We start from the raw sequence: 144,179 nt of genomic DNA, 5'->3' as shown, positions 1-144,179 counted from the left end.
AGATTTTTTACGTATAGGGAATTTGATTCCGTAGATGAATTACATAGTTGGGCCGATGAGATAGCAATAACAATTGGTTTTCAATTTACACGTGCTTCTTATAAACAAAAAGAAGGACGTTCTAGAGTTAGTTTGTATTTAAGATGTCACTGCTATGGTAATATTAGGGGTAAATTTATGATTGTAACAAGTAGTCGTAAACTAGGATAAAGACCTTGGACAGTGAGGGTGTGTCCTGGGGAAAAAGGTAGACATAACCACCAATTTTCAGTGTACAGAGATGGTCATGTAAGGGCAAATAGGTTGAATGTAGATATTCGGCAGCACATACGACAGCTTAGTACAACCGACATGCAACATGTCCTTATCATGACATCAATTAGAGAAAATTTTCATGTTTTTTTTACTAGTATGAATCAAATATACAATGTTAGACAGTCAATTAGAAGAGAAGAGAGATGGAGGCTAGGACTCTCCTTCAACACTGTCTTTATATGGCCACAGAGCATAATTACGTGGTTTGGATAGACTTGGATAGTAAAGGTGATTTGAGCAGATTATTAGTTGCAAATCCTACCTTAATCCAAATGATGCGCACTTGGTCGTATGTTTTGTTGATAGATACAACGTACAAAACAAACAAACAAAAGTGGCCACTGCGTGAAGATATTGGAATGACGTCAACCAATCACAACTTTTTGGTTGCGTTCTATTTGATGCGAGATGAGGCGGCTGTGTTATATTCGTGGGTGTTACTGGGATTGAGAGATATTTTTGGCAGTATTAGCTTATTTGATACCCTATTTAAAAGGGCACACGCACAGATAACACACCAGCAAGCCAGGATCCGACAAGCGAGATGAGGCGGCTGTGTCATATTCGTGGGTGTTACAGGGATTGAGAGATATTTTTGGCAGTATTAGCTTATTTGATACCCTATTTAAAAGGGCACACGTACAGATAACACACCAGCAAGCCAGGATCCGACAAGCGCTACAGGAATCCATGAATTCTGTTTCAAGGTCGTTGCGACATCATTTTTTTAGACCTTTATATCGCCATGTATCTATTTTTGCCTTGGAGTAGTTGCGGCTTGAGCATAACCGTATGTTAGATTTGGGTGATTATGTACTTAACTAATGCGGTTGTGTACTTCAACGCACCCATGGATTGCCGTGTGCTTGTTATTTATATCAGTCGATCGGTTCACAAGGTGCTTTGTATTTGGATGACATTCATTCATTCTGGAGTACTTTGACGTACACAGAGGTAGGAGATGACACCAACGAAGGAGTACGGCACGCAAACGCCGATGACAAAGGGTACTTTCAATTGTTGGTCGATGAAGTCTTAAAAGCTGATCCGGCTGTTGTACGACGCTTGTCTCAGGTACTTGAACATGAATTACAACCTGATGGAGCCGATATACCTGAGCCTTACGCAAGTCCACCTAGAAAGGGAAGACCAACCACAAGTAAAACCCTTAGAAGAAATAAAAGCGCATTTGAATGTAGTAGATCATCTTCTCATGGTCGAGGGTCTAGATCTTTATCCCGCGGGAGATCCAGTGGTAGATCTAGTGGTCAGGAAACACAATCCTCAATTGAAATTAAGTTTAGTTTCAAATTATCCGGTACATGACTTTCCTTGTCGTTATTTAAATTAGTTCGTTACAGCTTAATCTTACTAACCTTATTTTCAATAATTGCAGATGATCTACTAGGTCGTGATTTTTCTCTGTTTTCATGGCCCAATCACATCGCGCACATTCTCCCTCCTTACTTGTTTGATTGGATTAATGTTATAGGTGATGGTTACTGTGGTTTTAGAGCTATTGCCGTCACAAAGTTGGGAGGCGAGGAGGCATGGCCTCTTTTAAGTCGTGCAATGTAAATGGAAATGCAAATGAACAGAGACCAATACGTAAATGTGTATCTATTGGAGGAGGCGTTAGACAATGCTATATTCAGAATTGGTTCACACAACAATGGACCTGCTCCTTATATTCACTGGATGGAAGCACCGATGACATTGTACTCTGCAGCAATATTTCTTAACATTGGCATTGCTTATTATAGTTCTACCGATGGTAATCCAATGTACAACTGTTTGATTCTTCCGTTGAGGAAAGCAGCGGGTATGCATAGTGTAAATAAAGTTATACATATATGTTGGGTGAATAAAAATCATTTTGTTCAACTATTAATGAACGACGATTCATCTCCACTGCCGCCTGTCCAGCAATCATGGAGAGAAGTAGTTGCCAATTTTTTCAGACATATAGAAACACATTTTAGTAGCAGGATTTTGCTTTGGAATAGACTATACGGGCTACGACCACCACAACGTAATAACACCGCAGAAGATGCTGTAAATTTAGATAGTCCATAGTGTAACACATTGTGTACATCATTATTTAGTTTAACTACACATGTAGATGGGATTCAATTTGTCGATAGTCCATAGTGATACTATTGTGTACATCATTATTTAGTTTAACTACACATGTAGATGGAATTCAATACATGGATGAAATTCAATATGTATAGAATTGACGTAAATTAATAAAAACATTGATGTAAATTAATTTAACTATAATGTAAAAAGCATTGATGTAAATAAATATTAGCATTTATGTAAATTAGTTTGCAATTACAAAAACCAACAGTCTATGAAGGGCCATGCCCCTTAAAAGCTTTCCATTTGGCAAATAAATCTCTAATACCAGAAACGTATACATCTAAAGCATGTGTTTCCAGGGGGGTCATTTCCGCAACAGGAGGCAGTCTCACTAATGGAGCGACTCGACTCGGCCATTCATTTAGAAACTGTAAAAAAAAAAAAAGAAAAAGGGTGTGAATAAGATATTAAACAACATCTAAATAACACAAACACATAATAGAAAACAAATAAATTAAAAAAACTAACGTATTCCGCTTTGCTTTCAGCTAGACCAAAACCGGCACTCACTCCTTCGCCGGGGAGGACGTATGGGTGGGAGGACACTCTGAACCAGTCAACGTAACTAGGATCAGCCTTTGATGGAATAGATGCCCGACGAAGTGCCTTGTCAACAAGGCGGCCACAATAGAAGAACCTACTCCATGCCTCCGTATAAATAGGCGGAGAAGCAAAGGTCACGGAATAGGTACCGTGTGCCGGTCGTATAGCCTGGGTTGGTCTAATAGGAGGGGGGAATAGCTTGCACAAAGCCGATCTGTCGCACTGTCCTCTCCGGCAAATACATCTCGACGATATCAAAGCAAGTGATACCCCAGATGTAGGTGGTGCGTGTGTGCTCATTTAGCAATGCCCTTGGAAAAGTCATGTACGGAGTCCATTCCACCTGCATACAAGAAAAATTAGCATATACAAATAATCTACAAATTAAAATAACATGAAAACAAAGTGTGATGTGATGTACAATACCTGAGTTTCCATCACAGAGTCCAATTTACTCCTACAGTTCCTCAGCTTGTTGATCTCACGACCTGGCTTGGGCATGGACCACATCTCCGCTTTAGTCTTATTAGCCACATCTGCTTGACGAGGATGAGGACGGAAGGACGGAAAGTACTCGTAAATCCATGTCTGAAGCAATGTCAGACAACCAGCAATGGTCTTGCAACCAACCCTAGACGCCATTTTCCCAGTTGCCGATACATATAGGCCAGCGTCACCGCACCCCAGGCGATATTATCCTGATCGATGTTGACGATTAGTATCGGGTGAGGTCGCATGCCGGTTCTGGTCTTATCCGCCTGCATTGTAGAGCCGACAATAGCCATGTAATAGGTTGTCGACTGGGTCTCCATAGCCTAGGACCGGTGGCACAATTGCATAACTTTAGCAATGTTGATTCCACCTGTAGCGAATATCCCTTTCCATCGTGTCTCGGACATGGCTTCCCCAAACAGACCAGCAATAGCACCCTTTTACTCCCCCTCAGCAGGTTCAGCCGATTGTGACCCTTCAATACTTATGCTCAATATGCGTTACACATCGTGCAACATAATTGTCATCTCCCCCCATGGCATGTGGAAGGTGTTCGTATCCGGTTGCCACCTCTCCATGAAGGCCGATATCAAAGCACAGTCAATGTGCTGGTGCATAATATAGGGTAGCCGGCCGAGGGGAGTGACAGGTAGAACATCATAAAGCGCATCAGACATATCCCGCAGTCCGATGATCGCCTCCAACGACTTCTTTCTACTATGGAACTCCAGAAACGAAGGCGTACGCTCAGAGCCGTCAAAATTAACTTTAGCTATGTGCCCGCCATAGCTGGGTATCAGGCGCGTATCTGTGGGCCCCCCGGGCTGGGGCGATGTGACCAACCAATCCGTTCTAGCGGATTGTGAGCGCCTGCTTCCCCGTGGTGGCTCATCATGAACGTGACTATGTCCGGCATGCTCAGATGTGCCTGCAGAACTACGGCCGGCACGCGTGAATTTACCATCGACCCCGCGGACAACAGTCCAATCCACTGGGCGACCTACAACGCCTTGGTACTCAACATCATCATCACTAGAAACCTCCCAACTACTCTGGATGCTAGCCTGGTCATCAAACCGAGTGCGCACTTGGTGCAGCGTACTCGACCATTGGGCATCATTGTGTCTAGCAGCCTCTTCCTGCCTAGCCCTCCTAGCAGAACCCGTTACACCCCTCTTATGAGGGTCCCCTCTGAGTAGGATAGGCCTAGAACTATTCCCGCTCAACAAGTGTCTAAAAAAATCTTTTCCTTTCCCTTGACTACCAACCATTTACTACAATTTTGATAATTTAATTAACTATTAATAATAAATAAAAATAATCAAACGTTACGTTAAGTTAACCACATGAACAAAAGACAATAATTAATTAACATTTTAAACTACTCATTATCAACAAATATAATTTAACTACAACAATATTTAACTAATCATTATCAACAAATATAATTTAACAAAATATTAATTATTATTATTATTATTATTATTATTATTATTGTAATTAATTTTCTAAATTAACAATAATAATAATAATAATAATAATAATAATAATAATAATAAATAATAATAATAATAATAATAATAATAATAATAATAATAATAATAATAATAATAATAATAATAATAATAATAATAATAATAATAATAATCATAACAATAATAACAATCATAACACTAATAACAAAAATAATATTTAAAAATAACATTGAAGAAAAATTTACTAACAATAACAATAATAACAACAACATCACCAACAAAAATAATAAAAATAATATTTAAAGAAAAAATAAAAAGTTAATAATAATAATAATAATAATAATAATAATTATAATAATAATAATAATAATAATAATCACAATAATAATAATAATAATAATAATAATAATAATAATAATAATAATAATAATAATAATAATAATAATAATATCAATATTTAAAAAAAAAATTAAAAACAATAATAATAATAACATCAACAATAATAACAATAATAATAAATAATAACAATAACAATAATAATAATAATAATAATAATAATAATAATAATAATAATAATATCAATATTTAAAAAAAAAATTAAAAACAATAATAATAATAACATCAACAATAATAACAATAATAATAAATAATAACAATAACAATAATAATAATAATAATAATAATAATAATAATAATAATAATAATAATAATAATAATAATAATAATAATAAATAATAATAATAATAATAATAATATTAATAATAATAATAATAATAATAATAATAATAATAATAATAATATTAAGTATATTATTTCAAAAAAATAATTTTTTTTAAAAAAAATTTGGGTGCGTGCGACTGAGCTGCGGCCGAGTCGCGTGCGACTCACTTTTTTTTTTAATTTAAAATAATACGATTCGATTAAAAATTACCTCGATTAATTGTTTGCGGATTGAATTCCTTATCTTTTACTGCAAAAATTTTATGTTGTAATTTTGTTTTTTAAGTGTGATAAAGGTGTTATTTAGTGAGATTAGAGTATATGTAAGAAATTTTAAGTTTAGGGGCAAAATCGTAATTTTATTAGGGGGAGGGGTGACGATAAAATGAAAAAGGTCGTTAAGGATTGTGTAATATAATTTTGTTACTTCATGTTCATGAGCATTTGGCCATAATTATTAAAGAATATAGGTAATATATAGTATGTGACTTTAATCACGAGAGAATTATATATTAGTTTTATGGTTAAATATTTATTTTTGACTTTTCTAATAACGGTTTAATTCTCATTACTTGTAAAAATAATTAATTCTCTCTTTCTTGTAACATGTAAAATCAACTTAATTAAAATCTAAAATTGATACTTAAAGCCTCTTAAATGTGTTTTATATATATATATATATATATATATATATAAATTCTTAAACGTCCCTTTACGAGAGCCCTTAACCCAAAGGGCTATAATAATTGTAGATACAACACATATTCGATGCCAAATATTTTACTTGAATTGAGAAATGAATGGCATTTGAACTAGTGATTTTTTATTACGTTGACTTCTGATATTGCATGTTAAGAAAGCATCCTAGTCAAAAAATTAAATTAATGGTCAAAACTCCACAATAGGGTATATATTCTAACAAATTTTTATTATATATAATGAAAAAATATTTCCTTTTTATCATTTGAAAAATCTAGATTTAGAGTTAACTTTTAAAATAAATTATTATTATGAGTTTAATATTGTTATATGACAGGTATTAGAGACTTGAGAATTATATGTTAATTAAGTGGTTAGAAACCTTTCCTTTTTAACCATATACTGTCTTTGTTTATTTTGTTCTTTCGATTTACTTTTTACAAATTTTTCAATGTAAATTTTAAATTTTAATATCTCTAAATATATATAATAAAAATTATAAAAAAACATATAAAAAAGTATATATTAAGACGAGTCTAACGAGATCTCATATGGATATATTTTATCTTCTAAATATGTGTCAAAACATAATTAAATTTTTCTCTCTCTAAGGTGGAATATTTTAAATGGGAAGAACATTACTGAGGGAGTAAAAAATTTGAATTCTTATCATCTATTTAAAAATTTATTCTCCTTTTCTATATCTTCCATTCCAAATTAGTTGTAATATTAGAAAAATGACACTATTTATTCATCACTCTTAATTTGTGATTAGTTTTTAATTTATAGGTTAAAACATAGTCAATTGAGATCTTATTTGATTCGTCTCATTGCAGAAATTATTATTATTAAATTTTTATAATTTTTTATTATACATAATTTGACATTTTAAAGATTGAATTAATATAATATTACAAGTAAATTAAAGTGGAGGAAGTATTTTGTTCATAGGAGCTCTGTAACCTCTTTTGGATGGAATATAAAAACAAATGCATAGGTGGGAATTTCAAGAGTCAACATATGAATAAGAGTCTTCTATAATAACAGACATCAATTTTTGTATTATTGCTAGTTTGTATTGAATCAGTAATACTATAACAAAATATTTAATCAGATCTAAACTTATTACTCCCTCCGTTTTTTTTTTGATTTTCCACATTACTATAACGAGTAGTTTCAAAAGTTCTTCCACTTTAGAATACTTTCTATTTTTAGAAAGTTTTTATCCCACTTTTACCCCTTAAAATCCCCCCTTTTCTTTTAATGTATCCCTTTTCTTTTATTTATAATTATTTTCTCTCTCATACTTTCAATACAATCATTATTTCACACAACTATTTAATTAAAATAATACTCACTACAACCTTATATTTTCACTACAATCATTACTTCACACTACTATTTAATTAAAATAATACCCACTACAACCAAAATATTTTATCTTCCTTAATATGTGTAAAAAATCCAAAGTGAAAGATAAAAAAAAACGGAGGATGAAATAATTAGTCTTTTTGTCTCATCAATTTTCATTTTTAGTTGCGTTATTTATTTTGCACTCTAATTTATATTGATAATAGTTTTATTCTTCCTTTTTAATTTGATTTACAAATTTATATTTCCTCCTCATTTAATCATTTATTTTTAGCATATAGGAGTACTTGTTTATCATTCACCAACTCAATTTTTATTTGTATTAAAGCTCTATCTACTATTTACTCCGTTTCAAATTAGTCGCAAAATTAGAAAATGACACTACTTATTTATCACTCTTAATTTGTGATTAGTTTTTAATCTATATGTTAAAACATTGTCAAATGAGATCTTATTTGATTTATCGCATTGCAAAGATTATTAATTTTAAATTTTTATAATTTTTTATTTTACATAATTAAAGATATTAAGGATTATATTTAACTTGTGTAAGATGAGAGGTACATTAATAATCCAAGAACAATTAGCCAATTAGGTAGTAATGATCCAAAAACAATGTTGCCAATTACCAGGCATGTTATGTGAACAGGATGCTGTGATTAGAACTTGATTGATTAGATGACCGAAAGTATTAGGAGTATTGACGTTTGAATGTAAAACCATTTTATCTGCATGATTGATGATTGATTGTGTCACTTAAGCAAAATTATTGGGTAATTAGGTTTTTAATTGATCATAATTCTTATAGCCTGCCCCTGCATGACACTACATAACTCTTAACTTTAGTGTTGTACCCACCAACGTAGGCTACCTTGATAACTATTATGAATTTTATATGAGATTAAAAGAGAAAAATAAAGCTAATTTGAATAAAAATGTAAAATAAATAAAATAATTCAAAATGAATATTAATGCAAATTGAAAAGGCAGAGACTAGAGAGAGAGAGTAAATCTCACTTACTCACTTACATACAAGTATTGATTTGCAATGAAAGTAGGTAATAAGAGTAGATAAAGTGTATTGGTATTTGACAATTGGCAATTGGCGATAATAGGTGATATGATCAAAGTCAACAGGACACTCCATGTGCATACTTCATGGGTATGTTAATGTACCACAATATAACATGTTTAGTTTCCCAATTGACGTTGCTTCTTCAATCATTTGCACAAGATTCTCATCTAAATTTGACACAAACATTATTACTTCTACTATATTCCAATTCAGGAAATCATTTGGGCATCATATATTCATCTCCTATTTATATTGCAATTTTCCAAATTATTGGAATGCTCTATGATTTTCAAAAACAAAAATGGTCGTAAAATAAATAAGACAAATTAAAAAACTGGTATATTTATTAGGAACAGAGTGGATACAATTTCAACAATTTGGTGTAATGGGTGGATATTCCAAATACTTTACCCATTACAAGTTATTCCATCATCAATGAGTTATCAAAGAAATTTCAGTTTAATTGTTCTCTGTCCGATCAAAAACTCTTGGACTAACTTGAGTATTAGAGATGTTTTTCAAGAGATTCCCTAAAATTAGACTTTCCATGAGGTTGTAGGTCTCAAATTGCAGCAAAAGAAGTCAAATCCTTAAACTTCAATCAGATTCTCCTTAGCTATGACATCCAAAATTGAATCTTATTTTAAAAGCTGCAAGGCAAAGTCATGGTATCCTAAGTGAAACTTGTATGTGTATTAGACTTGTACAATGGGCCCAGAGCCTATTAGCCTAACCCGACTAAAATTTTGCATGATTTTAAGTATAATAGATCTTGTATGACACCGTTTTACCATAAGATGAGCTAATATAATTAACTCATTCTGCTAATTGATCACTTTAAGATCACTCTAAGACTTTAAAAAGTGATCACCTTAAAACTGTAATTGATCACTTTAAGATTATAAACGATCACTTTCAAACAGTAAACTCACATTGGATTAGCCACCCGATAAAAATAGTTTTACCGTAAGACTAACATGTTTTAAGTTTGGGTTTAGATTATGGTTGTTGTATACTTGTATGATAAATAGTCGGTGGTTTGTTTCAGTGAAAGCTGAGTTTAGTGTCCTCATTCATTATCCCGGATGAACAAACAAAGATTTTATAAAAAGTTGGGTAAACGTGATAGAAGCAAGAAGGTAAAAATTGAATAATCAGCTTGTTTTTGTTGATGATAGTAATTTTGAACACCAATGAAGTGTTCTGAAGGATAAATATGTTTCCTTAAAATGGCAAGTGTTTACATTGGGGTCGGAGATATAAACATTTCAAGTTTTGTAAAACAGGTTGGGGTCTAAATGGGCCCGACCCGTTTAAGCCTCTTTCTATTCTATAAAACCCAATCAGCCCGCCCACCATCCAGCTTGTGGCACAGGTAAAGCATACATGCATCAAGGTCACTTAAAAGAAAGAGCAACAAAAAGCATAATACATGAAGGCCATCAAACAGGATTCACATGAAATGCATTTTACACATGAAAAAAGACAATGATTTTAATTGAAGAATAAGAATCTGCGTTTGTAATTCATGTTTGTTTCAACAACAAAACTCACACTTTTAAGCAAGGTGTTGTATGGTCAATTTTGCTACCATAAACAACTACAAGTAACCTACCAAACAATCTTCAGTATTTTGATTCAGATACAATCAGGAGGTCAATTTAAAACTAATTCAAAGTCCAAAAATTCGCATATTGGGAAACATAACAAAGCATGTGTGCGCCAGGAAAATTGACAGTCGACACAGTTCACTCTGCTTTTTATTAACCTTCAGGCTTCAGCATCGTATTCATAACAATTACGGGCTCGATTTCAAAATCAAAGTCCTAAATTATGCATAATTAGGCACAGTTGTATCTTAATTACCTAACACCAGTTAGGTCGACGAAAACAACTAGATATCCACAGGGACTTAAAGAAGAGGATGAAAAATAGGAGAGGAAAACAAAGCCAACACACATAACACACAATGCAGAAACAAGGCACAAAACAAGTGTTTATGGGTACTTTGATTGCTCAGCCAAACCCTCGTCAATTAGGCACAGTTGTATGTTTCCCACGTTTTTTGCATGAATCTCATGGTTTATGTGAGGCTTCGATTGCTCGACCAAACCCTTGTCAATGCAAGCCATTGCTTGTCCAACTAAGTGTTCAAACACTTCATATTCAATGGAGTATTTGGTTCTTTATTCAACATCACGAAACACAGTAAGCAAAAAGACATCAACAATCATCAGAGTTTACCGAATTGATATTTACTTAAAAAAACACAGTCCTGTTAGGCTGTGTGCAGCGTATCATAAACATTAAACAAGAATAACAAAATTTTAACTCCACCAAATTGGTGTCAAACTAATTTATTATAACAATACCAACATAGATTTGATCATAGCAGATACAAATTAAGGGTATGTTCTAAACATTTATGTAAAATAGTATCCTTCAACATGAACAAACCAAAGTTTCAATCGTCCAAAACCACAGCAATCGAAAATGATTAATACCTAACAATATTCTACCATATGGGGAAGGGGGGAAATCACTATGCATTGCGTTTACGCTCATCTACATCAAAAGACCAAAAATCCACATCAGTAACCCCTAATTAACGAAATATGATTGGATTGGATCACACTATAACTTGTACTCCAAATCCAAGCACCTTCTGTAAAGAGAATCCTACATTCCATAAGCTGAATCAATCAAAGCTCAAACTCATCCTCAAACTTCAATTGCTCCGCAGCAGCTTCTTCCTCCTCATCATCAATTGCAAAGTAAGGATTATGCGCTTCAGGCTTAAACTTATACCCAGTAAACACATAAAATCCCAATGTAGCCAATTCTGAAGCAACTACACTAGTCCACAAGTACCTATACGACGTAATCGTCTCAAGTGCATAAACAATCACCCTAGTAAAGTATATATAACAAATCACCACAATGTAGTAATGCCTAAACAAAGTAAGCTTCATCAAATTCACCGCGGCTTTCCCATCCGTCCTAGCAGCTTCCCTTAGATTCTTAATAGACCAAACAATTGGAAACAACACAGCACAACAACAAATTACATCAACCAACAAGAAAATCTGTTTCCAAGTAACCCAATCTTGATTAAATGGACTAGTTTCATCAATCACAACTTGGGCAATATTAGCAATAACTTGTAACGGAATCACAATCATTAACACCTTCTTTTCACGATCTTGTAAATAGGGTTTCAAAAATGACCATCCTGTGCCAATCAATACTATAAGTGTGAAAAGAATTATACCTTTCAGAAAACTAAAGATGTAAAACAATACATCCCACCCATGTGCACTGCCTGTTCGTTTTATGTATGATTTATCTTCAGCTTCACAAAGAAGATTCAAGGCTTTCATTATAACAACAGCTAACATGAAGAAATGGATCCTGAAAACGGTTAATCTCTTCTTATACAAGACGTAAATCCATAAGGTTGCTAACCCGAAGTAAATCACTGAGAAAAAGAAGTAGATTTTTGGTAGGATTGTCCGACCTGCGGAAAGATAATCCTTTGTACGGGATTTCCCATCAAGATTATACATTGCTGAATGGATTTTCATGGATACTTGAAGAGTCCCACCATAACAATTGGCGAAAACGAGTGTGTATTGATCCGAATCCGTTTCAACGAATCGAGTTTCGAATGAATTTTGATTTGCGGGTAATGAATTGAAAGTGTATACCTTTTTGACAATGTTGGAATCTAGGGCACAAGAGATATCGCCATCTTCGAGTTGTTCGAGGACATGAAGCCATGAATCTCGTGTACAGAGGAAGAATCCGACTTTGGAAAGGTCTAGATTGTTGCGGGTTGAGAGATTGACGCTGGACACGTTAAGTTCGAGTCGACCTGTGTGGGTGAATCCGAATTCGTCGATGGGGATTATGGGTCGGGTGTCGGATTTGATCTTTGTGTAGCGAATTTCAGCGGTCGTAAGAGAAAATAAGGTTACCAGTAAGAGGAGGAAGATAGAGGTGATGGTATGGATCGCCATGGATGAAGATTAGATCCGATTTGAAGATATCGGATCGGAATGAAAAGGGAAAACCCAGAAATACTTGAATATTTTTTCTTTTAGTGATCGGATTTAGGATCTTGATTTAGGTTTTTCTTTGATTTTGGAAGGAATAAACTCCATAAAAATGAAAATTCTAAAGCTGAAATTTCTTAGTCATTTTCCAATTTAAAGGATGTACAGAAGACTTTGACTTTGATCCTTGTAATTTGTACATTTTTATTTTTTTATTCTTTTTTTTTTTAATTTTGTTTTGTAGGAGTAATTTCTAATTTTGAATTAATTTAATGGTCTTGAAACAAATGTTATTTTAAGTCAACAAGAAAATTGGTATAGGCATCTAGATTGTTAGGAATTTCGGATCAATACTTTTCTTAAGGGTGTTCAACAAATTAATAATTGTTGTTCAAAAGTAATTTTTTGTTCCACATATTTTGCATTAGATAAAAAACTATTATATTGCAAATAAAATAATGCAAAGACATAAAAGTTATATTAATAATTAGATTATTTGGATGGTTAATCATATTGATTATTATGTTTTTTTTGAAATGATATCGAGTCATTGACTATTATGTATAGTTAGAAATTAAACTTTAAAGAAAGTTTACAAATAAGTTGTAATTTTACAAATATTATGTATAGTTAGAGATTATGACTATAATTATGACTGAAATTAAGATCTACTTCCTCCGTTTTTTTTTATCTCCTACTTTGGGTTTTTCACACATATTAAAGAAGATAGAATTTTTGGGTTGATTTTTGGGTTGTAGTGGGTATTATTTTAATTAAATAGTAAAATAGAAAGTATTCTAAAGTGGAAGAACTTTTAAAACTACCCGTTATAATAATGTGAAAGATAAAAAAAGAACGGAGGAAGTATTATATTATGACTATGACTATTATTATTAAAACTATGTATAATTAGGGACTATTCTCTATATCTAAAAATTGTTGAATTAGATTGAATGTAGCTGAAATGAACAAAATGAAGTTTAAATGAACTTAAAATAAATGACCAAATAGGGGAGTCAAAGTAAAGAGCTAAATAAACTATTCCAAAAATTGGTCAAGGGGAACAAACCTCTTATTGTTGTTGGATTAAAATATATATTTGACAAACAAACTCAAATATTCAAATTGATTATAAATAATTTATAAACAGATTTTTCAATTATTAGATTAATAAATATGCTAAAATGTAATTGAGTAGTAGTGAAAGTGAAACTAGATTATGCTTCCTTCATTCTGAAATACAGTTATACTACACATATCGATACTATTTATCATTCAAAATTATTTATGTATTGTGGCTAATGTGTATGATCTTATTTTAATCGTCTAATAACATATTTTCATGATAAAATTTTTATGATTTTTAATGCTGCATAATTTAATATAACAAAAGTAATAAAACATAGAAAATACAGATAATAATCATTGAAAATTATAGGCTTGCCGACCTTATAAGCTCTTGAAAATCATAGTTAATACATAATAAATTGTTTTAATTTAATTTATTAACTTAATTTTTTAGGCTTTAAATTTTCAATAAAATGTAAGTAAGTAATGAATTCTTGGCCAATCAATAGATGCACTAGTAGCTATATGGATGCGTGTCAACTAAACTTACTCGTAATTAGAGTGTTAAACTAACCTACTAATTGAATTCTCAATATTTATATGCGAATTAATTCATTTTTTAAGGCTGTAATGTGACGTGACACTTTTAATAAGTCGATTTATTGTGCCGAAGACTTGAGACTCAATCATCATCATCATCATGAATTTTCTTAGTTTTGGGCAATTATCTTCGGTTAACTATTATGTAGCGTAATTGTACAAGTCATTTAATCTATCTAATTTTCTTTTTTAGTCTATTATAATGAATTTGCTTTATTTTTTGAAAAATGATATACGCAGCTTTAAGGGTCGTACATAAGAAAAAATCTTATATTTTTTTTGGGAAATTCCACATGGTAGTATTAAACTTTCATGAAACGTTAGTGGTAGCACTTATGTAAGATTTTTCCACACGGTAGCATCTAGTTTATGCCTTATTAAACTGCCGTAGCATTTTCCGTTAAATTCTTGTCAATTTCCGTTTTATTCACTATTTCGACATTTCTACCCTTATTAAGTGTTGTTTGTTGTCTTTATAATTTGTCCTAAATCACTTTTATGCTATCAAATATTTAATTTACATAACCATTTAATTCATCAACGCTCTCAAATGTTTAGGACAAACTATAAAGACAACAACCAACACTTAATAAAGGGTAAAATGTCAAAATGGTGAATAAAACGGAAATTGACAAGAATTTAATGGAAAATGCTACGACAGTTAGATAACTGGATGCTACCATGTGGAAAAATCTTACAAAAATGCTATCACTCGCGTTTCATGAAAGTTTGATGCTACCATGTGGAATGTCCCATTTTTTAATATATTTTAATATTATTTTTGCTTTGAAAACATAATATTTTTACTTATATTAATCATTTTCAATTTCAATACTAGATTCTCTTAGAAAGCCACAATTATAATGATAAATAAAATTTATCAATTTTTACGTACGACTTTAAGAACTGTATTATTTACCTTTATTTTTATTATTAGATATTATTTTATTAGTTTTACTCTTTATTTTTTCAATTTTCATTATAAATATCCTTTAATTTTAACTTATTATATACAATTTTTTAGCTTTCATATCAAAAATAACCAACAAGACAAAATCACTAGAATATAACTAGAATACCACCTAAAGTTCTTTTGATGCCTAGTACTCCGAGTTATGGTGTACAAGATAAACAAACTTAACCCGTGGGTATTCGGCAAATTCCTTCTGATGCATGCCTAGTACTCCGCAGCAAAATTGTTTATCTTTAATGATTGAAAATTAACGAATATGTTTGTAGATATGAATTGTGTGATATGCTCATATTCAGACTTTTTTGTGCTATAACCATTAAACTTTTTTTTAGTGGAGAGAGGAGGTAATATTTCCCCACCATTTTGTGTTTAAAAGTGAATAAATAAGGAACCCTTTTTCTCATGGGTCGAGAAAAATGATTTTATTTATAATAACTTAAAAATTGTAGAAGGTTGTGAAAAATATAGATTTCTTTGCTAAGTTAACTTCTTTTAAGACATGTCATCCTCACAGTTTTATGGCATAAAATTGCCTAGTTATTGGTAAATCTTCATCTCCAATGATCGTTTATTTATTGTCTAAATTATAAAGTAATTGTCCTTTGTAATAATAGATGAAAACCCAATTTGGGAAAACACAAAAAAAATTAATTCTTATCTATGATATTCTATGAGCAAAATAAAGTGAAATGATCCAATATAGATGATAGAAACAAAAAAAATTCCCAAGCCTACTATATTGTTGCTATTTAATTGCATATAAACCACATTAAATGATATATAAAAGAAAAATCTTAGAGAAACATGACAACATTGGATATCAGGGAGGCTTAAATGCTACTTCACAATGATAGAAATGCATAAATAAAATCAATTTTCTACTCCTATATAACTTAAAAAACTAGGAATGATCAATTTTCTTACATCCAATTTTGAATGATCATCCAACACAAATACTATTGAAACCTGACCCACGTCAATCGTTGAATTTATTACATAACGCAAATTTTAAAGCTTTTAGGATGTTGTGTAGCATATTCAAAGAGACGGAGAGTACTGACTAAGCTAATATTTATGTCTTGGATTTTCAGCTGAGAAGAAGGCAAGAGCACCAACAAAAGGTGCATTGATATAAGTAGCTGGCTCAGATTGCCTATAGTTATTTCTATCATCTGAAAACCTATCACTAAAATCCGGGCCACCCAATATAGCTCCGACAAGGGTATTCGGGTTAGGTGATCCGGATTGAAGGTATTGGAACCCATCATTGCAAGCAATACGAGCAGGGTGGGCGTGTACTGATGGAAGGGATGAGCCTCTATGATGAACATGTAATGGGTATTTGTCCCCAAATCCTACCATGTAAGACATTTTTTCAGGGTTATCTCCCAAAATATAGTCAACTTGTTGTCTAGCAAGGGAAATCAGTTTGTTTGCTGAAATAACTGTGGAACCACATGAAGTTATGTTCCCATTTGAACCAAGGTACTTGGCATATGTTAATAAGAGAAAAGAGGTTGTTGTAACATATTGGAGATTGCTGTCACTTTGTTTGAATAAGAGCCCTCCTGCAAAATTTTAATGTAACTTAGACTCGAGGTATGGGTACATGTCCAAATATCAAAATTTTAAAATTTCGAGCCAAATCTATGGTGAAATTAGAGTCAGAGTACTAATATAGGGTGCTAGTGTTTGGCATCTGGTGACGTGTTAGATATGTAACTTGTACTCTAGACATGGTTACGTGTGCAAGTATCAAAACTTCAACTTTCGGCCTAGTTAAGGTAGAGACTTAGATTCCAAGTAATATAGTGTGCTACTGTTTGGAATTTGATGAATTGTAATCTATGTAACTTGAACTTGAGACCTATACATGTGCAAATATCAAAATATCAACTTTCGGCCTTCTCATGGTAAAATTAGGTTCTGAGTAATGTACGGTGTTAGTGTTTGACATCTGGTGATGTTCTAGACTACTAGCTATGCAACTTGGACTCGAGACATGGTCGTGTGTGCAGGTATAAAAATTTCAATTTCGCCCTTGTTAAGGTAAATATTAGACTTCGAGTAATATAGGTGCTAATGTTTGGCATCAAGTGACGAGCTAGGTTAGTTACGTGTGTTTTCGGACTTGTTGAGGTAAAATTAGAGTTCGAGTGATATAGGATGCTAGTATTTGACGTCCGGTGATGATAGTTGCAGCGTCTTACCAGGAGTGTATTGAGCCGAATAATCATTTGCTCCTGGAATTAAGGAACATATGAAGTTATCTGCATGTGCCTTATAAATCTGAAATTCATTTGTTCTTTCCTGCAGAAAGTCCTGTCAAAAGATACAGCCATTTTGTATGAGTAAATGATTCAACCTCTAATATGGCACTAAATTAAGTAAAATGTGAAGGAAAAACCTTGGAAAGAAGGACTTTAGTTCCCGCTTTTTTATCATCCCAACTGAAAGAGAAATCATCTTCATCAGCACCCAATATGTGGCCATTAGACTGTATGTATGACAAGTATGCAGACTGTCCAGAAGCCTTAAAAATCCATGCTGCACCCCATAGAAGTTCATCCTGATGAAAAAATGTGATTCGTTAAAGCTCGGGGGTGATTCTAGGCACTTGCAAGGTGCCTGACCGTATAGGGCATCACAAATTAAGGATCTCATATAGTAGTCTTCAATAGCTTCATTTTAGTTTAATTATATGTGAATTCCTCACATGATCATCTTATAGGCCTTTTTTGTGGATGCACTCACAGACAGGGGCAGATACAATATGAAGTCAGTGAGAGCAGTTGACATTGCTTAAATCTAAAATATAATAAAATAATATAAATAAAGGAAATAATCAATGGTATTCCTAAATTTTTGTACTTTATCAATGGTACTCCTAAGTTTTTTCGATTATCAATATTATCCTTGTGTTATTAAGCGTCTTACAACTTTTTTAATTTTTTCCGTCAAAAATCGTCCAAAATCGCCAACTTTTTTTCTTTTTCTTTAATTTTTTTAAATTTTTTAAATTGAAATAAAAAAAAAGAAATCAAGTTAACGATTTAGATGATACTCGAAAAAACATAAAAATATCATTAGTAAAGTGCAAAACCTTGAGGTACCATTAATAATTTTTCAATAAATAAAATTATTCTAGATGAGTTGATAAGTGTTATAATTTCCCACAGCAAATACTGAGTTCAAAATCTACTATGTGAGTTTCATATAATTTTTTCTCTTTCCCACCCTATCAATTCCCAAAGAAACCGTCATTGATTATCGGCATACGACATTCATTCCAATCAGTCAATCGCGAAACCCTCATTGATAATCGACATACTGCTGCTGTCTCATGTCGGCACCGCGCTACCACCATTGTCTTGCTGCACTGCCGAATGCCGTCTGCGCCGCAGCCACCAGCCGCACCGCCTTCTATCGTCTGCCGTACCAGCCACCATCATTCTCTTATTCTTTAAGGTTATTTTTCTTTTTATTTGCAATGTATTGTCATTCGATCTTAATGCTGAAATTAATCAAATTAATTTGTAGTAATTCATTTATAAGGTTGGAATGATGCTGAAGTAAATCATATTAATATTTTATTTGCAATTACACTATTAGGATTGTTAATTTTGGGGGGTTTTTTGGCATTGGGTAAATTTGTTGGCATGAATTGGGTTTTTGAATTTGATGTTGAAATTAGGATTATCATTAGTGATTAATGGATAGTAATGAATAATTACTAATGTAATGATTCATGGACTCATGGTTGTGTATTGTAGAGTTGCAAATGCAAAGGTATTTCTAAAGTTTCTGAATCACATTTTCCTTCTAGTTCAAGTTCCAAAAATTATTGACACTACTTTTTTTTCCCTGCAACTGCCACAGGGTGTTCATGGGCAGTCCACAAATTCACGAGTAATAAGCCTTAGACTTGCTCTTTCTAAAACCATATGATATTAGGAGATTACTTACCGATTATTATATGCAAGTCCACGATTCAGTATCTTGGGAAGTGGATTTTCCTTGCGTGTGAAGGACTTCCGACACAAAGTTGCAAAAAAACATAAAATAAACAGGACCTAAAAAATAATTGTGTATTTTTGTTTCACCCATGTTATGTAAGTAAATAAGTAAATGATTAAATGACTCACATGATACCCAGAGTAGGAGCAGTAAAAAGGGCAGACAACAGAATTCAAGGAGTCACTGTAAGAACCTCTGTAAGTATCTGCAAAATCAAACACCTGAAACACCATTGATAACATCCATTAATACTAAAGTTTTATGTTTTTTGACAGGAAATAATTGGTCTTGATGGAAATATGTTGACCTGAATAGCTCTATGGAGTAATTCACTGGAGTAGGAAGGATCAGAATCCTTGAAAACTATTGAAGCTGAAGCTAATGCAGCTGCTGTTTCTGCTGCTACTTCAGATCCTGGATTTTGTGTAGACACTTTGTATACATTTCGTGGCGTATCCATGTCTTCTGGTCTTTCCCAACATCTGTGGTCCTGGTTTGGATCTCCCACCTACAAACATTAAGGTTTAAATCTCTACTTTTATACTTGAAAGAGTACTAAAACTAATTTCTGTTTCAACCAACCTTCGTTTAGTGAAATACTCGCGCTAATATGAGAGAGCTTTTTGCTGTTAAATACTTTTAGCCCAATAGACTCATGTGTAAACGAGATTTAAATTTATGGATGAAAATGGTTTTTCACGGTTTTCCAAAAAAAGGGTCATGAAATAAATAGTTTTCTGCCACTCTCTATCATGTTATTCTCCCTAATAAACATGTCATATCTAGTTGAAATGTAATTATCATCATCTTAAGCAGCTCATAACATAAACATGTGACAACTGAAAATGACATTTTTTTCTATAGTAAGTGGCAATTTTAAGTTGCTGCTATCATTAGGGTTTTTAATCAAATGAACTAGGCCATAGTTTAGGTAGGTCCAAACCCGAAAAGAGATGTCATTTAGCTGCAACTTTTCCCAACAAAAAGTATGGTTTTCTATTCATTTAAGGGCACAAATATGTATCAATCAGTTAGAGAGTGATCAAAAACTTTTATTTCTTAACTCACTTGAACATATATAGTGCCAGGAGTGGCTGTAGCCTTAAGAAGGTAATCAGTGCTCCAGCGGATGGCAGCCTTGGCGTTCGAAAGCTGGTCATGCATCGAGCTACCGAACTCTATAACACTCCATGCCAACATTGTGGTTGTAAAGGCCATTGGCAAACCAAACTTTACATTATCCCCTGCATCGTAGTAGCCTCCTACTAGGTCCACCTACAATTATGGCAAACAAAAAGACCAATTTTAACGCGCAAAAAATTAAATTATTCTGAGCATATCTTGCACTCGAATATATCTAAAAAGTAATGCGTTTTAATGCATTTTGATGCTTGTTTGTTCATTTTACAAATAAGCATAAAAATGAATTAAATTGCGTTACATGTAACTATATATAAGAGTAAAAAAACATAAGAACATATAATGTTAATGCTTTTCGTTACATGGAAAGAAGCGCCATCAGACATGCCAGAGTTACCCCTCCATGTGAGGCGCTGGCTCTGGGGAAGTCTCCCCGAGCGTTGTCCCTCGAAAAAGAGGATAGATTTCTCAAGTGCATCATAGTAATTCTGAGAATTGAAGGCTCTAGAAGTTGTTACTTTAAGAAAACAAACAGCAAAAAACAAAATAACCATTAAGGTTAAGGAAAAAGTTCTTGGTGCCATGACACTATCTATATTGAAGCTTTTTAGCCCCTTAAGTGAAATATATATACTATAATGTATAATAACTTAAGTATGCTTGTTTATGTTGTAGTAAGGAGACTTGAAAAAGATGTAGAGTAAGATGGGTATTTATAGAGGGTAATTAGAAAGTCACGGGGTACTACTGTAATTATGATTATCATATTTAGTTAAAATTTAAAAATGCTGGAATTTTAATCAGTGAAACTGATGAAAAGGTGTTAAGTTCGTTGGTCGTTACAAACAGAAAATTGGAAGGTCACGGAATCAACTGCGCAATATGGTATAGTTTTGTAATGAATGGTCTTATGTGGGGTCATAGAGTTTCTTATCCTAACGGCTAAATCAAGTAAGAACAAAGAATTTTGATGGCCAATAGACGCAACAAAAAGGTCTTTGGGTATTGTTGAACTTCTTGTCTTTATTTGCGCTCCCATGTTTAATGTTTTCTTCATCGTTACTCTGTTCGATTTGGTAATTTTTAATTAAAAGTTTAAGTTAATAGTCAAAGACTTGAGATATTAATTCTACTTATATATAATTTTAGATATTTCATCTGAATTGAAAGGGGTGAATGAAATTTGAGCTTGTGACTTTTGTCATGTTGGTTATGAGATCTATCAAGAGGTTAACCTAATTAAAATTATTAACTCTAAGATTTAATTTGTTATATACTCTTATAATAATTGGTTTTCTTATATTATGTAGTATCATAAAACAATAAGAGAATGATAGTCAAACAGGCGAGAAAAAAACGAGTAATCGTCTAAAAAAGCAACTAGGTCTTATAAAGTTAATAATACGTCTAAAAATAGTACATCTTATAAAATGTGAGAAACGACAAAAATACTTAATTACATACAAATTAAAGGATGTTTTTTCAACTTTTTGAAGTTAAGACCAATAGTGATTGAGTGTATGACTAATGGGAAGTCCTTGACTAAATTTGATTTATTTTCACTATTAGAGCTTATCTTAGCTGAAGTAATCTTATAAAAGTTATAATTATAATTCAATAGTCAAACCATGGAGTATATTTTTTCAAACATGTACAAATAGGAGTAATTTATAGATTATAATTTGCACGAGTTTAAGGGCAAGTAAGTAAACATTTGCAATGAAAGGTGCCTACAATGGCTCAGGGTTTTGCGCAGTTAGTGGGCAGTAATTAGAGACTAATTAAAGGATTTTGAGGCTTAGTTAGGTGCTTGAATTGAGGACTTGGTCACGGACTCAAAATTGTATGAATCACATGTTACCACTTCTCTATAACAATCCAACACCTTTAAGATAAAGTATACTCCTAAGGTCTATGTTGATCGAACTCAAAAACTCATATCTAATTAAATCGGTATGTGATTATGTGTCCTAAGCACGTATTTTATACCCATGTTTAGACATGTCAAAATTGTAAGCGAGTCCCTTTTAATTAGATGATTACGGCCTTAAGATATGTTATGTACTCTATCACACCCTATCACACGAGAATTCTTTGGGTTAGAATTGTGGATACAACACATATCCTTCTCATATATGATGCTAAGTGTTCGACTTGAAACGAGGGATGATGAGATTCGAACCCATTACCATTCTGTAACGTGACTTTTTATACCACGTCAAAGAACCAACTCAACAAAAAACGTATGCTTATGGTTGATACCGATGTCTATGTTGGAGTATTCGACATTGATTCTTTACTTTAATGAAGAGTCAGGTTAGGTGAATAACATAACCTATGGAGTACAGAAAAAACTAGAAAGTGCTTGGTTGATGTTGTACTTAACAAGATCTTGTGGTTCGAATCGCAGATCATCGATTTCTTCATCACTTTGATATGAGGGGAAAAAAAAGTATTAGTTGAGGAGACTGAATTTCACGTGACAGCATAAAATGATTTCGGAAATTGTTGGTGTTTGGTTAAATATAAGTACTGAATTAATCTGATGTGATCACCAAATCTGGTACTTGTGGTCATTTTGGTTAAGGCTGATCTGCAGAAGCTGTACAGTTTACTTAATTTTTTTCTTGGGTCAAACGTGAGTTGGTTTATTACACTCTTACTTAAAAGAAGTTTGCATTTTACTAGCATTAATAGACGGCTTTAATTAAGGAAAATGACTTCACTTGGGAAATTCATCATCATCATCATTCTACCCAATATATCCCGCTCATAGAAAACTAAGGCCAGGGTCTAGGGAGGGAAAGATAAAGAAACGTGATTACATGTGAAAAATAACTTAAAGGCCTATAAAAATAAAAGTAGAACCATTACAAAAGGAAAACAAAGAACTAATAGAAAAGAAACGATAAAAGCAAGAGGTTAAGGATACTAAAAGGTAAACTAAGAGGACATCAGTAATCTAAGACATGGATATGACGTCTCCAACTGCTCCTATCCCTAGTCAGGTCCGCAGAAAAGTTTAACTCATGCAAGTCAACTCTTATTTGCTCACCCCAAGTTCTCCTAGGTCTTCCTTGACTTCTCTTACCTTCTACTATAATGCTTTCGTCGAAAGTCTTTCTCTGCACATGATTAAACCACCTCAATCTATTTTCGTGCATTTTTCCAGATATAGGGGCTACCCCTAGTTTGTCCCTAAACTCTTGGTTCCTAATTCGATCCATCAAATGTGTGCCAATACATCCACCTCAGCACTATGCACTATGCACAATGCACTATGCACTATGCACTATGCATACTTGTATTTTTCATTAAGTGTGTATACAAGTCAATGGTCCATTATTTTAGTGATGTAGGATCTTCCTCATATGTGAAATAGTTTCAACACTCTCCCTCACATATAAGTCACTTCATATCCAAGAACTGCCTTCGGATCTAATGCCATAATAAATTTGTTATTAGACTTATACACAACAAGATCCGTATAAGAGAAAATTTGGCTGCACACAAGCCCAATGATTTCATCCTAAAACCAATTGGTAATAGAAATAGCCCATCAAGCTTATGTTAGTCAACCTCTTCTAATTTTTTGATGTGGAATTACATACGAGTTATTTTTCCAATAGTATATGTTTTTTCAACTAAGTTAGGTATTTTATCATACAACTTGTTGTCTTGGACTAGGATGCCATTGGTGCTAGACTCGTCAATTGTTGATCCAATTCAAAAATTCGATTGAACTACAATCATTCGACGTCTGCTCCTTTGGTGTTATAGGGTAGACTATACTGAAATAAATCATTTAATCATATACTTCGTATTTATGTGAAGTTGCAAATGATATATACTCGTACTGAATTGAATTACTAGAATCTAAACTTAGCAGCTAGATTGCGACCAACTGACATTGAATCTCTGCCAATAGGATCGCTAGATCTGATTCACGTGGATAACAACAATGGTAATACATACGACTGCCTAGGTGTAAATGCCATACAGAAGACATATATAGAGTAGTAGTTGTAGAATCAATGAAAAATTTCCATACAGGAGCAAAATTCTGAGGATGATATACAGAGAACTTTTGCTGTTATATGTGTGTAAATGTAATATTGTGTTATTTACTATATTCTATATTTAACAATGACTAAATATAGATAGGTAAGCACATATAGTTCCTGCTAGCATGCTAGATATTTCTCGCTTTGCTTTTGAATTTGCTACAAACTCGTAAAGCTCTCAATGCGATCTGCGAGCTTTATCGAGTTTTAAGAGGTAAGAGGGAGTATCAATTAAAATGAAACAACTTCAATCAAGTAAAGTAATATAATTCTCTTAGTTATGACTGTAATTTGGGACAAATTGTTGAATTTGAATTAGCCATGGAACCTGTATTAACAAGGTATTAGTTAGATTTTCAGACATAATGAATCATTTTTGGTTCTGTAGAATGATTAAAATTATTGAGTGCTTACATAGATCCTTAAAACAAGCCTGCTTTGAAACTGCATCTTCTTCAAAGGTTGGTGGAACTTGCCCATAAATCATTTCACAGCTCATATCTTCAAAATCTGCATAATATTCAAACATAACATTTGCTAATTATGGTAGCACTAGCATCCTTGTAGCCTAAAAATAGTAAGATAGATTCAACAACGCTGATAGACTGCGTTTACTGTTTAAGGAACCAACTCAATAAAAAAACTTAAGCCGATAGCTGTAGCTCTAATATATGTTATATAGTCTATCCCTCACTTAAACTAATCCAAAAGATAAAACCCATGTGGATGAAACTTAGAGGAGCCTGTGGTTTTATATTTTAAGGTTGGATGTACGCAACCCGTGGCAGCAAGTTTTTGGTGAAACTTAAAAATATAGAAGTGCAAGTAGCCAAGTAATTTAATAAGCAATTTAAATATAGCTCATTATAATCCGAGACTAAATAGCTATAAGTAAAGAAACATACTCGGATTCATTGTTAAAGGAAGTCCAAATTCATTGGTGAAGAAGTCTTGTGTTGGAATTTTGCACATATTCACACACATTCCTACACACCCACTGTTCTCTAAGTACCTTGTGTAACACAAACCATTAGCAAGTTTAAAAAGCTGGAAGTATATATGAAAACAGGAAGCTAAGCAAGATCATATAGTCTACCTGCACTTTTTTATTAGCACACCACTTTTTTGCTTTACTCCATTTACTTCCACTTCTATAACCTACAATATGAAATTCCATTATATACATTTGAACTTAGGTTTGCAGCAAATAAACTGAACATATTTGTTATGTAAATTAATGTGATCAATCAATGTGTATGATTGACAATGAATGATTTACATGTCGTGAGATCTAATTTTTCTGATCGGGCCAATGATTTATGGATCGTTGGTTTCGCATTATAATGGACTATATTAAAATGACTCATTATATCATGTGCACTTTTATTTATATTCGACGCCCATTTACGTAGGAGCTATTTTATGGCTTTGGGGAAATGGAATATGGCCTTACATATTGTCACCCTTTTAGTCTCCCATACTGAACTATGGTCCTAGTAAAGAAGTAGTCTAGAACTTTCCTAGCTGTCTGACATTTTAGTTTTTGTAGGCTATCTTGCATTGGCCATTTCACTTTCTTAAAACGTGCATAACAAAATGGAATAATCATAATCAAAGGATATTAATAAGATGAATAGTACCTCAGAAGGTCCAACAAGCCAATGGAAGAAAGGCACAGTGAGAGCTGCATTGAACTCGGCTGCCCATTTTGTTGGCGGAAACAATTTTCTGAACTGCAGTTCATCAGTAACCGTTAGCATATAGCTTACAGATTATCCATTATCTATTTTCCATCACAAAAAAGCTCCAAAGAAAAACTTCTTGTACTACTCAAGAACTACAACAAATCAAGCTCAATACCAATCATATAACTTTGAACATTTTATTATCCTAATGTCGTTAAGCAGACTCCATTTATACAAGGTTTAAGGTACGGGCATAGCCAAAATTCTCAATAATATTTGAGACCAAATTCAAGGCCTATAAAATTAAGCAAAACTATAAGTAATGTTAGCTAATATTGTACACCACTTGATTTAGAAAGTTCATAAACACACAATTTTACCCCTGTAATAATAAACGCGTTATACTTGACAACTACCATAAATGAAAAGTGCACATAATTTAACGGGTCATACATTATTACCTGAGTAGGGGCACCAGGAGGGAGCATAGACAAAAGAACTTCTCTAACAACTTCCTGTTGCTGTGAGCGTGATCTTCCCTGCATTACTCTTTTAGACACATCCACAAAACCTTCATAATCATACTTAAACAACCCATCCTTATCCTCCTTTCTCTTCCCAGAAGATACTGCATATTTCTCCATTTTCTTAGCAAAAAGTGTCATAAAAATCTTTTCAAAAAACCCATCTTTATACAAAGTTTTCTGTCCCATAGGAGCTGGCACCCCATTTGGCTCTGCAATCCCACATCTAGGCATACAAATCATCACCATTCTTCTATTTCTTCCGCCATTTTCATATCTATGATGTGTAATATTGGCTCCTAACTGGACTGGTTGGAAACTTAGTACCACCATGAATAGCTCTGCAACTCTTTAATAATGGTTATTAGTAAGAGGATTAGACTTTATTGAATCGTGTGCCTAACACAAGAATCAGGAATATGATTTTTTTTTTCTTGTTTTAAATTAAGGGTTTATCAAGATGATTACACTATTATGAACTATAGATGAATTTTGCTATTGTGTGGCTCTAAATGAATTATCATGAATGAATGAATCTACTTTTTGGTGTTCAATTTTTTTATATTTTCTTTGGATTTGACTTTTTAAGACTTTTTTGGAGGAATTATTTTTAAAAGGGTATTATTAAATTTCGCCATTCTTTATATAATGAATTTTTAAAATTGCCCCTGCATAATTTTCGAACTCAAAAACTTTAACATCTCAAAAAACTCTTTGAAAATACACTCTAAACTAAAACAAGCCAAAACTTGAAATTAAATCACAATGGCGAACCAAAATGAGCGTGAATACGATTTGGTGAGTAATTTAATCGATTCTAAAAGTAGAACATGTGGGTGTAAATTTATGATTGTAGGAAGTAGTCGTAAAATAGGGGAAGGACCTTGGAAGGTAAGGGTTTGTCCCAGTGAAAAAGGAAGACATAACCACCCGTTCTTAGTGTACAGAGATGGTCATGTAAGGACAATTAGGTTGACTGTAGATATTCGACAGCACGTACGAAAGTTTAGTGCAACCGACATGCAACCTGCGTTTATCATGACCTCAATTAGACAAAATTTTCCTGTTTTTTTTTTTGCTAGTATGAATTAAATTTGTAATGTAAGACCATCAATTAGGGGAGAAACAAAAGCGCGTTTGAATACAACAGATCGTCCTCCAGGGGTCGCGGTTCGAGATCTTCATCACGCGGGAGATCTAGTGGTAGATTTAGTGCTCGATCAACGCAATCGTCAGTTGGAATTAACTTTAGTTTCAACTTGTCTAGTACCCGTCTTTCCTTTCTGCTGTTCAAATTAGTTTATTTTAATGTAAGATGTTACTAACTTTTTTTATTACAGATGGTTCAAAAGGTCGTGATTTTTCACACTTTTCATGGCCCAATTACATCCTGCATCTTCTTCCTTCGTACTTATTTGATTGGATTGATATTATAGGTGATGTAAATTTTGGATTTAGAGCTATTGCCGTCACAGAGTTGGGGGCGAGGAGGCATAGCTTCTTTTACGCAGCTGACAATTCATATAGACATTTAAAAACACATTTTTGTAGCAGTATTTCTCTTTGGAATATACTATATGGGATACAACCACCACAAGGTAATAACCCATTTCACGCGACTGAGCCATGGTCCAGTCACGCATTTTGTACGACTCAACCGCGGTTGGGTCACATTTTATTTTTTATTTTTTTGAATTTTTGAATGAGATTTGATTAGAAATTACCTCGAATTATTGTTCGCGTTTGAATTCCTTATCTTTAGTTCCACAAATTTTAATTTTTGATTTAGTGTTTTTAGAGTGATAAAAGTGTTAATGAGTAAGATTAAAATGTTTTATACAAATTTTAAGGCTAAGGGCATTTTCGTTAATTCATTAAAATAGGGGTGACGATAAAATAAAAAAGGTGGTGAAATTTAAGGATTAGGTTTTTAAAATATAAAGTTGTAAAAAGTTACAATTTCTATATAATTTTTTGGTTAAATTTATTTTTATCTCATTATTTTAATTTATTATAGGCAAGCTGTAGGAAGGGAAATAAGACTAATTGAGATTCGATCTTAAAATTATGTTTGAAAAGATAAAATCCAATTTTCAACTCACTACTTATTTATCTCATTGAGATTGTAGAATTTTGTAAATCTATGTGAGAGTTTTTAAGAATAAATGTTGCAATTTTAATGAGACAAAGGGATTAATTAGTTTTTGACAACTTTTTTCAAAAGATTTTCTAACTAATATAGCTAACGAAAATAGTAACTTATAATAAAGAAATTTATTTTATAAAAATAATTTTTTTATTTGAGATTTTTGAAGATATGACCATATAGATTATAGAGTTGAGATTAAGACTTTCATATTAATATTGTAAATCAAGGCAATGCTAGTATACGAATGACTAACGGTGTGTTCTCTTTATTTTATTTTTGTTGAAGTTAATCTATGTTTTGTTCAACTTAATTATGTTGTTAAAATAAACTTATAAATTAAATTCGTTTTTATATTTATGGCACTTATTTTTATGAAATTAATATGAATGATTAAATTGAAGGCATATAAGTTAAGAGTTGATGCCTTGTGCGAGGTCAAAATTGATGCCACGCAAATGGTGCCTTCTTCAAGCAAGTCTTATTTAAGGTTGTTGAGGTAAAAGCCCATGTTTAGCTATTTGACTTTATTTTACTCGCTATCAAGGCCCAAAATTATTTCATGTGTTTCTGGTTTGGGCTATAGTTTCGTGGAGTTTACCAGTACCTTCTGCATCGCCTTTTATTTTGGAAAATATGGAATAAATTATTTTTTAAAAAATTATAATTCTGAAAATAAGCGTTTTCGTGTACGAGCCTAAAGTTAAAGTTTATTCGTTGTTTTTAAAAATGAAAAAAAAAAACAATGTCATAACGTTTGAAAATACAAAAAAATAAATACTTGTTCACTGTTATCTAACATTTGTTTGTTGTTAATAACAACGAACAAAGTTATGATTAGTTTTTTTTTCTGTTTGCTGTTAGTAACAACTAACTGACCTTAGACATGAACATGAAAAATGTTAAATTTAGGAATTAAAATTTTCTGAAGCTTTTTTGAATTTTTTTTTTTAAAAAAGTCTATTTTATTCTACTTTTCCTTATTTTGGGACAAATGATTCTAAAATATTTGCAGCCATAAATCTCACTTTCGTTCATTTTGTGGCCTTGGACTTTGTCAAATGTGTGTTTCTAACTTACAAAAAGTATAAATGTGCTTTATAAATAATTTTTAAGCCAACTGAAAAGTTAGATGCTAAGCTAAAATCAAAGACTATTAAAAATAAAAAGAAAAACATATATAATGAAGCTAACTGTTCAAACAAGTTAATTGAACTATCGTCAAAAACAAATCGCCAAACACCCCATATTCCTTTTCTTAAAAGTAAAAAACATAGTGGAGGACCTATCACATCACGAGTTCGGTTGTTTTATGAGTCAATACTAATTCAATATATTTTTGAGTTTAGTTTATGTGATACACATTATCTTTAGATAGAATCAAATCGAAATTAGAATAATCTTAAATTGAATAATTTAGTCTTTGGGTTGAGTTCATGTCGAATTTTACTAAGTCTAGCAATTGTAGCTAATGATCAATTTCAAGTGCATGCCAAATTGCATCTTAGGCTACTTAAAACTGAAACTTGTTGGTTCAATATGAAGTTTACATAAATAAGAATGCATGTCAGGTTTGATTATCAATGTTTTAAGAATTTCTCTAGTATATGTCATTATTAATCGAATATAGTTTGGATGTAGACACTTTTCTGATCGAGTATGGGTATTTTTTTGATTAAGTAAGCTTCTTACAACCCTAATATCCCAAACACTTTTTCATTCTAATTAAGAGTGTGATTTAATTTGTTTATAAGCTCCACATTCTTATAATAAATTTCGTAGAATATCAAATAGGATGGATAATACTAAAACTTGAGGGATTGCTAATAGCCTTACACTCATACACAATGGTCTTTTATAAAAAAGGATCATACAAAAATACAATTTAAAAATTTAAAAATTCAAATATTAGTATGATCACTAATCTCAAATTAAACAATTCCATATACCATATAATCACAAATTCTTTTTTGTGATATTTATTTGTATGTGAAGAGGCATTTATTGGTGTCTTGGTGATAAGGATAAATAAATCTCTTAGATGTTGAAGGACAAGATTTCAGAAATGGAGTAAGAGATTTTGTTGTGGTTTATATTTTGCATGATAATTAATTTTAGTTGTGTGGCTGGAAATCTAGACTCAAATGCCCCACAAATGTGTAGGACCATTATGAGTTTGAGATGTACAAGTATTATACATTTAAGAGTTAATACCCACGAACTAAGAAGCTAGCTAGCTTGTAATCCACCACAAATAGGAGAGATGATGAATGTCGTCCAAATAGGGATGGCAATGGGTATTGGACTCGACCCGAATTCGTAGATCCATATTCGTTTTTACGCATCTAAATCCTAAAAAATAGACCCTTTAGATCCAGATCTGAGAAAAATACCCAGATTCGGACCCACGGGTATGGAGGACCTGTTTTTTTTTTTTATATTAAATATATATAATCTTGCTAAGTTGCTATTCCCATTTTCCTAACACAGTGAGTTACTGACTTACTATACTACTCCTATTCCCATTCATGTTGATTTATGTTGAGTTTAGAATTTTGACAAATTGGGAAGGTTGGATGTCTAAGAACATGAATGGTCGAGTTTTGTTGATGATATTAAGTTATTTTGAATGAAAGATTATGTATCTGCTATGTTTTTTTATGTAACAAACAACTTTAATGTGTTCGTTGGATATTTTCAAGACAATTTTAACTTGTATAAAGTGTTTTTGGGTGATCGATTGTGAAATTATATATATTATTATCATTAGTCTATAAATATAGCTTTATTGCAATCTCAACACCATTCAAAAATACAAAAAAAAAGCAAAAACAAGTCAGATCCGTTTTGGACCCGGATCCGGTACTGGATCCGCAGTATCAACAGATTTGGATCTGGGTCTTGCAAAACTGGATCTGCGGATCCGGGTCCGAATCTGGAACTTGTTCTTGAAAACGAATCTGGATCCAGGTCCACCTAGACCCTGTCCAGATCCGACCCGCTGTCATCCCTAAGTGCAATAAATTTGAAGCAAAAGAAATTGTGGGGATTTAAGAAACAACTATTCTTGTGAGAGACTGTCTTTCAACGAAAAAATTCAAAACAAGAAGCTCACATTTAGAGCTGTTCAAAAGTGATCTGACCCAAAATTTGACCCAAAACTGAATTACATGAACCGAAGTTGTACCCGAACCGATTGACAAACGAAAATGGGAAAACTGAACCCAATCTGTAACCGATTTTTGTAACCGACACATAATCGCTACCCGAGATTAACCGAACCTAATAATGACCAACCCGAGTCATATCCGACCCAAATCATGCTTGAACCGAATTCAATTAAGCCGATTTAACCCGAACAAATTTTAAATAGAACTGTTGTAAACTTGAATTAATTTTTAACATAGAAGTTTGAAATACTCATATTCAATCATCTTATTAATTAATCTAATAAAGTGATAGACATTTTAATAAATTAAATTTTATAAATACATGGTTTCATATACTTAGAGTTAATAATCAATGGTCAATGTTTATTTAACTACATTTAAACGAATAAGATGAAAATTGATAGAACTTTATAATTTTAATTTCTGATAACAAAGTAATAATGATCAATAATTGATTTGCATTTTAACTCTTTTGCTTTAAGTAAAGGGAATCTTATCATCAGTTAAAAAATGACTTGCAACTTAATCTGATATTGACCGGATTGATAGTAATTTAATTCGTAGCTGAATTCTACTTGAAAATTACTCGAACCCGATCTGTACCCGGTAAAACTGAATCAATTATTAACTGATGACAACCCGAGACTGATTGACACTCGACACGAACTTCCATTAACACCGTACTGATGCTAACCTGATAGCTTGAATAACCGATCTTCAACCGAACCGTGACTAACCGACCCAACCCGACCCGAGTGTGACCCCCTCGTATCGCGCATCCGAAAAATGACCGATCTGAAATACAATCGAATCGAATGACACCCATCCGAAACCGACCCGATCACCCGAATGAAAACCATACCCACATTCTTATTTTCTATTTAATTTGTATTAATTGAGCTATATCGCCAATATAACGGTCTCTCAGATAGACCATCTTTCATAATAATTTGTGTTTATGAAAATACTAATAAATAAAGAGAGAAAATAAATTGGATTATTGTCCAAAAATAAAAATGATGCAGATTGAGTACGAAAATGGTAAATGGCAAATGGCAATTGATGCAAATGAATGGGACATATTGAGCTAGATTATTAATCTATACATTATTGTTAAAGCAAGTGCCAATAATCTTAATGATGACATTAACTTTAAACATATAATCGAACATGCTTTGTCTTGTACTTTAGAGAGGGTCGATAAAGATGTGTCGAATATGGGTGATTTAAGGTTTGGAACGGTTGATAGGAGTTGCTTGATCAAAGCAACAAAGAAAGAAGCAGACTGTAAGTGGCTCGACCAACCGCTCGATCGAGTAAAGCCTAGCACGACCGGTCGAGCGGTGTTAGCTCGGTCGAGTATGGTGTCCAGAACAAGTCAGTAGCTTCACTGGAAGCTTGCTCGACCGAGCGAGGTAGTGGCTTGGTCGAGCGGAAGTCCAGCAGAATACATTGGATCCGGTTTTTGGTCAGAATTTGTAGTGACTATGCAATAATATGGTGCATTACTCTATTGTTTATTGTAATGTTTATTATCATGGTTAATTAGGGTGTTAATTGGGATGTTACATGTGAATTATGGTGATTTATGAGGGAATACTAAAAGTGATGAATATCTTGCCTATAAATAGGATTCATCACTCATAGTAACATTCACCACAAAACACACATATTGTTGAGAGGGCTATTGCATTGTTAGAAACTTGAGAGTGTTCTTACTTTGCTTTAGTATTTGTGGTCTTGAGAGATTGTTCTCAAGATAAGGTAGGTTTATTATACTTGTAATTGTTGAATTCATTATAATAAACTATATTTGAGGGGGAGGTATTCAAGATACCTCATAAACAATTGTGTTCATCTTTTGCATTATATTTTTCATTTGTTTTTCATTGTTAAACCTCTTTGAGACTTTCGTTTTCAATACATTATCCATGCTTATCAACTCAAAGAAAAAAGGAGGCCAATTTTAGAGGTGACGGAGAGATTTTACCTTTATAAAACACCGAAATTCATTCTCACTACTATCATTTTATATCATTCAGACATTCACCAACAGGAACATATTCATGAGCTAGCTAGATTATTAATCAGCCCGAAATACTTCAAGCACTATAGGATGATATTTCAAAACAGTTACATACAGATACTTAGCCCTAACTAGCTAAATTTTGTAAAGCTGCTTAATATTTAGAGGGGACGTGAATCTTTGATCACCATTTAAGAATTTGTTGGCAATGATTAAGTTGGCAGCTTCAGTGGGATGAAATGCATCCCAAAACACATATTTGGATCTATCTTCACACAATACAGAGCTTGTGTTTGTATCATTCTCTGCTTTGAAGCACATAATTGGAGGGAACAATCCACCACAACATGGGTCCTTCGCATTTTCGAATCCTGTACATATGCACTCACTTAGTCACTTCAGGTTGTGTTTGAAAATAAATATTTTATTTTAAATTGTAAATTATAATTATAAAATCATAAATAAATAATTTAAAAATAACAAAATACTGAACTTAATTGATTAGAAATAAAACCTCAAGAGCACGAACAGGGCGATCATCCTTCGATCCACATGTGTTATATGGGTTATAGCATATGGCCTAAAATTTTCAAGGGTCTAATTGATATAATTTTAAATTAATATTAACTTAAATGGTATTGATTGAGATACAATTTACAATTGGCTTATGGTATTTTTTTCGTAGCATATCTAAAAAAGATTTATTTAAGTTGTGAGATTTTAAGATTAGAACAAGGCCTTCAAACTATTTAAGACGGGGTTTAGCACAATAAACATGCATACATGCTTACCATAGTGAAGATGATTAGATATGATGTCCATGAAAATATCATAGGAGTTGGCATACACAAAGACAGCTTCATGTCCCAAATTTTCATTCAACAAAGTAAGCTCCATGTTTAGTTTTATGTTGTATCCTTGTATTAACTCATTCACCTCAGTTGAACATTTCTTGAACCAAAATAGCTTCATAGCTCGAACTATTGGTATGCACCCTAAGGGTCCGATCCCTACTATCACAAACTTCCTCGCACCTAGTTTATGTAATCGCTTCACAAAAAAAAAAATTAATAAAATTTATTCTGGCAGTCTATTTGCTTTAAATCATAAATAGTGTCAATAATAAAACTTTAGATTTTAAATTTTCATGTGTAAAGTAACATGTCATTGTTATGCATGGAAATGAAACGTCATAACCCTCAAATATTACTACCCTAATATTGGGATGAAGAAAATCTTTTGAAGTTGGACAAGCTAGAAAGATTTTCAGACGTGATTTTTTGTAGCAAAATTATATTGTCATTGATTACCTTTTTAAAGAGCGTACTATACCAAATGAATCATCATTAAAATTATATTTTCGAATTAATTTTCATAAAATTGCACTATGATGTTTAATCAAATGTGAATTTGGGAAGGAATATAGAAATTCTTGTTCACCACTTTACCTATTATTTCTAGCTAAGTTGTTAAATATTCTTGAAAAAAAGACTTAGGGCATGTTTGGATTGAGTGTAAATATTAAAAGGTACAAAAGTCAACGTAAGAAAACGAAGTTGATAAATGAGAAATTAGTGATATTTGATTGTTGAAAAGGCGAAAAAATAGTTGCAAAGTAATGATATGAAGGAAGCTCTCAATTTTATGGGATAAATAATTATCCTAGGGGAGGGTGAAGAAATGTAATACCTTCATAATAGGGGAAATCATCTTCTTTTTCCTTCATTATTTTTATTTCATGTTCATTTTACCTTCTTTACAACTATCTCAACTACTTCAAATGCATTTTAATTTGCTTTCAATTCATTAGTTTGACTTTATTTTTCCCTTAAATATTTACACTCAATCTAAACATGCCCTTAATTGATATTGTTAGTAATACCTTTAGTTGCAATGTCAAGTTAAAGAGCATGTAGTCTTGAAATACTGAAGGTGTAACTTTGTGTTGTCCAATAAATGGAATGGATGGTTGGATGTAGTTGAGAATGTCATTAGACCCAATGGATACTGTGTAAATTGCGTTCTTTAGAAAATCTCTTGCTTCTTTTTCTCCTATTAGACCAATCATGTATGCTCTAGTTTGCTCAAAATTGTCCACTTGCTCTTCAAGTGGAATTCTTCCTATCTGCATTGACCACACTAACTTTCATAAATACAATACTATATCATATATTATTCTAATGTTATATATATATATATATATATATATATATATATATATATATATATATATATATATATATATATATATATATATATATATATATTGATAATTTATGGGAAAAATTTCCTAAATTAATTCAATTTTTTTATGATTTAATAATAATGTCATCTATTGATTAATTATGAAAATCCCAATTTTATGGGGTATTTGCCTAGAGTAAACTCGGATAACCGAATGATCTGCTATAGTAGGTAATTTACCAAAAAAGTAAACTGAAAATTAATAAAAAGTTAGAAAAAATTTTAAAAATTTACATAAGAAATTCTAAAAATATTTTAACATTTTTTAACACTATTTTACATTTTATTTTTATTTATCTTTTTTTTTAAAAAAAACTTATTATAGCAGATCATCCGATTACTCAGGTTTACTCTAGTCAAATACCCCATAAAATTGGGATTATTCATGGTTATTCAATAGGTGACATTATTATAGAAAAATCATAAAATATTAAATTATTCTAGTTAATTTTTCATAAATTATATTTTTCATTATGTGTATATGTGTTGTGATTATAATTAGTTACATGGGACACGAGTTTGCTTAAACTCTCATACAAAGATCATCATACGTACTGCGACTATATCTGCATATTAGAAATTAGATTAGGATTGAGGTGCTAGAATTAGATGACGATATCAAAAAAATAAAGAGAATACGATCAATGAGATCTTCTGCTCGAGAATGACTTGCAAATGAAAACACATTAATAGCCTAATACATGTCATATAATATATCGGCAAAACAAATAACTAGACAAATTAAATAAGAATAAAAGATAAATGTATTATTCCAACGTACAAACACTGATCCAGTTTCGACAAGGATTCCTGCTGAACCAGAACCATAGTTTATTCCTGCTTGAATAGTATAATAATCTTGTTGGGAATTTGGAGCTAGGAATGGTGGTGGGAAAGTAATGCCTCCTAATCCCTGTCCTGCACCCATTGCATTTTAATTAGAATAAAAAATTTCATTCATGATTTGTAGATAATTACACGAGTCTGTTAATTAATATCTATTATTATTAAATTGTATAACATATAACACATAAAAATATATAATTGCATACATATATATTATATACTCATCAAAGTTGTACTATTTTGAACTTCTAACATATTATATATACATTATGTATAAATCATAAATGAAGTTTAATTCTTAATAGGCAGATGAAATAAACAAATAATAAAATAGAAACAGGTAGTAGCCGACGTTTGGGGTATAGAAATGACATTTTGAACTTGTCAAGTTTAGTGGACGGGCCATCCAGCAATTAAGCCCCTTAATAGTAAGTTAGGAACATGTATTAAAGAGCTATAGGTTGTCAAATTGACAAATTGTCACTACTAGGTTAAGAGAAAAGCAGTCTAAAACTAATTTTAAATACAATTAGTTCGTAATAGTTAAGGCTATATGTCTGTATTATGTATAAAATATAAGTTTTTTCATGGAGAATTAACTATGCTTATTTCACGAAAGCAATGTTAATTACTTATTATTACCTATAATATCAGTAACAGTCCGACCATTTGTGAACCTTCCGGTGGGGTGGCCATCGGAGGGCGTAAAATCTACACCATAAGGAGGAGAATTTGCCTTCGAGAGCGTTAATAGATAGTTATTGTTTCCAGCATCGACTAAAGAATCACCAAATATGAATTCAGTTAAGGAAAAACAGGGCGAAAATAAAAGATAACAAGATACAAATAACTCTAGAAAGGAGTAGTATATTATAGGATAATTACACATGTTATTTTTCATAGAGAAAAGTATCTTAAAATAGGATAACTTCCACTTGTATATAGCTATAATGTACGTTCATTTATTCATGAAATGACCATTTCTATAGTGACTATAACAACATCACTTGCAGCAGGTTAGATGTTGAACCGGTCTTCTTTGTTTTATTATATTACTTCGTGTATAGCTTTTATTTTTTTCAAAGTACAATATGTAAGTAATTAAGGCTAGGGAGAAAAAGAATTTTTTTGGAGAGGGAGAGAAATGTGTGAGTGAGATAAAAAAATAAGTTAAATATGTCGATGAGAATTAAAGAAAAGTATAGGTCATGGCAAAACACCATAATAAAATTAATTTTTAGGGGCATATGTTTAGTAACATTGAAAAATATTTTACTAATTTATATTTTTAGTGTTAGTGTTAGTTTTTATTTTAAATTCCACTCTAAAGTGATTTAATTAATCTGGCATTTAGTGAAACATGTAATTGTCAATATAGCCTATAGTGGCATTTATGAAAAACGACATTAGATCTAATGTCATAAAAAATTTTAGTATGATTCTCTACTATTACGTTTCTGAAGAGTCTAATAAATATCACTAAAGCTAATATATATACCATTAAAAATTTAAAATAACAATATTTAAATTAAATGTCAATAAATATATTTCACTAAAAGTATGTATATATTATGTTATATATAGTGACTATAAAAAGAGAAAATATTGTAGCAAAATTCATATATAGAAAAGACAAAAAGAAAAATATAGAAGAATCCGTACCGTGAGATAGACTATATATTATTTTGAACTTTGAAGCAGTCTAACGGCAAGCAGCCATGAACGTATGCTCTGAGATGATAAGATCAAACTTAAGTATGCATGAAAGTGGTAGTTTACCCAATACTGTCCTTTTTCACGTAATGAGCCTAAGTGAAAAAACATACACACATTTTATGTTGTTATTTAACCTTAATGAATGAGCAATCAATTAGCACCGATTTATCATTTAAGGGGATTTAAATACTACATGTTCTTTGTCAATCATTTTCATCTACATTTACATCTACATTAGCAACATTTTATTCTTTCAATGATTATGGTAAAGCTTAATTTTGTGATGATGCATGCGATCATGATCTAGAGGGTATTTAATTGATTGATGGAAATCTTTTTTTATATATATACCATGCCAATACATTAACTAGACAAATAAGTTAATTATATTGGTTATTGAAACCTTAAAATTAGACAAGTCGAAATGGTCGATTGGATCGATTTTTGGTTGAGTTAATTTTTGCGTCAAGTTATTTTTAAGTCGGATTATTCTGTTTGGTTCGGGTCAATCCAACGAGTCAATGTGCTTTTTAAAAATTCTTTTCGTTAAAATTTTTCCAAAAAAATGTATCCTTTTTTAGAGAAAATTTGTTTTTATAAAAAGAACCAATATTCGATGAAAGATTTTTAAAAAAAATAGTCTCAAAATTTAAAAATTGACTAGAAGTATTGATGTCCAGACTAAAAATAATAACGATGTAGAATTGAAAAAATTGATAAAATTGAATAATCTCCAGTTTATAGGCAAAAAAATTTCGAGTCATAATCCACTAGTTTCTCATCAAATTTCAGATTAATTTTGGATAAAATGAAAAATTTGACAAATCTATTAATAATTAATATATGATAAACAATTGTAATTATGTTAGTCCAAAATATGAACAATGAAGACATAAATACTCAAACAATCTCACCTATCAAAGATAGCTATTTATTGTAATGAAGTGGGATATTTGACAAGGTATGATATTGATGCATTCCTTAGAGTGAATTTAGACTTTTCTCAAATGGCAATCCCCTTCCAAATTAAACCCCGCATCTCAACCAGCAAAAATGTAGCAATCTTCAACCGTTAAAACACCATTAAAAAATAGAACAAAGCTAATGAGTTGACATGACATGCAACCCTATTTTTGCCGATTTTGGGAGCTTGTTAGTCTGACATGCAAGTTGTGATCCTTTTTCAGTAGAATTAGCATAGTTGTTTTACTTGTTTATCTTTATTAATCAATCAACTCTAACATATATACAAAATTTATTTTAGAATTATTTTAATTTAGGCAATTAGAATACTAGAAAACAAAATATAAAAGATAACAACTAAAAATATTCCAACACAATATATTATTTTCAAAATATATTATTCCAATACCCCCCTCAAGTTGGAGCATGAGTGTCGAAAATGCCCAACTTGGAGAGAAGATAAATAGTCAAACTGTGACTTCCCAAGAGCCTTTGTGAAAATGTCAGCCAATTGAGAACTAGTAGGGGCATACGATGGAGAAATCAAGCCTTCAACAATCGCATCTCGATCAAAATGGCGATCAATTTCAATGTGTTTGGTTCGTTTATAAAAAATCGGATTCTTTGCAATGTGTGAAGCAGATTGAATATCACAAAACAATTTGATTGCCTTTGGGTGGTGCACGCCCAAACTCAACAATAAGCCCTTAAGCCACTTAAGGTCACAAATAACTGCCGCCATGGAACAATTCATCCTCTGCAAAAGATGTCGAGACAGTGGGTTGTTTTTTAGTTTTCCAAGAGATAGGAGAATGCCCGAGAAACACCAACCAACCTGTGATAGAGCGACGAGTAAGAGGACAAGCCGCCCAATCCGAATCACACCAACCTTGCAAAGTGAGATCACTATCAGCATAACGAACTACACGAAAAGTTGCTTCCGAATGTTCACTGCGAGGTTCTTGCATAAACTGGGACAAGATATGAACGAAGTATGCTAAATCGGGTCTAGTGACCACAAGGTAAATCAAACAGCCAACAAGTTGACGATACACATCCAGATCCGCAAGATGTTTGCATGTGGCACGATCAAGCTTGTGATTTTGCTCCATTGGAAAACCAGTCGGCTTTGCCCCTAATAAACCTACTTTAGAAATGATATCCAAAGTATACTTTTGTTGGCACAGAAAAACGCCTGAAGCACTATGAGCAACTTCTATACCTAAGAAATACATTAAAGGACCAAGATCCTTCATTTTGAAACAATCTCCGAGATAAGCCTTGAAACCAACAAGTGCAGCGGAATGATTTCCAGAAATAATAAGATCATCAACATATACTAAAACATTAATCTGAACAATGCCTTTAGTATAAGTAAAGAGAGAATAATCAGAGTAAGATTGTATGAAGCCGTACCCTATCACAGCTGCTACGAGCTTGGAAAACCAACACCTCGGGGCTTGTTTCAACCCATTCAAGGACTTTCTCAGATGACACACCAATGAAGGATCTTAACTCTCAAACTCGGGAAGTAATTTCATGTACACCTTCTCATCAAGATCACTATGCAAAAAGGTGTTATGAAGATCCATTTGATGAAATTCTCAATTTTTTGAAGTTGCAATAGCAAGAAATGCCCTAACAATAGTCATCTTTGCGACCGGAGCAAACGCTTCACCACAATCTATGCCTTCCTGCTGATGATTACCAAAAACGACCAAACGAGACTTGAAACGTTCAATATCACCATTAAACAAGTATTTTGTTTTGTACACCCATTGACTCCCTAGAGCACATTTACCGTGGGAGGAATATCCTCTAAGGTCCAAGTCCCATTATCCTCCAAGGCTTTAATTTCTTCCTGCATAGATTGTCGCCAACCTTCATGTTTCATTGCTTCTTTAAAAGATTTCGGATCATGACCACTAACAACAGTTGCCAGAAACTTACAATAATTCACAGATTACTTGTCATAATTTATATAATGTGCTAAAGGATAAGACGTACCTGAAGAAGTAATGGAAGATGGAGTGAAGGCGGACGGATTTTTAGCAAACACTGAGTGAGTCACATAATCACGAAGAAGAACCGAGGGAACTTTTTCCCGAAACCCAAGCCCCAAAGGCTGACCTGCTGCCTCTCTACCGGTGTCAGTTGGCTGGTCCTGGTGCATTATGGCAGCTTCGAGCTGATTTTGTTGGGCAGAGGCGGCCTCATCCGGCAAGGAGGCAGTAGCAGGGTCACCAACACTACTCATATCCTCACTGTCACCATTGTGCACATCATGCACCACATTGTCAATGTACTCCTCATACTCCACAAAATCATCATGTATATCATAAGGCAACTCAAAACCATGAGAATCAATATGAACATCTTCCGGTGTAGAAAAAGGGAACACATTCTCAATAAATTTGACATCCCGAGACATAAAAAAAACTTTGGATTCAAGGTCATATAATCTCCACCCTTTCTTCCCAAACGGATAGCCCACAAAGACACATTTTCGACTTTGACTCGCAAACTTATCTCCATGAGTAATCTGATTATGTGCAAAACATAAACATCCAAAAGTACGAATGGCACCAAATTTAGGAGGTTTATTGGAGGATTTCAAATGGAGTTTTATTTTGTAGCAATGGAGTAGGAGTTTGATTAATTAGGTGAGCCGCAGCAAGAACACATTCACCCCAAAAATAAATTGGTAATTTGGCTTGGAATCTCAAAGCTCGCCCAACTGACAAAATATGTTTATGCTTTCTCTCAACCCTCCTGTTTTGTTGCGAAGTACCCGCACAAAAGGTTTGAAAAATAATACTAGTAGTATGAAAAAAATCACGTAAACAATTAAACTCCGTACCATTATCACTTTGCACAATTTTTATGGTTTGAGAGAATTGTCTTTCTACCATAGCAACAAACATCAGAAACATATGAAAGACCCTCGTTTTATCATTCAACAAATAAATTCAAACAGCTTTAGAATAGTCAACAACTATCGTCAAAAAATAACGAGCTCCGCACAACGAAACATGTCTATACGAGCCCCACAAATCACAATGAATTTTTTCAAAAATTCTAGATGCTTTATTGTCACTCAAAGGAAACCTATCTCTTGGATGCTTAGCACGCATACATACTTCACATCCTTTATCTAAATAATCTTTGTTACTTACGGTGGGAAGCAACTTAACTATTTTCTCGGAAGGATGACCCATACGACGATGCCACAACTCCAAGTTAGACTTTGCAGCAATAACACTCACATGATGCACTGAATCCGATTTGTTGAAATAATACAATCCGTCCCTCCTAGCTCCCGTTCTAATTAACTCCTTCATTTTGTCTTGTATAGCACACATATAAGCATTAAATTGGACAATACAATGAAGGTCATCAATAAGTTGTGAAACTGAAAGTAAATTACAATGCAAATTAGGAACATAGAGCACCCCTGTGAGGGTGATTTTATCTGACAAACAAATAGAGCCAACAAGAAGCTAACACTGTTTCACCATTAGGCAACCCAACCAGACACTTAAAGTTTTTGGTGTCAAAAAGCCAAGATTTTTCTCCAGTTACGTGATGAGTAGCTCCCGTGTCAATAATCCAAGTGGTATCATCAAACTTACCATTCAAACGATTATCGAAAATTATAGCGTTACCTATTTTGGTGGTGGTGGAGGTGATATCTCATTGCCGATCATGGTGTAAAATAAATTAACAAGGCTTTGATACCATATGGAATTAGTATAGACTTATGGTTTTTTACCTTTATTAATCAATTAACTCCAATATATATATACAAAGCTAACCCTAGAATTATCTTAACTTAGGCAACTAAAATTTTTAGGAAACAAAATATAAAAAATAACAATCAAAAATATTTCTAAAATATATTATACCCACAAAATATATTATTCCAATATTTTCAGTTAATTAGGGGTCCATTTATTTAATAAGATTTTCCACTTAACCAAGAATATTCTGCCAGCTTGATCTTATGATTTAATTAGCCGATTATATTGGAGCAGATACGTTTATACTCTTGGTCACCACACTAGCTTGGTTATTATTTTATAATAAAATTGTAAATTATTTTTCTTTACTTAAAAATTTAGTTTTCATTTTTAAAAAAAGCAATAGCATTTTTTTAAAAGACGGAGAACTATTAAATATCCATCACTTTTATTTCCAAAAATTTGCTATATATTCTAAAAATTTCTCATATGAGAACCTAACTCTGTAGGATAGAGAAATGAGTAACTCATAAGACAACTCTTATGAAAAAAATATTATTAGTAGAGAAAACATTAAAGGAGGGGCTTACCATCAACTTCTTGTTAATGACAACCCTAATTTGAATATGATCTAGGGTTTGAGAATAAATATCGGGCAGCACGATGTTTTTTTAAATCTGATTAATTAGTTTGATTTATTTCCATATAAATTTTATTAGTTATATTTTATAATTTTTAATCAAATTTAATTAGAGATATTTAGAAATAAAATGATATAAAAGTGTGTAAAATATAATCAAATGAAACGACATTAAATTAGAATATGAGGGAATAGTTGACTTCTAGCGAAGATAAGCTAGGAGGTCAATATATTGCACAATTGACAAAGAGAAAGTAGAGGATTCAATGTGTGTGATATGGTCCGAAGGTTTAGGAATACGGTGTGAGGGTATTCTGGTCTTTGTATTGTGTTTTAGTCATGAATTGTTAAAAATATCCAAAAGATAATATCATGTATTTTTTTTGTTAATAATTGAAAAATTATGATTGTTCTACAAATAAAGCAAATGTGAAAATTATTATTGAACCCAAAAGAATTAGTTAGAGGTAGCAATTTAATTTGTACTACACTATTTCATGAACGTTATTACAATAACTACATTATGACCAAGATGAGGTTAATAAGCAAGAGGATAAAGGGTTGGCCACATCCCATGGTTTATGAGAAATAAAATATATAAGCTATTGTTTCCATGCTCCAATTGAGAGTAAAATGAAGTATACTTATAAAAGGGCGGTGCTCACCCTTATATTTCAAGGGTTGGCTATACACTAATTATAGATATGTGATTGTGAGAGTCATGTGTGGAGGAAAACCTTCTATAAATGATATACAATTAATTGAGCCTTCTCATTTTACCTTACTTGTCACCCCCAAAACTTTCTTGAATTGTTACTTCGTTTGTCTCTGTTGGATTTGTAATATGAACATTTAAAAAAGAGTTTTTAGAATTAAAGAGAAAAAATTTTTATAAATGATGATAATTAAAGAAAATAATATAGAATTTGTTTTATGAAATAAAATTATAGTAAATTAAAAAAACAGATTAAAATTAATAAAACTTTTGGCAATATAAAAATGACAGAGAAAGTATAGCTCATTAAATTGTAAATTGAGCCATTGGTGTTAATTCTACGCTCAATACTTTATGTTTTCTAGTGGTTGATTGTTGTGTTGCAATAATATAATTAATAATCATAATAATAGTGCTAATTCATCAAAAAAAAATATTATTATTATATGTTTAGAGTAGTATATATATATATATATATATATATATATATATATATATATATATATATATATATATATATATATATATATATATATATATATATATATATATATATATATATATATATATATATATATATGACTTTATACTAGAAATTAAGTATAATTGGTTACGAGGCTTGATTGGAAAGAAATTAAAGGATTATTTTAGAACATAATAATTAAGATAATTGATTCATTAAGTGTGGCATGATGTGTTGGTTGACTTAAATAATTAAATTTCGATTAATTTAATTAGGCCTCCAAATTTGAAGAAAACCATTTATCTCTACTCATATATCTCCAATATCAACTTTTCTCCTACAGCCATTTCCATCAGCGAGAAAAATTTTCCCACGTGGAAGTTTTTTTTGAAAAAAAACTCATACTAGTGAGGTTCTTAATTTTCCACTTAACTTGAGAAAATTTTTGTATTGATGAAAGCCTTGTGAAATTCAATCACGTTTTGACAAATGTCCCGATAAATATATTCACGGTAATTAAATTTTATACTCTATAATTAGACACTCATTTTTAATACACTTCTTTTCATGTACATGTATGACTACGTCATGATTCTTGATGAATAGTTTAGGGGCAAGTATAGACCAATGCAATGTCAAAAAAATGATCACAACATATATTTATGGAAAGTTCCATATCTTTTTAGCTGGTAATAGGCGAAGATTATGCACGTAAAGGTTTAGTGAACAAGAAGGAAGGCGCCATATTTTTAATTATATGAGTATGCGTAAGCAATGTAAATTTCTGGAAGGAATGAAAGAAAGTCCCAACACTTGTACAATGTGAATAATTTATTACACAATAACACAAGTCTTTTAACATTTTTTGATTCCGAGAAAATATTTTAGATTGGTAAATAGCATATATTTTACTCCGCCTTTTTAATAGAATAAATAAATATTTGATAGCAAACAATAAATAGGAAAAAAGACGAACTAATAAATTTTATTTATGAGCATTATAATTGAAAAACATGGAAATTTAAATTGAGATTTGAAAAACAAGATAATTAATTATAAGTAAATTAGGTAGTCACAAAAGTTGACAATATGTACGATGAGGTTTGGGTAAAGCTTAAAAATAAAAGTAAATTTGGATAAAAAAATTTAAATGTGGATAGAGGCCTAAAAAATAATGTTCCTCACAAAACGGGACCCTAGGCGATCACTCATTAGACTCACCATAATCAAATTGTGATGTTCAAAAGGAGAACCAAATAAAAGCCTATAATTAACAACAAATAATATAATTGAATTGAAATATTGATGTAATTTTAAGGGCATTTTTAATGTAAGATGATTATAAATTATTTTTTGTTATTTGCTTTTATTTAACATTTTAATTATATCTGTATAAAATGATTTTTATGAGAGTTTGAAATCAGATCATCAACGGTATCAATATTTGTAACTAGTTTTATTCTATATGAAATGAAATCCTAGTTTTTATATAGGTGTCTAAAATAACAGTTTTTTTAATCTATCCGAACACAATTCTGCCAATCAGTCAGATAATAAACAATACAATGCGGTTTTTATTAGTAGTAGTACTATTCATATATGACTGTTAGGAATGCACTTACTCATAGGTAGAAACTTAGAAAACAAAATATCTTAGCTAAAAATTGAAGTTTTGGTAGAAATACTAATGACTTGAAAGAAAGGTGTTTAAGTTTAACCCTAAGAGTGAGAAGAAGAGGGGGTTCAACCACCACCTACCATAGTCTCTTGCCCAACGAACAATTTTAATGATATCAATGAATTTTCATTCTCTTTCTACGTGTCCCATACGCCCTATTCATTTCTGCTCTTTACATTTTCTTCTTAATTTAAACACCAACTGTCTTTCCTTTCTATATTTCTACATAACCCACTTATTATAACTTTGTTATCATTTTTGAGAAGCCATTTAATCAAGCTTAGCTTAAGCTAAGGCCTCTCCTTTCCTACCCTTTTCTTCTTCCTTTAAAACCCAAATCATAAATTTATAATAAATAATTACTTGATAGAGTATATAACATATAATTATTGAAACCGAAAAAAATGAGTGTAAAAAAGAGTAATATGGGGAAAGCAAGATCAGCAATATTGGTAACAGGAAGAGCCATAAATGAAGGAATAAGCTTGTTAGTGTTTACATTGTTAGACCTATTAGATTTTATACTATGTTTGGTTTATAAAGTAATTGATTTTGTTGTTGAGGCTGAATGGAAGCCTTGTTATTGTTGTTCTTCATCAGCTATACAAGCTATGTCTGTTACAAGTGGTAGTAAGACAATATTAGTGTCTGAAAAGGGTGAATCTACTAAGATTGTAAGACTTACTTCTACTAAACTTCAACTTGAAGATGTTTCTGATACTCTTTATACTAGACCTTCTGTTATGTCTGAGATCTCTAAAAGTTCTTCCATGATTTGTGACAAAATGGCGGTTAAAAGTGTGTCCAAAAATGGTGGAGGAACAACTACATTTAGGGTTAGTTCCACCATTGTTGAGATGCTTCAAGGGAAGATTGGTGGGAAACAAGTTTTCCCTATTCCTAGATGGTCGGATTGTGATTGTACTACTTGTTGTTCTTGGACTAAATCGTCTAAGGATACATTGTTCGTCAATGTAGATGGCGCCATACCTGGTACGTAAGTCATATTTAATAGAGTATATAACATATATATATATATATATATATATATATATATATATATATATATATATATATATATATATATATATATATATATATGTATATTATTTTGATACTTTAATTATTGAATTAATTTTTCATTAAATGGTATTTAAATATGGAACTTCAACTTAGATATTTGATATTACGTATTTTAAAGGTTCAATTAAAAGTTTAAACTTTTAGTTGACTTAATTTCAATTTTCAGTATTATTTTAGATCTTATTGAATATTTTAGCATAATTATTAAAAATTATTACTAATTTAATTATTAGTAATTTGAAAACGTTAGTTATATTATGTCGACATCATTATCATTATGACAACTTACAATTACTAAAGTCGAAAAATTAGTTAAATCAAGTGGTTCATGTATTTGGGAAAATTACTTAAAAAAATTCTTAATTATAAGGTTCGTCTAATTTTAAAGATGAGGGGTTAAACATCCTAGATAGCATTATCCTGTTGGTTCATACGTCTTTTATATAAAAATTTAGTTAAAAAAAAAATACAAAAAAGAAGAGGACCACTCAGCAACACTTCCTTCCCCGACAATTGACACCACCAACCTCCCACCCTAGAAGCCAACCAACCATTTACATCCGTCCCTCCCACCCACAACCAATCACACACCTTTAAAATTTTAAAAAGTAATTTTTCTCTAATTATTTTATATATTTTTTAACATGTCTAACATGTTTTGTATTTGTAAATTTAATAGGAGACAAGACAAGTGAGAATGTATTGTTCATACATGGGTTTATATCATCGTCCAAATTTTGGACAGAAACTTTATTTCCTAATTTTTTGGCCGCGACAAAAGCCAAGTACCGATTGTTCGCTGTGGATTTACTAGGGTTCGGACAGAGTCCAAAACCGACGGATTCCTTGTACACTCTACGAGAGCACGTAGAAATGATCGAACGGTCTGTGCTAGAGATGCATAAAGTCGAGTCCTTCCATATTGTTGCCCATTCTTTAGGCTGCATTTTGGCTCTCGCACTTGTTGTGCGCCATCCCTCAAAAATTAAGTCCCTCACCTTAATTGCTCCTGTAAGTATTGTCCTTAACTATCTCATAATTAAATAATTAAATAATTTATTATGATATTTCACTAAATTTTATAATTTTAGTTATAGATGATAGGGGATGGTAGATCAATTAGATTTAAGAATTAGTTAATTAAAAGTCACATAAATTTTGATCCAGGAAAAGACATTTATAGTAGATAAATGATCTCGAACTGTATGTAATGGTAATTTTTTTAAATAGCTTATTGATAGATTCTAAGTGACATAATAAACATTTTTTTAAAATAAGATCGTACATTTTTTTATAAATGTAATTAAATTACAGTAATAAATCATAACTTACACGTAAAAAGCCTAATTTTTAGCTATGGTACATCCTAGTATTAATTGCAACATTAATTATATATTAATTGTCGAGTAAACAAATCTAATCGGTAAGACATTATTGCTAATTAATTCGAGATTATATTTTGACATATATTATACATAGTTCGAGTTAGAGAGACTAAAATTTTAATGTTATTATTATTGTTGTGTTTATATATTGGGTGACAGCCATATTTCCCCGTGCCCAATGGAGAGCAAGCAACACAATACGTATTAAGAAGGTTGGCACCACGACGAGTATTTCCACTAATAAGCATGGGAGCATCTTTAGCTTGTTGGTATGAACACATTTCTCGGACAATTTGCTTGCTTATCTGCAAGAACCATCGAGTGTGGGAATTTCTTACCAAACTTGTCACCAGAAATAGGTAATTTAATCTTTATATTTTTTTTCGTGAAATTTTTTATTGAGAATGACATATAGCGTTGAAAGTCATGCCGATGAATTCTTTGACCACATCATCTTTTTTGGGTATGAATTAGTGTCTTTCTTCACTCCTCACACCCTAATGATAGTTTCCTACAGTTGGAATACATTGGGTACGATAATGATAATATGAGGGAAATAATGTCAAATTTATAACGAACTTAAAGAGACAGATAAGTGGATTATTTGTTTGTTGAATTCTATTTTCCAATATTCTTGTTTAATGTTACACAAGTACATTTGTGTATTAGTGTACATAGAACAACCTCAACAAATTCTCTAACGGAAAAACTTCTAGACGACATCGTTTTAAGGCGAATTAAAGGTGATTGTGATTGGCTAGTAGAGTTGTCCCAACAAGCAATTACTTTGGTGAAAGCTCCATTGCTTCAGTTGAATTCTAGAGGCCAATTTTTATTTTGGAGTGTCTCTCACCTAGTGCATTTAACATTTTTGTATTGCATTTAGGAGTATATTTAATGTGACTATTATTTTATGTTGCAAAATAGTCAAAGCTACCCCACCTAAAAAATGATAGCTAAATTTAATGTAACTATTCTTTTGAGTTATCTAGTATTTCTTTTAAGTAATTTTTAATTATGATCAAATAAAAGAACGAGATAAAAAAAATAATATTACAGTTAAAACAAGTAAAATTGAGTAAAATGATACAGACAATCGAAATTGAAAATACTACTTATACAAAAAGACGATAAAAATAATTCTACTTCTATATAAAACTATATGATATAAATATGATAATTTTAAGCTTAACTTCCAACGTAAGCTAAATGTCAAGAACTAAAATTATCCTTTTAAATGTTATGGTTCAAAAATTTTGGTTTTGGGATGATAATATTCTGGTATATATTTGAGTATACTACTTGGAATTTAATTTATTTAAAGTTTTTTATATGGGTAGTTTTTGGGTCAAGGCGTCAAGCTTTACTTCCTCTTATTCAAACCAATTTTTTTTTTTTAAAAAAAAATAATTTAAAAAGAGATTGATTTTAATTTCGAATTAGGTGACAATTATAATTTCTATTTTTTTTCTTTCTATTTTATTTTGTGTATATTAGAGGAATTAGATAATTGACTATTACAATTTTCTACTCCCTCCGTTTTCTTTTGTTCTTCTCAAATATAATTTAGGAATTTTCAGTGTCAAACTTTGACTTAGATTTCTCATCGATCTATAAAAAAAATATATTCATGTGGGAACTTATTAAATTCGTCTCAATATATACCTTTTTAATATCAACTTTTTAAAATTTAGAAAAACTCACAATTAAAATTATTTTAATTTTAAAGTTTATATTGAGATATGGGAAAAAAATAATTATGAAGAATATTTGAAAACACCAAGAGTATTTCCTTGTATGGTTGAACCATCACCCACCCTTTAGCACAATAATAATTTAATGAGAAGTTTCTCCTTTTGGCTTATGTCATGACTTTTATGTATAAAATTAATGATGAGAAAATCATTAAGTCGCCTTTGTTTTAGGTCTCATATTAATAGATGCCTTGTCTAAAATTGTACTAAATTTATGGTGAACGTTATGGACGATTCATATATTGAAACATAAGTGAAATGTCGACATTAACCAACATTTAAAATTGACAATTTTTTAATTCAATTTTTTTTTTTTTACCTTTGATCAATTTTCTTGGGCAATTCGCTATAAAACTACTTCCTTCGAATTTATTTGTTTTCTCATTTTTTTTCAAATTGAAATTTTACAAAATTTTCTTAATTTAGATCTTTTTATGTCAGGACATAATTTGAAATCCAAACAAATTTCATTTGTCTAACAAATATTTTTAAATGTACCCCCAAAAAGTAACGTGCATAAACCCTCTTTTTGAATGTAGATCTCATTTTTATTAATGTTAAAAGCAATTTCTAATTTTTTTATTTATCTTCTGTAATTGCAAATTCTATTTTCAAAACCCATATTCATTATTTCCCACAATAAAAAATTATACGAAAGTGTAATATGTCAATATTTTTTTTCACTATAAATCCTTTCCATATTTTAATAGATAGAACAAATTAATAATATCGGAATAATTATTACTTCGCGAATTTTATTTTGTAATGTATATATTTCTTAACTTTAGTGTGGGTCATTGATATTGACCGATAAGATGTATATAGAGGTGGCAATTAAATTATTTGAATCATGTCATAGTCAATTAGGTTTAATTTATTGGTTAAATTACAAATTTAGATTAAACTATAAAAAATAACAATAATAAATAATTTTATCAGAATAACTTTTTTGTCTAGTTACGTCTTTTTATCTTTCTCGAGTTGGGGGACTCATTTGGCCGTGTTTTCTTTTATGGGTATAAGTTGCCGCCGTCATTTCCTCCCCAGACTCTATCCATAATTTTTCTATAAACAAGATATACTGAGTAAGATGATGATAATAATAAGTCTGTTTATTATTAAATGACCGAAGTTCGAAATATATAATTTTCAGGTGGAATTCACTTTGATTTGTCTTATTTTTAATCAATGATTGCCTTCGTTATACTAGATCACATATTGACCTCTCATTAACGCTTTTTATATCGTATTACACGTAAAAAGTGCTAGGCGAAAAATAAAGCACCTGAAGTTAATTTTTTTTGGTTTATTATAGTATAATCTATCTTTGAAATGAGAATAAATTCTCACTTTAAATCGTATAATTTGCTTTTAATGAAATATATTTAGAAATATTTAATTTAAGTGTTCCCTACTTCAAATTTTTAATATTATATATAGTGGATTTAGTGATATTTATTAAACTCTTTAACAACATAATAAATAATTATTCTAAAACTAACAATTATTACACTAAAAATGTAAATTAGTAGTTTCTTTTTAATGCCACTAAATCTAATATTACGAAAAGCTAAATCTATTCTAGTGTGTAATAATCATTATTATATGGTCATTCATATTGTTATATAGTTAGAAGTATTATTTGTTAGATTATAGAATATGATGATTAAGATTGCCCATAAAGTGTCTTGATTTTGGCTTCCAACAAACAATACGGTCAAATTAATTAATTGATGGAGCCTTTTTATTAATATGAATGAAAATGTTGTACATACAAACATTAACATCGATCAGGGAAAAGGACTTGTAATAATGTTGTTCTGTTTGTCTAATCCTAGTTGATGTATTCATGTTGGATAACCAAATTAACTAAATACCATTAACATTAATTAATATATGTGTATATCATGTTATAGGGCTTGAATATTATCTTATAGTATGGCGTCAGAGTTAATATAATATAAGAGTTACGGATTTGTATCTCATTCACCTCTTATTTTAAGAAAATGTTACTATTGAGGAGGGCAGGTGTTGTACCTATATATTCGCCCAAAGGGCTCTCGTGTATGGGGATGAATAGAATATATTATATATTTTAGGTTTTTAATCATCAATTTAAGCTTTTGACGAGTTGATTTTTTAGAAATTAAAAATATGATGTTTTTGTATTATTTTTTGTATTTCAACAATTGAGTCAATTAAGTAAATAAAAAAAATGACTAGCAAATTATATTATGTACTAGTATTGTACTAATTATATACATGGTATGGGTGCAGGATACGAACGTATCTAGTGGAAGGGTTTATGTGCCACACCCATAATGCAGCTTGGCATACATTACACAATATAATTTGTGGAACAGCCAACAAAATTGATAAATACCTTGACGTTGTTTGCAATCAACTTAAGTGTAATGTGAACATATTTCATGGAAGAGATGATGAGCTTCTTCCAATCGAATGCAGCTACAGTGTCCAATCCAAAATTCCTCGAGCTCAAATTAAAATTGTCGATAACAAAGATCATATTACCATTGTTGTTAACCGTCAAAAAGCTTTTGCTCGAGAGCTCGAGGCTATATGGTCTTCTTCTTCTTCTTCTTCGAGTGAATGATATGATCAAATCAAGATTCAGACTAATCAATCTTGAAGTTTGAACAGCACATACATATATATAAATATATAAGCAAGTTTTCAGATATTTCTTTCTTAGTGAAATTAAGGAGAAATAATCGTTTTAACTAGTCCATATTTTATGTTGATTGCCCTTTATTTGTTGGGTTATTTTTTTCCTTCACCAATGTGAATTTCCTCCTCCCTTCTAAGAAAAAAGTCAACTCCTATAAGGTGGGAGATGGTTGCAAATTAAATTGTTGCCCATTCTAATTGGGTGTGCATTTTTTTTTTTTACTTTCCTATTCTTGGCCATAAGGTTATTACGCATAAGTCATTATATTTAGCTTGTTTATTTGATAAAAGAATTGTGAATTCTTGTCTTTATTATTAGTGAAATTATTAATTATTTCCTCTCATTTTTATCATTTTAGCAATTTTTTCACAAGCGTATGGGTGGAGGTGCCCACATAGTTATTTATACTACCCTATTTAATTTGCACTCAAAATCGCTATTAAAAGATTTGTTATATGACATATAACAACTCTTTTACAATTTTTTTAAATGTCAAGATTTTACAGGTTTTAGTTTAATTATATGGCATAAGTTTATCTAGTTGGCAAACTCTGTCAAAAAAATTATTAAGATTTTAAAATATTTTAAGATATTTTATAAATGATTAAATTAACAATTGCTTGAAATTTAAAATAGTTGTCTAATATTAAGATTTGATTGATTATTATTTCGCAATTTCTCCAGAAAAGAAATTAGTGCACAATATTATTAAGTATCATTATCTAAATTAGCAATAAATGAAGCATAATTACATCATTCTTAACACAATTTTAGCTATTAATACTACAAATAAGAAAATTGATATATATGTAATACTTTAGGGATTATTTTAAAACTTTACAATTGGAAAATTGTCTGAAAAATTTTGTTAAATTGAATCATATATTGATTAATTTCTTTTCCATGAGTTACCATGCGAATTGCGAGATACTCCAATAATTATTCTATATACAAGAAAACTTTTTTAATTAAATTTACATATAAATAATCAAATTAACCTATTATACAAATTAAGATGCATATTACAATGTTGCATTATTAGAAACATTTTGATCCATTGGAAAAAAGTAGATGTGGAAGATATAATCATTTAAAGATGAATGAAAGAGAAAATAATTTTAAATAAATAAACACCACGAAAATTAAACAAATAGGTGTAATTGATAGTGAGAGTACCCGATTTACATGTAACTTTCACTTTCTAGTTTCTACAATCTATATAGTTTTATATCTTAGTGGAAAATATCTTTCTAGTGTAGGAGTTTCATTAGGAAACGAAAAGATCTTAAGTGAGCAGATCTTATGTTTAACTTGTTTCATGGAAAAAATTCTTGTATGGATATAACCGGAGGTTCGCCTTTCAATGGCACAAGAGTCCCCTCATGTGCTCTTGGTGTCTCTTTAGCCAAGTCGGCAGAAAGAAAAACACGTTCGTTCTGTTATCGAGGATTACATCATTTTTTTCGAGTAACTCAAGTAAGACCAAGTCTAAGGCATACATCTATTATAAACTTGCTTTTTATATTCAAAAAGGTTTGACGCTCAGCTTGTTACTCAGCTCCCTACGAACTTCTTGTAAAAAGTTTATTTTCAAAGCTGTTTTAATAAATAATAATAATAATAATAATAATAATAATAATAGTAGGAGTAATAATAATGTTTGAGTTTTGAGCCTCCCATGTTATTCTGGAAAGTGGTCTTATTATCGTCTAAGCTGTAAATATCTTTTAGAATTATAAAATCTCTTTAACTTTCAAAATAATAATAATAATAATAATAATAATAATAATAATAATAATAATAATAATAATGGTGATAATAAATGTAGACCACCTTATTTCTCCTCTAATTGGTCAAGCTGTCCACACTCCTTTCTTTGTCTATATTGTCCATTTTAACTTCTTTAATCTTGCCATTCAATGCCACCTTTCTTGTTACAAGCTACTAGTCTTGTGCTTCTCTAAAAATTTTTTTTTTCTGAATTATTTCCTCAATATATATTTATTTCTTTTTGGAAGGAAAGTTATACTATATATTTTTAAATAAACTTTTGCTTGATCCACTAAAAATAATTAAATTCACTTATTATTTATTTTTAGCGGATCGAGCAAAGATAAATTTATATTTTACAACTTTCCATTAAAGATAAGGCATTTTATCTAATAAGCATTCCTTTACTATTACCAAATTTGCTAGCTACATTTTCTATTTTCATCCTTTGTAAAGCTCGGATCATTGCAATTTATTGTTTGATGATAAATTATTAGAACAAACATATCTAACGGGCAATTCACTGTCTGATGATAAATTATTAGAAGAAACATATCTAACGGACTACAGTTGTCCTATTTGCCCTACGTAGATTTTTGTTTGACTTTTAAATTGATGATACATAATTGAAACTTTAAATTGGTTCTAAGGTCTATATAACAAAATCTTTAAATTGGTGTTATAAAAAATTACTCGCTTTATTATTCTATTTGATTTGCCCTATTAATGTGTCATTTTAGTCTGTTATGTTGAATATGCTCACTTTTTATTTTTAGATATGACTCACCACTTCAACATATTATATCAAAATTTTTATTCTTTATGTCAAAAATAAATACGGCGAAATGGATGGAACATATCGGTATATAGATATAATATTCTATATCATTCCATTATTATTCAATTCTATCATATACATACCATGTGCAATTAAGATGAAATGTCACAAAACCTTTCTTAAATTGAAGGTGAAACCAAAAGTAGCAGAAAATATACTTCATGTAAAAACTTTCAATTCTTACCAAAACGGCTCAAGATTAGTTGCATGTGAATGGTTGAAATCATATTTCCTTCAATTATTTTCTTATTCCAAATTTTTTGAGAATCTCGAATCTTAACAATAAGCTTTCCATTAACAATGACCCCAAATTGAGTTTCTTGATGAGTTAATTCAATGTTCATGCTAATATGAAAAGTTGTGCTCTTGATATTTGCATAATGGTAATTTAATTAAGATGAGAATTTAATAAATTAATACAATTTTTAAATTAAAAACACAATTTTCGCCTCTTGTTTAGATAATTGATTCTTCATTCAAATGATAGACATGTATAAGCGCATAGTATTTTTTAAGATAGTGTATAGTGAAATGTGATCATGTCATAAAGCGTCTGATGTATGTGGTGCGAAAATCAAGAATTGACATAGTTAATTTCAACAACTATCTATGACGGTTTCAGATACAAAACATGACACCTTTATGAACTATTCAAATAAGTTAGCATATAAGTGTGTATATATAATTAATCAGCAATCTCATTTTATTTATTTTTATATTTGAATCTTATGTTCAATTCATCTTAATTTCATATACTTCAATATTTACACAATCATTAAGAGCTAAAGTACAACGAAGACTAGTCTATTACTAGTGAATGAGCAAAATTTGAATTGGGTTGGACTTTCTCAGTGAAATACATAAATTTTTATGATAGACGGTCTTTTTGAGAGACCATTTTTGATTAGACTGGGGGCCAAAAAAGAAAATATAGTGTAAGCTTTTTAGTAGGCATTTTGAATATTGGAAGTACTTACGTACTAATTCGGTGGGCATTAAGTATATTGTAAGTATGCATTTAAAATATTGTAAGTAGTCATTAAGGATATACTAAGTAGGCTAGTAGACTAAGTTTCTCGGTAGATGTTAAGAGTATTACAAGTAGACATTTTAAGTACCTTTTCATTGCGCATTGAGTATATTGTAAATAGGCATTAAGATAATTGTTAGTATATATGACATGGTCTTACTGAAATGTACGTCTTATATATAGATTAAATAGTTCATCTAATACATATTAGGATGATATGAGTTCCTTATTTGAAGTTGTTTCAACAAGAGAGTTTTCTCACAAATATAGTTCTTTAGGGTACCTCAAAATTTATATTCAAAATTTAATCTAAGAAAAATCACAAATTATTGCATGAAACGAGACATGCTTTATATACGAACTTAATAGTCCAATTGATAAAAAAAAAAAATCAAAATAAAGCTCTTTATTTTAGGGCTTTCTCATAGAGATTCAGCCTTCACAAAAATATTTAAATAGTTGAAGGAATATTGAATAAAGAATATTACTCACTTTATTTCGGTAAATCTTAATTTGAACTTGCTTACTAATTTAACTTATCCAATTTTTATATACTATATTATAGTTATATAGCTCAAATAAACCTTTTAAGGGTGCAAAACTGCTCAGATAAAAGCCCTAATACTAATTTAATTTTTGTTAACGGTACTAATTGATGGTAATGAGAATGTTGTACATGTAGTATAAATTTTATAATATGTATCATGTTATTCTCATGGTGATGAAAGTTTGATCATAATATAATTTTTTTGTTCTTAATTTTCCATTACCACCCATGTAAATATAGATTTTATGAAGAAAATGAGATTGTTGAAGGAAAATAAGCATGACTATTAAATTTTTCAAAAGATATTTCTACCAAAATTACATTAACTTTTCATTACTATTTCATCCTTTAATACTGATTACCAAACAAGTTATAAGTCTTTTTTGTAGGATGTTAATGAAAAATTACAACAATAACTTTCTACAAAAAGCTCCAATGACCTACACACATGACAACCTTTTGCTATGAACACCAATCTTACACACGATCAAATACAAAAAATAAAGGTAACAATTAAAAGATTTATGGCTTATATGGCCAAAACTTAATATTTGATAAAGGCAAATATTATGAATTGTGAGAAAAAATAATGAGAGAAGAAATAATTGAGAAATTAAATAATGTGAATATGTAATAATGAAGCGTATAAAAAACAATAATATAAGTCCATAAAAAAGTACATTAAGAAACTTGGTAATTAGTGTAGCCTTGTAGGTGGGCTTGACAAAGACAGTGGAAATTCTGATCTTGATCAACTCCAATCATCTAAAAGGCAAAAGATCGAGTTTGAGACAGCAGCAGCCAGCACCAGCAGGTGCTGCATCTTCATTTAACTGACAACTCTTCAGATTAAATTAATCTGTTACATAATTTTCTTTTCTTACTTTTGACTTTACGTACCTTAGCTAGAACTATAAAGTTAGAGTCAGAATCAGAGTTACCAATCTAATATTCTTCGCAACGCAAGTTTAAATTTGAGGGAGGAAGATAGCGGAGAGATTATGTACCGGCCCATGTCCCCTCCAAGGAGAGGAAAAAGAAAAATTTCCACACTAAATTTATCTCAAAAAATAGGTTCCATTATAATCATGATTAATTAGTCCACAAAATCAGCAATACACAACGTTACATAATTACATTTCGTTACCCAACATTATAATAAGTTTTCATTTGGAAATGATTTCTGATTGACTTGCATATATATATCATGTGCAAATTGCAATACATGAATAAAAAGTATATATGATTTGATCATTTAATCCAAAACCTTCAAAACTATAAATCTTAATGCAACCCCATTGAAATAACAGGCATATTATTTATATTAAATTAGCTACAATATAAAAAAATAATATTTTATAAATTCAAATTCATTAGTTAAGTGACTTTCATTTAAAGTTACACCTAAGAGAGATTTAAGAGATCAGAAATATACCCATTGACCTTAAATAACAACGTCTATAATAATTACACATATTAAAAATGCATGTAAAGGGATCATTTGGCATCATTGACAATAAAAATTGCAAAACCAACGAATTAATATGATTTGATAAATTAAAGAATGAAAAAATTACCAAAAATAATTCAATTTTTTTCGATTTTTCTATAATAATTTCAACTATCAATCAATCAATAAAATATAATAATGAAAAAACGAGTTGAGATACGTGTTACACTGTCATTAAAAATTTTCCCGCATTTTTTCTATTATTGACAAGGAAAATTTTTATTTTTGACTTGATATTTAAAAAAAATAATTCACTCATCAAACATATAATTTTTGTTGATTGAATAACAAGTGTATAAAATAATTTACATTTCACCTTAAATCAGAAGAGGTTTTGAGTATGTTCAACATATTCAATCAACAACATAAGTTTCCAAAAAATTAATTAAAGGTCTTAATATTAAATTACATAGTATATGTTAAGTGGTTGTACATGCAAAGTTATAAGAAAAATATCACAATTATTAAAATCATAGTTTGGTATAGAAGTTGCGCAGTGAATGACAATAGGGTAACTGAAATTGAAAGAAATTGCAATATATATATGATCATGTGATATTATGACTTGGAAAAGAACATAAAACTTACCACAATAATAAAGTAAATCTACAAGATCATCATTTTCGCTAATTAGTAACTAAAGAGTTGTTGGGGGGAATGAAGCCTGGTCCGACGACGTCGTAAATCATCACTATCATCCCCGAGCCATGATTAGCTTAGCTTGCTGCGCTGTGAAATGATCGAAAAGTATGAAAAGTAGTCCCCGAGCCAGACAACATTCCCCTCAACATAAAACGAGCCCTTATCAGACCTCGTACGTGCTTAGCATGAAGCATGCATTAAGAAAACTGCAATTTAAAAGAAAGGAAGTAAATAGAGAAGGTAATAAATGAAAGTAATTAATGGAAGAATAGAGAAAAAAGAGACAAACTAAAATAAATTTGTATAGAAAACAATGGGTGGTGTTTGGTGGTGTAAGTAAGTAAGTGGTTATGGTAATCTAGTTTCTAAAAGCAGTATTACGCTCCCTTTCATCTCTTCTCTTAATTATCTCTTGTTTTAAATGATACTCAGTTTCTAGCTAGGTTTAACCTGCTCTATCCTATACGCTTTTATAGATCATCTTCTTAAATCTTACTCCCTCATTATCACCTGCTCATAATCATCAATTATTTCTTTTGTATCATTTTTAACTTTTTATTTGTTATACTCTCTCTTATTCATTCAATGTGTCCCATTTTACTTTTTACTATTTTTTAGGTGGTCAAATAGAATCATATGCGAAAGAAAAAAGTAAAGTGTTTTAAAATTTTAATAGGGGTAAAGTAAAGTTAGTAAGTGTAAAGAAAAAAAAGTTAAGTTCAGTAAGGGTAAATTCATAAAGTTAACATACCCAAAATAAAAATAAGACGTTTAAAGTGACTTAACTAAATAAAAAAATAAGACACTTAGGGGAATAATAGAAGAAAATATTTTATATATATCTCACAAAAAATTGGTGTTATTTTTATTAAGAAATAGAGACAATCTTGGCTCCATATATATATATATATATATATATATATATATATATATATATATATATATATATATATATATATATATATATATATATATATATATATATATATATATATATATATATATATATATATATATATATATATATATATATATGTATTATTTATATTGAAGTATTTCAGTAAGTGAAATTGTTTAATCTTGCGGGTCAATCACTTGGTAATGAAATTAAATTTTGAATTGAGTGAGGATCAAAGCTTATGCTCCCTTACAATCCCCTGGTCGAATCAAAATCTGTATTAAAGCCAATAATAATACTCCCTCTTATTCATCTTAAGTATCTCATTTTCTTATTCGATCAAGTCACATTAAATGTCTCATTTTTATTTTAGGTATGTTAATTTTACCAATTTATCCTTACTAAACTTAACTTTTTCACACCTTTACACCTACTAATCTCATTATACACCTATTAAAATTTAAAAAACACTACACTCTTTTCTTTTACATGTGATCCTATTTGACTACCTAAAAATAATGAAAAGTCAAATGGAACACATTAAATGAATAGGAGGGTATATAAAAGATTATAAGTCAAATCTCGTCTTTTCATCCGCCAATTATGCTAATGTCCATAATAGCCCATAGGCAAATCTATTTTTCACAAGTTTGCATAGACAATCCCATTAAATTAAAAAAAAAATTAATAAAGTATACAAGAGAAATTGTACATGCGATCTTAGCTAATTACCTTATTCTACGAGCAAGCAACAAGAAAGATATTTGATAAGATTCACCTTGATTCAATTTATGTATAAAATTATAAATTGAAACTTTATATTTAAATTTGATTGGTATGATGCATGGCTTGCATGTTTAATTTGATCAAATATTTTTCTTTAAATTTCTTGTCTACAATAAATGATGATAATTGTTTGTAAAATCATTCAGCTAGTCTTTTGTGAGAGACTGTCTCTTCAAGAGACGTATCATTAGCCCAATTCATTAAAGATTAATGCATATTTACCTTATTCAAAATGCCTACTTATATTATCTTTATTGCTTACTTACCGTATTCTTAATGCCTACTTTTAATATCTTGAATGTAATCATTCTTAATGCCTACTTAAAATATTTTAAAAAATATATAATGGATCGACCCAATTAAAGATAATCTTTCAAATAGACTGTTTCTCTCAAGGATTTTGAAAATCATTTGTATGACAAGAGTGAAAATTACTTTCTTTATTTATTCAGCCACACTTTAAATTCTTATGAAAAGTTGAAATATAACATATTGAATTTGTGAAAATTTAGTTACAATTGATGATTGGTTTCCTTTATCGTAATTAGGATTTAATTAGTGTTTGTATAGCCACTTCACAATATAAAAACCTGAAACTTAGTATTTTAGATTTAGAGGTTCATACTTCATACTTTTATATTTTAGTGGTAACCGTTACTACACCATCGTTTAGTTGGTAATCCATGTTGGATTGGCCCAACCCATGTAACCCAGCCCATTACAAACCAATATGTAATATTCTTCATTTGTAGAGTGTTTCACTCGGGTGAGCGAGTCGGTTTCGGACGGATTTCATTCGGTTCGGTTGTAGTTTGGATGCGTGTTACGACGGGTCACACTTGGGTAGGGTCGGTTAGTCACGGTTCGGTTGAAGATCAGTTATTCGAGCTATCGGGTTTGCATCAGTTCGATGTTGGTTGAGCAGGAGCGGCACTCTCGTTACATAATTAACATTAATAATTATACTTAAGATAAATAATGCGGAAGTGTAAAACGCCGAACTGCTAAAAACCATTTGAAATAAAAAAATGTTCAAAACATAAGTAAAAATATATCTTACAATTGAGAAAATATAAAATAAGGTTTACTTAAATACGATAAAAAAACATAAGTACAATATAGTCATCAAGTAAAATCATTGAAGCTAAGTCCTCGATAGAATAATTAAAGTTGCGGCCTGGATCGAAACCTGAGCTAATTTTTCCTGCAAAATACTGTCATCCATAATACGGATGACAGCCGATTAAATCGGTCAGCGATAAAGCCGAGTAAAATTTTCTCAACAAGCTTATGATGCGATAGTTAAATCATGCTTACAAATATAATCATCAAGCACAATATAGAAGGTTATTACTCATTATTGACCTTTACTAAGCCATTAAGTTACATTCTTAATACTTGCAGAAGTTCATTACTGCTACTAAATACTTGGTAACCTTAATGCTTATTTAATCAAGTTCAATTAAGCCTCATAGCTTTACCATCATAGCACATCACAAGATCACAACAATAATGACAACTGATATATGTAAGGGTCTGGTTAGGTGAGGACCGTAGTCCTAAACCCTAACTGTGGTGGGAGTCGTCACTCCTCTCAATACTGTTATGCTCGAGACTTCACAGGATGGGTTTTTCTCGGACCCCCTGTCTGACACCGCATTTTACGTGCCGGCTAACACGGACGCCGGGATTTTACATGCCGGTCCATGGTTCGACGTTACCTTACTATCAGAGTCATACAATCAATATCATGCAATATCAAACAAGACTCTAAACCGAAATAGTTTACATTCTTATAAGTCAAACTTCCACTAGTCAAATTTTTGACAATTCTACCCTTTTAATAGAAACAAATTACTAGTATCTAATAAATTAATATTAATTAAATAACAAATTTTCGTAGCTATACTAAGATTCCTGAGGCTAAACTAAGTCATTATTGTGTCATAAATAATCATAACAGTCAAGGGTAATAATTCTAAGTACTTAATAACATATTTTATCAAATAACTAGTAAAATAGTAAAACGAATCTATCATCACTATAAAAATAACATAATCCGACAAATTATTAAGGGTCCAAAATCTATATGAAATGAGTTTTAGAGAAAAACAATGCTAAGCATTTTAACAAATTTGTTTGACTATTTTACCAATAAATCGATTAAAAATTTATCAAAACACCAAGATGATATGGAATTATTTTAAACACATAAGTTTGTTTAACAAGTAAAATTCATATATATTTATATTATCATATTAATCAAAAATTTCCATATATATGACTCTTTTTTCGAGTATCCCAAAAGTATTATTGTTTTGACAAAAATATCACTAAACTGGATATGACTTTAATATTACCATATAAAGTTTAAATGACTAAAATAAGATCATGTTGATCATGCTTTTATATTATCGAGTAACCATAAATAAATATCACATAACGAGAGAGTTAAGAAAATGTGTACCATTTTCCTCCGAAGGTGGTGCTAAACCAAGTAAGAGAATAATAATAGGATAATAAGAACTTAAGGAAATAAGCTCCAAAAGAGAAAGTCTTCAAGGTTCCAAGCTTCAAAGAAGTAGATCTTCAATTACCCAAAAGAAAATGATATCCAAGCTCCAAAAGATAATACTTGACTTTTCAAAAGTTGATGATTATTGGCTTAAGAAGTGATAAGATCAAGCTCCATCTTCATTTGATTCTTCAACAAATAAAAAGGGTATAAAGTTAGTAAGATGTTAATGAAGTGAAGATATAAGAAAGAATGGTAGAAAGATTTGATGATGGGGGTGCAAGTGATCTCATGGCTAAGGAGGGGTATTTATAATGGGTTTTGGGCAACTTTTTAGTTCATAAGATTGTATGAAAAAGAAGGTTAACTTGTGTAAGTGATTTAGAGTGTGTAAGTGAATGTGTAAGAGTTGGAGTGTGTAAGTGGATGTGTAAGAATTTGGAGTGTAGAAGAAGGATAACTTGTGTAAGGAAATGGTGATAGCTTGTGTAAGTGATGAACATTATGGATTGATGTAGAAAGGATTTTGATTCATCAAATTTTTGTTCTAGTTTATGCTAGTGAAATGTTTTAGATTAATGGGAAAGTATGATTAAGGTTTGATTATGAAAATATGATAGTTTACTTAGAAAATTTTAGTTAAAACTATACTTAAAGTTAATAAGAAAAATGTAGTTAATTTTTAGGTATAAAATAATTAAATCAAAGTTGTAAAGTTAAAATGATAAGTAGTAAAGTTAGTTTAAGAAAACGAAATTTAAACGTAACGTTTTAATAAAACCGTAAATATAATATTAAAATTTTACTTTTCGTAGTATAAAATAATAAAATAATATTTTAGTGCTTATAAAGAAATTTAAGAATATATATATATATTTTTAAGTTTAATATTTGGAAGAAATTACAAAAATCGGAATAAGGTTTAGGAATTAAAGGTGATTTGAATTAGATAACCAAAGGATTAGGAATTCGAAAAGAAATTTCGGAATAATTAATCGAAAGATTAAGATTAAGAAATTTGAGCCTGTTACAGGTCACACTTGGGTAGGGTCGGTTAGTCACGGTTCGATTGAAGATCAGTTATTCGAGCTATCGGGTTTGCATCAGTTCGATGTTGGTTGAAGTTCGTATCGAGTTTCAATCGGTCTTGGGTTGTCATCGGTTAATAATTGGTTCGGTTTTATCTGGTACAGATCGGGTTCGGGTATTTTTCAAGTAGAATTCGGCTACGAATTACGAAATACTAATTAGAATCGATCGAGTCAGTATCAGATTAAGTTGTTAGTCATTTTTTAATTGATGATAAAGTTCCCTTTACTTAAAGCAAAATAATTAAATTGCAAATCAATTAGTGATCATTATTACATTGTTACTTTTACTTGTTTGACCGAAAATTAAAATTATAAAGTTCTATCAATTTTCATCTAATTCGATCAAAAGTAGTTAAATAAACATTGACCATTGATTATTAACTCTAAATATATGAAAACATGTATTTACAAAATTTATTTTGTTCAAATATTTATCACTTTATTAGAATAACTAATAAGATGATTGAATATGAGTCGATCATATTTCTATGTGTAGAAATTTTGTTCAGGTTTACAGCAGTTCGATCTAAACTTTGTTCGGGTTAAATCGGTTTTAGCCGGATTGAGTTCGGTTTCGATCATGACTCGGGTCGGTAATTATTAGGTTTGGGTAATCTCGGTTAACGGTTATGTGTTAGTTACATAAATCATATACAGTTTTTTCATTTTCAGTTGTCAACCAGTTCGGGTATAACTTCGGGTCGGATAATGTTGGTTCGATAAACCTAAAAGAGGAACACATTTTCGGGTCAGTTTACTTTTGGTTTCGGTTTGGGTTTTCAGGTCGGGCCAGTTTTGAACAGCTCTACTCATTTGTGATTTCTTATTTAGCTGATCTCCAAGTCTTGTATTAAGCAGCCCAAAATCAAAATTACATAACAGTTAACTAAATAAAAACAGTTGTTTTAATTAAAATTTTAGAAATTTAAAATTGGGTCAGCCCATATTAAGCCGTCTCACGGTGAGATGGTAGTAATAAAGAATTTGTCTAAGTGAATTTCCAATCAGATAGCATCATACATACGACCATTCATAAACACATAAATCTAACCCATTTCGTAAATCCAATTATTAAAAATTTAATAATTTATTTTTTTTAAATATTTGGAGTTCATAATTTTAAGTTTAGAGTGGGCATTATAGATTTTAGAATAGGCATTTTGTGTTTTAAAATTGATAACTTTTTACATTAGAGCAGATATTTAAGTTTTTAGAATAACTATTTTGACCGTGAAAGAAAATTAAGACTTGAAATAGGGATTTTAAACCTTGAATGGAGATAGTTAAAGCGTTGAAATAGACATTTTAACGATTGAAATAGATAATTATAAAAAAAAGTTTAGTCTTAAAAAAAATTAAGACTTAGAGTAAAGATTTTAAGTATTAACATAAATATTTTAAAATTTAAAATTAGTGAGTTAAACAAATTTTAGACCGTCCGTCACACATATGCGGCGGCTGCTGGCCACATACAACATTTTGTGTTTCTTTTATATATATATATATATATATATATATATATATATATATATATATATATATATATATTTATATATATATATATATATGTAAATACTTTTTTAATACAAAATATAACAAACTAGAGATTAACAATACATAAAAATAACACGAAAAGCTACGGAAAAGTAGTTGGGAAGTGAAAGGTTTACCAATCTTGTAAAGCAAACTTTTTTGATCCACCAAAAGTAAAGTTTTTCTTTGATAAATTAAAAGAAGATTCTCTGCACAAACACAAACAACGCACAAAAATATACCTAATGTTTGTGCTCCAAATTTTTTTGTCCTCTGATTATTATAATTGATATATATATATATATATATATTACATATACATATACATATACATATACATATATATATATATATATATTACAACATAATTTGCTTTTAGTGGGATATATTTAGTGTCATTTAATTTAAATGTTGTTATTTCAAATTTCTAATAGTATAAATAGAAGATTTAATAACATTTATTAGACCCATTAGCAGCATAATAAAAAATCTAGGATATAGTGACATTTCTCATAAATGTCACTATAGACGATAGTAATAATTACATATGCTACTAAAGACCAAATAAAGTGTCGCTAAATCACTTTAAAATGGAACTTAAAATAAAACCGATAATTATTACACTAACAATATAAATCAATGGTATTTTTTTGATGCCACTAAATCCAATGTCGTGAAAAAGTTAAATTTGTTGTAGTGATATATATATATATATATATATATATATATATATATATATATATATATATATATATATATATATATATATATATATATATATATATATATATATATATATATATATATATATATATATATATATTTCTAAGGACAGTCATTATTTATTAAAAAATTATTAAGTGAATTACTGGGAAGTAGTGATCACTTTGTTGTGTCCCACGAATTTAAATTATTCATGCAAAACGTTAAGAGCTAGATGATAGTAAGAAAGTTGAGTAATGATAAGCAACATTACGTTACTTGACAAAAATAAAAGAAAACAAGAGTACCTTCAAATTGAACTAAATATTTTATAATAACACAATTTAGTAGGGCCAAGTAAATCAAATAACATCTTGTTTCACATGTTTTTTTGAAAATAATTATTATTTGCATCATCATCATATCCCGCTCACAGAAATTATTTACAATTATATAAAATTTAAAAAGAAAGTGGTTTTTTTCTACTACGTCTCCTTTCTTTTCGTCTTAAATAAAATATTAAGAAGAGTTTCTTCGTTATTATCATTTTATTCCCTTCACCTCTTTTTCCTTCTTATTCAAATACATTGTCAATGCATTTATTTATGTGAAGGCGTTGATAATTCTTATAACGATTTGAGTAACATATGCCACATGACAAGATATAGGTTAAGGGATAATAATTACGAGAACGTTTATGAGAATCTTCTTAAATAGACTGGTTAATTAAGCAATGTAATTATTCCGGTTAATATATGCTTTTATGACTCTACTTCTAATCAAAAAATTTATTTAAATTAACTTCAAACTATATATATCTGACTCCTTTAAAATTAACATTGCCTGAACATAAGCTAGCTTTTTAGTGATGTTGGTAAAAAAAAAATTTGTTTTTACTCTAAAAGAGATTAAAAAAACACTTAAAACAAATGGTATGGATACATGATACAAAAGTGAAAAGACCTAAATTGTTCTAAGGATAATTCTTCATCTCTAACTAAAAATGGGGGTAGTAATTAATTAATTATGGATACAATCACATTGCAAATTAGATTTAAAAGTTTGTTAATATGGTTAAAATTATTACAAAGGCAATTCATGAATGACAAAGACCTAAATTGGAAGGAGACAAGAATTTACTTGACACATTAAAAGGAAGGAGGCAATTCATGCATGATTATTTCCTATAATCTTATAAAGAATTAAGTGAAGATGGAAATTAGGAAGCTTTTTTTTTATCATAATAACGATGTATCAATAAAAATAGGAAAATAAAAAGTCTTATATCAAGAAGATACTTCTTTATATATGGATAAAATTGCCATATTTTTTTGAGAAATCTCTTTTATGAGAGAAAAAATATAGCGATTTTAATGAAAGGGGCATTAATAGCGTGCTATGGGCCTATGGCTTTCAGCCTTTCACCATCAATTGGAGAAAGAATAACCAAGGGAAATAGTTTTCGGTATTTTAGCCAATATCTCTAATTGTTGGAAATTTCACACACAATTTTTTGTGTGGGACGGTCTTTTTGAGGGACAATCTCTAATTGGGTCGGTCCATAAAAGAAAATGTAAAATAAGAGTAGGCATTAAGCTTTAATGGACCGGGCCTGAGAGGCGTCTCTCAAAAAGACGGTCACTCAGGAGACTGGCTGTACCACATCGATAAAATAGTGGATTGTGGACTTACATATATATATATTTGTTGAGCTAATCTTTCTACTACCATATGGTTTTGGAAAACAATGAACCTCAACAATTGTATGTACAAGTCAACGCTCTTGACCCGTGGGTTTGTGGATGGGTGACCCATATGCACACGCGTGAGCCACAGTGAAATTATGTCACGAATTATCACGGCCTAACACTAATCTCCTATGATGAAGTTGTAAAAAGTTGCATATCTTTAACTAATTTATAAAAAAACACTAATAACCTACATTATTTAATAAATATAATTTTTTTAAAATTTAATTCAAATTAATATCGACCTATAATTATAAAAATAATTTGGCTCCTCAAAAGTTTAAAATCATAGACAAAAAGCTAGTCACTTTTCTCTTGCTGATCAGCGTCATGCATAAAATATAATTTGTAAGACTTATTTCATTTCAATTTAGTTTCACTCAATTTTATCCGATCCAACCTTCTCCAACAATTCTTTTCATAGGTAAGAAATAGTTCCAAATTAGTAGCTTTAAGATAATATAATACTCTTATTATGTTGTGCCGCTAAAGTCCCTTTTTATTAAAAATAGAAAATCAACGCGTCCACCTTTTGAAGATAATATATTAACTAAATTATATTTCATAAAATCAATAAGCTAGAAAGTTCTCATTTTCTTCCCTCCTTTAACAAAAAAATTTGTTGGAATGGAATGTCCCACAGTAATAAATTAACATTAATATGCATATTTTTATAAGTTATTAAAGCTCTTGCTTTTATTATCATACAGTTTTGAAATGGTATCTCATTATATTATAAAATGTGTATATCTTGTATTTTTTCGATTATATACTGACATTTACAATTAGTGTAATTCCAATTTAACAAAATTGAAACCTAAGATATGAACACCCAAAAATGTCGATACACTTTACTCCATAGTCTAGGCTAAGTCAAGAAAGTAGGATTTGTTACGCCCCACAAATAGACAGCAAAACCATTAAGTAATCTTGTAACTCACGACTTAGAAAAATAGAGAAAAGAATAATCTGTTTTTCTACGCATCAACAAATTATTTTTGAACAAGTTTCCTTTTAAAAAAAATTAAGTTCCGAAACTAGCTTGTCAAGTGTGAAATGAGAACTTTTTTTTATTATAAAAAAAAAAACTATTATCTTCCACAAAAAAGTTTAATCCAAGTAAGTAGTGTCATAGATACACTAGAGCTTTCAATATTTCAAAGAAAATTAGAAATTGCTAAACCCTTTTTTCACACATCTATTTAGTTAAAAATTTCAGATCGGGTTGAAACTATAGTTGCTAAAACGCTAACACTATGTATGAAAATTGATATAAAATAATAATAATGATAATCAGTACTACTCTAGACTTGCAAGATAAGTCTAGTACAGTGTTATTTTCATGAAAATGAAGTTTGATTATTCAAAAGTATACGTTTAATAGGAGTACATAACAAGTAATTTGGAAGGTTTACTATATCATCCTAGTTCACTATATCAGACTGTGACCACAATCACAACTGACACTATAACAAATTTAACTTTTTGCGACATTGGATTTAGTGGAGTTATAAAAATGCCACTAATTTATATTTTTAATTTAACAATTATTGGTTTTTATTTTAAGTTCCACTATAATGTCATTTAACGACACTTTATTTGGTCTTTAATTGCGTATGTAATTGTTACTATAGTCTATAGTGACATTTATGAGAAATGTCACTAGATCCTATATTGCGGAAAATTTTAGTGTGATTTTTTATTATGCTGCTAAAGGGTCTAATAAATGTCAATGCATCCTCTATATATATACTATTAAAAATTTGAAGTAGCGACACTTAAATGAAATGTCGCTAAATATATCCCACTAAAAACAAATTATGTCGTAGTGTGAAAACATAATTCAATTTTATACTAAATCTCCATGTCGCAGAACACGAACTCTACCATTAGGCCAAGACAAACTCGCATAAAACCCCTATCTTTACACTCGTTACCTTCAACTCTCGAACACATAAACCCTATCTATCTTCAACTCTCGAACACATAAACCCTATCAGTACGCGAAGACAAACTCAGTCCCTTCAATAGAACTCATTATCAAAAGACTTGTACTTACTATATGCAAACGCGTATAAGGCATTGAAATTACATGTACTTTCGGGTACAAACAAAACAATACAATACAAAACTCATGATACATGTAAATGCAAAGTGTCCCGATAAGCTTAGGACACAGAAGCGTAAGCACTATCAATAAACCCTACAAAAGTTGAGAAATTTGGTACAAGTTCAAATACAACAAGTCCTTGTTAGAAGGACCATGTAGGAATTTGGATCGTCAAGAACGTGTCAATAATGGAGTAAACAGTTTTAAGTATTTAAGTTGACAACTCAACTAAATTGGGTCTTTTTCATAGTCAATTCTTTTACAAGTTCTTAGTGACTTCTCTTGCTTCCCTTGCCGTTCTTTTGTAAAGTGAGAAACTTGCAAAAGTAAAGGCTTTGTGTGAATGATTTTTCAAGACTTGGACATGACTTCCTGTTGACCTCTTCTGTTCAAGAGACTGAGACATGTCCTTTAACTTAAGGACTTGGTAATGGGATGTTCATATTATGGAGCTTGAAGAGTATCATTGGTGACACCTCTTTAAATGGACAAAAAAAACAATGAGTTACTTTTATGAGAGACAGTTTCTCGGTAATACGAGCTTAAACAAGGCTTTTATATTCTCATAATATGTATTAGATGAGCTATATAACCCACATATAAAACGTGTCATACGGTGAGACCGTCTCATACAATAATTTGTGAAATAATATTCAACAGAATAATAGTAGGAGGGACAGAAAATAAAGAAAAGTGAATAGGACGAAAAGGAGATAAAAAGCATGGGGTAATAGGTGAAGTCTCACATGTTTGTGACGAGAAATTAATATACCAAGAAAATTATATCCCTCCAAATCACTCCCCCTTTTCCCCTCTGATTCTCTCATTCCAAACGAAGTGTTAGTATTTCTAACTAAGCTTAATTGTATTACTTTGTTTCCAAATATATTTACTCATGTGTTATCTCAAAGACACTCCACAAACTTATAACGGGAGTTCGATTCTCACCGTCAATGTGTAATATTTATTCCCCTCTGCTTGCATGTAGGGATTAATATTTAACATATTACTGAATCAAAAAAAAAAACTCTCACAAAATAAAATCAAACCGAGCAAACATTTGAGGACGAAACTAGTTTCCTCCAAATGATAACTAGTTTTCGACTTCCATTGTAATTTTTTCCATCAAGCCTCCAACTTGGTAGTAGTATATTACTCGAGTCACCCAAGCGCTGATATACAAACATAGGAAAAATGATCACTTCTACTATGTTGTCGCTAAGGACCCTAACCGAGCAGACAACGTAAAATTCAAAAATTAATTTAAAAAAATAATAATAATGTCAAAATCTTAATCCCAATACATGACATTAGCAACACAAACTAAAACAAACCAACATGAAAAATATAATTTCCGTTGAACCAAGCACCAGCACCCAAAAGTTGGAGAGATCAAAACACTAAAAATTGGCTTATGTGTTCACTGGAGTCCCAAATAAGATTCTTTCACTATGCTAGAACTGTATCTACTGAATGATAGGACACGAATATCATTATCCAATAACATTATCCAATTAGGGACCCAATCTCCATTTCGCATATATATTTTTACTCAAAAAATCCCTTAATTTTCAATAAGTTCACACCAACAGAAACTCAACTCGTTGCGTAAAACACAGCTATATCAATCACAACACAATTTCCTGGAACTTACAATCTTTATTACCCAAAAGGTTCAACACAGAGCCTATAAATTGTACTCAGCAACAAAATTCAAATCCAGAACATCCGAAAAAGGCGACACATATGGACACTAATCCTGCAACAAGTATGCAAACCAATAAGAGCATCAACAGGAAAAGGTTTAGTAATCAACAAGTTAAATCTATGGAATCAATGTTCAACTCAGAATCACGACCAGGGTCGAAAACAAAGCAGCAGATCGCTGATGAGCTGGGACTCCATCCTCGTCAGGTTTCTGTGTGGTTTCAAAACAAGAGAGCTCGAAGTAAGTCGAAGCAAACAGAGCGCGACTACAGCATCTTGAAAGCTTGTTATGACAGCCTCGCCTCTAAATACGAGGCTCTTGAAAAAGAGAATCAGCACTTGATCAATGAGGTATACTCTCAATCTGAACTAACCCTTACGACCCAAAAACTCATTTTAACAGTGTCAACTTTTTTTTCTGTACCCTTTGAACCAGGTGCAGAGATTAAGGGGCTTTACAGAAAGGCCTAAGGGTAGCACAAGCGATACAACTCCAGCTACATGCAGCAGCAACGGAGAATCTATTTCTTTGAGCTCGCCAGAGAAGCACATAGCTCAGCCCGAAGATTATGTTCAGGACAAGATTATGTGTGAGGCTGTATTCGAAGGATTTACGAATACTGAAGAGGAGACAGACAACCATGAAAACATTGACATGACGGAGATGGGAGATGGCAGTATTCTCGAACCAACCTATCTTATTGAACATAATAGTGGCCTAGATTGGTGGGAATTCTGGACTTGATACAGTCTATGAACATGAAGTTCAACACGGACTTTCCAATATTGATTCTTGTTCGGAAGTTTTGAGCTAATGTAAACAGTAGTTGATGTTCCATCTTTGTAAAAAATTTGAAATGGTGTGATAGCACACCAAATAAAAACGAAAAAAAAAATCAAAACTATACTACTTAGACATGGGTATGGACAGGGTAGGACTCAAATATTCAGACACGGGGATATTATCCGATAATAGGAGGCAAAAACGCATCGATGCAATATATTCATGATTTTAAAAGACTATTAGGAGTGTGTATACATATAATTCTATAAGAATTTTGATATCAAGCCCATTTGCTTGTATAGGACACGGATATTTTTCTCCTATTTCCTTCTATTTTCAGATATTTCCCTAATGAATTTATGGTTCAACATAATCAAGGTATTAGGGTGAATCTTTGATGTCTCGGGTCAGAATTCTACACCCTCGACAAATGCAAACAATGTGTGAAGTAAAATACAGAGTTGAAGCAACATAGCAATACAGATTACAGCATCATAATACCGGGTAAAATTTGATAGAGCTTTACCTAAATCAGTTTAACAGCACATAAATACAGAAAAGTAGTTTTTAAAAGCGAATCTAAGCATACAGTCAGCCATTAGATTAAACAAGAAGATTGGAATTAAAGTCAGCTCAAAATGATATAATACCAATACAAGTATTATCATGCGCAAATCACCAATCGCTAAAACACAATAAATGGATTAAATTTGTAATCGTATAGGACACACAATGCAAGCTAGCAAGATATCCGAGTTCCACCTCTGCTTGCGTTATATATCAATGTTTCCTCCTGTTATGAATGGTAGTATACTAATGTGATTATAAATGATACTATACTAATGTGTGACTTGAGTGCACATTAAAGGGTTGAATTCATGTGTGTGACTCTTGAGTTGTGGAATCCAAAAGGGTGTAATAAGGTGAAGAGTATTCATGGGAATTATTGGTGTTAATGAAGATTAAGGTGAAGAGTCTCATGTGTGTGACTCTTGAGATAATGCCTTTTCAAGTTCTTAGAGTTATTTCATAGTATTCATTACCCTAAATTAACTATGTATTTATGTGAGTCATTCATCTTCAAGTACCTAGCACTATAAATAGGGCTCTCATACCCACACTTCAAGTATGCAAAACACATCAAACACAACCCTTAAGCCAAACACATAGCCTATTGTTGTTATCTCTATCTCAATTGTAATTCTTCATATTGAAGTGTTGTTTGTATTCATTTGATATAATATAAACATAAACTACACACCACGGAGGACGTAGCCATCATTGGGTGAACCTCCTTAAATCTTTGTGTCCTTGTTTGTTACTTTGTCAAACTTAATTTTGCTCATTGTTGTTTGTTCTTAACATCGTAAGTATTTAGCGATCGTTCTCAATTGGTATCAGAGCCAAGGTTATTTTGCGGTGTTTTAAGAAATTATTACTTGAAAATCATGACTACAATGAAGCTCGATATTGAGAAGTTTGATAGGAATGTAAACTTTGGCTTATGGCAAGTCAAAATGAGAGCCATTTTGATTCAAAATGGTGTGCACAAGGCGATTGATGGTGTAGAGAAGATGCCGGAAGGAATGTCCGCATCGAGATGGGAAGAGATAGATACAAAGGCGTTATCGGCAATCCAATTATGCTTATCCAATGAAGTTCTAAGAGAGGTTGTTAAAGAAACAACAACCAAGAGTATATGGGAGAAATTGGAATCACTCTACATGGCCAAGAGTGTTACCAATAGGCTACTTTTGAAGAGTAGACTCTACGACTTACGCTTGGAGGAAGGTAAACTTTTAAAACCTCACTTGGATGAGTTTTGTTCCATTGTTATGGATTTACAAAACATTGATGTTAAGCTTGATGATGAAGACTTGGCAATTTATCTTTTATGTTCTTTACCCCCTTCTTATAAAAATTTTAGAGAAACTCTACTTTATGGTAGAGATAATTTGAGTAGTGATGATGTGAAGAATGCCTTGACTCAAAGGGATCTCATTGATACACAATTGTCACAAAAGTCACCAAGCAATGCTAGTGACGGTTTGTTTGTAAGAGGGAGGTCACAAGAGAAAGGTTCCACTAGTGGGAGTGGAAACAAGGGTAAAGGAAGGTCCAAGTCCGTAAGGCCAAACAAAAATAAGACTTGTAACTATTGCAAGCTTAAGGGCCACATCAAGAAGGATTGTTGGAAGCTTAAGAGAAAGCTAGAAGAAGAGGCAAGGGAAGGAACTAGCAATGCCAATGCTAGTTATGTGAATGATAGTAATGATGGCGATGTTCTTGTTGCCACTCATGAGTACAAAGGTAATAATGAATGAATTCTTGATTCGGGGTGCACATTCCACATGACTCCCAACAAAACTTTCTTCCATACATTTGAAAGTGTTGATGGGGGAAATGTTACCATGGGAAACAACACCACATGTAAGGTTGTTGGGATTGGGAGCATTAAAATTAAAATGTTTGATGGGATTGTGAGGACCTTAACCGATGTAAGGTATGTCCCGGGCTTGAAAAAGAATCTTTTATCTTTGGGTACTCTTGATAAGATCGGGTGTAGAATCACTTGTGAAGGTGGAGTTATGAAGGTAGCCAAGGGTTCACTAGTGGTGATGAAGGGGAGGTTGAATGGGAGTTTGTATGCTCTTCAAGGTTCAACCATTCTTGGCTCGGCGAATGTATCCACAAGCACAATGTCCGATCGTGACACCAAACTTTGGCACTTAAGGCTTGGTCACATGAGCGAAAGAGGTATGTTTGAACTCTCTAAACAAGGTTTATTTAATGGGAAAAATTTTGGGAACCTTGGTTTTTGTGAACATTGTGTTTATGGGAAACACAAGAGAGTTAGTTTTAAACCCGCCATCCACAACACTAAGGGGATATTAGATTATGTCCATTCCGACTTGTGGGGGCCTTCTCGAACGCCCTCCCTTAGTGGTTGTAGCTACATGTTGACCTTTATTGATGATTACTCTAGGAAAGTTTGGTGTTATTTTATAAAACATAAATATGAAGTTTTTGATGTTTTCTTGGAATGGAAGAAGATGATTGAAAAGAAAGCCGGTAGGAGCATCAAGACCTTGAGAACCGACAATGGTCTTGAATTTGTTGATAGCAAGTTTCTCAATTATTGTTCTAATGAAGGTATTGTTAGACATAGAACTTGTGCAGGTCGTCCTCAACAAAATGGTGTTGCGGAGAGGATGAATAAAACGTTATTGGAAAGGGCAAGATGCATGCTAAATCAAGCAAATTTGGGGAAACAATTTTGGGCCGAAGCGGTGGCTACGGCATGTTATTTGATCAACCGTTCACCTCATACCGCCTTGAAGTTCAAGTCGCCACAAGAGGTATGGTACAACACTCCGGTAAACTATTCTAGTCTTAGAATCTTTGGTTGTCCGGCTTATATTCATGTAAATGATGGTAAGTTAGAACCTAGGGCTAGAAAAGGCATCTTTGTGGGGTATGGAGTAGGTGTAAAGGGGTATAGGGTATGGTGTAATGAATCAAAGAAAATTATTGTTTCTAGAGATGTTGTTTTTGATGAAGATAGCATGCTTGTATCTAATGTTGAAAAACCTTTTAATAATGATGATAATGAAGCACAAGTGGAGGTTGAATCCTCCAATGTTGATAATGAGAAAAATGATGATGTTCAACAAAGGTCTCCTCCTTTGTCCACAACTAGGCAAAGAAGGAAGATCGTGGCTCCAAGGAGGTACATTGAAGAGTGTGATTATGTTGTTTATGCTCTCAACATTGCTAGCGAAGTCGAAGGGTTAAATGAACCAAGTACGTACAAGGAGGCTATGGCCTCAAATGACTCAAGCAAGTGGTTGATTGCTATGAAACAAGAGATGGAATCTCTTGCGAAGAATGGAACTTGGGATATCGTTGTTGCACCAAAGAAAAAGAAGATTGTGGGGTGCAAGTGGATATTCAAGAGGAAGGAGGGTCCTTCTAGTGATATTCCTCCCATCTACAAAGCAAGGTTTGTTGCAAAGGGATACTCTCAAATTGAGGGTATTGATTTTCACGAAGTTTTCTCTCCGGTTGTGAAACACTCTTCTATTAGGGCATTGCTTGCTTTGGTGGCGATGGAGGATTTGGAGTTACATCAATTGGATGTAAAGACGGCTTTTCTTCACGGTGAGCTTGAAGAAGAAATCTTTATGAAGCAACCGGAAGGTTTTGAGGTAGCCGGTAAGGAGAATCATGTGTGTAGATTGAAGAGGTCATTGTATGGGTTGAAGCAATCTCCAAGGCAATGGTACAAAAGGTTTGATTCCTTTATGATTTCACATGATTTTGTTAGAAGTTCTTATGATAGCTGTGTTTATCTTAAGAAATTTGAAGATGGTTCTTTACTATATTTGCTCTTATATGTTGATGATATGCTAGTAGCATGTAGCTCTTTGCTTAAGGTGGAGGACTTGAAAGAGTTGCTTTCAAGTGAATTTGATATGAAAGATCTTGGTGAAGCCAAGAAGATTCTTGGGATGGAGATTTTGAGAGATCGGGCTAAGGGTGTCTTATACCTTAGTCAAAGGAAGTACATTGAGAAAGTTGTTCAACGTTTCTCCATGGATGATGCTAAAGGTGTGTCTACTCCTCTTGCTTCTCATTTCAAATTGTCCAAGAATTTGTGTCCACAAACAAAAGAGGAAGAAGAGCAAATGGTAAGAATTCCATACACTAGTGCCGTTGGTAGCGTTATGTATGCTATGGTATGCTCTAGGCCCGACATTGCTCATGCGGTGAGTTTGGTGAGTAGATATATGTCTAATCCGGGTAAGGGACATTGGGAGGCACTAAAATGGCTATTGAGGTATTTGAAAGATACTTCAAATGTTTGTCTCATGTATGGGAAAAATTCAAGTGAGCTAACCGGGTTTTGTGACTCGGATTATGGTGGTGATCTAGATAATAGAAAGTCCACAGGTGGGTTTGTGTTTACTTTGGGTGGTTCGGCGATTAGTTGGCAATCATCTTTGCAAGATGTGGTTGCTCTTTCTACAACCGAAGCGGAGTACATAGCCGTGGCCGAGTCATTCAAGGAAGCAAAATGGCTTAAAGGTCTTGTTGGTGAAATGTGCAAAAAAGTGTGTGAGGTAAGTGTGCATTGTGATAGTCAAAGTGCAATTCATTTGGCTAGGAATCAAAACACATTTCATAGAAGGTCCAAGCACATTGATATTAAGTATAACTTTATCCGGGATGAAGTTGAGCACAAAAGGGTGTTATTGAAGAAAATTGACACTACGGAAAATCCGGCCGACATGATGACAAAGTCATTACCTACTACCAAGTTTGAGTTATGTGTTGACTTGGTAGGTTTAGCTCCTTGCTTGAGATAATGCCCTCTTGGGCATTTTGAGGTGTGTATGTTTTTTGAATATGAAGTGGATTGATGAATGTTGTGACTTGGGTGAACTCAAGTCAAGGTGGAGATTGTTATGAATGGTAGTATACTAATGTGATTATAAATGATACTATACTAATGTGTGACTTGAGTGCACATTAAAGGGTTGAATTCATGTGTGTGACTCTTGAGTTGTGGAATCCAAAAGGGTGTAATAAGGTGAAGAGTATTCATGGGAATTATTGGTGTTAATGAAGATTAAGGTGAAGAGTCTCATGTGTGTGACTCTTGAGATAATGCCTTTTCAAGTTCTTAGAGTTATTTCATAGTATTCATTACCCTAAATTAACTATGTATTTATGTGAGCCATTCATCTTCAAGTACCTAGCACTATAAATAGGGCTCTCATACCCACACTTCAAGTATGCAAAACACATCAAACACAACCCTTAAGCCAAACACATAGCCTATTGTTGTTATCTCTATCTCAATTGTAATTCTTCATATTGAAGTGTTGTTTGTATTCATTTGATATAATATAAACATAAACTACACACCACGGAGGACGTAGCCATCATTGGGTGAACCTCCTTAAATCTTTGTGTCCTTGTTTGTTACTTTGTCAAACTTAATTTTGCTCATTGTTGTTTGTTCTTAACATCGTAAGTATTTAGCGATCGTTCTCAATTGGTATCAGAGCCAAGGTTATTTTGCGGTGTTTTAAGAAATTATTACTTGAAAATCATGACTACAATGAAGCTCGATATTGAGAAGTTTGATAGGAATGTAAACTTTGGCTTATGGCAAGTCAAAATGAGAGCCATTTTGATTCAAAATGGTGTGCACAAGGCGATTGATGGTGTAGAGAAGATGCCGGAAGGAATGTCCGCATCGAGATGGGAAGAGATAGATACAAAGGCGTTATCGGCAATCCAATTATGCTTATCCAATGAAGTTCTAAGAGAGGTTGTTAAAGAAACAACAACCAAGAGTATATGGGAGAAATTGGAATCACTCTACATGGCCAAGAGTGTTACCAATAGGCTACTTTTGAAGAGTAGACTCTACGACTTACGCTTGGAGGAAGGTAAACTTTTAAAACCTCACTTGGATGAGTTTTGTTCCATTGTTATGGATTTACAAAACATTGATGTTAAGCTTGATGATGAAGACTTGGCAATTTATCTTTTATGTTCTTTACCCCCTTCTTATAAAAATTTTAGAGAAACTCTACTTTATGGTAGAGATAATTTGAGTAGTGATGATGTGAAGAATGCCTTGACTCAAAGGGATCTCATTGATACACAATTGTCACAAAAGTCACCAAGCAATGCTAGTGACGGTTTGTTTGTAAGAGGGAGGTCACAAGAGAAAGGTTCCACTAGTGGGAGTGGAAACAAGGGTAAAGGAAGGTCCAAGTCCGTAAGGCCAAACAAAAATAAGACTTGTAACTATTGCAAGCTTAAGGGCCACATCAAGAAGGATTGTTGGAAGCTTAAGAGAAAGCTAGAAGAAGAGGCAAGGGAAGGAACTAGCAATGCCAATGCTAGTTATGTGAATGATAGTAATGATGGCGATGTTCTTGTTGCCACTCATGAGTACAAAGGTAATAATGAATGAATTCTTGATTCGGGGTGCACATTCCACATGACTCCCAACAAAACTTTCTTCCATACATTTGAAAGTGTTGATGGGGGAAATGTTACCATGGGAAACAACACCACATGTAAGGTTGTTGGGATTGGGAGCATTAAAATTAAAATGTTTGATGGGATTGTGAGGACCTTAACCGATGTAAGGTATGTCCCGGGCTTGAAAAAGAATCTTTTATCTTTGGGTACTCTTGATAAGATCGGGTGTAGAATCACTTGTGAAGGTGGAGTTATGAAGGTAGCCAAGGGTTCACTAGTGGTGATGAAGGGGAGGTTGAATGGGAGTTTGTATGCTCTTCAAGGTTCAACCATTCTTGGCTCGGCGAATGTATCCACAAGCACAATGTCCGATCGTGACACCAAACTTTGGCACTTAAGGCTTGGTCACATGAGCGAAAGAGGTATGTTTGAACTCTCTAAACAAGGTTTATTTAATGGGAAAAATTTTGGGAACCTTGGTTTTTGTGAACATTGTGTTTATGGGAAACACAAGAGAGTTAGTTTTAAACCCGCCATCCACAACACTAAGGGGATATTAGATTATGTCCATTCCGACTTGTGGGGGCCTTCTCGAACGCCCTCCCTTAGTGGTTGTAGCTACATGTTGACCTTTATTGATGATTACTCTAGGAAAGTTTGGTGTTATTTTATAAAACATAAATATGAAGTTTTTGATGTTTTCTTGGAATGGAAGAAGATGATTGAAAAGAAAGCCGGTAGGAGCATCAAGACCTTGAGAACCGACAATGGTCTTGAATTTGTTGATAGCAAGTTTCTCAATTATTGTTCTAATGAAGGTATTGTTAGACATAGAACTTGTGCAGGTCGTCCTCAACAAAATGGTGTTGCGGAGAGGATGAATAAAACGTTATTGGAAAGGGCAAGATGCATGCTAAATCAAGCAAATTTGGGGAAACAATTTTGGGCCGAAGCGGTGGCTACGGCATGTTATTTGATCAACCGTTCACCTCATACCGCCTTGAAGTTCAAGTCGCCACAAGAGGTATGGTACAACACTCCGGTAAACTATTCTAGTCTTAGAATCTTTGGTTGTCCGGCTTATATTCATGTAAATGATGGTAAGTTAGAACCTAGGGCTAGAAAAGGCATCTTTGTGGGGTATGGAGTAGGTGTAAAGGGGTATAGGGTATGGTGTAATGAATCAAAGAAAATTATTGTTTCTAGAGATGTTGTTTTTGATGAAGATAGCATGCTTGTATCTAATGTTGAAAAACCTTTTAATAATGATGATAATGAAGCACAAGTGGAGGTTGAATCCTCCAATGTTGATAATGAGAAAAATGATGATGTTCAACAAAGGTCTCCTCCTTTGTCCACAACTAGGCAAAGAAGGAAGATCGTGGCTCCAAGGAGGTACATTGAAGAGTGTGATTATGTTGTTTATGCTCTCAACATTGCTAGCGAAGTCGAAGGGTTAAATGAACCAAGTACGTACAAGGAGGCTATGGCCTCAAATGACTCAAGCAAGTGGTTGATTGCTATGAAACAAGAGATGGAATCTCTTGCGAAGAATGGAACTTGGGATATCGTTGTTGCACCAAAGAAAAAGAAGATTGTGGGGTGCAAGTGGATATTCAAGAGGAAGGAGGGTCCTTCTAGTGATATTCCTCCCATCTACAAAGCAAGGTTTGTTGCAAAGGGATACTCTCAAATTGAGGGTATTGATTTTCACGAAGTTTTCTCTCCGGTTGTGAAACACTCTTCTATTAGGGCATTGCTTGCTTTGGTGGCGATGGAGGATTTGGAGTTACATCAATTGGATGTAAAGACGGCTTTTCTTCACGGTGAGCTTGAAGAAGAAATCTTTATGAAGCAACCGGAAGGTTTTGAGGTAGCCGGTAAGGAGAATCATGTGTGTAGATTGAAGAGGTCATTGTATGGGTTGAAGCAATCTCCAAGGCAATGGTACAAAAGGTTTGATTCCTTTATGATTTCACATGATTTTGTTAGAAGTTCTTATGATAGCTGTGTTTATCTTAAGAAATTTGAAGATGGTTCTTTACTATATTTGCTCTTATATGTTGATGATATGCTAGTAGCATGTAGCTCTTTGCTTAAGGTGGAGGACTTGAAAGAGTTGCTTTCAAGTGAATTTGATATGAAAGATCTTGGTGAAGCCAAGAAGATTCTTGGGATGGAGATTTTGAGAGATCGGGCTAAGGGTGTCTTATACCTTAGTCAAAGGAAGTACATTGAGAAAGTTGTTCAACGTTTCTCCATGGATGATGCTAAAGGTGTGTCTACTCCTCTTGCTTCTCATTTCAAATTGTCCAAGAATTTGTGTCCACAAACAAAAGAGGAAGAAGAGCAAATGGTAAGAATTCCATACACTAGTGCCGTTGGTAGCGTTATGTATGCTATGGTATGCTCTAGGCCCGACATTGCTCATGCGGTGAGTTTGGTGAGTAGATATATGTCTAATCCGGGTAAGGGACATTGGGAGGCACTAAAATGGCTATTGAGGTATTTGAAAGATACTTCAAATGTTTGTCTCATGTATGGGAAAAATTCAAGTGAGCTAACCGGGTTTTGTGACTCGGATTATGGTGGTGATCTAGATAATAGAAAGTCCACAGGTGGGTTTGTGTTTACTTTGGGTGGTTCGGCGATTAGTTGGCAATCATCTTTGCAAGATGTGGTTGCTCTTTCTACAACCGAAGCGGAGTACATAGCCGTGGCCGAGTCATTCAAGGAAGCAAAATGGCTTAAAGGTCTTGTTGGTGAAATGTGCAAAAAAGTGTGTGAGGTAAGTGTGCATTGTGATAGTCAAAGTGCAATTCATTTGGCTAGGAATCAAAACACATTTCATAGAAGGTCCAAGCACATTGATATTAAGTATAACTTTATCCGGGATGAAGTTGAGCACAAAAGGGTGTTATTGAAGAAAATTGACACTACGGAAAATCCGGCCGACATGATGACAAAGTCATTACCTACTACCAAGTTTGAGTTATGTGTTGACTTGGTAGGTTTAGCTCCTTGCTTGAGATAATGCCCTCTTGGGCATTTTGAGGTGTGTATGTTTTTTGAATATGAAGTGGATTGATGAATGTTGTGACTTGGGTGAACTCAAGTCAAGGTGGAGATTGTTATGAATGGTAGTATACTAATGTGATTATAAATGATACTATACTAATGTGTGACTTGAGTGCACATTAAAGGGTTGAATTCATGTGTGTGACTCTTGAGTTGTGGAATCCAAAAGGGTGTAATAAGGTGAAGAGTATTCATGGGAATTATTGGTGTTAATGAAGATTAAGGTGAAGAGTCTCATGTGTGTGACTCTTGAGATAATGCCTTTTCAAGTTCTTAGAGTTATTTCATAGTATTCATTACCCTAAATTAACTATGTATTTATGTGAGCCATTCATCTTCAAGTACCTAGCACTATAAATAGGGCTCTCATACCCACACTTCAAGTATGCAAAACACATCAAACACAACCCTTAAGCCAAACACATAGCCTATTGTTGTTATCTCTATCTCAATTGTAATTCTTCATATTGAAGTGTTGTTTGTATTCATTTGATATAATATAAACATAAACTACACACCACGGAGGACGTAGCCATCATTGGGTGAACCTCCTTAAATCTTTGTGTCCTTGTTTGTTACTTTGTCAAACTTAATTTTGCTCATTGTTGTTTGTTCTTAACATCGTAAGTATTTAGCGATCGTTCTCAATTGGTATCAGAGCCAAGGTTATTTTGCGGTGTTTTAAGAAATTATTACTTGAAAATCATGACTACAATGAAGCTCGATATTGAGAAGTTTGATAGGAATGTAAACTTTGGCTTATGGCAAGTCAAAATGAGAGCCATTTTGATTCAAAATGGTGTGCACAAGGCGATTGATGGTGTAGAGAAGATGCCGGAAGGAATGTCCGCATCGAGATGGGAAGAGATAGATACAAAGGCGTTATCGGCAATCCAATTATGCTTATCCAATGAAGTTCTAAGAGAGGTTGTTAAAGAAACAACAACCAAGAGTATATGGGAGAAATTGGAATCACTCTACATGGCCAAGAGTGTTACCAATAGGCTACTTTTGAAGAGTAGACTCTACGACTTACGCTTGGAGGAAGGTAAACTTTTAAAACCTCACTTGGATGAGTTTTGTTCCATTGTTATGGATTTACAAAACATTGATGTTAAGCTTGATGATGAAGACTTGGCAATTTATCTTTTATGTTCTTTACCCCCTTCTTATAAAAATTTTAGAGAAACTCTACTTTATGGTAGAGATAATTTGAGTAGTGATGATGTGAAGAATGCCTTGACTCAAAGGGATCTCATTGATACACAATTGTCACAAAAGTCACCAAGCAATGCTAGTGACGGTTTGTTTGTAAGAGGGAGGTCACAAGAGAAAGGTTCCACTAGTGGGAGTGGAAACAAGGGTAAAGGAAGGTCCAAGTCCGTAAGGCCAAACAAAAATAAGACTTGTAACTATTGCAAGCTTAAGGGCCACATCAAGAAGGATTGTTGGAAGCTTAAGAGAAAGCTAGAAGAAGAGGCAAGGGAAGGAACTAGCAATGCCAATGCTAGTTATGTGAATGATAGTAATGATGGCGATGTTCTTGTTGCCACTCATGAGTACAAAGGTAATAATGAATGAATTCTTGATTCGGGGTGCACATTCCACATGACTCCCAACAAAACTTTCTTCCATACATTTGAAAGTGTTGATGGGGGAAATGTTACCATGGGAAACAACACCACATGTAAGGTTGTTGGGATTGGGAGCATTAAAATTAAAATGTTTGATGGGATTGTGAGGACCTTAACCGATGTAAGGTATGTCCCGGGCTTGAAAAAGAATCTTTTATCTTTGGGTACTCTTGATAAGATCGGGTGTAGAATCACTTGTGAAGGTGGAGTTATGAAGGTAGCCAAGGGTTCACTAGTGGTGATGAAGGGGAGGTTGAATGGGAGTTTGTATGCTCTTCAAGGTTCAACCATTCTTGGCTCGGCGAATGTATCCACAAGCACAATGTCCGATCGTGACACCAAACTTTGGCACTTAAGGCTTGGTCACATGAGCGAAAGAGGTATGTTTGAACTCTCTAAACAAGGTTTATTTAATGGGAAAAATTTTGGGAACCTTGGTTTTTGTGAACATTGTGTTTATGGGAAACACAAGAGAGTTAGTTTTAAACCCGCCATCCACAACACTAAGGGGATATTAGATTATGTCCATTCCGACTTGTGGGGGCCTTCTCGAACGCCCTCCCTTAGTGGTTGTAGCTACATGTTGACCTTTATTGATGATTACTCTAGGAAAGTTTGGTGTTATTTTATAAAACATAAATATGAAGTTTTTGATGTTTTCTTGGAATGGAAGAAGATGATTGAAAAGAAAGCCGGTAGGAGCATCAAGACCTTGAGAACCGACAATGGTCTTGAATTTGTTGATAGCAAGTTTCTCAATTATTGTTCTAATGAAGGTATTGTTAGACATAGAACTTGTGCAGGTCGTCCTCAACAAAATGGTGTTGCGGAGAGGATGAATAAAACGTTATTGGAAAGGGCAAGATGCATGCTAAATCAAGCAAATTTGGGGAAACAATTTTGGGCCGAAGCGGTGGCTACGGCATGTTATTTGATCAACCGTTCACCTCATACCGCCTTGAAGTTCAAGTCGCCACAAGAGGTATGGTACAACACTCCGGTAAACTATTCTAGTCTTAGAATCTTTGGTTGTCCGGCTTATATTCATGTAAATGATGGTAAGTTAGAACCTAGGGCTAGAAAAGGCATCTTTGTGGGGTATGGAGTAGGTGTAAAGGGGTATAGGGTATGGTGTAATGAATCAAAGAAAATTATTGTTTCTAGAGATGTTGTTTTTGATGAAGATAGCATGCTTGTATCTAATGTTGAAAAACCTTTTAATAATGATGATAATGAAGCACAAGTGGAGGTTGAATCCTCCAATGTTGATAATGAGAAAAATGATGATGTTCAACAAAGGTCTCCTCCTTTGTCCACAACTAGGCAAAGAAGGAAGATCGTGGCTCCAAGGAGGTACATTGAAGAGTGTGATTATGTTGTTTATGCTCTCAACATTGCTAGCGAAGTCGAAGGGTTAAATGAACCAAGTACGTACAAGGAGGCTATGGCCTCAAATGACTCAAGCAAGTGGTTGATTGCTATGAAACAAGAGATGGAATCTCTTGCGAAGAATGGAACTTGGGATATCGTTGTTGCACCAAAGAAAAAGAAGATTGTGGGGTGCAAGTGGATATTCAAGAGGAAGGAGGGTCCTTCTAGTGATATTCCTCCCATCTACAAAGCAAGGTTTGTTGCAAAGGGATACTCTCAAATTGAGGGTATTGATTTTCACGAAGTTTTCTCTCCGGTTGTGAAACACTCTTCTATTAGGGCATTGCTTGCTTTGGTGGCGATGGAGGATTTGGAGTTACATCAATTGGATGTAAAGACGGCTTTTCTTCACGGTGAGCTTGAAGAAGAAATCTTTATGAAGCAACCGGAAGGTTTTGAGGTAGCCGGTAAGGAGAATCATGTGTGTAGATTGAAGAGGTCATTGTATGGGTTGAAGCAATCTCCAAGGCAATGGTACAAAAGGTTTGATTCCTTTATGATTTCACATGATTTTGTTAGAAGTTCTTATGATAGCTGTGTTTATCTTAAGAAATTTGAAGATGGTTCTTTACTATATTTGCTCTTATATGTTGATGATATGCTAGTAGCATGTAGCTCTTTGCTTAAGGTGGAGGACTTGAAAGAGTTGCTTTCAAGTGAATTTGATATGAAAGATCTTGGTGAAGCCAAGAAGATTCTTGGGATGGAGATTTTGAGAGATCGGGCTAAGGGTGTCTTATACCTTAGTCAAAGGAAGTACATTGAGAAAGTTGTTCAACGTTTCTCCATGGATGATGCTAAAGGTGTGTCTACTCCTCTTGCTTCTCATTTCAAATTGTCCAAGAATTTGTGTCCACAAACAAAAGAGGAAGAAGAGCAAATGGTAAGAATTCCATACACTAGTGCCGTTGGTAGCGTTATGTATGCTATGGTATGCTCTAGGCCCGACATTGCTCATGCGGTGAGTTTGGTGAGTAGATATATGTCTAATCCGGGTAAGGGACATTGGGAGGCACTAAAATGGCTATTGAGGTATTTGAAAGATACTTCAAATGTTTGTCTCATGTATGGGAAAAATTCAAGTGAGCTAACCGGGTTTTGTGACTCGGATTATGGTGGTGATCTAGATAATAGAAAGTCCACAGGTGGGTTTGTGTTTACTTTGGGTGGTTCGGCGATTAGTTGGCAATCATCTTTGCAAGATGTGGTTGCTCTTTCTACAACCGAAGCGGAGTACATAGCCGTGGCCGAGTCATTCAAGGAAGCAAAATGGCTTAAAGGTCTTGTTGGTGAAATGTGCAAAAAAGTGTGTGAGGTAAGTGTGCATTGTGATAGTCAAAGTGCAATTCATTTGGCTAGGAATCAAAACACATTTCATAGAAGGTCCAAGCACATTGATATTAAGTATAACTTTATCCGGGATGAAGTTGAGCACAAAAGGGTGTTATTGAAGAAAATTGACACTACGGAAAATCCGGCCGACATGATGACAAAGTCATTACCTACTACCAAGTTTGAGTTATGTGTTGACTTGGTAGGTTTAGCTCCTTGCTTGAGATAATGCCCTCTTGGGCATTTTGAGGTGTGTATGTTTTTTGAATATGAAGTGGATTGATGAATGTTGTGACTTGGGTGAACTCAAGTCAAGGTGGAGATTGTTATGAATGGTAGTATACTAATGTGATTATAAATGATACTATACTAATGTGTGACTTGAGTGCACATTAAAGGGTTGAATTCATGTGTGTGACTCTTGAGTTGTGGAATCCAAAAGGGTGTAATAAGGTGAAGAGTATTCATGGGAATTATTGGTGTTAATGAAGATTAAGGTGAAGAGTCTCATGTGTGTGACTCTTGAGATAATGCCTTTTCAAGTTCTTAGAGTTATTTCATAGTATTCATTACCCTAAATTAACTATGTATTTATGTGAGCCATTCATCTTCAAGTACCTAGCACTATAAATAGGGCTCTCATACCCACACTTCAAGTATGCAAAACACATCAAACACAACCCTTAAGCCAAACACATAGCCTATTGTTGTTATCTCTATCTCAATTGTAATTCTTCATATTGAAGTGTTGTTTGTATTCATTTGATATAATATAAACATAAACTACACACCACGGAGGACGTAGCCATCATTGGGTGAACCTCCTTAAATCTTTGTGTCCTTGTTTGTTACTTTGTCAAACTTAATTTTGCTCATTGTTGTTTGTTCTTAACATCGTAAGTATTTGGCGATCGTTCTCACCTCCAAATCATAATGCCACTACATTGGAAGTATTTTTTATCCTCATCACCAAATCTACAGACACCACTCCGCATTTACACTGTGTTTAGATAGGGAGAAATGGAAAAAAAAAAAAGGGGGAAGAATTTAGAGTGATAGAGGATCCATTATTTGAATAACAAAAAGGAGCAAAAATTTTGGAAGAGAACATAAACAAACTTTGTAAAGAATACAATTGCCCTAAAGCGGGTAGATTTTGAGGTGTTTTCCTTCTTTTTCCTAATCTTCTCTTCTAAATAAATAAAGTGTACTCTCCCTCCTTACCCCTCCCCTTCCTTCCCTTCCCCTTCTCTTTCCTTTCACACCTAATTTATTATTCAAACATAATGTTAGAAACTAGTTCCAGAATCAAGCAGAAAGTTAATAAAAACGTCCCAATCAAAAGCTGTATTTGAGAGGGATTTTACAAAATAAGGCTTTAAAAGAATGAGTCTAAAGAGAAGCTAGGATCACAGTGTCTACTCCAAGAAAGAAATCTGACAAGAAACAAGCTCGAAAGTTCATATATTCTTTCCAAACAAATCATCCGCAACATTTTATCCTAGAACTCACACGTTGCGCTTGTGAAGAATCTACAAAAGCAGTAAATTATACCACGGCCTCCTATAACATACGTTCCATATCACCCTTTTGTTGCAGTGAAAAACATCTTTTAGTTTAAGGCATGAAATAATGAATCAAGGTAGAGGGGTGATACCCTGATATAGATATTAGTATTCTAGTTGGTCAAAAACTCAAGATTAGCTTGGAAAAGTAGATAGTTTGAGAAAGTAAAGGTGACATGAAAGTAAACAATTACAACTAGTGGGAGCGAGAGAGAGAGAGAGAGAGGGAAGGGATCAGATTATAAAATTACAGTAAAACAGTGTTCTTTATCTCTTGAAGACTGGAGAGGATGCTCAGAAGGCTATGATACTCCTGTATGCTGTTCATAGTTGGATCCAGGTTCTAACTCGAACACATGTATACGATCGACTCAACACAACACATTCAAAAGCAATCGTCAAGGACACAAATGAAATCACAATAACCTCAAAATGGAACTTGTAGTGGGTGACAGTATTGAGTCTTGCAAGTCGCAACAGCTTCGAGTCATAAACTCATAATAAGCTAATCATAAAACCCAGTTAAAAAACCATTTTGTTATACATGCACAAATATGTCACCCTACGCGATTGGCACTCCCCCATTTATATTATTTAGTCGAAAAATAAATGTGAAGGTCCCCCAATAATAAACATGGGTCAAAATTACCTTGATCCAACGACAAAAAAAAAGTTGGGCTACTGATTTCTTAAGATTATGCTTAAAACATGAAGAGGGATTGTAAAGTTGAAATTGCCAAATTGCTACTAAGGAAGGCTAAATCACTCATGTTTCTCACATGTCTAACTTTTACTCAGCAATTAAGGATTTCAAACAAACCAATAGCCAAACTCAAGAGAAATAAAAAATTTATAATCTTGCACAACCTTACAAGTGACAAACATATACATTGACAAATCCATAACATATAAAAAAAATGAGAATACACAGAAGAGCATATTCAAAGACTATACTCACATGTTCTGCTCAGGAATTAATAGAAAGCTGGTAATGAAGCAAAATGTGTATATATATTTCATTTATACAAACATTTTTACACTAAAATACTCGTCTTCAAGATTACACCAATTCTCACAATAAGAAACAAAACCAGATTTCTTGCAGATTGCATAAACGTTAAACTACAGCTCACTTTTAACCTTCACATCTCCATTAGGCAGAGCACTTTGGGCTTGCTCTATCCTTTTCCTTTCCTGCATCAAACCTGTAAGTTAGATCCTAATACAGACAAGCTTGAATTGCAAAAAAATGTGTAGAACATTGTATTAGCTTCAAACAGAAAACAAATATTTTACATAGATAAAAATGTTTAAACTTACAGCAGCAGCTGAAGCACGTTCATCCCTATAAGCCTCTACTTCAGCAGGAAAAGCTTGCTCAAGTTCCTCGAGCATGTACTTCCGCATACTCTGTAAAGCATATAATCAAATTACATAATTAAACAAATCACTTGGCAACCACGCAAAGGGGGAAATAATAAAATGTAGATGCAATTGCAATATCAGCGAAATTGATTTGCCTGCTTTTAGGCCAATAAAATACCAAAAGCTATTTATTTGTATCAGACTAGAACATCACCATCATTTCCTATATTTGCATCTTTTTTTTGTGATCCAACAAGAAAATGGAGGGAAAAAAAAAAAGAAAAGTGAAGTATACACAAGTGGTTCTTCATATCAGAATATGACTTGCCAGGAAAAAAATCTCAGTATTCCACTGTACTAAAACTACCTACTTTTTTAAAAATGCAACGGTTGACTTCAGTCAAACAGACTCATTGATCCACTTTGATCACACCGATTTCACTAATACATACTGCCTTCTTTTGTATCACGGCATTTCTCTTCAAAACACAGTAAAAAGATATAAAGAGTGTCTTTTGAAGAGTTTTCTTTTAAGATTAAAAGAATATTTTAGTAGTAGAGAGAACTATAAATACAAAATGGTTCCCCAAGACGATATTGCATATCATTTGATGGCAAAGAAGGAAATAGTGCAAGAGCAACTATTTGTATACTTCCCAGAAAAAAATGCAACTAGAAATTATTGGGGGAAGAAAAACCATATGTTTAGGAGAAGTATGTTGTTTGATTAACTGCAAAAGGCTATTTATTATATAATCTTTACAAATTTTCACCATTATGTAATCAAAAAATCTCGATGGTAGAAGACTAGTAGTGCATTGGAACTTGGAAGTGTGACAATTGAAAAGTCAAACATCAAATCTAGATTATACTACAATGAAGGGAATCATAATTGGTAAATCCAGCTTTTTTGCACCTCAATTGTGAAAAGCTATTGAGTGCTCCCAGATGCCACACAACTCTAAACCAAGGAGCAACAGGAGGTGTTATAGTGGCATCGTAATTTATGAAACCTTTATGTTGTATTTTCAACCAAAAAAAAGTCTAATTTCTAGTATTAACAAAGTTTCCTTCGTTATCCAAGTATCTCTTACTTCCATGGCATCAATTTCTTACCTAAGTTAACTTTTGTCCTATCATGTATATTAAAGAGGAAGAGATGCGTGCCGTAGAGACTCGTTCTACAACGCTAAGGGTATTTGCAAACTTGGGGGAAGAAGGAAGGATAGAGTCAAGTTGAGCATTTGCAACACAAGAGAGCAATTCGTTGTGATTTGGTATTCAAGAATTGCAAAAGAAAGGGAGATGGAAATAACTCATAGGATAAAGAACAAGTAAAATTATTGTTCGCCGTTGACACTTTTGTTACCCTGATAAATTCAACAATTCAATTTCGGGATCAAGGCTTTCCTATATTTGATATATTACCTTAACTTATGTTTTGGTTAAAGGTGTCTAGAGCAAGCAACCAAATGGCAATAAGAAAACAACCAAAATTACTCCTAAATACTAATCACTAAATAGAATTGGAAACAAATTCAGCGCTAAATAAACTTTTCCACAGAAAATTATTAGAACAAATTCTAGAATAGTTTACTACAAAAGTTTCTAAAAAGCATTTCCATGACAAAATTTACATTAATTTAACCATATTATCTTAAAAATTAATTTTCTTGTTTCCCCATGATTCCATCAAAAACCAGTAACACAAACACGATCAACATACACATTCTATAATTACCCTCGATTGAAATCCTTATTACACCAAGCATTTAGCCATGTTTTTACAATTTATCCAATCAAATTTTCTTCATCTCAAACGCATTGAACTTCCATCCGCGCACCGGCATGAAAAGATTTTCCTTAAACTAATTTATATGGTCAACAAAGTTCACTAACGCGGCACGGCCTCAGAAATTGACATGATTCATAACGTAAGGCATCAATCAGTAAATCGCAGATCGATTTGCAAGGGTTACTAAATAATGATCAAATGTTTCTCCATCCACAATTCTATCGTACTTAAATTAAATTTCGCAAATTAAACTCAAACAGACTATAACGAATTTGCAAAATTTCAAAAACCATTGCCACGAAAATAAAGCATTGGCCTACCTTAAAAGCATCAGCTTTGCCTTTGGTAATTTGATTCTTCGCAATACAACTATTAAGAACATCTCTGGTAAATTCGTCGGGATTTTTTCCCTCATCAATTAAACTGACAATGCAAAAAAGTATATATGTAAGTAACTAAAACAGAACGGGAAGCAAAACGAAAAAAAAAAATCATAATTCAACAAATAAGAGAGAAAAAAACTAACTTGAGAACCTCCATTGGAACTTGAAAACTACATTTATTAGACAATTTCGTCATATTATCAAGCTCCATCACCAATGAATTTCTGCATAGAAACCCTAAATTTAAAAAGGAAAACAAACCTAATTGTTGATTTCAAAAATTAGGGTTTGAGGAGAAGACAGTTACATGCGTTGAAGAAGTTGAGCTTGCGAAGCGACATTAAAGGAAGAAACACTAAGGTAAAGTTGATGAAGAATCCCCAAAGTTTTTTCAATGGAGTTTGTGACGTCACTTAGATTTTGCTTTGCGTCATCAGAAGTTGATCCTTCATTGTTGATATTGACGTTGTTATTGTTTATGATTCCGTTGTTTCCTCCTCCTGTAACTGCAATCGACGCCGACTCCATGAATGATCGATTATTGATTTCTTCTCAACTGTATTCCAATTTTCTTGCCAGATCCAACTTTCTAAAATCACAAGAGATATTCGTGAATACAAAAGTTTATAGTATTGAGCAATATAAATCATAGTTTTTATTTTGGGCTTATTGTTGGCCCAATAATGAGCCGAAGGCCCATTTTACTAACTACTTTGTGTTTCCAAATACAAACCAGCCACTTTTAATAATGAATTTGACACGGTCGTAAACTCGTAATGCAATTAAATTTCATCAATTATTATACAGACGGTCTCTTCGAGATACACATTAGATATATATGGGCTAAATAGCTCTATTAATACTTATTAAAGTGAAAATAAAAAATATGGGCTTGTTGTTTTGAAATTTTCTCTTTAAGATACGGTCTCTTACAAGAGTAACTAAATAAATTTTAAAAAATGAAGAACTGAAGAAAAAAATAAAAAGAAAATTGTTATAAAAAATCAAAAAAAAAATTGTTATAATTAATAAAGAATTTGTTATAGAAATAAAAACTGAAGAATTTGATATGGTCGTAATCCAATTAAATTTTTTATGAAAAACAACAACATTCAACCCTAATTTACACAAAATTTATGTTATAAAATCACAACCAATGATAGGTCGTACTTTTGATTGCTATAATTAATATGGTACAAATCAAGGTTATCATAATCACGATTATACTTGAAATGGACGAGAGAGTAAGATCAAATCGGTAAAAACTTATTTCATAATCCACTTAAATATGCTAAAATTTTGTGCTATAATTATAACAAACAATACGGAGTAATATATCAATATTAGCAATGAAAAAGTTATCAGCACATTCTTTTTACTATCAAATTATTAGAATCGTATAATCTCATAATATTCTTAAATATTTTAAAAGTTTTTTACTATAATCATAACAAATAAGGAGTAACAAATTAATATTAGCAATGAAAAAGATGATTAATACAATTTGTTTTCTTCATCCTCTACTCATAATAACTTCAACTAATATAGTAGGGACTTTTTTTTTTTATAAGTAAATATTTTATCAATAATGTATGCACTTAACTATTATCAAGTAAGCTAGTAGTATGAGACTTAACTATTATGCACTTGACTATGAAAGGACTTCAAGTAATACAGTAGGGACTTACAAGTCAATTCAACACGACCTAATACTATATGCACTTAACTACTTTCAAGTAAGCTAGTTAGCATGACATTACTTTTTAGTCATAGTTAGGTTGGTATACTTCTAGGTGTTAGTTGGGACAATGACCCTATGTTATTGGATCAAGGTCTAAGGAGTGGAGGGCAACAAGTGGTCGAATCTTGTGCTACCATATTGGAACAACCAAATGCAATGGAGGTTTGTTACACGAGGATGGCAAAAGTTTTTTTTTTTTTTTCTAATTATTGTAATATATCAGTGGGATTCAATGATAGGTTTGGATTTTCTTAAAAATAAAATGTCAATACATTTTATAATTTAATTCCAATTATAAATATTTAGGTTTGAACTCTCAAGAAGCAAAATGACTTATTAGTTGCACATGATATTTGGTACTAATAGTCAATTGAAAACAATATATTTATTAGTTTTATCATTACCAAGAGTAAGATTGAATATATCTGACTCGTTTAGATCTTACTGTAGGTGGGAATCACTTAATAACATTGAGATAATAAATTATTGTTACAAAAACTATAAAATGTTTGGTTCGGTGATCATGAAATTTTTTTTATTTAATTCCTTTTTAAATTCTCATTTACTTACTATTAGTTATTTAGTTTAATTTTTATTTTCTTTTTAAATATTTACCTTCAATAGAAACATATAAGTTAAAACTCCACGAGGATCGAGAATTGTATTGAAAGTATCAAAGCCTTTTATGGCATGCATCAATAATAGAAATGAGGGTGAAAGTGACCATAAACACTGAAGTAGACACAACTTGCTTGAGTCGTCTCTGTCGCACTTAATCAAGCTAAGAGCCTAAGATTATCAATTTGGCTTTACTTTAAATTTTAGCATAGAGTTTGGACATGAAGTATATCATCATGTCTAGTCAGTTTGTTTATACTTGGGTTCATTCAATTCAAAGGTATTTCTAACTATGAGTAGTGATCTAAGACCACATTTAATTATTTCATCTTTACAAATATTTTGTCTCACTCATTTAGCATTATTTACTATTTTTTAGTCTATTTAATCTTTTATGTATTATTTTTTATTTTTAGAAAATGACTCATCATATTCTTTTAATGTTATTTATATATTTCAACTCTCTTTTAATTGTATCTACACAATTTACTCTACCTTCATTTATTACTAAACATTCATATTTTCTTTAAAAGACAGTCATTTCATTTTATTATTAATTCAAAGCAATGAAATAGTAAATAATAATAAATTTTAAACTACTAGATATTCGTACTTTATTTTCCTCAGAATTGTAAATTCCTCAAAAATGACCAAAATAAATTGTATTGGTTGATCAAGACCCAAAAATATAAGAATATAGATTTCAATACTAAATTTGGGTAACTTAATGATTTGCTATAGTAGATAATTCACTAAAAAAGTAAACTGAAAATTAATGTAAATTTAAGAAAGATTTTTAATATTTACATAAAAAATTTTGAATAATAAAAAAAATCAAAAATTTTTTAACAATTTTTTCGACATTTTATTTTAATTTATTTTTTTAAATAAAACATGCTATAATAAGTCATTTGGTTACCGGATTTATTCTAAAAAATTACCAACCAAAGTTAGAATTATTTATGGTTAATCAATAAATGAAATTACTTTAAAAAAAATATAAAAAAGTTAGATTATTCTAGGTAATTTTTCTTTTTTTCCACTAAATACAATATTTCGAAAAATTATATTTTTTTAAATGAGTACTTAGAAAATCTATAAAAGACTAAAAACTCATATTTATACACATTTTCAAAAGCCAAAATACTTGATAGCGTATATTCTTATGTACTCCAGGTAGTATATATCATATGTAAACATCGCGATAAGCAACTCCAATGCGACGCATTGTCGTCGATGAATGATGATCGACAATGACTCCATGTCTCGCTGATTTAATGGTCAAATTTTATTGTGGTTCATCTTCCATTCAAATTTGTTGGTTTTTGCTATGTCCATTTCTGGTCAATATAGAAGAGAATTCAAAACACTCTTCAATAAATTTCTTGTAATACATATACATTGTAGGACCATAGTTTTATCGTACTGGACAATAGAAATGTATTTATGTGGTTTTTCATATAAATGATGTCAAATACTCATTTTATTTTCATATGTTTTTCACAAACATAATTTAAGAATTTTAGTGTTAAACTACAAGTGTTATTTCTTATCGATCTATATAAAAAAACATATTCATGTGAGATCTTAATAGATTCGTCTCAATATATCAACGTTTTTTAATTTTAAAAACTAACAATTTTTTAAGTTATTTGACTTTTAAGTTTGCATTGGGATCCATGAAAAAAGTGAATGAGAAAAACAAATAAAAATATGGAAAATTTAATTTTAAAAATCCCACCTTTTGCTTGTTGTCTTTTAAACATCTTACCTTTCGATTATTTTTTAAAAATCTGACCTTTATACTGCGTTTTCTTTTAAAAATCCGACCTTTTGGTTCTTAATTTGTTTACTGCTGAATTTTGCAAGTAACTTAATGAGATAGTGCTTTAAAAGAAGACACAATATAAAGGTCGTATTTTTAAAAAATAATCAAAAAATAGGATTTTAAAAGACAACGAGCAAAAGGTGAAATTTTTAAAATTAAATTTTCCTAAAAATATAGGGAGTTTATACAAGAGTATATGAGTTTGACCAAAAAGTCCAATAAACTATAAACTATTTACGATAAAAATATATATTTATAACTAGTATATAAACTATTGTTATGCATGAATTTGTTAGTTTGAAATGTATAAAAATATAAATTCAAAAAGTGACCAAATATATATTATCATTATCAAATTTATCAAATACATGACTTTTTAAACCAAAAAAAAAACATTATTGAAATTGTTTAAAAATTATTTATCGAAAACATGCCTTTTTGAATTTAATTTAACATATCAAATTCTAAATTAGACAAATAAAATTAATATAATAAATCATATAAATATTTTACTTGATGAAGCTCTTATTTTAAACAAAAATATATTAATATTTACTTTTTTATTATTATTTGAATATTTTAATAATGCTTATAGTCCTCACATATCATCCACTAACTTCATTTTAACTATTTTATTTTGTTTATGATTCTCACATGTTTTCCACTAAATTTATTAAAATATTTTTTTAAGAGTTATAGTTTCCATATTTTTTTCTACTAACTTTATTTTAATATTTTTTTAATGTTTATGATCTCCATTTTTTCTCCATCAAATTTATCATTCGACAAAATAATAAATTTATCATCTCTAGAAAATTTTATTTTCTTAATTCCCATAAACATTTATTATAATAAAAACAACTTTAAGGAACGCACGGCCGGTACAAGCATTTTAAATCTTTGTCATACTACTACGTCTGCTAGTTAGTTCAACTCCAAAAAATGTGAAGAGTTGACTTCAACTTGCACAAATTGTTAATAAGAATTTGAAAAGGCGCACGAAGTTTTATATATGAAAGAATTCGTGAATCATGATCATTAAAAGATATGTTTCCATCCTTATTTTGCCCCTAGTTTTATGGCCGATCTGTATGCTTTTGTGGTTTTGTATCTCTTCAGGCTTTTGTTTTTATGTGACTATATAACTAAGTGAAGTGTTTTATTTTCTTTTTTCCCTCACAAAATTAGGGACCATGCTTTATAAATTCTAGCTAGATGCTTAGTACGAACTATGAACATTGAACTTCACCAAAGGGCAATATATGGCGTATGCGCAACTTGCTCTAACCCTCTTCCATGTATGCCATTTTAGTTGCATTTTTCAAATTGAAGTAATAAAAATATCACAAATTAAAGACTAAAAAGTTTTAGCACTTTTATCTAATATAATTGCACAGGTATAACTATTATTGTATGAACATAGTTCAAAATAAAATAGTGTGTAAATATTATTGTGCATAGTGGTATTAGAGTCTGATTTATTGCCTTTAAAATAGGGCCTCTAAGTGGATAAAGAGAAAAAATTATGTTATTTTATAAGTTTGAGTATTAACTCCTAATTAATACAACCAATATGGTTTTATTAGTGAACATCCTTTGAACTTGTTGTTGGAACCTTATACTCCGATCCTCTTAAATTGGGTTTCCAGATAATCCTATTTCTTAATTATATAATATTACGTTTTATAAGTTTGATATTCTATGAGCATGATACACTTGTGTAAGATGACGTTGAAGATGACTTTTTATAAGTTTATTTTAAAAAAAAAACCTTAAATCATAGTTTCTTTTAAAATAATACTAACGTTTGGTATTGACCATTTAGTTTATAACCAACGAAAAGGTTAAAGATAATTCTTCGACAATTCGATATTTGATCTTGAAGTGGCATTGTAGCAATGACTATTATTATTATTATTATTATTATTATTATTATTATTATTATTATTATTATTATTATTATTATTATTATCTTTATATAAAATCTAATTAGTTGAGTTAACTGACATTTATGATGGAGATTGTAATTAATGATGTTGTAATTTTGTTTATGAAAGGACAAATCCAAAGGGCGACCTTTGACGAAGGTAATTTAAATTGAACACCGTGGTTGACGACGATGATAATGAACATCTTAATCATGATCAAGTCGGAGAAGGAGAAGTTGATGATGATGTTAAATTTGATCCCGATTCTAAAAATTAACAATCATATTATTTTTATATGATTTTTTTAAAACTAATTAACGATCAGCTTATTGATGATGATAATGGTGATTTTCACGATTGTTGCCTTGTTGGCCTTGGTAGAAGAGAAGACTTCAAAAGTGTCTTTTCTAGTGTTTCACATTATCGCACATAGGAATGTGCTTCACTTGGTCTTTGTTGTAGAAATTTATTTTTATGAAGATTTTTCTGAGAGTTTGAGAACTTTTTGGCTATATTTTTTTCTATGAATTTAGGTTGTTGTTATTATTTCTTTTCGAGATTCTAATTATAGTTTTTATAATATAATGATGATGCTCATAAGAATGTAAACCATTAAGTTTATATTCACATTCTCGTACATTGCTTGAGTTGTGGTAAAAAAATATATAAAAATGCTTAAGTATAGAATAGAGCTAGCATAGATTTGCACAGCGACCCGTACGAATCGGGTTGGAATTGATCAGAATAAAATGAGCTTAGTTTAATTGAATTTTTTACATCGAATGATCTATTCATTATGTTCTAATCATTACTAATTAATCACTATACATATGTTTTAACAAGCCTAAATGAATTCAGATAATTATTTATTTTGAATAATTTAATATTTATTTCCTTTTACGGGCCGTTTGGTTGATGGTAATGAACTAATGAAGTAATGGGAATGAAATGTTGTAATCGCAATAGTAATGAAGGAATGGATATGAGAATTGGTAATAAAGATTCTTTTGTTTGGTGTGCATGACTAAAGAATGGTAACGGAATATAATATTCCATTGATTGCATTTGGTTGTTAGTAATAAAAAATGGTAATGACTCTTAATTTCATTATTGTATATTTGTATCTAAAAGCATTATTGTATCTAAATTATTCTATCTAATGATTCTTTTTTTAATAATAATATTTTTTTGGATGATTACATACATTACCTTTTTTTTCTTCATTATTTTTTTTCTTCAGCTCGAAACAACATTACCTTATTTTATTACCACAATAATACTTCATTACCATTACAACCTAATACCAGGTTGTTTGATGGTAATAAAAATGGCCTTTTTTGGTAATTTCATTACCTTATTTTATTACCATCCATTACCATTGAAGGCATCCAAACGACCAAATTTTTTATTACTTAATTTTATTACCATTACCGCCCTCTAATACCATGTACCAAACGGGCCGTTAGTGTCAAGTATATATAACTCTCAAATTTCCAATCCTTCTATAAAATACTCCTATACAAGGAGTATGTTTAATGTGTTGTGATAAATTTCAACTTAATGTTATTTTGAGTAATAATGAATATATTATCTTATACTTAAAATTGCCGACACATAGGACTACACATATTTATTCAATTATTTTTTGGAATTTGGATCTAATAAAGATAATATTGGTTTTTTTAAATGAAAAGTTGTTAAATTAATACTAATCACTAATTAAGAGAATAGCTATAACTCCTAATCTTATCACACCAACTAATAGTTGATGAGAAAGTGAGATCTTTATGCTTTTATTGATGGCTTTAAATTGGGGAATTTGATGTAGTCATAAATAACTTTCAACATTTCTTATCCAACTATCATATTAGGGTTTTGATATGATCAACAAAGAGATGCAATTATGACACTTGTTGGGGGTTATCAACAAATCTCTAATTGATGAAATTATTTTTTGAAATTTGTATGGCTAAATAAATATAAAAAGATATAAATAATTGTATCAGAATTATTGAAAATTAAGAGTTGTTTCAGTTTGAGCAAATATCACCTTTTATGAGTAAAACATTGTGATTGATTTTCTGAAGCTTTTTTCTCTTAGCGTGTATAATCCAAAAAAACTATTAGAAGAACAATACAAACCTAACATAAGTATATTTTTCGTAGAAGTTTTAAATTGCATTTTAAAAAGTCTGTTAAACATTTTACTTTTATAATTATATCATGTTTTATAACTTATATTTTTTGGTCCGTGATAATTAAACATCTATATATATTTAAAAGTACAATCTTTTTGTCATTATACAAACTCATGTTTCTTATATTTAATTACTTCTAAACTAATACTTCCTCTATTCTTTTTTATTTTTTTCGCATTTACTTTTTTTTTTTTCAGATTTCAGTGTAAGCTCAACAATCAAATAACTTTATTTATGTATTTCTTAAAATTATAAAAAGGTAATTTTTAAAAAATATATATACATTGAACGAAGTTATTAAGGTTCCACATATATGGGTTTTCACATAAATTGAGGGTAGTCAAAATCTATTCTAAAGATATTAAATATTTCAAATGAGAATAACAAAAAAAAAGTAATATTAGACCCAAGTTAAACTGAGTTTGCTATTATCAATTGGCTTTTGATTTAACTTATTCATACACATACACTAACGACCCGTTTGGTTGATGGTAATGAAGTAATGGGAATGAAATGTTGTAATGACGATAGTAATGAAGGAATGGATATGAGAATTGGTAATGAAGATTCTTTTGTTTGGTGTGCATGACTAAAAAATGGTAATGGAAGATAATATTCCATTGATTGCATTTGGTTGTTAGTAATAAAAAATGGTAATGACTCTTAGTTTTATTATTTTATATTTGTATCTAAAAGCATTATTGTATCTAAATTATTCTATCTAATGATTATTTTTTTAATAATAATATTTTTTTGGATAATTACATAGATTACCTTTTTTTTCTTTATTATTTTTTTTCTTCAGCACGAAACAACATTACTTTATTTTATTACCATAGTAATACTTCATTACCATTACAGCCTAATACCAGGTTGTTTGATGGTAATAAAAATGGCCCTTTTTGGTAATTTCATTACCTTATTTTATTACCATCCATTACCATTGAAGGCATCCAAACAACCAAATTTTTTATTACTTAATTTTATTACCATTACCGTCCTCTAATACCATGTACCAAACGGGCCGTAAATACTTTAAGAAAAAAAACCTAAAATTTACCAAGCAAGTTGTACCTATTGCACTATCAAGAGCAAAGTGGGAATTAAAAATTTAAAAAAAAAATAAATCAGTAAGAATGGAACTTAAATTATTTCTCTAAAAAATAATACATGCACAAACCACACACCAAATTCTCCCATTTTTAAATCTACTTTTGATTAATAATTTTTTAAGCTATTTTTAGATTCTAAAGAAATGAAAGATAATTCGTTATAATTGAGTGAGACCCTACAATTATTTGTTTACATAATAAATTACTTGGTGAATATACATTAATAATAAAGAAATAGGGCATGATGGTCAAGTTGTGTAAAATTGGTGCATAAAAGAAAGTAGGGAAACAATTGGGAAACCTCGTCAATATTCTACTCCTAGAATTATTCTATACTTATTGGATTCATAAAATAATACAGTAAACTATTGAGAAACCTCGGAATTATTCGAATAGGTGATATGAGTACTATATAGAATCGATAAAGTCGTTTTGTGATCATATTCAGTCCATCTTATGAATTTAATTAATTTTATAAAATTTTCTATAATTTTATATTTCTGGTTATTGTTTAAATTTTTTATTTAATTTTATTTTGTATATATTATATTTTCATTCAATTTATATATTTTTTCATTTTCTTATAAATCTCACTGGTATGTTTGTGAAATTAGATTAAATACTTCTATAATTTAAAAGAGAAGTTCTCTTTTTGTAGGAAAAGATTACCAACATAGATAATGACTGCGGAATACAAATAATGTATATATTATTTACCAATTATTTTATACCAAGTAGCTGGAGTAGATAAAGCCATGATGGCATTCAACATTTGAGATTCAATGTTTAGTTTAATAGATTATATTAAAGCTGATTAAGTTTTTAATTCAGTTAGTATCTTTTTCATTTTGAAATACTTGTTATATTTTTATTATCGATATTTTTTATTGTTCAAATTTATTTTATATTGCGACTAATATGTAAGAAAAAATATAGTCAAGTGAGATCTTGTTTAAATCGTCTAATCGCATACTTTTATAATATTAAGTTTTTATAATTTTTAGACGTGAATAATTCAATATATAAATAATTAAAATAACGCATTGAATTGCATAAAAAGTTAAATATAACAAGTATAATAAAACGGAAGAAGTATTAAAAGTTAAGTTAATAATTTGAATTTCATCCCTTCCTTCCTTTCAAATGAAATTGTTAGCCTCACATCACATATAAGGGAGACTTGTGCTGCGAAGAGTAGATTAACAATATATTATTCGTTCAAAATATGTTTTATTCGGCAAAAAAAAGTCTTTTATTCCTGACAATTAGTAAAATAAAAAAATGGTTTGTCAAACTTGACAATGGATAAAAAAACTATTGCCAAACTTGAAAGTTCTTTACTTGTCAAACCCTTGATGAGTACCCTTTGCAAATATAATTTAATTTGCGGGCCTACTATAATTGTATATTTGATAACTTTTGAATCTAAACTATAAGTAACTAACTAAATCAAAACTATTACAAATTAATACTTCTATTAAAGACTGTTTATTTGAAAATCTTATTGGATGGAACATTTTATATGTTCCAAAATACTACATCTTACATGTACTCCAATCTAGCCATACAAGTGTTTGATTTAGGTTGCAAAATGATTTGGGAAACATCCGAGCTCTCTAAGGTTAGTTTTGATAAAAATAAATAACAAATAAATATATTAGTGTAGTAAATTTAAAGAGACAGAAATTATATATACTCTACTACTTCACTCCTTAAATTAAAGTAACAACTTTGATGGAACATCTTATATGTTCCTAAATTCCTTTAAATCTTTTATTTTTCAAATTTAGTTATTTTTGAAAATGCAAATTCTATAGAAAAAAAATTTCATAAAATGTAAAGATTTAATTACTAACTAGAGTGTCGATAATTATTAATTTTCATGTTAATTGCAACTTTTAGCGATCAACCAAACAATTATAACAATTATTAGAATTTACTTCATGTGTTAAATAAACTATGTTTAAGTCATCTTATTTCTCTTGAATTACATTTCCTCAATTAGTGGAATTAGTTTTTGTAAATTAAATTACTTTTACCAATACGACCTATTCTATTTGCAAAATTGCATTTTAAAATACTTTTGTAACTAAGTTTGTTATTACTAAATATAATTATTTTCCCTTCAACATCTAAACAATACTTTGACTTTTGAACTTATTTTTATTTTCATCACAAATATTTAGTCAAAAAATTAAAAAATTTGTGAAAAGTTTTTGATATGAATCAAGATGTACAATTTTAAAATGAATCCAATACATCCCTACAATATTTTGGAAATATTATGAAATTACTCTCTTAATTTTAGTTTCATTTTATAAAAAGGCCTACTCTTTTGTTTAACAATATTGTGTATTCATATAATATTGTGTAAACTCACAAATCACAAACATTTATTTATTTACTTCACAAATAAAGCAAGGGGTAAAGTTTACCTACTTACTTTTCAACCTTAAATATAAAATTTGATTAAAATTATTAAATACACAAGTATGAAATGCAAGTGACTTTTATAAAATTATTATTAAGACCACAAAAAATATATAACACTACTAGTAGAAGTAAATATATATTTTCCAATTTCTTAGTGACTTCTTCTATATATACCCACCTTCCACCTCTACACTAAACCATAAATAGAAACTATCAAACAAAAAAATACCAACCCATCTCCCCTATTTCCAACATCAATGGAAACTCAAAATGAGAGCTTATGGATATTAGCTATGGCTTCCAAATGCACTACCTTATCTCCACAAATAATCCTTCTCCTTTTTTTACTCTTCTCCTTCTCTTGGATAGTCCTGGTTTTGCTCTACTGGGCCCAACCGGGTGGCCCAGCTTGGGGCAAATACCGTCACAAAATCAGCCCAAGAACAGCCCGTTTACCACATGGGCCAAAAGGGTACCCTCTAATTGGAAGTATGAAGTTAATATTGGGCTTAGCCCATCACAAGCTGACTTCCATGGCTGACCTTCTTAAAGCTAGAAGACTCATGGCTTTCAGCTTAGGTGATACACGTGTCGTGATCACATGCAATCCTGATGTAGCAAAAGAAATCCTCTGTAACTCAGTGTTTGCTGACCGTCCGATTAAGGAATCAGCTTACAGTCTGATGTTTAACCGTGCGATGGGGTTTGCTCCTTATGGCGTGTATTGGAGAACGTTAAGAAGAATTGCAGCTAACCATATGTTTAGTCCAAAACAAATTAATTTTTCAGAAAAACAAAGAAAAAATATAGCTTTTCAAATAAAGAAAATAATAGATTCAAAAATTAATGAAAAATTTTGTGTACGGGAAATGCTGAAATTAGCATCCCTTATTAATATAATGGAATCTGTGTTCGGAAAACGGTACGAGTTGGATGTGGCAGCAGCCTCGCTAGATAGCGAGGCTGCTGAACTAAGCCAACTCGTACAAGAAGGGTATGATTTGTTAGGAAAGCTTAATTGGAGTGATCACCTTCCTTGGCTTGGTTTATTTGATGTTCAGAGGATCCGGGAGCGATGTTCTGGGCTTGTACCTCGGGTTAATCGGTTTGTTACCCGGATTATATCCGAACATCGAACCAAAGATCATGTTCAAGAGATAGGTCAGGATTTTGTTGATGTTTTACTGTCGTTAAATGGACCTGATAAACTGTCGAACGCTGATATGGTGGCTGTTCTTTGGGTAAGCGTCTTTTATATCACAAATTCTTTAGTGAGACGGTACCACGTGACACAATTTATATATATGGGTTGAATAATCAATTAATATTATTTTTAATATAAAGATTTTTTGTTTTGAGATCGTCTCACCGAAAAATAGTTTCTCACATGAGTTGTGATGACTGACAATATAATCTTAATCTTGAAATGGGTCGGTTGAAAATAGATTTTGATGATTCAAATAAATCAAAGAATCTTGCTAACGAATGTCTTTTAGGCGATTTTCTTTAAAAAATATAAATCAGTTTTAATCAAAAATATTTTTTATTTTTGAAATATATATAAGCATCAAATATAACTCAATAACACAATATTAAATTTCGAATATTTCATCGAATTACAAATCAAAATATATATGTTATACTAATTTTATAGTATTAAAAAATATATATCATCATTTTTATTTTTCTTAACAATCAACTAATTCAAAGCATTTGTTGGTTTTTTTCCTAACTTTAAAATGATTCTATGATATAAAGGAATCCAAATTTTCACACAAAAATATTATACATATTTTCAAACGCAAAATAACTAATAAACTTATTTTTCTATATGTAGAAAATGAACTTCTTATTCATAGATCGACGTTCTCTTACCTTTCAATTCAAATAAGTCTCAACTAAATATTTTGAAATTATGATTAGTTATAATATAATATTAAGTAAAAAATTAGTAAAAAAGAAGATTGTCAAGAGAAAATAACCTTGGGATGAGCATTAATATGATCTTTGGATAGTGATTATGCTAATTCATTTGGAAGGTAGGTTGTCAGCTTACAAATAAATAAAAAGTATTAAAACCCCCTGAAGTTTGTGTATTATTATTTTATTGTTTACACCAAAAAAGGGGACAACAAATCACCCAAGTTATTAATACTAGAATAAGATTGGTTACCAAACAAAAGTCTTTAACAGTATCATTTTTGTATAGCTACTATTTTGTTTGTGTTTATAATGACGTTAACATTAGCATTAGCCAATAGTTAATCACAAAATGGTACAACTAATCTTATTTTTAAAGGAACTCTTTTACTAGCACTAACACACTTTATAATCATTAATTTTTATTGTTACTTTTTTGTCTTTCTTATTTTGTATTATTTTGTGCTAATACTCACTTGATCCCCTATAAAATGAAGATCATGCGTATCATCTCTTAATCTTTTTTTTTATTATTTCATATATTTTGTGAGATGATCTCTTCGAAAAACGCATTAGATATTTGGGCTAAATAGCATATAAATTAAAGAGAAGATAAAAATGTGGGCTTTTTATTTTGATATCGTCTTCTTGAGAGACGATCTCTCACAAGAGTAGCTATTAAAAATATGTCAACTAGTGGAAATCATTATCACCGTATACAGTATATTCTGCTTATTGAAAACTATGTCAGGATCCGAGGAGGAAAAAAATACGACAACTTATACCCATAAATAAAAAAAAATTGAAATTTTCAATATGATTCCTATATTTAGGTGGTAAATGAAAATTTTTGGTGGATATATACTGCAGGAGATGATATTCAGAGGAACAGATACAGTAGCAGTTTTAATAGAGTGGATATTAGCAAGAATGGTTCTTCACCCTGAAGTTCAATCAAAGGTCCAAGATGAGCTAGACAAAGTAGTTGGCAAATCAAGACCGTTGATGGAATCAGATATCCCATCATTGAATTACCTACAATCAGTAATCAAAGAAGTACTGAGATTACACCCACCGGGCCCACTTCTATCATGGGCCCGTTTATCAATCACTGATACAACCCTTGATGGGTATCACATCCCAGCAGGAACTACTGCCATGGTTAACATGTGGGCTATTACCCGGGACCCTCAAATATGGGTTGACCCACTAAGATTTTACCCTGAAAGATTTGATATTGACACAGATCATTTCTCAGTGTTGGGCTCGGACCTTCGTTTAGCACCTTTCGGGTCGGGTAGAAGGTCATGTCCTGGAAAGGTACTCGGGTTGACTACAGTTAGTTATTGGGTGGGTACTCTGTTGCATGAATTTGTGTGGGCACAGTCTGATCAGAACCCTGTAAGTCTTGCTGAAATTATGAAATTGTCATGTGAAATGGCAAATCCCTTGACTGTGGTGGTTAATCCTAGAAGAAACAGAGCATAAGTAAGATACATCTCTTCTTTTGAGTTTGCTAGATCTAACGATAGACATAAATAATAAATCAAATTCAAAAAGAGGGCGAATAGGAAGTATTATTGTACAAATTTTAGTAAATTAAGCTGAAAAATACTAGTATAGATTTGTAAAATATAAATACTTACTACTTCCTTTGTTCCATTAAAAATTGCGATAATCTATATGAAAAACTCTAGCATAAAAAATTCAATTAATTATAACAATTTTTATAAAACGTATATTCTAAATAGGAAAAGGTACTCAATATAGGGAAGAAGCTAGACAACTTTTTATATCATGTCATTATCTCAATGACAAGTTACATCTATTTAAGTGGAATTTTGAGGAAGGTGATGCATACAACCTTAATTTTATAATAATAAATAAGTTGTTTCCTTATTTAAAAAAGATTGTTTACACTTAGCTCTTAATAAATTAGGTTTATAAGACAACAATGTTATGCTGATACATAAAATAGTATATATATATATATATATGATGGTTAATTATTTATCGTTCTTTAGCAAGTTTAATAGGGTTGTCTGTGAGTAGTTTTTGTCAGTTGGTGGCCCGTTTAATAAGTTTATTAGTTTGGGATTACACTAAGTCTAAACTTTTTTATATTTTTTTTTTGTTGGTATATATTTATATATCAATTTGATAAAAAAATTATCATAGGTAATTGCTAAAATAAATGATAGCTTAAAGAATTAAATGACAATTGTGTCATTTGTGATCAAAAGAGAGTATTAAAAGTTTGGAAAGAGAAATAAAATACAAATTGGAATTACATTTTTCTTGTCATTTTTAGTTTGTTATTAAAAGTAAGATTTCTTTTTCACAATGTTACTTTTATCATATACGACTATCGATTAACAAAAGTAAAGTGTGTCATTGTTCTAACTCTCGAATTTCAATGACAAAATAAATAGAAAAATTATTTACATTATTTATCATACTAAGAAGTTTTCAGAAGTATTTTCTATCTTTTGTTCTGGAAAGCCGAATATGTACTTGGATCATTAGCAAAGTACTTGTAAATCTTGTCAATGATCACTTATAGATTGTATGTGCCAAATCATACCATAGTTTCATTATTACCGACTAGAATTGAGTTCGCATGATTTACCAACGTCTAATCAAACTTCAAGCGTGCTTGGGTATAGTGCATTGTTTTTTTAGGTCATAGTGCTGTGCACCGGGCCATGGCTCATTAAATAATTGAATTTAACTCTTATATATGCAAGCTTTTAACAGATTAAATATTAAATGTTTCATGCTTATGCTCTACATGAGTTTTTATTATTATTATTTTGAATTGTAATTATTATAAATTTATACTATCTTAAATTCAGAATTAATGTTTTATTTGCTTTTTGAATACTATTCACATCTTATTTTAGTTTATATTTAATATTTAATCTATAAGTTCAAATATAGTCAAATGAGATCTTATTTAATGCATCTCAATATGAAAGTTATTAATATCAACTTTTTATTATTTTAATTATACACAATTAGAGATATTATGTATTGAATTAGTACATTAACAGACGTGAAAAAATAAATAAAATAACTCTAAATTAAAAAGAGTAATAAATAGTCTCTTTAATAAATGAGAAAGCAAATAAGTAAATTATAAGATATATGACTCAACTTAACATGTTTATTTGAATAAAAATTTAATATAACAAAAATTATAAACAAGCTCGTATATCTCGTGCCATTTCTCACCTTTCAATTCGATGTATGTTCGGCCAACAACTATCCAGTTGGGCCTTATATGTCAATGTCAAATGACACAAATTAGTGAATTACCGCATCTCATTATGTACACGTTATACACGATCTTGTTTTGTTATATGAGCAACATTAATAGCATACTCCCTCGGTTTTATGTTATTTTAATTTTTGTAGTCAAAAAAAATGTTATTTTAATTTTTTTGTTGATTCATACTTTTTAAATTTCATTATTTCATGAAACACATTTACTATTTTTTTCATAAAATATATTCTTTTGCTTTTGTATATTTGCATAGGCACTATAATTAAAGCAAATTTTATAAAATAGAAAAAAAGAACCGTAGAAATCAAACACGCAATCCCCTAATAAATTAACAATCAATTGTCAAATATGTCTTTTAATTTAATGCTTAGCTCTTGCTATTAAGAATAAACAAGCCAAATATTAACATATGCAAACGCAACAATAACATTAATATTATAACCACAAATAAATACATTTATTCATACACAAAAACAAATTTATATCACAATAATGATGAAATAATTCCAAATCAAGCAAAACAAAAGGAAGGAAATGAACTACTATTATGAGATATTATCTCTTTGTTGACTTGCTGAGACAACTTCAAAAAAAAAGTTCATATGCTAAAAATTTTATTAGTTGAATTATTTGACCCATGTATAAGAAATATTTCACAATAAGACCGTCCCAAATGAGAATTTAGGGAAAGAAATTGCCAAGTTTCCATAATCAATAGTCAAGAACATGAAATTCAGCATCCTCCAATGTAGCCAAGGCCTTCTCAAATTGGGCCCATTTTTGTTCAAGTGTACCACTATACCCAATAGACATCCTAATAAGGCCCGGTGAAATCCCAGCTAAAGCCTTTTCTTGTTCATTCATTTCACTACTTGTACTACTACTAGAACATGACATTAGGGTTTCATAGTAGCCCAAACTAACAGCCATGAACCCAAATTGGGTACAGTTTTGGAGTTGGTACATGAGTTTATTGGCCCGTTCTTCAGTCTCCATATCCACACAGAGGATCCCACCAAACCCATATTGTGGGTTTCCAATGGACTTTAAGAGATTATGTTGGGGGTGTTCTTCAAGCCCAGGATAGATGACTTTTAGGCCCAAATTTTTTATTCTTTTGGCGAATTCTAAGGCCCTTTTACAATGTTCTTTCATTCTTAGCCCTAAATGAGGGATTCTTTCTGAAAGTTCAAAGGCCACTTTTGCATTCATTGTTGGGCCTAGTAGCATTAGTGATCCTTGGTGTAAGTCCATCATGGAATTTAGTAGGTCAGCTGACCCACAAATAGCGCCTGCATACACAAGAATAGTAGGAGTAGAACATTGTTATTTGTTAGTTAAACACTTAAACTAATGCAATAAACCTGTGTGCCATGTGCGTGCACTTGTATGCTTAGAGTCATAGAAAAAAATATATGATTAAGAAGTCTCCATTCGGATGTTTAATTAGGTTAATTTCGTTTCTGAAGTACATGTAATTATCTTAACCATAATTTAATTTTAATTTTTATATACATGCTATGTCAAAGTATGAATAAGTATGCAACACATACTCTTCTCTTACCTAAAGCTAAATTTTCCCTTAAAATGAGAATTTGATAAGATTTAAACATTTGACCTGTAATGGTGTTGGACTTTAAACATTACGTTAAAAAATAAGTTAACCAAAACTTTAATTTATAGTCCCTCCGTCCCATTGAATTGGCAGTATTTACCATTTTGATCAATCCGTCCTACTTAATTTACATCATTTCTATTTTTAAATAATAGCCTACCATTTTCTTTTAATCTCATTGATACATTTTAATTTTTTTTTATTCCATCCACATAATTCATTCCCTCTCTTCATTTATTACCATTTTCTTAAAAATAATCTTAATTTATTACCATTTTCTTAAAAATAATCTAAAATATACTAAGTCTAACCCGTATAATTAATCATTTGTCTACAAATAAAACTCAACGTTACCTGCAATGATATCAGCAGCACCACTTATGTACTTAGACACACTATGCAACACAACATCAGCTCCATGTTTAGCCGGGGACAAAACCATAGGCGCAAAAGTATTATCCACCACCGCAAGCACCCCATAATCATGCGCAATCCGGCATAGCTCCGGTATATCAGCCACCGTAAGTGTCGGATTCGATACGGACTCAAAATAAAGCACCTTCGTCTTTCCCTCCACAATCGCAGCTTTAACAGCTGCATGATCACTAATATCCACAAATGTCGTACTAATCCCACTAGTACGCGGCAGGAACTCAGCTAACAAAGCGTGAGTTCCACCGTAAAGGGTATGCGACGCTACTACGTGACCACCAGCTCCGACCAACTGGAGCAGTACACAGGAAATAGCAGACATACCGCTGGCAGTACAGTAGGCTGTCTCCGTCCCTTCCATGGCTGCCATAAGGCGGCCAAGGCTAAGGACGGTAGGATTATAGTGACGACTATAAATGTAAAAATCTTTTTCGTGTCCTAGTTCCCCTGTGAACATACGTTGCATTGTTTCAGGCTCCATTACCTAATTGAAAAATAAAATTAAATAGAAATAAAAATGTTAGAATTAGTTGTTTCCTAATTAAATCATGTGCGATAATTTTTATTAGTTAGTTGTGATGTTTTAATTAGCTAGTTTTCCAAATAATTAGAACTCTTTGTCTAATAATTAATACAAATTCTTGTGAGAGACGGTCTCTTTGAGATTTTTAATTAGACTTGCCCATTTTATATTTTTTAAAATATTATAAGTAGACATTAAAAATGATGTAAGTGGACATTTTGAAAGTAGGCATTAAAAATACGGTAAACAAGCATTAAGGATAATGTAAATAGGCATTAAGAATACGGTAAGTAGACATTAATATTTAATGGGTTGGGCTTAAGATATGTCTCTAAAGAGACTAGTTGATTAATTTATCTATTATTTATATTCTAAAATAGTTAATCTTAATTAATGACACGTATTCTAAATATAAAATTTTCATGTTAAAAAATGCAAGGAAAAAAAAATATTTTTCATGATTAATCTAAAAATATAATCTATCATAAATGTATATTGCAATATAATTTCAATTAGATTTATTTATAATTAAAAAATAAAAATATTTCATGCATTTATACGAAGAGTTAAAATGATTATAAATAAAGTGATGATCAATCACCTAACAGGCTCACTCACGTGGACATGTCCCATGGGTTTGGGCTTGTAAACCCACGAACAATGCATACACATTTGATGGAATTTACTATTTCTCAAAATCATATGATATTTGAAGGATTACCGATTAAACATTATATGTCATTCTACAATTCATTATTTTTATGATACGGGATTTAAACAAAAATTTGTTTTCTTTGTGTATCATTACCATGAAGGTAGCGGAAGCTTCGATGGACATGTTAATTCCGCCATGTTCGCCAAATTCGTGACGCATACTAGCTATGGCTTCCAAAGGATCTTCAGGAGGGGATGGTTTTTTGAAGGAAGGAACTCTTGTGTTTAGGGCTAATAGGTTTTTCTTGTTGTGAAGAGTGATTTCTTCATCGTTAGGAAGTTTGAATGAAACAGCTTTGAAAGACATTATTGTTATGTTCTACTATACACTTAGATGATTAATGAATTAGAGATTTAAGGAATGAAGAGAGTTTTGTGTTGGTGTGAAGGATAAATCGTTGAAGAAGATTGACTTAAATAGGCAAGAGAAGTCAGATTTTTTTTTTCTTGGATTACAAGTTAGGTCGTGTTACAAACTTACAGCATATAACATATTCCAGACCTCAACCATCAACTTGAATTTTTGATTGAGCTGGTTCTTTGACATGGTATAAATATGGTCACTGATTCGAATCTCAACCACCCCTCATTTAAAGTGGAGCATTTAGCGTTATCTATAGGAGCCGTTTTATCCTGCATCCACACTTCTAGCCTAAAAGGCTTTTGCGTGAGAGGACGTGTTAAATCAGTATATAACATATATCAATGCCTCAACTATAAACTTAAGCTTTTAGTTGAGTTGGTTTATTGACCGGCCGAGAAAATAAAAGGATAAATGAAAATTAAATTTAAAATTATGCTTAATTAAAATGATATTTTTTGCGACTAAGATAAAATTTAATTGAAGTGACACTGTAACTATGTTGATATAATATAAAATAATAAGAGGAAGTGAGATAATTTGATTGGCCGGTGAAGCTTCGTTTATAGTATAAATATTCATACATCATTTGGGAATCAATTACTAAAATAATCTTACTTGATCACATTGTCAAAATTGACCAATTACTAAAATAAATATTCGAATCTTTTCCTTGATCACGCTTTTAATTAAAGATATAATTATTGTCATTCTGGTTATGTAGGACAAAATTCAAAGTATCTTGATATTATTTTATTCATATAAAATTTTTTTCACTTCCCATGCAGAGAATTATTAATTGTTAATTTGTAATAATTCTAATTTCTAACAGTTTGTAATAATTTATTAGATTCGCATCATTAGTTTGTACTGTTATTACATAATTAAAAAAATAATAGATATTTACGGTCCTTAGGATTGTACATAAAAATTAATAAATTTTCTTTATCATTAATAATTTGAAATTTTAAAGAAAATCTAATTTAGAAATTGAAAAACAATTAATGTTTTATATGATGATTTTGAACTTCCCAAGAAATAATAAATAATAAAATAATAAAGTATAATTAAATGCTTATGTTTCCAGAGTAAAAATAATATTAAATTAAATAAATTTTTTCGAACTATATATAAAAATAACATATTTTCTTTCTTATCAATATTTTTAACATTTTAAGAGAATATATCTAAATTAGAAATTGAAAACTAAATAATATTTTATATAATTATTTAACTTCCCAAGAAAGAATAAATAGTAAACTAATAAAGTATAATTAAATTTTAATTTTTTCAAAATAAAAATAATGTTCAATTACATAAAGAAAAAATACAACATTGTTTCTTATATATAACCCTTATTTTCTTAAAAAAAATAAAGAAAGACTTTTTGCAAAAGACTTGAGAACATATTTGTAAGGTTTTTACTTGCTACAGCGAACTTTATAGAAATATAAATCAAAGCCACTTAAATTTTGACATGGGATAACTTATAATTACTCATAATTATAGTAACTTCAGTAGTTTTTTTTTTTAAATGAACTTTAGTTGTTTATTGTTATCAATATTTTTATTTTAAAATGATGATAAATTTAAAATTTTGGCAAAAAAATCAAAATTTACCAAATTTCCGATTATATTGAATGGAATCATAGAATGAAAAATCTAGTCATTGGAAGCTCATATATTTTTATCACAAATTCTCATTTAACATCGTCTCGATGTAAGATAATCATAAACTAAACTAAATAAATCATTTAAAATAATTAAAAATTTACTTTTGTATTTAAAATATTATTATTTAAATATTTAATTTAATTATTATTTTATATGCTAAACTTTAAATATTAAAATACAATTATTTTGAAAATGGATTCCTTATGAATTTGTGGATCACAGAGAGCTTCCTAGTATAATTGTTATATTTTTGCTAAGAAAATTTTAGACATTTTGGGCTCAGATATTTTACAACTTATAAATACTATAATAGATATTTTAAGATTGCAATCAAGTTGGCTCGTAACGGATCATTCTTCATTTAATTTAGTTTGGTGTGTATGATAAGGCTTAACGACGGACAACTAAATGGTTGGCACTAGTGCCGTTTTAGAATTTTTTAAGATTTTGGTAATTCCCTGTTTGGCTATTAACGATTGGCTTTTTTAATTGGCTTGTTTTATCAGCTAGAAATGTCGGTTGTTTTTATTGGCTTTTAAATTAACTGAAAAAGTCATTTGTTTGTGGAGATGTTTGGTAAATTTGAGTATTGACTGTTAACTGTTTATTAGAGAAAAAGTGGGTCAATATGCCAAAAGTCAACCAAAAAAGTTAGCTGGAACAGTTTTTTCATTTTGACTTAAAACTTAATTCCCAAAATGGTGTTCATATAATAAAATAATTTTACTAAGCTACATTTTTTTGGTTTGGTAATGTCAAACCTACAAGAGGATAAAATTGTTTTGTCAAGCAAATATAGGTTAAACAAGTTTTAAAAATCCCATAAGTCTTACAGAAAAAGTAAAATATCCAAAAAAAATACTTCAACGTACAACCAAAAATCTCAATCAAGTTCAAAAGTCAAAATTAATACAGATGTTTGTCAAAAATGGCGTATCCTTGTGATCTGTTGTTAGCATCATCCTTGTGATCTATCATAGAAAATCAAGTGAGTTTTTAATGTAAAAAATAATACATTGAATATTGTAATACATATATACCTCAAATTAATGGCTGTGGTGGGAAGTCGGCGGTTGGCGTGGATGGTGGTTGTCGTCGGTCTCTTCAAGTCCCCTGTCGTTAGTCTTACAGATGTTTAGTTTAGGAAGTTGAGAAAAATTAATAGGCTTGCTATGGGAATTGGAATTAACTTGATTTAGTTTTGTTTGGGAGAGAATTAATAGGTTTGGACACTTGGAATTTTAATTTTTTTTTTTTAAAAAAAAAACGTGTCCGTGACTCTTGCCGTGTCCCTTGCGTGTCCTTGCCGTGTCCGCGTGTCCGGAAAAATATTATTATTGGACACTTCATTTGGCGTGTCGGACACGGATTTTCGCGTGTCCATGTCCGACACGTGTCCGACACACGACACGCCTGTTCAGTGCCGTGTCCGTGTATCACAGTCAACCGGCCTAATAATGAATAATTAGTATATTGGCTCAAATAAAATAAAAGATAGAATTAATATTATAATATACGTTTGAAGCATGATTTAGTGATAGATTTTAAGTTTTATGTTATATTAGGTAATATATATTATTATTAGTAAACGTATTCTAAAGAAGTTTACTAGCAAAATTCAAATCTATTTATCTATGTAACTATTACTAAAACAAAACATAAATGATATCATCATTTTTAAAAATTGTTTGTGTCACTTAATCAATAAAAATTTTTCCCTCTAAAACTTAATGATGATGTTAATATTTGACTTTTTTACTTTTTTATTATAACTATAATATTATTCATAATGATTGATTTTTTAGTTTTTAGATCACATCATTTAATGTATTAAAAGATCATATATTTTTTTTTCAATTATTTATAAAATCTTTGTAATATTATTTATCAAATGAATATGGGATATTTTGAGAAAAAAACAATAAATTTTTAATTTTTGTATTTATATAAATTTATCAGAAAAATTAATAAAGTCAGTATATCGCACAAGTATCATCTAGCATATATTATAATAAAGTTGGATAAACAAAGATTACTCATTAATTAATTGCTTGCTTCAATTATTGGACGATTTTTTTTATACTCCTATTAACATATATTTAATTCAAGACCCTCGATCTTGATCTCTAAAAAACCAAGCTCATCGTCATCTTTTTCTTATCCAGTGTATTTCGCTCATATAAACTCTAGAAAAACAAACTAAAAGAGCTAATATAATATTCCCTCTATTTCCTTCTGTTTTCTATTTATTTTTTGCACAGTTTTCAATGTAAATTTTAAATTTTAATATCTCTAAATACATAGAAAATACATAATAAAAAAGTATATATTAACATGAATATATTTTATATTCTAAATATGTGTCAAAAATATTAACTAAATTTTTCTTACCTTAAAATGAATTATTTTAAATGGGAAGAATATTAGAAAATTGAGAAATGTCATAGTCACATAAGAGAAGTACAATATAAATATATAAGGAACAATCAAAATACAACATAGATACGATGATAATAGGTATATACTATATAATATATTCTGAAACTTTAATATTTGACCCTCAAATCATTTTATATGCTTTATACTTAATTTTTTTCTCTTGAATTTGCTATATTGTCCTAAATAAAATACTTATTATAAATATAAAATTAGCAAATTCAAAAGTATTGAGCGAGTAATATATAAAATTTGATTTTCTATATCTTATCTTGAGATTTCTTGTCTTCCAAATACTTGACCTTTTCCTCTTCGTTCATAAAAGCAGTAATAGGAAAAGACTTTCCAATCCCCACAACACTCTTAAAATGGATCTTTCCAGAACATGGATCATCCACACTCATTTCAACAATAGTAATCCACATTAATAACTGTTTACTCTTAACCCCAGTCATCTTCTTCATCCTTCCTTTTTCAACATAAGAAGTAACTTCAGTACTATAACTTACAAGAGTCTTACTCCCTTCAAAATAATGTTCCGATGGGGATTTCTGCTTCATCCAAACAAACCCAGTTTCTTTAACCCTTCCACACTCTACCAGATCCTTTAATGGCAGAACCCCTTTAGGAAACCCTAGTTCTGTTAGTAGTTCAAGGGAACGTTTCTGGCATTCTTCGTGGCCGTATACGATTTCCGCACCGGCTCGCTCGTCTTTGATGGCGGATTCTGGTGTGGATTGTTTGGTGTTCAGGACTTGTAGGGTGGATTCGCTGGTGCTGCTAGCCATTGTTAATTTTGCGGTTAATTTTAGGGGTTTTTTTTCTGTTTGTTTGGTGGCTTGAGGAATATGGAAAATGGAGGAAGGGATGGAGATTATTTGTAGAAGTGTAAAGGGAGATATAATTGGGTAGGAGGAAGTTGAACAAATTGTACTAATGTGTCATTAAAAGGTAGTTCACCTAATTTTTTAATTTGTTGGGACGTAAATTTAATTTATTTGTCCCCTGTATTATCGAGCTTTAAATACATAATAATCACAAATTGTTATAGGCGGCTATCACAGGATGAGATGCCATTTATATATAACTTAAATAATTCAATTTATATAAATAGTGAAAAATTAAGTTTATATTTTAAGTCGTTTTATTAAGACAATCTCTATAAAAAATGGTTAATGTGTAATTAATTATAGCAACCATTGAGAATCAGATCTTTTCAATTAAAGCCGCATTATGTACTAATTTCTCTTAGAAGAATTTGAGTTTATTTCTCGCCTTTTATTTTTCAAAGTACCATTTATTTCAATATTTGTCTCCACTATCTCATTGCGTTCTCTTTTATGAAAACTAGGAATTGTAAATAAATGCTAAATGACAATTATAGAAAACAATCATACTCTACCATTTTAATTTTACAAACAATTACTCTAATTGGGTTATTTTTGTTTGATTAGTTAGATACAATAAAAAGAGTCTAATAAAGAAATAAAACAATAATTTGAGACAACAAAAAAATATGTAGTAATTAATTTGGGATAAGGGAGTATTATATGTTGTCATTGTATCACAAAAAACGTGCCAAAAAATACTCTTTTCTGTTGTTCAATGAATTTCCTATAAAAAAGGTTCAACAACAAATGTTTACGGGAATTAAGAAAAATAGAATATTTTATTGAATAATAAAAAGTGGGAATCAAAAACATTAAAAAATTATTTAAAGAAAGTTAATGGAAAAAATATGAAGGCTAGAACTAATTAAAAAAATATTTTTATAAAATTAGTGGAAACATAGGAGACCATAAAAATATTATTTTATTGAATATAAATTGTTAAAATCCGACGATTATGAGTATTGAGTCGGTTCCATTTTTTATAGCCCTAGGTTGAATCTTGAATGGGTCATGTTTGACTTCGTATCCGATCCAAATTCAAAAGCCCTAAAACCAGGTCCTTATTGGGCTAGCAATAAACTAGCTACACGGGCCAAAGCACAGGTCCACGGAATATACTGGGTCAAAGTAAATACAAGAAACGGAAGAGCTGAAAGAGTGACCTTGTGGGCCAGTAGCTTGTACAGTTTTAGAAAATTTGAAATAGATAAGGCAAATTATTAAAAAAAATCATAGAATAAGATTAAAATCAACTTATTTTCAAAAGTAAGCGCCTAATTCTTAAACCTGAGGTATGGGTAGAGATGTTCAAAAGTGACCCGACCCGAAACCCAAACCGAAACCGAAAGTAAACGAACCGAAAATGTGTTGCTTTTTTAGTTTTATCGAACCGACAGTACCCGAACCGAAGTTGTACCCAAACCGGTTGATAACCGCAAATTGAAATGCTGAACCTGAGTCGTAACCAATTTTTATAACTGACACATAACCGTTAACCGAGATTACTTGAACCTAATAATGACTGACCCAAGTCCTATCCGACCCGAATCATGCTTGAAACCGAACTCGATCCGGCTAAAATCAACTTAACTCGAACAAAATTTAAATCGAACTGCTGTAAACCTAAATTAATTTTTAACAATGAAGTATGATAGACTCATACTCAATCATCTTATTAGTTAATCTAATAAAGTGTTAGATATTTTAATAAATTAAATGTTATACATACATGGTTTCGTATATTTAGAGTTAATAATCAATGGTCAATATTTATTTACCTACTCTTAATCAAATTAGATAAAAATTAATAGAACTTTATAATTTTAATTTCCGGTCAAACAAGTAAAAGTAATAAAGTAATAATGATCACTAATTGATTTGCATTTTTTAACTATTTTGCTTTAAGTAAAGGTTAAATAAAGGCAATTTTGTCATCAATTTAAAAATGACTAACAACTTAATCTGATATTGACTCAATCCATAGTAATTAGTAATACGTACCTGAATTCTGTAAAAAAAATAAAATAACTCGAACACGATCTGTACGAGGCAAAACCGAACCAATTATTAACCAATGACAACTCGAGACCGATTGACACTCGACACAAACTTCAACCGACACCGAATCGATGCTAACCCGGTAGCTCAAATAATCGATTTTCAACCGAACCGTGACTAACCGACCCGACCCGACTCGATCACCCGAATGAACACCTCTGGCCGTATGGATCTGCTCGCAACTGCGAAGAAAGGGTTTGATTCAAAAAATGCCAAAGGAGCTGTTAACACTTACTAACTGCGAACAGAGCTGTTGGCTTTTTTTTGACCAAATCAATTGTTCGTAGTTACTAACTAGCGTAACTACGAAGAATTTGGTTGATTTTTTTGACCAAATCAGCACTTAACCTGAGATTTGAAGCTAAAGACGCATGCATTTAAAAATAAATTGATTTTAATTTTATTCTATGATTTTTTTTAATAATTTCACTTATCCATTTCAAATTTTCAACATTTGTACTCCATCCTTGGACCCTGATTCAACGGAAGAAAGACAAGCATTTCAAAGTCAAATATGGAGGGAAATTATCGGCCCCACTCGTTCATATTCAGTAATCTCTCATCATTTACTTTATTTGACTAACTACGCTTATCGGCGCTCATATATACTTCCTCCATTACACATTTACACTTTTTATATTTATATATTAATTTATGCATACTTAAAAATTGTAAAAGTTATTATTAAGAAAATATGTTATTAGAAAATTTAAACAAATTAATTTCAGTTGACTATATTCTTTCTTACTCATTAGCAACAGTATGTAAAATAAGTTTAAACAATAAATAATGTCAATAATCATTATGTAGAGAGTGTTTCAGAACAAAAAAATATAATATATTATCTTGAATTACTCCTTGCATTACTCTTATTTATTTCTATGTTTTATTTTTATATTAATTCTATCCACATAATTTATTATCGCTTCATTTATTACCAAATATTCTCTAATGTTTTTTCATCTGGAATATTCCACCTTTAGGAGGGATAAATTTGATTGATGTTTTTAAGAAATATTTAGAAGACAAAATATATTTATGTGAGATCTTATTAGATTTGTTTCAATGTGTACTTTTTTATTATATATTTTTTATAATTTTTATTATGCGTATTTAAAGATACTAAGATTTAAAATTTGCTTTTAAAATTTTGTAAAAAGTAGACGAGAAGAATAAAAAATGACATGCAGTTTTAATTAAAAAAAAAGAAAAAGAAGGAGATCATAGTTGAATGTTGATCCACTTGGGTGTTAGAATTGCGCATGAAATCAAAAAGTGAAGTGTGTGAAATCGAATCATTCCCCAAAAAATGCGCTGATTGCCGCTGCTAATCCCTTCTAATTAGTTGGAGTACCTTTCTCTCTTTATACCCTTTTATTCCATATTTATTTTTTAAAAAATATTTTCATGACTTTATTTAATTTATATTTTTCCTCTACAACCACTTTTCTAAATTGTTATTTTATCAAAAAATATTTGTTAAGAGTTTACGATATTTATTAGGTAAATGAAGTTTTTTTATACTATAAACAAAATTGCTTCTTACGCTTATTCTTTGTAGCATGTCTTATTGGCTTTGCTTGCAAGTGGTAGTCTTTTAATGTAATAAAGAATGTGGAACTCAAATATTGGTTTGATTAATGTTTAACTTAAAAAAATAAAAATAGAGTTTCTATTTTGAGGTAAAATCGTTATAACTGTCATTAATTCTTAGAGAAAAAGACCACTAATGATGATAGTGATTTCATATCGAATAAAATTCCAACTCTTATCCTAGTTAGACGATATATATGAATAAATTTGATAAATGATGTATTTTAGGGTTTTTAAACAATGCAAACATTATTTCGATGATAATTAAAAAAGCTAAAATATAAATTATTTACACTTAAAACTAATTTAATTATGTTTCTATTTATCAATTCATTCTCACTAAAAAAATGCAAATAATCTTTATCAGAGACCTAAAGATATTACTTATTTGATAATTTAACTTGACCTGAATTAAATTGATTTAAATTAATAATATTTAGGAAAAATTAATTAGAATAATCCAACATTTTTATGATTTTTCTACAATAATCCCAACTATTGATTAACCATGAATAATCTCAACTTTATGGGGTATTTGCCTAGAGTAAACTTAACTGTTCGGATGATCCGCAATAGTAGGTAATTACAAAAAAATTAAATTGAAAATTAATATAAAATTAGAGAAAAATTTTAAAAATTTACATATAAAAAATTTTAAAAGAATTTTTAACATTTATTTTAATTTATAATCAATAGATGAAATTATTATAAAAAAATCATTAAAAAATTAAATTATTTTAGATAATTTTTCCAAATATTTACTCAACAATATAACATTGAAGGCTTTAAACTGAAAAGTTATACGAAATTATATTGATGTTAGGCAAACGATGTTTTAGTCACTATATATTAATTGTAGTGACCAATTCATTAAACTTGCATAAAGTAGAAACGCATTTCTTTACGTAGTACTTAATGCATAACGTATTTTCTTTTAAGAGGGTTTATCTTTTAGCACTTGCGGCTTGCGGCTTGCGGCTTACCACTACGTAATTAGAAACTTACTTGATTTATATTATAATTATATTATATTATACTATAATAAAAAGACAGTTAATTATAGTCATAATGCATTTTCGTAATAAAAAAAAGTCAAGCAATAATAAAACTAAAAAAAATAATTACCTCTCTATTTAGAAATAAAATTTTATTTTAATATTGAGATTTGATTTAAATCGGTAAGCTTTTAAGTTTTCTAAATTTTAAGAATAAGTTAAGATTAAATTTAGAGATTAATGAGTTTAAGTATATTTAAATATAAACCAGTTTGAATTTGGAAATTAAGTTTGGCTTTGTATATCAACTTGAATCATATTGAGAATCTATTAATTTTAAAATAATTTTAGTCAAATTTTATCTTGAACCAATTATAGACTTGTCTAATTTGAGTCAAGTTGGAGCATCTCCAATGATGCAAGGAAAGAACTACCTTGCAACATATAACAAATAAACAAATGTATTCTTTTTGAATTGTACATCTAAACAAAAAGAATTATTATTAAAAATATGACTTTCAACGTTTTGAGTGTATGCATAATGTATTATATCATAATATATCAAAATATAACAAATAAAACGATTTAATATGGTTATTATAAATAATTTTACCATCATACTTCATTATTAACGTTTGACAATATTGTCATAAAAATATCGTATGACACCTTTTTATCTTAGTCAGTGATATATTATAAGAAAATGTTAAAAAAATACATACATTGATTTTATTTATATAAAATTAATTTTGACAGGTACTCATAACTGAGACTGTTATAGAGAAGATGGCACATAATTGAGATTTATGATAATTAAAATCAATTATTTCTCCAAAATCTCCTTAAACCTAAATAAATGGAGAATATTATAGCAATGTAGCCATGAGAGAAAGAAAAAGCAAGAAAAAAAAAAGTGAAAAATACCCACAACTGAAAAAGAGAAAAAGCGAAGAAAGAGAGTAAAGGGTAGTTGGGATACTTTCAAAGTAAGAACACCATCGTCCATCACCAACAAGAACAAAAAGGTGAAATTCATTTATATTTATCCATTTTCAAGCAGGTTCTTCAGTTCTTTATTGATGGTATTCACAAATTTACGCCATGAGAGTTTCCACCAAGCTTTAACACAACTACCCTTTAATGGCGGTGCAGTTATACGCACTCATATTGGCGTGATAGTGACAAATTTCCGCCATGGTGGTTTCCATCAATTAAATTTTGAGTTTGATTGGTAATTTAGGAGTAAATTAAGACATGATTACAGAACAAAAACAGTTGTTAAGATCTTTTCGGAGAAGTCACACTTCTACGCCTTCATCGTCGTCTTCTTCGTCTTCGCAATTGTCTTCTTCTTGGATTCATTTAAGATCGGTGCTTTTTGTAGTTAATAGTTCATCTTCTTCTTCAGTTTCCAATGATCGGTGAGTTTTTGTTTTACTAATTTAAGTTCAAGATCTGAACATTTCCTTCTTTGCATAACTGTTTCAGCTTTTATTACTGTTGAATTACTCATTCCATTTGTTTAATTGCTCATTTTTTCTTGATTTCTTTTCTCATCAATTGAGTTGGGATTCTAGTTTAATTACAGATATTGATTTTGAAAATCATGGGTTTGTCTACACGAATAACTAATTTCCTCTTCCTCTTGCCCACAGTGATTCCCTAGCCTACCCAAATCAAATTATAACAGATTTTGATTTGCAAATTGATTTGGGTTTTTTCTATTTTTATGGAAGAGACTGTAATGGGTGTGAATTGCAAATTTTGTAAGTGTTTGTTTGAGTTGATGATCATCCTAGGATTAGTGTTTTAATTAAGGTAATTTACTTGGGATTAGTTTGATTCCATAAAGATTAGATTTTGCAGTGTTGACTGGTTCTTGGATGAGAATATTATTTTCTCTAGACTTGTTCAAATTGCATTGAGTTTCCATTTTTCCTATTAGTTGATGAATTTATAAGGCCATCAAATTATTGAGGAACTAATTCATCACTCTTGGCTGGGTTTAATCTTTTTTGACAAACACTCAAATTGTAATTTGCAAGATTTTATTTTGTTGGAAAATTTTGCTTTAGTACTTGTGTTATCAAAACATATGTTGGATCAAACATTACTCTAGGCCATATGTTGGGCCAATTCTGTTATAGCCAATATTACCCTACCAAGAACCATGCTTTTGCCCTTAATATCACTATACAACTGCCCCTTTCGGATGGGATTCTAACCTTTAGTATATGAAGTATGAAGCAACATTTCTTCCTTACAAAAATCATAGAACTACATTTGTACTTCTTGTTTATTTAGGTGTAGATGATTCTCAAGTGATTCATGTCGTTTTCGTATATGAATGGCTCAAATCATTTGAGCTTCTTATTCATGTAAAATTGCGGATGATGTTTGCAATCAATGTCAATTAAAATCAACCTCTTTGTTATTACAAGGGTAAGGTTGTATAGTGTATACATATGATCTCCGTACCAGCTTTGACGAAAGACATTAGGCATTGGAGTAATGGCATGTTGTATTTGTGTGTTCTGAAGCTGAATTTGATGATTTATTTTCTGTTTCACTACGCCGAATACGTAATTCATCGTGTTCTTTTTCTGCAGGTTAAGTCTTAAATCTCCTTGGTCTAGGCGGAGGAGAAAACGTGCCCTTCTACCTAAGCAATGGGTACGTCTGTTTGAACCCGATGGTAGATTGTCGAATGGTGGTGTTAAGTTTTTGAAGAAAGTTAGAAGCGGAGTAAGTTTTTTGCCATGCCATCGATTCCGTTCATGGTTAATTCTATGTCTAACAAGATTTCTTAATTGCATTCTGTATGTGTTATGTGAAATCTCATGCTTCATTTCATTGTTGCAGGGTGTTGATCCCAATATTAGAGCAGAGGTCTGGCCATTTCTTCTTGGAGTGTAAGTACAAAAAAGGCTATAGATGTCTTTTGTTTAGTCTTTGACTTTTCTCGTTAACTTGAGTGCTGCTTTCTTTTCTCTGATTTGATTGGATAACTAAGTAATTGCCGAATCTGACTTGTGTCCCCACAAGGAAAAAAAGCTGCTATCATTGTCCATGGTGTTGAATTATGATGGCTCTACCAGCAAGCACTTTTCTGTGTCTACAAGCAACTATCATCCACTGTTTTCATAATTATGTCTTTTGATTCCTTCATGACATGCTTGTTGTTGTTGTTCCCTGAAATTTGAGTTTATTGGCCAAGCTTGCTAATTTTAAGCATTAGTTTGTCAATTGCGGTGGCTGGGTTGATTATAAAAAATTGAACTGAAATCTCGAGATTTTCTTAAATATTATCAAATAGTAAAGACTGTAATAGCATAAGGTTGTCATTTGTTCTTATGGCCTTAAATTTTAAAGAAAAGGGTTTAATATACTAATATGTACCTTTGTTGTCATTCTCGAAAAGTATTGTTCTTGAATGCCATTTGTGCTCAATTCGTCTGTTTCACCTCGCCATGATTCCATTTACCGAGTAATATGGTCTTCCCATCTTAAAATTGGTTGTAGAGTATATGGTGTATTGCTTTGTAATCTAGGCTTATACGCTTTTAGTTCTTGGAGTTGGATGGACTTGAAGCTGAGTAACATTGAATTGTTTTTTTGATCAGTTATGACTTAAACAGCACAAGGGAGGAAAGAGACTCCACCAGAAACCAGAAAAGGTATTTTGGAAATCCTTGTGTTAATGCTTCTTATTTTCTCCTTCCAAAGTGCTCATTGTTCGGTGTTCATTGTCTTTAATCAGGAAAGAATATGAAAGCTTACGAAAACGATGTCGCCGAATTCTAAGACGTAGTGCTGTAAGCTCCAAGGGTAATGAGACTGCTGAAAACAGCAATGGGGGTAGTGGTGGTTTTTTCAGTCAAGTTTCGGACACTCTCGATTTAGATGATATAAGCAGTGCAAGAACTTCAAATGGTGATGATTTGTACACTCCCGATTCTGATGGGCCTATCTGGGATCCTGAAATTTTGTCCTCTGCCATTTCATTTGAAGAAGGCGATAAGATTCTGTTGAGAGCCGAAGAGGGTTCTGTTGCTAGTTCTGTATTGTCTGAGTCTGAGTCTGAGTCATCCGAAGATGATGACAATGTACCTTATGCTGAAGATTTTAAAGAAAATGATCTGGATGAGAATTTAACTTCTTCACCTTCAAAAGCAGATAATGGCTTGATTTTCTCATCCGAAGATTTTGCCACGTGGCAGAGAATTATTCGTGTTGATGCACTTCGGGCAAATCCTGAATGGATCGTATACAGCCCTTCCCAGGCTGCTGTCTCAGAAGCTACGGCTAAACAGCAAGCAGAAATAGTTGGCCTGAAGGAGTATGATCACTTAGAACCATGCATGATATGCCATGCTACCCGTCTTGTTTCTATCCTTGAAGCTTACGCCCTTTACGATCCCGAGACTGGATACTGCCAGGGGATGAGTGATCTTCTGTCTCCCATTATATCGGTCATAGAGGATGACCACGAAGCATTCTGGTGCTTTGTTGGTTTCATGAAAAAAGCAAGGCACAACTTCCGGCTTGACGAGGTGGGGATCAGAAGACAGCTAGGTCTTATATCCAAGATCATCAAATGCAAGGACTCCCATCTTTATAGACATTTAGAAAAGCTTCAAGCAGAAGACTGTTTCTTTGTGTACAGAATGGTGGTGGTCCTTTTCAGAAGAGAATTAACGTTCGAGCAGACACTTTGTCTCTGGGAGGTTATGTGGGCTGACCAAGCCGCAATCAGAGCTGGAATCAGCAAGTCAGCGTGGGGGAAACTGCGGCAGAGTGCTCCTCCCACTGACGATCTACTTCTCTACGCTGTAGCAGCATGCGTGCTGCAGAGACGGAAATTAATACTAGAGAAATACAATAGCATGGATGAAATAATACGGGATTGTAATAACATGGCTGGAAACTTGGATATCTGGAAGCTTCTGGATGATGCTCATGATTTGGTGGTGACTTTGCATGACAAGATTTAAGCACACCCAAACTTTTGGCTCAGGACATTGTTTTTGGTGGGGTTTTTTTTTTATTTATTTTTTCCGATTTATTTGTTGTATTTTGGTTTGGGGATCTTCCCCGAACCAACCATCCATTAGACGAGGCTGTAGAAAGCAAAGCACTACTGATACAGATACAGTGATGTACTAATGTATGCTCCCTGTCGGTGTACTAATTGCCCGCGCTCAAGATAAGCCTGATGAGTGATGGAGGCGGAATTCCAGAATCAGTGAAACTGGTAAAGATCTGTAGCCATTGTATCCTGTTTGGATTGATTGACATGTTTCAGTAGTATTTATCTTTGCCTCTTCTATTCAAAGATCAAAGAGTCGCACTTAAATTTCGAACAATAGGAGTGATATCGAGTGATTTTGTTGTTTTTTGAGCCTTTGAGGTTAGATATAGCGGTCATCGTCAATATCAATACATGGTTGATCATAGAGTTGTAGGTTAATTTGTCCGGTTAGTGACCCAAATATAAAAGTGACGGGAATCAATATGCTAACTAGCTATGTACAAAACTTCATATTGGAAAATGAAAATGACACTGAATTAATATGTTGACTAAGTATGCATAAAACGTTAAAATGAATCGATTGATAACATTAGAAAATAATGTTCAGAAAAAATTGTAGACGAAATTTTCATGTACTATCGACCTCAACTAAATCTCAATTTTTGTTTTTTTATTGCTTTGTTGAAAATAATGTTCAGAAAAAATTGTAGACAAAATTTTCACTGAATCTATTGAACTAATTCACTCTATAGTAGCTAAATGTACAGAAAATATAAACTTTGATGCTTCATTTTGGGAGTCGGGTATAGATTTCTTCGCGCTTTCTCATTACTCCCTCTGTCTCATTGAGTTTGCCGATTTGTGCTCTCCGAGAACGCTTGGTTTAGAACAAGGCAATTACAAACGGGCCGTGGGATTAGTCCTTAGGAGGCCAAAATTTCATGCAAATCGGAGGGCTAACTTTAGCTAAAAGCCAGTAGAGAACCAGGGAGACTCCAAAGTCCTTCACCATACATGAAACCTGAAGCCACAACAGAAATCATCAATCCTGCATTCTCTGGATCAAGCTTGTGCCAAACAAACACTATCAAGCTTCCTACACACATATCTATGGCGAAGTACCTTCCGACCAGAAATGGTAGCGCCATAACCATTGGAAGCGGCATCCATTTTCCGATCTTTGATGGCAGCAAGTCTCGCAGCAGATTAAGTGCGACAGCTAATCCAAAAAATGCATAACACAGCTGCAAGCAGTGACGAGGAGGTGCTGTGAATCCTTCAACCCCTAAAATTGCCATATTCCTGTAGATTAATGCATGAGGTGCTTTGTATTCTCCTGCAGGGATTCCCACATCAAACGCGTGGTAGAACAGGAAGAAGGTAAGCGAGGCTACAATGCATCCAATGATCGTGCCAATTGCTTGACTAATGAGCATGGAGCGAGGCGATGATTAGGTCATATGGCCCGTCTTGAAATCTTGCATAAGAGAGTAAGAAACGTAGGCAACCGACTTGATGATACCACATCCGACTAGCCCTGCAACTACTCCGTTCTCTTTCCCAGCAAGGGCAGCAAGGATGAAAATGCCCATTTTCCCATAATTGTAGGCCATGTTCTGATCAGTTAAACCAGAACCATATGCGTTAGCAAAAGACAGAACCGACGAAATTATGTACGCCACAATGACATAATACCATTTAACTTGGGGAAACATGATAGCTATCACAATGGTAGAGATGATAGCAAGGGGGATGTAGCCAGCGCCAGATACCCACATCGGAAACCTTTCCCTTACAAACACCTTGTCTTGTTCCGTAACATCAGAAGTTTTGTTTCAAGTATCATCATCTGCAGCAGAAACAATCAAATGTGCATTATTATCGAAATTTTCGATGTGGGGAATTTTCATTTGTTCTTTTGAAGAAGTGTGAACTCCTTGGGTAAAATTTCACCTGGATCGACTTTCTTGTTCTTCGATCTCTCACGAAAGTTTTTCACAATGATAAAAATTACCTTAGTGAAGATGTATAACCCATCTCCAACAATAAGTGCAAAGGAAATGAAAACCTGGAATCAATTTTTCCTGTTAGAAATAGGATTTGGGATACAATTAGTTAAGGTATACGTTAGTTTTAGGATCTGTGAAGAGAAAGTGACCTTATAGCCACTAAGGCCCTGCATGCTATAACCTGGTAAATCTGCAGGGAACCAATCTCCTTTAAGGTTACGGATGACAGGCCACATGATTTCCCATGAGATCACAGCTCCCAGAAGTACAGACAGATTTACACGATGAGAACAGATCATTCCTGTGCCAACGTTCGTCAGACTGAAATCCAAGTAAAGTCTGCAGTAAGTTGTGAAAAAGTTAGTCAGACAAATTTAGTTGATATGCGGTTGTTAAGGTGAATATTGTTAGGCCGTGACAATTCGTCACATAATTACCCTGTGGTGCCACTCCTGTGAACACACCCACGGGACAACCATGAGCTTGGCCCACATAGCCACGGGTGATGAACATTTACTTGTATACACACTTGAAGATGTTCGTTCTTTCTAAAATCATATGGTACTAAGAGGATTACACAGTGCGGGTGCCCACCATTAGTGATGTGGGAATTTCCTCCCATATAAAGTATTTCTAATACTCTCCTTACATGTGAGCCATATTATATCCAAAAACCACCTTCGGCTCTGATACCTTGTAAAATTAAGCTGGTCTTATTGTCAACGCCAGCGTATAATCGGAAAACACAAGATAAACACAATTCATGAGCTTGTATTAGAAGGATCATCCACCAAGCATTATATTCAAACCCATAACCCACTATTCTAACAGTGTGAGATCTTCTTCATATGTGAAGTATTTCCAATAAATTTACACTTATAATTAGAGTTCAAGTTGATGAGGAGGAAAGTATTACGAATTTTTCCAAGCTTGAAGTCCGAATATTGGGAACTGGCTAAATCCACATGTCCCTGATTTCCCGGTGAAAAACCACTGGAAAAAGCCCCAGAAAAAGCTCGATGAGAAGACCTTCACGAATCCTCGTACCTGCTTCCTGGAAAAATTCTTCTAAATTTTGATAAATTTAACTCCGTAGAATGAAAATACAACAAAATCCTAGATAAATTTCCAAAAACACACCATAGACTCAACAAATAGCAGGAATATCAATTCTAATAGAGATTAATTGGAGCGATAAGTTAAGGGTTTGAGACCTGAAATAGTAATGCTGTAACAGGCAACACCACAAGTTCGAATCATAGTATTCTCCTGTCTAGTGAAAGGTGCAGATAAAGCTGTCTTCTCAAGAATCTTGGTCAATGATTTAATGAAAATGAATGCCAAAAGAGCAACAGATACATTTAAATTAGGACTAAGACCAGGTGTAAGACTAATCCTCATAATAATAATGCAATAAATCACCCCAATTATTGTACTTGCTATCATTCCTCTAAGCTCTAACGGTAATCTGCTTATTCCATGGGGGGATTCGGATTTTTTGCCTGCACTCCAATCCCGATTCGTCTTGCTCTTCATTATATCTTCCATAATCTCTTCCTCGATCTCTATCTCTGGTACACTCATTTTTTTAGATATCATACGAATTTAACTGTTTTAATAGACAAAAATGGAGGAAAAGTGAGAAGAGGAATTTGGACTGATATTCTTGGTACTGCTAGACTGATAGTCTTGATTTTTTAACAACCCAATTTTTATTAAAGGAAAACTAATTTTCTTTTAAGATTTTGTTAGTGTGATTTGGGCAGCTTGTATGAGTTTGTTTCATTATAAGAGAATTTGTTGTATAAAAATTTATAAAATAATTGATCGTGGATTATCTCTCTTTAGTTGGCTCTATTAGATTTATTTCAATTTTCTATTAATTTCAATATGAAAATTTGATTTTAAAAAATATATTTTTAAATAACAAAATTCATTTCAACAGACAAAATTCATCATCAATATTTTATTTTTTTAGTCTAGGTTGTGGTGAAATCATGTGCAATAGTGATTAATGTGGTAATTGCTAAGAATCATACATCATACATATTTATAAAGCTCAAGCAAAATGACAAATTATCATCCATTATACTATACATACTAATAAAGTTCAAGCAAAATGACAAATATCGTAATAAGAGTGATTATGAGATTTGGATTAATTTGATTGGAGTAGGTTGCTTATTAAACAATTTAAATACAACATATAACCTTACATTAAATAAGAAAATTCTATAATTGATTTGTAATAATTTTGTAATTCATATGTTAAAAAATTAAAATTCAGTAATAACTAATACATTAAATAAGAAAATTTTATGATTGATTTGCAATAATTTTGTAATTGATGCATTAAAATCCAACAATAATTTTGTAATTTAATATTAATTTGCAATAAATAGTAAAAAAATTAGCACTTTGGATGTTTTGCAGACATATAGTATTCGAAATCTACCTTGATTGGATAACAATCATGACATACATGGTTATTTGTTAATTAATAAAAAAGTCATTTGAATAAGATAACCATAATATGAAATTTCGTCATTAATTAAAATTTAGATTCTTTATATTAATTTATACTAAAAAAAACGTGCATTGCACGAGTTTATATATACTAGTAATAAATAATTTATATTGTTTTGATTACTAGAATGAACTATTGTTGAATGATTTATCCCACATCGACAAATTAAAGATGACGTGTACACTTTATAGTTATTGGAGACCTTCGTCTCATTGCCGATTTTGGATGGTATATACTCCACGGAAAAACCTGCTTTTGTAGTTCGTTCATACGAGTAGATTTCTAAATAATATTAATTGATTTGCGATTTGTGTGATTGTAGTGATGCTGATGAGTCTGGTTTGTAAATGAATTAAGACATAAAGATTGGATGAGTGAGGAGATGAGGAAACTAAGGCAGCCATCAAGTTTTGAGACCCATCAAACTTGCAAATAATAGAATGGAATATTATCAAATCACGTTTTTTGGAGCATTGTATTTAGTTGACTTCAAATATGAGTTGGAAGTAAATTATTTTAGCAATTTGCTAACGGACTTAAAATTTAATATTCGTTTTTTTTAAATAATTATAATTTGGATTGGTTCAAAATATACCATCTCACGCTAATACGATCTTAATAATATATTTGTTTGATATTAAGATGTTACGTAGTATTTTTTTTTCTTTTTAATCTTCACTTTTTATTTTTTTATTTATATGGGTGATAAGGATAACACTTACTTGACGCATATATATATTTTTTTTGTCCCATCAAATTTATCCGATAAATAATTGATTAAAAAACTAAGAAAACAAATAAGGTGATATTTTATGAGAATGTGAGATAAATATTTAAATTAAATGAAAATATAACTTAAATAAGTGGGTGACTATAAAAAAATAAATATGTCATGATAAAAATAAAAAGATAAAATAAATTAAATAAGAGAAACTTAAAAAATCCCCAAATTTCGAGGGAGAAGTGGAGTATTTATTATATTTTCTCTTAGGATAATCTTCACAATGCTTAACTTATACTTAATCTATCTATAATCTATAAAATATCGGAAAATTTATTTCTAAAAATTTTAATTTCTTAAATGATATAAATATGTCGGAAAATTTAATAAAGCCTTGCACCACACGGGCACTATCTAGTGATATAATAATTCTAATCTTTTAGTGGTAGTTATATGATGATAACAATCATTTTTCCTATTAAACCTTCCCACATATGACATCATCAATAATCATAAACAATTTACTTACTTCATCCATTCTTGTATGAGATTGTCTCACTATGAAACCAGTCCATACAAAAGGTTTGTTATGTTAAAATTTTTTATTATTAGGCTATTTGACCCAAATATAAGGTACTTCTCACGGTGAGACCGTCTCATACAAGTATTTGTGTACTTTTACATACATAATATATGATATGAGATGTTTTCAAGGATATGTGAGAGTTAGTAATAAATAAACGGCATTATCAGATTGTATGAATGATATCAAAAATTAATTGATATATATGAATAATATATAAAAAAAAACGTGGTTAAATTTACGTTGAGATGAAGCAAAAAAAGTTCAACGACCCAAAATAAACATAAGAAAGCAAATTGTGAGGAACTGAGCGAATACATTATATACTTTCAATACCAACAAATATTAAATGTAATTTCATCTAAACAAAAAGTGTACTTAATTAACTCAATGAATGGCATTATTAATCAAGAAAAAATTGTGAACAAAATATAATAAATATAATAATCATAGTACACAAAGAACATATATAACTTTGTGAATTGAGGGATGAAAATGAAAATCAATAAATCATCCATATTGTTGATATGTATGTCTAAATTAATTAGAATATTAAAAGTGTATAGAATTATTGTAATTGTTTCTATAATCATAAAGACATAATATCCTAAGTCTTAGAAGACAAAAATGTCATACAAATAGGAGGATTAATGTTAGCCAAAGCCAGAAAAGAAGCAGGAAGTGACCAAAGTCCTTCCCCACAAATCAAACCAGAAGCCACAGCAGGCACCATAAGTTCTGCCTGCTTAGAATCAATCTTATGCAACACAAATACAACCAAACTTCCTACACACATATCAATTGCAAAATATCCTCCTACTAGAAATGGCACTGCCATTACCATTGGAAGTGGCATTAATCTACCTATCTTTTTAGGCGCGAGATCTCTTACCAAGTCTGCACCTATTGCAAACCCGAAAAAACCACAGCAAAGTTGTAAACAATGACGTGGTAAAGCTGATAAACCTTCCACACCCAGAATTGCCATATTTCTATAGATTAACGCGTATGGAGCTTTGTATTCTCCATTTGGGTTTCCTACATCAAATGCCTTGTAAAACAGGAAGAAGCTAAGAGGGGTTACGATACATCCTATGATTGTCCCGAATGTTTGACTAATAAGCATTGATCGCGGGGATGCTAAGGTTAAGTGTCCTGTTTTAAGGTCCTGCATTAATGTGCAAGAAACTAAGGCCATTGATTTTATTACACCAGCACCTAATAGTCCTGCTACAACACCATATTTTTTCCCTGCTAGACCTGCTAACACGAAAAGGGCTACTTTTCCGTAGTTGTATGCCATGTTCATGTCTGTTAGTCCCGCTCCATAGGCATTACAGAAGGCTAAAGCTGGTGCAAGAGTGTAGGCTACAACTATGTAGTACCATTTCATTTCGTGGAATATCATTGGGAGAGTTATGACTGTTATTAAGGCGAAGAAAGTGTATCCGCTGCCTGCTACCCACATTGGTATGCTTTCCCTTACAAATACCTCGTTCTGTCTTTCGACTTTTTGAGGTTTCGTTTCACCATTTGTTTCTGCAATGCAACAGCAAATTCAGCTCAGTTATTCTTACCTAAAAAGGCCTATTCCGAAAGATATAGTACAGAACATAATTGGGGCGTGCTAGAGTACAAATCAGCTGGTGCTTTTGATTGAGTTGGTTCCCTGACAACTGACAAGCTTAAGTTTTTTTGTTGCGTGGTTTCCTAACATGGTATGTAATAGGGGAACAACCACCATCTTAAGTTTTTAGTTGAGTTGCTTCGCTAACAAGAAAAAAAAACTGCAGAACTCACCTGCATTTAGTGTAGCCTTTTGTTTCATTTTACCATAGACATTTATGAAGACAATAAGCAACACTTTGAAGAAGTTGTAGAATCCATCTCCAAATATGAGAGCAATGGATATAAAGACCTGTAAAATACCAAATTCTTTAATATTAGATACACTAAAATATCTAGAGATGACAAAATGGGCAAACGGGTGCAAATTCCCGGCCCCTCCCCCATACCCATACCCTCCTAAAATTTCTATACCCATCACCTACCATTACCAATGACGAGTAAGACTTTTCATATTATATCTATCTAATACTCACCAAGTTCATATCAACACCAGCCCCAATTGGAACGGATGCTATGCGAAACAATTAAATTTTAGCCCCCTACAATCCCTAAAAATAACAAAGCTTGATAGATATTTAAGCAACCCCATACCCATACCCTCTTAAAATTTATATACCCGCCACCTACCCATTACCCATAATAAATAAGACTTTTCATACTATATTCACCCGGTACCCACCAGGTTCATATCGACACCAGCCCCAATTGGAACGGATGCCATGCAAAACCGTGAAATTTTAGCCCCCTACAAATTGCAATCCCTAAAAATGACAAAGATTGATAGATAAATAAGCAACTGAATGTGAATGACCTTGTAGCCATTCAAACTCTGAACACTTTCTTCAGGAATGTTGTCAGGGAACCATTCTCCTTTTAGCTTGCTAATAAGAGGCCACATTACTCCCCATGAGAGAACAGCTCCAAATAGTAAAGACAAGCTTACAAGATGAGAACATATCATCCCTGTTCCTACATAAGTCATGCTAAAATCAAAGTAAAACCTGCACAAAGGGGAATATGATTAACATTGTGCTAAATTTAATCATCTAATAATAGTCTAATTAACCCGGCTAATAGTCATGAAGGAAGAAAGATCACGTTTGTTTCCATGCTTCTAATCCAAATGTAGGGAATTGAATGAATCCACAATTTTCTTTAGCAGTATAAAACCATTGGAAAAACCCCCATAAGAAGCTCATTGAAAAGTACTTCAAAAATCCTCGTACTTGTTTCCTGAACCAAGTTGCCACCCATTATGTATTAGCATTTTTCTAGCTTTTCTTTTATAAACAATACAACATATTCTTGGGTTTTAACCATCAGTTTAAACTTTTGGTTGAACTGATTACTTGACATGGTATGAGAAGCCAACGTGACATAAGAGGTCACGGGTTTGAATCTCATGCACCTCACGTTTCAAATGAAATATTTAGCATCTCACAATTCTAATCTAAAAGACTCGTTTAAGTGTGATTGACTACTATATAACATATACAAGGCTTCAACGTTAGCTTAAGCTTTTGGTTGAGTTGTTTCTTTTAATAATGTTTCTTCGAATAGTGTTGCAACTTCTTGCTTCAGTTATGAGTAATGTGCATACTTGGCCATTCTATCTCCTCTTGTATGAAATCCATTGATGAGCACAGCAGTTGCCATACCACTCGGGAAAACCAATTTATAGTCGATTATCAATATCTGCACTCACCAAGACAAATTTTAGAAATCTAAAATACTGGTATAAGGTAGACCGACCATTCATCTCTATATGTATATTGAATCACCTTGGCACAATAATGAAAGGTTTTAGTCAAATAATTCGAGTCATAACCTAGGCAGGTTCATGCTTAGATTCTCCATGTACATAGATGTGATATTTACTATCATATATATGAGGATTCATTTACGTTTTTGGCGTTAAAAATTTCAAACGCTACATATGCCTAGTGGCGTAGCCAAAAAATAAAAGTGAAAGGGATGAAAAAATATAAAGCAATACTAACAATATATGATCGAAACTTGAGTGATTTACCTTTCTTAGAGGGACTAACACAAAGAGACCTACAAAACAAACAAGGAAAAGATAAGCAGTCATCCACCCAACTTGTAGTTCCTTGTAACTTGATGGATTGTTCCCTTCTGTGTTAACTCCTGCTAGCTCATATGTCTTCTTGTTTAAACCCAATAGGTAAGACCCAAATCCACCTGTTTTGCAAACAAAAGTGAAAATCTCAACCTTTATTCATAACTTAAATGTTCAAATTACAGTATCAACTAAAAGATTTATGCAAATAATTTACATATTTACATATATTTTATCATTCTTTTTGATTTTTGGATAAGGCTGGAGATTCTCGTATAGGTAAGGAGGAGAATCCAGTGAAATTAATACTTTTTGGAGATGGTGAAAATCGAGATTGTATCAAAACAAAAGCAAAAATACTCAATAAATTTTAAGACCCTAATATCAACTAATACTTGAGGCACTTAAATGCAGGTGGCTCTGTGTAGTCAGGTACCTTGCGCTTGATCAGAATCACCCCTGTAATCTCTGCATATATTCAATCATTAACAATGAACATAGAAAAGATCAATAGAACAGTTGTTTATTAACCTCCAATAGCTATGCTATAGCAAGCAACAGCAGAAGTCTGAATCATGGTGTTTTCCTGCTTAGTAAAAGGAGCAGGGCAAAACCCAAATTTCTGAAGGATTTTATTCCAAGTCCTAATAACAACAAACCCAAGAAGAGCAGCAGAAACATTAAGATTTGGACTAAGACCAGTAGTAAGGTTCAGTTTCATAGCAATAATGCTATAAACACCCCCAATTATTGCACTTGTAACCATTCCTCTTACTGTTAGCTGTTTAGTCCATGGTGGCAGTCTTGCTACACTTACTTCCTCAACTGATTCTCCTTCATCGACTTCCTCCCCCGCGATCTCTCTTTCATCTTTATCCTCTTCCATCTAACAATAAACAATCAGAAACTATGATCAGGGTCTGAGAGGGTTGGATGACGGCAGACCATATCCTTATCAAAACGAGATAAGGAGGTTGCAGCCAATATGTAGTAGTACAAATAGTTGACACAAATTATTGTGAGAGACGGTCTCTCCGAGAGACGCATTACATATATGGGCTAAATAGCCCAATTAATACAAATTAAAGAGAAAATAAGAATGTAAACTTCTTGTTTTAAGGTCGTTTCTTTAAAAGACCGTCTCTCACAAGAGTAGCAGAATAATTGATGTATGTTCTTACCTTGAAATGGAAAAACTATTGATGATTCAATCTAGTACACTAATGTAGGGAAGTAAGATCATTTAAAGAAGGCCTACTTTCTTTCTCTCTTTTTATAAAGTGCATCAAAATCTTGAATAAGTGAGGCTAGCTAGTTAGATAAACAAAACATGGGTATTGTCCTTCTTGTCTGTCCTAAAATAATCTCACTTTTTGAGCATAATATATGCTGTTTGATGATTATATCAGCTGATTCTAAGTATGATCTTAAAAGGGTGTAAAAAAGATATAACAAAAAAGTTGTAGTAACCTAGCTATATTGGCTTAGAACCACTAAGAGTGGGAGAGTTTTTCTACTGGATCAAGTGAAGTGATCCGTTCATAGACTACTACTTGGCGTTGGATTTATGCTTAATAGACAGATATTTTGTCGCGTGGTTACAAAGGAGTGTGGCCAGCACAAGATAAGGCTTTAAGAGAATATAATAGAACAAGTGTAGGTTGATTATCACACATCAAGTTACAGAATTTTTGGGTCAACTTGTTCATACTTGAGGTCAATACTTCTTTAAAATAATGGAAATAAGAATAATATATAGGGTTGGCATTGCCCACACTGTAACATCATAGATAATGTACTCCTTTGTTATCATTAATAAATGTAAGGTAACTTATATCTGACTCTTTAACTATGATGTGATCTAGTTAATGGCATTGTTGTAATAGAATTTAGTCAAGATTCAATCCTTGATTTTGAATACCCCACTAGATGTTACAAGGGCCAAATGTTCATCATGATTTGCATTAGTATGGTATTGTTTATTCTCTTTACGCCGAGTCCAAACGAATTTTTTTGACAACTTCTTTTTCTTATTTTTCAATATGAAATTTGGTTTAAACAAGCAACAATTATTCGTCAATTTGCTTTATCTGTAATCTGTATATACAAAAGTACAATTAGGACTAATAATTCAAAATGACAACTAATACATAGTAGTATAGGAGTAATATAAGTATCATGCCAAATTAGCATGATCCTTGATACTCCTATTCTATAACTATATTATTTGTCAGTTTGGATATTCAGATCGAATTTGATTATATAATTTTGAATATTTGAATTTTCTTTTATTGGATCAAATTATGTATTTGATTTTGCACAAGTTAGTGCTAATGACATGCTTCTTAGACAATATATAGTTAGTAGATCAGATATGGATATATAGTTCAAAATGACAAATTAATATAGACGTATAGGTGTAATAGAAAAATCATGCTAATCTAGTCCTAATGACATGTTTATTGGCCAATTATAAATGATCATAATTCGATAATTAAGTGATGATTTTATGTGGAACTATGTCAGCATCCATTTCCAACGCAACTTTGTGATGATGAAGATAATAACTTGTGCCAATGTCTATGTTTAGTCACCATTCTAAATTTAAGCCAAAAAAAAATTTCAATCCAAGTTTAAATGAGAGCCGATAAATTCAGATAAATTCGAAAAAATTTATTTATATTTAAGATGAATCTCATTCACATATTCTACTTATTTCAACCCCAATAAATCTAGAATGATCAATAATTTCTCTAATAAAATAACAAATTTATATATGTGTTAATAATAAATTTATATTAGAGCCAAGAATCATGAGTATAACCTATTGATTGTGAGAAATCCTTTTCTCCCTTGTGATAGAAGTTTGATTCTCATCACTTATAGAAATAATTTATTTCCTCTTATCTTTGTTTGTAGTAATTATCTAGCCTACTCCATATTAAAAATTTCATATTAAATCTAATAATTCATATTAAATATAATTTTTAATAATACTTGCCTGTCTCCAAATTAAACTTATTTTAATTATGAATCAAATACATTTGAAAATGAAGTGACATGAGGATGGATAACAGTAAATGACTTGAAAGATAGCATAATTAAATATTAATAACCATTGTCACTATCTATGATTGCCTACCAAATCAAGGTTTTGTAATTCAATATTAAAATATATTTAAATCCTTTCAATAACACAAAATATGTTATTTTATCAAAAGTTTCCCAATCTAGTCAATACACTTTTAAGATCTAGGAATGTTTAGTATTCTAATCTTGAAATTTAAAAGGTAATACTTCATATGATGATAAAAAATAATTAATTTGCATTTAAGGGTAACTCTTAGCTTTAACAATATGCATTTGGTTTTGATTCCCTCTTGCACTTTTCCATGTGAGGAGAATAAATTTTCTCCTATAATGTTAGCTAAGAACATTCTTAGGGTCAAAGTACAAGTACACCCATAATAAAATTTTATAAGGCTCGGAATTATTGATTGATTTAATAATGAAAGATTTTTTCTTTCATCCTTATAATAGATTTTAAGTTATCACCACTTAATTAGTAAAATTTCTTATTTCAATTTTCGTAATGTACTAAAACTAAAGGGATAGAAAAGTAAACACCGTATATTATCTTACATCATATAATACATGCACCAAAAAAAAGTTCTAAAGAATGTATGCTCAATGATTTTTGGCTAAACCATAAACCTTTTTGTGTAATTTAGCTAGACCTAAATTATGTAAACCAAAGTGGAAGAATGAGGTTCTTGAACAGAAGGCATAAAGCCATACATGTATGAATGTGGATTAACAAAAGATGAAAGTGATGTCACAAGAATATATATAATAATATATATAATAATATATATAATAGAACAAATACAAAAAGAAAATAACTTCATAATGTTTATAAATATCTTTTGTGATTGTCAATGGTTGTTGAGATTAATCAAGAATTCAAGATTCTGAATCATTATCACATGTACAACACTTTCTCTCACTTGTTACGTTTGCCTACTAAAGAATTTTATTCCACTAATAATGGTTTGGACTTGTCCTAGTTTTATCTTATTGTCAAGCACAAGTCCCCTTCTTATGCCAACTTGATAAGCTTATAACCTTAGAGAAAAATACAACGGTAATCATATACACGAAATATGATTCTGATCAGATTATAATTATAAATGATATTATATTTATATAACTTTACCGGTTGATTAACAATTTAAGACGATAGAAATTCACTAATAAATTTAGTAGTATTGATTGGATTTTCTATGATAGAATTGCTAAAAAAGTTAATTTATAAAAGAATGATAAATAAGGATTTTATAAATTATTAGCCATTGTAATTAAATTATAAACAAATTTCAAACTTTTACTGATTAAAAATCTTTAATGTAAGTTGTCACGTCTATTCTAACGAGTATATGAGACACGAGTGTTGGGCCGGCCGCGCAAGCTACATGCGTGCGCTTATCTTGGCCAATGACCTATACTTTCACCCACAGGCCATAGTTTACACTTTACATATTGGCTTTGTCCCTTCACCCTAAATGTCCTTAGCATGCGATGCTTGATATCATTTGGACCAATTTTCAAAAGCTACTTGTATTCCATATTCCTTTGGCAACTATGCATTAGTAGCAATCAACCCATCAATTCTCTTGAAAAAAATATTCAATTATGTCTTGATTGTAGATAACCCTAGCTAGCATTGACGAGTTCTCAATCAAAATGGTTTTTCAGCTTTTTAAAATTATCCAAAAATGTCTAGCTTTTATAAATTTTACTTAATTAATATATAATAGATAACCCCACAAATAAAAGGCATGTAAAGTTAAAAATCTCAAATTTTAGTATTGAAAGATTCTTAATTTCGACAAAAATATATTAAAACCTTGTTCTCTTCATATACTTTTAGTTTGATTCGAATCATTACACTTATTCTCCTGTTATTACAAACTTATATATTTCAGTTCAATTGAATTTAACAGTAATATATGTTCATTATTTTTTTCATTTATATTAATCAATTTAGAAATTAAAGGGCCCACCTAAGTGAAATCTACTAGGTTTTGTTTTATTTGAAAAGAAAAGGCTTATCTATAATAACTAGGAGCACCTCCATTCAAGCATAGATGCTTTTGTCATTATTTACACCTTCAAAATTGTTTCTAAGACAAACAAAGAACTGAATAATGCAAGTGGCCTTATTT

At 31.4% G+C, this 144,179-nt stretch overlaps 11 protein-coding genes, 1 long non-coding RNA gene and 1 pseudogene across 12 annotated transcripts; 5 read left to right on the top strand and 8 right to left on the bottom strand.

The window, feature by feature from the left end:
- Nucleotides 1-11,160: 11,160 nt before the first annotated feature.
- Nucleotides 11,161-13,048, bottom strand: LOC130800824 (protein CANDIDATE G-PROTEIN COUPLED RECEPTOR 7). Its single transcript, XM_057664507.1, has one exon. It carries the CDS (start codon nt 12,852-12,854, stop codon nt 11,538-11,540), a length of 1,317 nt encoding a protein of 438 aa, XP_057520490.1. The 5' UTR covers nt 12,855-13,048; the 3' UTR covers nt 11,161-11,537.
- A 3,205-nt stretch (nt 13,049-16,253) lies between these two features.
- Nucleotides 16,254-21,374, bottom strand: LOC130800820 (endoglucanase 1-like). The gene is made up of 7 exons (XM_057664505.1): nt 21,051-21,374; nt 20,617-20,823; nt 19,856-20,056; nt 19,677-19,769; nt 17,939-18,100; nt 17,742-17,853; nt 16,254-17,099 (listed from the first exon to the last, which is right to left on the bottom strand). Exons 1-7 carry the CDS (start codon nt 21,270-21,272, stop codon nt 16,597-16,599), a joined length of 1,500 nt encoding a protein of 499 aa, XP_057520488.1. The 5' UTR covers nt 21,273-21,374; the 3' UTR covers nt 16,254-16,596.
- Nucleotides 18,116-19,964, top strand: LOC130800822 (uncharacterized). Its single transcript, XR_009039502.1, has 3 exons — nt 18,116-18,999; nt 19,688-19,745; nt 19,824-19,964. It is a non-coding gene; the product is annotated as an uncharacterized LOC130800822 (long non-coding RNA).
- A 3,322-nt stretch (nt 21,375-24,696) lies between the features above and the next one.
- LOC130800821 (beta-carotene isomerase D27, chloroplastic) lies at nt 24,697-27,550 on the bottom strand. Its single transcript, XM_057664506.1, has 6 exons — nt 26,899-27,550; nt 26,393-26,485; nt 25,849-25,910; nt 25,658-25,764; nt 25,167-25,262; nt 24,697-25,080 (listed from the first exon to the last, which is right to left on the bottom strand). Exons 1-6 carry the CDS (start codon nt 27,292-27,294, stop codon nt 25,031-25,033), a joined length of 804 nt encoding a protein of 267 aa, XP_057520489.1. The 5' UTR covers nt 27,295-27,550; the 3' UTR covers nt 24,697-25,030.
- A 6,727-nt stretch (nt 27,551-34,277) lies between these two features.
- On the bottom strand, nt 34,278-41,664 carry LOC130801748 (uncharacterized). The gene is made up of 8 exons (XM_057665628.1): nt 41,589-41,664; nt 40,900-41,435; nt 40,482-40,829; nt 38,036-38,306; nt 37,329-37,465; nt 36,186-36,428; nt 35,095-35,353; nt 34,278-34,674 (listed from the first exon to the last, which is right to left on the bottom strand). The coding sequence occupies exons 1-8, from the start codon at nt 41,662-41,664 to the stop codon at nt 34,439-34,441; spliced, it is 2,106 nt and encodes a 701-aa protein (XP_057521611.1). The 3' UTR covers nt 34,278-34,438.
- A 5,705-nt stretch (nt 41,665-47,369) lies between these two features.
- LOC130800819 (probable lysophospholipase BODYGUARD 1) lies at nt 47,370-54,562 on the top strand. Its single transcript, XM_057664504.1, has 4 exons — nt 47,370-48,301; nt 49,071-49,402; nt 49,936-50,135; nt 53,808-54,562. Exons 1-4 carry the CDS (start codon nt 47,713-47,715, stop codon nt 54,142-54,144), a joined length of 1,458 nt encoding a protein of 485 aa, XP_057520487.1. The 5' UTR covers nt 47,370-47,712; the 3' UTR covers nt 54,145-54,562.
- An 18,846-nt stretch (nt 54,563-73,408) lies between these two features.
- LOC130800817 (homeobox-leucine zipper protein ATHB-12-like) lies at nt 73,409-74,556 on the top strand. Its single transcript, XM_057664502.1, has 2 exons — nt 73,409-73,997; nt 74,083-74,556. Exons 1-2 carry the CDS (start codon nt 73,686-73,688, stop codon nt 74,389-74,391), a joined length of 621 nt encoding a protein of 206 aa, XP_057520485.1. The 5' UTR covers nt 73,409-73,685; the 3' UTR covers nt 74,392-74,556.
- A 16,742-nt stretch (nt 74,557-91,298) lies between these two features.
- Nucleotides 91,299-94,649, bottom strand: LOC130800818 (mediator of RNA polymerase II transcription subunit 10b-like). Its single transcript, XM_057664503.1, has 5 exons — nt 94,326-94,649; nt 94,162-94,242; nt 93,956-94,058; nt 91,796-91,885; nt 91,299-91,669 (listed from the first exon to the last, which is right to left on the bottom strand). Exons 1-5 carry the CDS (start codon nt 94,544-94,546, stop codon nt 91,598-91,600), a joined length of 567 nt encoding a protein of 188 aa, XP_057520486.1. The 5' UTR covers nt 94,547-94,649; the 3' UTR covers nt 91,299-91,597.
- An 11,409-nt stretch (nt 94,650-106,058) lies between these two features.
- LOC130800816 (cytochrome P450 78A3-like) lies at nt 106,059-109,892 on the top strand. The gene is made up of 2 exons (XM_057664501.1): nt 106,059-107,117; nt 108,667-109,892. Exons 1-2 carry the CDS (start codon nt 106,134-106,136, stop codon nt 109,282-109,284), a joined length of 1,602 nt encoding a protein of 533 aa, XP_057520484.1. The 5' UTR covers nt 106,059-106,133; the 3' UTR covers nt 109,285-109,892.
- Nucleotides 109,893-111,520: 1,628 nt separating this feature from the next.
- LOC130800815 (methionine gamma-lyase-like) lies at nt 111,521-115,021 on the bottom strand. The gene is made up of 3 exons (XM_057664499.1): nt 114,461-115,021; nt 113,052-113,613; nt 111,521-112,374 (listed from the first exon to the last, which is right to left on the bottom strand). The coding sequence occupies exons 1-3, from the start codon at nt 114,671-114,673 to the stop codon at nt 111,794-111,796; spliced, it is 1,356 nt and encodes a 451-aa protein (XP_057520482.1). The 5' UTR covers nt 114,674-115,021; the 3' UTR covers nt 111,521-111,793.
- A 3,803-nt stretch (nt 115,022-118,824) lies between these two features.
- LOC130800814 (uncharacterized) lies at nt 118,825-119,867 on the bottom strand. The gene has a single exon (XM_057664498.1). It carries the CDS (start codon nt 119,623-119,625, stop codon nt 119,098-119,100), a length of 528 nt encoding a protein of 175 aa, XP_057520481.1. The 5' UTR covers nt 119,626-119,867; the 3' UTR covers nt 118,825-119,097.
- A 5,305-nt stretch (nt 119,868-125,172) lies between these two features.
- LOC130800813 (rab GTPase-activating protein 22-like) lies at nt 125,173-129,958 on the top strand. The gene is made up of 5 exons (XM_057664497.1): nt 125,173-125,794; nt 126,983-127,118; nt 127,236-127,285; nt 127,997-128,050; nt 128,134-129,958. Exons 1-5 carry the CDS (start codon nt 125,628-125,630, stop codon nt 129,365-129,367), a joined length of 1,641 nt encoding a protein of 546 aa, XP_057520480.1. The 5' UTR covers nt 125,173-125,627; the 3' UTR covers nt 129,368-129,958.
- A 106-nt stretch (nt 129,959-130,064) lies between these two features.
- Nucleotides 130,065-140,654, bottom strand: LOC130801747 (metal-nicotianamine transporter YSL1-like; annotated as a pseudogene).
- Nucleotides 140,655-144,179: the final 3,525 nt, after the last annotated feature.

This window comes from Amaranthus tricolor, chromosome 15 (assembly GCF_026212465.1).
Source record: "Amaranthus tricolor cultivar Red isolate AtriRed21 chromosome 15, ASM2621246v1, whole genome shotgun sequence".
In the NCBI taxonomy this organism is placed as follows: domain Eukaryota; kingdom Viridiplantae; phylum Streptophyta; class Magnoliopsida; order Caryophyllales; family Amaranthaceae; genus Amaranthus; species Amaranthus tricolor.
Note: the sequence above shows the minus strand (reverse complement) of the source record. Positions and strands in the feature narration are given on the sequence as shown.

What these genes read in the sequence shown, in the direction of transcription:
- LOC130800818 (XM_057664503.1), bottom strand. Translation starts at nt 94,546, where the DNA reads ATGGAGTCGGCGTCGATTGCAGTTACAGGAGGAGGAAACAACGGAATC. An exon ending in GCAAAGCTGATGCTTTTAAG is followed by an intron (nt 91,886 to 93,955) that starts GTAGGCCAATGC and finishes TATGCTTTACAG; the next exon opens with AGTATGCGGAAGTACATGCT. An exon ending in AACGTGCTTCAGCTGCTGCT is followed by an intron (nt 91,670 to 91,795) that starts GTAAGTTTAAAC and finishes GGTTTGATGCAG; the next exon opens with GAAAGGAAAAGGATAGAGCA.
- LOC130800820 (XM_057664505.1), bottom strand. Translation starts at nt 21,272, where the DNA reads ATGGCACCAAGAACTTTTTCCTTAACCTTAATGGTTATTTTGTTTTTT. An exon ending in CTAAAGTCCTTCTTTCCAAG is followed by an intron (nt 17,854 to 17,938) that starts GTTTTTCCTTCA and finishes ATCTTTTGACAG; the next exon opens with GACTTTCTGCAGGAAAGAAC. An exon ending in TTCGGCTCAATACACTCCTG is followed by an intron (nt 17,100 to 17,741) that starts GTAAGACGCTGC and finishes AAAATTTTGCAG; the next exon opens with GAGGGCTCTTATTCAAACAA.
- LOC130800813 (XM_057664497.1), top strand. Translation starts at nt 125,628, where the DNA reads ATGATTACAGAACAAAAACAGTTGTTAAGATCTTTTCGGAGAAGTCAC. An exon ending in TGAAGAAAGTTAGAAGCGGA is followed by an intron (nt 127,119 to 127,235) that starts GTAAGTTTTTTG and finishes TCATTGTTGCAG; the next exon opens with GGTGTTGATCCCAATATTAG. An exon ending in TCCACCAGAAACCAGAAAAG is followed by an intron (nt 128,051 to 128,133) that starts GTATTTTGGAAA and finishes GTCTTTAATCAG; the next exon opens with GAAAGAATATGAAAGCTTAC.
- LOC130800814 (XM_057664498.1), bottom strand. Translation starts at nt 119,625, where the DNA reads ATGGCTAGCAGCACCAGCGAATCCACCCTACAAGTCCTGAACACCAAA.
- LOC130800819 (XM_057664504.1), top strand. Translation starts at nt 47,713, where the DNA reads ATGAGTGTAAAAAAGAGTAATATGGGGAAAGCAAGATCAGCAATATTG. An exon ending in TGTAGATGGCGCCATACCTG is followed by an intron (nt 48,302 to 49,070) that starts GTACGTAAGTCA and finishes TAAATTTAATAG; the next exon opens with GAGACAAGACAAGTGAGAAT. An exon ending in AAACTTGTCACCAGAAATAG is followed by an intron (nt 50,136 to 53,807) that starts GTAATTTAATCT and finishes GTATGGGTGCAG; the next exon opens with GATACGAACGTATCTAGTGG.
- LOC130800815 (XM_057664499.1), bottom strand. Translation starts at nt 114,673, where the DNA reads ATGTCTTTCAAAGCTGTTTCATTCAAACTTCCTAACGATGAAGAAATC. An exon ending in AAGCTTCCGCTACCTTCATG is followed by an intron (nt 113,614 to 114,460) that starts GTAATGATACAC and finishes TTTTTCAATTAG; the next exon opens with GTAATGGAGCCTGAAACAAT. An exon ending in TGCTGCTGATATCATTGCAG is followed by an intron (nt 112,375 to 113,051) that starts GTAACGTTGAGT and finishes TTGTGTATGCAG; the next exon opens with GCGCTATTTGTGGGTCAGCT.
- LOC130801748 (XM_057665628.1), bottom strand. Translation starts at nt 41,664, where the DNA reads ATGGATCTTCATAACACCTTTTTGCATAGTGATCTTGATGAGAAGGTG. An exon ending in ATTACTTCCCGAGTTTGAGA is followed by an intron (nt 41,436 to 41,588) that starts GTTAAGATCCTT and finishes CTTATACTAAAG; the next exon opens with GCATTGTTCAGATTAATGTT. An exon ending in GCTCTATCACAGGTTGGTTG is followed by an intron (nt 40,830 to 40,899) that starts GTGTTTCTCGGG and finishes CATCTTTTGCAG; the next exon opens with AGGATGAATTGTTCCATGGC.
- LOC130800824 (XM_057664507.1), bottom strand. Translation starts at nt 12,854, where the DNA reads ATGGCGATCCATACCATCACCTCTATCTTCCTCCTCTTACTGGTAACC.
- LOC130800821 (XM_057664506.1), bottom strand. Translation starts at nt 27,294, where the DNA reads ATGGTGGTACTAAGTTTCCAACCAGTCCAGTTAGGAGCCAATATTACA. An exon ending in CTCCTGGTGCCCCTACTCAG is followed by an intron (nt 26,486 to 26,898) that starts GTAATAATGTAT and finishes GATGAACTGCAG; the next exon opens with TTCAGAAAATTGTTTCCGCC. An exon ending in GGCTTGTTGGACCTTCTGAG is followed by an intron (nt 25,911 to 26,392) that starts GTACTATTCATC and finishes TTCATATTGTAG; the next exon opens with GTTATAGAAGTGGAAGTAAA.
- LOC130800816 (XM_057664501.1), top strand. Translation starts at nt 106,134, where the DNA reads ATGGAAACTCAAAATGAGAGCTTATGGATATTAGCTATGGCTTCCAAA. An exon ending in ATATGGTGGCTGTTCTTTGG is followed by an intron (nt 107,118 to 108,666) that starts GTAAGCGTCTTT and finishes TATATACTGCAG; the next exon opens with GAGATGATATTCAGAGGAAC.
- LOC130800817 (XM_057664502.1), top strand. Translation starts at nt 73,686, where the DNA reads ATGGACACTAATCCTGCAACAAGTATGCAAACCAATAAGAGCATCAAC. An exon ending in ATCAGCACTTGATCAATGAG is followed by an intron (nt 73,998 to 74,082) that starts GTATACTCTCAA and finishes CCTTTGAACCAG; the next exon opens with GTGCAGAGATTAAGGGGCTT.